This window comes from Musa acuminata, chromosome BXJ2-4 (assembly GCF_036884655.1).
Source record: "Musa acuminata AAA Group cultivar baxijiao chromosome BXJ2-4, Cavendish_Baxijiao_AAA, whole genome shotgun sequence".
NCBI lineage: Eukaryota > Viridiplantae > Streptophyta > Magnoliopsida > Zingiberales > Musaceae > Musa > Musa acuminata.
Genome location: NC_088341.1, coordinates 38,271,588 through 38,407,702, shown reverse-complemented (window position 1 = coordinate 38,407,702; position 136,115 = coordinate 38,271,588). Strand labels below are relative to the sequence as shown.

General features: G+C 40.1%; 19 protein-coding genes and 1 long non-coding RNA gene across 35 annotated transcripts in view; 10 read left to right on the top strand and 10 right to left on the bottom strand.

The window, feature by feature from the left end:
• LOC135610748 (BTB/POZ domain-containing protein At3g05675-like) overlaps window positions 1–3,512 on the top strand; it is a 4,430-nt gene extending 918 nt beyond the window's left edge. Inside the window, exons 2-3 of the mRNA XM_065105627.1 lie at window positions 1,165–1,297; window positions 1,975–3,512. Coding sequence (XP_064961699.1) covers window positions 2,037–3,359 — 1,323 coding nt within the window. The 5' untranslated portion in view covers window positions 1,165–1,297; window positions 1,975–2,036 and the 3' untranslated portion in view covers window positions 3,360–3,512. The remainder of the gene's footprint in view (window positions 1–1,164; window positions 1,298–1,974) is intronic.
• A 626-nt stretch (window positions 3,513–4,138) lies between these two features.
• LOC103983235 (histone-lysine N-methyltransferase ATXR6) lies at window positions 4,139–5,857 on the top strand. Its single transcript, XM_009400447.3, has 5 exons — window positions 4,139–4,570; window positions 4,644–4,945; window positions 5,005–5,105; window positions 5,173–5,385; window positions 5,466–5,857. The coding sequence occupies exons 1-5, from the start codon at window positions 4,198–4,200 to the stop codon at window positions 5,623–5,625; spliced, it is 1,149 nt and encodes a 382-aa protein (XP_009398722.2). The 5' UTR covers window positions 4,139–4,197; the 3' UTR covers window positions 5,626–5,857.
• Window positions 5,858–6,033: 176 nt separating this feature from the next.
• LOC135586828 (uncharacterized) lies at window positions 6,034–15,553 on the bottom strand. Of its 10 annotated transcripts, none has more exons than XM_065105619.1 (20): window positions 15,350–15,553; window positions 14,858–15,050; window positions 14,243–14,354; window positions 13,235–13,350; window positions 12,887–13,147; window positions 12,703–12,800; window positions 11,162–11,318; window positions 10,961–11,071; window positions 9,148–10,374; window positions 8,916–9,071; window positions 8,750–8,849; window positions 8,584–8,678; window positions 8,304–8,486; window positions 8,174–8,230; window positions 8,027–8,098; window positions 7,209–7,307; window positions 6,998–7,129; window positions 6,718–6,891; window positions 6,471–6,609; window positions 6,034–6,371 (listed from the first exon to the last, which is right to left on the bottom strand). In XM_065105619.1, exons 3-20 carry the CDS (start codon window positions 14,271–14,273, stop codon window positions 6,367–6,369), a joined length of 3,213 nt encoding a protein of 1,070 aa, XP_064961691.1. In that variant the 5' UTR covers window positions 14,274–14,354; window positions 14,858–15,050; window positions 15,350–15,553; the 3' UTR covers window positions 6,034–6,366. The 10 variants fall into 10 exon arrangements, 9 of the variants coding, with proteins under 9 accessions (XP_064961691.1, XP_064961694.1, XP_064961695.1 ...); XM_065105622.1 differs by having other exon boundaries at window positions 8,916–9,068; XM_065105623.1 differs by lacking the exon at window positions 14,243–14,354.
• An 11,750-nt stretch (window positions 15,554–27,303) lies between these two features.
• Window positions 27,304–28,682, top strand: LOC135610750 (heat stress transcription factor B-2c-like). The gene is made up of 2 exons (XM_065105628.1): window positions 27,304–27,678; window positions 27,771–28,682. The coding sequence occupies exons 1-2, from the start codon at window positions 27,415–27,417 to the stop codon at window positions 28,560–28,562; spliced, it is 1,056 nt and encodes a 351-aa protein (XP_064961700.1). The 5' UTR covers window positions 27,304–27,414; the 3' UTR covers window positions 28,563–28,682.
• A 1,183-nt stretch (window positions 28,683–29,865) lies between these two features.
• LOC135610747 (protein DWARF AND LOW-TILLERING-like) lies at window positions 29,866–32,154 on the top strand. The gene is made up of 2 exons (XM_065105626.1): window positions 29,866–29,992; window positions 30,065–32,154. Exon 2 carries the CDS (start codon window positions 30,069–30,071, stop codon window positions 32,007–32,009), a length of 1,941 nt encoding a protein of 646 aa, XP_064961698.1. The 5' UTR covers window positions 29,866–29,992; window positions 30,065–30,068; the 3' UTR covers window positions 32,010–32,154.
• A 1,829-nt stretch (window positions 32,155–33,983) lies between these two features.
• LOC135610746 (E3 ubiquitin-protein ligase BIG BROTHER-like) lies at window positions 33,984–41,464 on the top strand. 4 transcript variants are annotated; one of them, XM_065105615.1, is made up of 8 exons: window positions 33,984–34,141; window positions 35,342–35,503; window positions 36,539–36,773; window positions 37,217–37,278; window positions 37,367–37,411; window positions 38,217–38,338; window positions 39,836–39,941; window positions 41,228–41,464. In XM_065105615.1, exons 2-8 carry the CDS (start codon window positions 35,375–35,377, stop codon window positions 41,261–41,263), a joined length of 735 nt encoding a protein of 244 aa, XP_064961687.1. In that variant the 5' UTR covers window positions 33,984–34,141; window positions 35,342–35,374; the 3' UTR covers window positions 41,264–41,464. The 4 variants fall into 4 exon arrangements, with proteins under 4 accessions (XP_064961687.1, XP_064961685.1, XP_064961684.1 ...); XM_065105613.1 differs by having other exon boundaries at window positions 33,985–34,141; window positions 35,348–35,503; window positions 37,214–37,278; XM_065105612.1 differs by having other exon boundaries at window positions 33,985–34,141; window positions 37,214–37,278.
• Window positions 41,465–42,434: 970 nt separating this feature from the next.
• LOC135610745 (uncharacterized) lies at window positions 42,435–48,662 on the bottom strand. The gene is made up of 10 exons (XM_065105611.1): window positions 48,504–48,662; window positions 47,516–47,620; window positions 47,277–47,413; window positions 47,127–47,193; window positions 45,893–45,945; window positions 44,080–44,134; window positions 43,925–43,999; window positions 43,195–43,312; window positions 42,988–43,034; window positions 42,435–42,895 (listed from the first exon to the last, which is right to left on the bottom strand). Exons 2-10 carry the CDS (start codon window positions 47,594–47,596, stop codon window positions 42,788–42,790), a joined length of 741 nt encoding a protein of 246 aa, XP_064961683.1. The 5' UTR covers window positions 47,597–47,620; window positions 48,504–48,662; the 3' UTR covers window positions 42,435–42,787.
• Window positions 48,663–53,397: 4,735 nt separating this feature from the next.
• On the top strand, window positions 53,398–60,277 carry LOC135610744 (lysophospholipid acyltransferase 1-like). Its single transcript, XM_065105608.1, has 8 exons — window positions 53,398–53,744; window positions 54,561–54,616; window positions 57,164–57,384; window positions 57,492–57,897; window positions 58,729–58,814; window positions 59,215–59,278; window positions 59,388–59,506; window positions 59,874–60,277. Exons 1-8 carry the CDS (start codon window positions 53,443–53,445, stop codon window positions 59,994–59,996), a joined length of 1,377 nt encoding a protein of 458 aa, XP_064961680.1. The 5' UTR covers window positions 53,398–53,442; the 3' UTR covers window positions 59,997–60,277.
• Window positions 60,278–65,064: 4,787 nt separating this feature from the next.
• Window positions 65,065–66,920, top strand: LOC135610743 (BAG family molecular chaperone regulator 1-like). The gene is made up of 4 exons (XM_065105607.1): window positions 65,065–65,523; window positions 65,624–65,880; window positions 65,977–66,123; window positions 66,203–66,920. Exons 1-4 carry the CDS (start codon window positions 65,289–65,291, stop codon window positions 66,584–66,586), a joined length of 1,023 nt encoding a protein of 340 aa, XP_064961679.1. The 5' UTR covers window positions 65,065–65,288; the 3' UTR covers window positions 66,587–66,920.
• Window positions 66,921–71,729: 4,809 nt separating this feature from the next.
• LOC135609184 (protein DETOXIFICATION 49-like) lies at window positions 71,730–73,659 on the bottom strand. Its single transcript, XM_065102280.1, has one exon. It carries the CDS (start codon window positions 73,484–73,486, stop codon window positions 71,930–71,932), a length of 1,557 nt encoding a protein of 518 aa, XP_064958352.1. The 5' UTR covers window positions 73,487–73,659; the 3' UTR covers window positions 71,730–71,929.
• A 1,831-nt stretch (window positions 73,660–75,490) lies between these two features.
• LOC108952649 (uncharacterized) lies at window positions 75,491–76,740 on the top strand. Its single transcript, XR_001977694.2, has 2 exons — window positions 75,491–75,864; window positions 75,936–76,740. It is a non-coding gene; the product is annotated as an uncharacterized LOC108952649 (long non-coding RNA).
• A 3,641-nt stretch (window positions 76,741–80,381) lies between these two features.
• LOC135610742 (ribosomal RNA small subunit methyltransferase, chloroplastic-like) lies at window positions 80,382–91,651 on the bottom strand. Its single transcript, XM_065105606.1, has 11 exons — window positions 90,563–91,651; window positions 90,314–90,463; window positions 89,051–89,107; window positions 87,323–87,418; window positions 86,157–86,252; window positions 84,945–85,029; window positions 83,295–83,347; window positions 82,325–82,408; window positions 81,129–81,239; window positions 80,848–81,030; window positions 80,382–80,736 (listed from the first exon to the last, which is right to left on the bottom strand). The coding sequence occupies exons 1-10, from the start codon at window positions 90,776–90,778 to the stop codon at window positions 80,965–80,967; spliced, it is 1,014 nt and encodes a 337-aa protein (XP_064961678.1). The 5' UTR covers window positions 90,779–91,651; the 3' UTR covers window positions 80,382–80,736; window positions 80,848–80,964.
• A 173-nt stretch (window positions 91,652–91,824) lies between these two features.
• On the top strand, window positions 91,825–92,893 carry LOC103983246 (dehydration-responsive element-binding protein 1G-like). Its single transcript, XM_009400459.3, has one exon. The coding sequence runs from the start codon at window positions 91,976–91,978 to the stop codon at window positions 92,750–92,752; it is 777 nt and encodes a 258-aa protein (XP_009398734.2). The 5' UTR covers window positions 91,825–91,975; the 3' UTR covers window positions 92,753–92,893.
• A 40-nt stretch (window positions 92,894–92,933) lies between these two features.
• Window positions 92,934–100,400, bottom strand: LOC135610741 (flap endonuclease GEN-like 1). The gene is made up of 9 exons (XM_065105605.1): window positions 100,029–100,400; window positions 99,740–99,934; window positions 98,470–98,640; window positions 98,157–98,338; window positions 97,826–98,057; window positions 97,482–97,617; window positions 94,605–95,077; window positions 93,057–93,612; window positions 92,934–92,988 (listed from the first exon to the last, which is right to left on the bottom strand). The coding sequence occupies exons 1-8, from the start codon at window positions 100,230–100,232 to the stop codon at window positions 93,346–93,348; spliced, it is 1,860 nt and encodes a 619-aa protein (XP_064961677.1). The 5' UTR covers window positions 100,233–100,400; the 3' UTR covers window positions 92,934–92,988; window positions 93,057–93,345.
• Window positions 100,401–101,597: 1,197 nt separating this feature from the next.
• LOC135610740 (sorbitol dehydrogenase-like) lies at window positions 101,598–105,587 on the bottom strand. 2 transcript variants are annotated; one of them, XM_065105603.1, is made up of 6 exons: window positions 105,342–105,502; window positions 105,061–105,128; window positions 104,725–104,961; window positions 103,985–104,275; window positions 102,302–102,489; window positions 101,598–102,125 (listed from the first exon to the last, which is right to left on the bottom strand). In XM_065105603.1, the coding sequence occupies exons 1-6, from the start codon at window positions 105,457–105,459 to the stop codon at window positions 101,933–101,935; spliced, it is 1,095 nt and encodes a 364-aa protein (XP_064961675.1). In that variant the 5' UTR covers window positions 105,460–105,502; the 3' UTR covers window positions 101,598–101,932. The 2 variants fall into 2 exon arrangements, with proteins under 2 accessions (XP_064961675.1, XP_064961676.1); XM_065105604.1 differs by lacking the exons at window positions 104,725–104,961; window positions 105,061–105,128 and having other exon boundaries at window positions 105,342–105,587.
• Window positions 105,588–106,562: 975 nt separating this feature from the next.
• Window positions 106,563–109,693, bottom strand: LOC135610739 (sorbitol dehydrogenase-like). Of its 2 annotated transcripts, none has more exons than XM_065105600.1 (6): window positions 109,201–109,693; window positions 108,956–109,023; window positions 108,619–108,855; window positions 107,830–108,120; window positions 107,236–107,423; window positions 106,563–107,089 (listed from the first exon to the last, which is right to left on the bottom strand). In XM_065105600.1, exons 1-6 carry the CDS (start codon window positions 109,328–109,330, stop codon window positions 106,897–106,899), a joined length of 1,107 nt encoding a protein of 368 aa, XP_064961672.1. In that variant the 5' UTR covers window positions 109,331–109,693; the 3' UTR covers window positions 106,563–106,896. The 2 variants fall into 2 exon arrangements, with proteins under 2 accessions (XP_064961672.1, XP_064961673.1); XM_065105601.1 differs by having other exon boundaries at window positions 109,241–109,685.
• Window positions 109,694–110,327: 634 nt separating this feature from the next.
• Window positions 110,328–117,868, bottom strand: LOC135610738 (nudix hydrolase 14, chloroplastic-like). Its single transcript, XM_065105599.1, has 7 exons — window positions 117,451–117,868; window positions 117,256–117,361; window positions 117,028–117,105; window positions 115,435–115,527; window positions 115,151–115,243; window positions 113,089–113,187; window positions 110,328–110,962 (listed from the first exon to the last, which is right to left on the bottom strand). The coding sequence occupies exons 1-7, from the start codon at window positions 117,714–117,716 to the stop codon at window positions 110,738–110,740; spliced, it is 960 nt and encodes a 319-aa protein (XP_064961671.1). The 5' UTR covers window positions 117,717–117,868; the 3' UTR covers window positions 110,328–110,737.
• Window positions 117,869–118,012: 144 nt separating this feature from the next.
• Window positions 118,013–123,199, bottom strand: LOC135610736 (DEAD-box ATP-dependent RNA helicase 7-like). Its single transcript, XM_065105598.1, has 14 exons — window positions 122,588–123,199; window positions 121,536–121,670; window positions 121,302–121,442; window positions 121,102–121,213; window positions 120,470–120,540; window positions 120,006–120,160; window positions 119,802–119,913; window positions 119,555–119,656; window positions 119,405–119,465; window positions 119,162–119,333; window positions 118,975–119,071; window positions 118,795–118,889; window positions 118,527–118,660; window positions 118,013–118,400 (listed from the first exon to the last, which is right to left on the bottom strand). The coding sequence occupies exons 1-14, from the start codon at window positions 123,104–123,106 to the stop codon at window positions 118,156–118,158; spliced, it is 2,151 nt and encodes a 716-aa protein (XP_064961670.1). The 5' UTR covers window positions 123,107–123,199; the 3' UTR covers window positions 118,013–118,155.
• A 2,558-nt stretch (window positions 123,200–125,757) lies between these two features.
• Window positions 125,758–131,813, top strand: LOC135610734 (LRR receptor-like serine/threonine-protein kinase SIK1). Its single transcript, XM_065105596.1, has 27 exons — window positions 125,758–125,954; window positions 126,022–126,211; window positions 126,308–126,379; window positions 126,481–126,552; window positions 126,643–126,714; window positions 126,798–126,869; window positions 127,055–127,126; window positions 127,228–127,299; window positions 127,405–127,476; window positions 127,569–127,637; window positions 127,905–127,976; window positions 128,054–128,125; window positions 128,203–128,274; window positions 128,354–128,425; window positions 128,530–128,601; window positions 128,672–128,743; window positions 129,010–129,081; window positions 129,172–129,243; window positions 129,317–129,388; window positions 129,479–129,550; window positions 129,632–129,703; window positions 129,788–129,859; window positions 129,944–130,017; window positions 130,104–130,235; window positions 130,326–130,664; window positions 130,742–131,112; window positions 131,194–131,813. Exons 1-27 carry the CDS (start codon window positions 125,858–125,860, stop codon window positions 131,542–131,544), a joined length of 2,991 nt encoding a protein of 996 aa, XP_064961668.1. The 5' UTR covers window positions 125,758–125,857; the 3' UTR covers window positions 131,545–131,813.
• A 728-nt stretch (window positions 131,814–132,541) lies between these two features.
• On the bottom strand, window positions 132,542–134,021 carry LOC135610735 (transcription factor MYB61-like). Of its 2 annotated transcripts, XR_010486299.1 has the most exons (4): window positions 133,758–134,021; window positions 133,567–133,696; window positions 132,884–133,491; window positions 132,542–132,671 (listed from the first exon to the last, which is right to left on the bottom strand). XR_010486299.1 is itself a non-coding variant. In XM_065105597.1 (3 exons), exons 1-3 carry the CDS (start codon window positions 133,888–133,890, stop codon window positions 132,966–132,968), a joined length of 789 nt encoding a protein of 262 aa, XP_064961669.1. In that variant the 5' UTR covers window positions 133,891–134,021; the 3' UTR covers window positions 132,761–132,965. The 2 variants fall into 2 exon arrangements, 1 of the variants encoding a protein (XP_064961669.1); XM_065105597.1 differs by lacking the exon at window positions 132,542–132,671 and having other exon boundaries at window positions 132,761–133,491.
• Between the last annotated feature and the right edge of the window lie 2,094 nt (window positions 134,022–136,115).

The window sequence follows — 136,115 nt, the reverse complement described above, 5'->3', positions numbered from 1 at the left end:
TTGATGCTGCTGCCTATGGTTCTCTTGAATACCTGTGGCTGACTCTTACTCATCTTGATACATTGTTGGAAACCTCAAGAGCAGTGACATGCCCACTCTTGGACCGGATGGCCCTGGTTCTCTTGCCTTGCTACTCGGTCCTAGTGGAATCCCGAAAGGGGTCAAATGCCCCAATCAAATCTGTCTCCTTTCTCTCCTTAGAGTTTCTTCTTCTGATACTGCATTTACGGTTGCTCCAATTTAGATGAACCCTTGTTTACCAAGGCTGAGTGATGATCAGTCATGGGTTCCTCGGCGGGACACTATTCACACATAACACCCCAAACGACCTATCCTCCATTCCCCCCCCCCTCCCAAAGATCAGTGTTCTTGAGGCATGCATAAGTGACATGAAAATATGTTCAGTACTTCCATTTTTCACAAAGAGTGTGGGAATAACGGGACAAAATTAGAAAAAGTAAATAAGGTAATGTGGTTACAGTTCATGTCTTGTTTTTGTTGAAAAAAATGAGAGCTACTGTAAAGATAATATGTACTAACTACAGGTAAAAAAAAAAACAATTTAGCTAAGATTGTTATTTTCAAATGAATAATTGATATATTACTCCTGAAGTTTGTCAATTGTTGATTAATTCTTGATGTTGATTCAGTGGATAATCTCTATTAGAATATTCATCTGTGTATGACTAGAAAAACTCCAACACATGTCTCTAGCTTGGAGGAAGTTGCTCATGTCCTTAAGGTACCAACAGAGGTTTCTATCACCCATGTTCTATGATTTATTTTTGCTACAATAACTTCTAACAAGGAAAATCTTAATTTTACGGTACCTTGTTTTGGCAAAAGAAAGCTCTCTATAACAGGCCAGTGATCAGACTCATCATAAACAATACATGGTTCCAAAAGTTCCTGTGTTAGACGAAAAATGGCGGGGGTTGAATAGGCTTCAACTGTTGGTGCTTTATGTGGCAATATGTCTTCTTGCACAAGATATTCTACTTCAGTGTCTGTCTGTCTGTCAAAAAATGTCTCATAGTTCATTATGATGATTGATTATATGTTAATCATATCTTGCAAGACTTTGTGTGCTACATATATTTAGTTATGTGCATATCTGTAGCCACATAATACTGTACCACTAAATGATAATTAAATTTTGGATAGGTGCATGATACACGAGTACACTTCTGATGCTTTTACACAAAAGTTGGAGCATGCACACAAGATACATATTAAATATGGAAAAGCTGGGAGCTGGCCAATTGATAATATGGAATACTGATGTCAACATCCAAGGGTATGACTTTGCCGACATTTCTAAACATGGTAGATGTTCTTTGTGTATAAGTGGTTCTAGTTGTTTTCATGCTCAATGTGTCTTATCAATTGTGCATTCAGTGTAATCTGTTTTCTTCGAATATGTCTGGTAATAGTATTTGACTAGTTTATTTAATTGAGGGTATTGTTCATCCTGATAGAAAAGACACCATGTCTTACTAATTGGTCATGTTCGATTCAAAATTTTGCAAATGGTAGACAAAGATAGCCTTGAAACTCTAAATAAGTACTGGTTCCATTGATGATTACTCAAAGAAATAGTCCTATTATGTGTCTGTATGTCCAAGGTCTGCAAAGCCTTGTGCTGACCAGCATTGACCTAAAACATGTCATTGGCACAGACCAGAAGGTGTGCCAAAAGGACGGAGAAGAAAAAAGGACTTATTTTTATATTTGAACCACTGGTTTAAATCATTTTATACTAATCATGGATCTAAACGATGGGATTGAATGTCCTGTTCAAGATCAAAAGTTATATGGTTAGTGTACCTAAACTTTGTTAGAGGGAAAAGAAAGATAGCGGCTGCCGACATTTTGACGTGGATTTCATTTACATAGTAACAGTATAGTTTGATTTGAGTAGGCTTTTGTTAAACCATAGTTATTAAAATCTGAACGTTTTTGACCTCATTACAGACCTATAGCATCTCTGCAGTTCATAAGGAAAGCATGAATCTAAACAGATTATATTTGTGCAAATGGAACAAGCCTGCTCTGCTAAGACTCGTGGCTTTGGTGACCGGACAACGAGTGATGTCACTGTTTGCTTGAGGAACAGAGATGGTAGGCCAGAGTGGTTCCACTGCCACTCAACCATTTTGAGGAGAGAGAGCAAATATTTTGCAGATCGGCTCCCTGAGAACCGTCCTGCTTCTCCGAGTCATGATACGGGTAATTGCATTGAAGTTCACTGCACAGGAAACGAGTATGACAATTATGTTAAGGTCTTAAAGCTACTTTATCTCTCAGAAGAGTCAGTTCTAGACTCGTGGGATTCTGTTAAATCTGCCATTGCTGTTCTTCGAGTTTCAGTTTCTCTTCAATGTAGATCAATCATCCAGAGCTGCATCCTGTACTTGGAGGCTGTACCTTGGGAGGAAGACGAAGAGGAAGAGATCATAAAAGTGGCCTCTAGCCTAGGCCCTGAAGCTCAACCACTTTTAGCTCGGATAAAACCTGTCAGTACAAATGACACTAAGAATGTATTCCTGTCAGCTGTTCGTTTTGCTATGTCCGTCACAAGTTCTGTTCCTCCATTCATGGATGAACTGAAGACTTCTGCCCAGGAACAAGTCGAGTACATGCTTCTGGAGGATGAAGATGCTCCTCTGGTTGCAGTGGATGAGGATGTGAAATCCGAGGTCAGTACAGGCCTAGCCAGGATGTTTACGACATTGGAGACAGCACTGAAGATGCTTGCCTCAGATGTTGATCAGTCGCTCGAGGCAGGTGAACACCAACTCTTGCAGAGCCTATCAGATCTTGAGTGGATGTGTAACATAATTCCGAAGATGGAAATGATGAAGGAATTTGTCTTCGGTTGGGCTCATGTCTCTGATCACATCCTGGCAGTCATTCAAGATGAGAAGTACAGCTCCAGCTTGTGGTCCGTCAAAGCAAAGTCGATAGAAGTAACTGGAAAAGCTTTGGATGCTATCGGCTATGGCAGCGTCATTCTTCCAGCACCATTCAGAGTCCACTTCTTGAGAACATGGCTCCCTTACATCAGGAAGATGAAGCCTTTACTGGATTTGAAGAGCATGGAGGACGAATCGTTTCCCTATAAGATGGATGGCGATTTGTGCCAGAACGTAGAAGGTGCGATCACATCTCTCGTGCTTGCTTTGCCATCGAATGATCAAGCGGAGATATTCACAGATTGGATGAAAAAAACTGAGCAGTTGAGTTATCCTGATTTGAGCGAGGCATTCGAAGTGTGGTGTTACAGGACCAAAGCTGCAAAGAGGAGGTTGATGGCCAGCCTAAATGAAGCCGGCAATCCTGCGGTCAGCCTCGGATGATCTCATTTTTGTATGTCGTAACAGAGATGATTCCTTTTCATTCTTATGGCTCAAGGTTTCTACTGTTGTTAGTAATGGTTCAAGGGAGATGAACCTGTTTGACCCATTTATACATTCTAGGGCATGATATGGTCAACCGTTGACTTTGCAAAAGGATGTGCATTTGAGTAACGACAGTAAAATCGAGCTCAGGGTGGAAGAATCTCGATATACACACGATTGCATCAAAGAAGTCCTTTGGGTTTTTACTGGAAGATGTCTCATAATTATAGTTTCCTATGATATCGTAATTCTGTAAATACCTCTTGTCATCATCCATCCATGACCCAATGCCTTTTGCTTTGTTGCCTTCACGTTGCCTATGTCGCTGCTGACCACTCTTTCCCTCACTCATCTCGTCCTCGGGGTCTCCTCCATTTTCACCTGTCTATCAATTTTCGTCCCGATGGTATCTTCGTGGAGCATCCTCTCACACTCTCTTACCTTGCCTCGGTCCCACCCCCATTTCTCTTCTCAAGGATGCGATAGATGGAGGGCAAGGTAAGGGTGTTCAAGCGATTGTCCACAACAACACTATAGGGATAGAGGTGGCGACATGGAGATTGCTGGTTGATGGTCTAATGGATGGAGAAGGATAAACAACAACAAGGGATATTTATAGGATTAAAAGAAATAAAGGACACTATCTGGGAATATATATTTCCTTTGTCAGATAACTAATGGAATAAGAACAAGATAGGCCCATAAACTTGTTACATGGGCCTGCGCTTGGTAGTAATATCGCATTTAGTTACCCGCCACAGTGACCGGGAAATCTTCGCGCCAAATCCGACCCCTGATGCCGCGAGTGCGCGCGAAAACGTTCGTCCCCGCCGTTTTTATAGCTCCAGCTACAACAGCCGCGACGTTTCCTTTTTTCTCACCTATCTCCCCTCTTCCCTTCCCTTCTGCCATCCTCTCTCTCTCTCTCATGGCCCCTAAGACCCCTTTCAGGAGGCGGACCAATGCGCCCTCCAGCTCCAGCCTCTCCTCTGCCGTCCTCGACGCCATCCGGTGCGAGGAGTGCGGCTCCGGGGAGTCCGCCGACAAGCTCCTCCTCTGTGACAGGTGCGACCGAGGGTTCCACCTCTTCTGCCTCCGCCCCATTCTCGCATGTGTCCCCAAGGGCCTCTGGTTCTGCCCCCCTTGCTCCGCCGAAAAGAGGCCCAAGAGTATGTCGACCCTCGATCCGATCCTTCGCCCCCTCCCTCTCTTTTCTTCATGGATCTGCGGGTTTGGTTGCAGGGTTTCCGCTAATCCAGACAAGGATCATAGATTTCTTCCGGATACAGCGGTCGTCGGGGCTAGAGAAGCTGGAATGCCGGAAAAGGAAGAAGAGGAGCGGAGGGCTGGTGGTGGCGAAGAAGAAAAGGAAGCTCCTACCTTTCAACCCGATCGAAGACCCCGATAGAAGGCTGGAGCAGATGGCGTCGCTGGCCACGGCCTTGACAGCCACCGGCGCCGTGTTCAGCAACGAGCTCACCTACCGACCGGGCATGGCGCCGAGGTCGGCCAATCGCGCGGCCAATGAGAACGGAGGGATGCAGGTGAGGAATTCATCCGATTCCACTCCTTTGAGCGCTCTGATCTCCAACCATATCTGCAGGTGCTGTCCAAGGAGGACGTAGAGACGCTGAACCTGTGCAAGCGGATGATGGAAAGGGGCGAATGGCCACCGCTGATGGTCGTCCACGACCCACTCGAAGGGTCAGCATCTCCCTCCCCCTTCCTCCAATTCGATCCCAAACTGGAACTCACCATCGCATCTGAACAGGTTCACAGTGGAGGCGGACAGGTTCATCCGAGACCTAACCATCGTGACCGAGTATGTGGGCGACGTCGATTACCTCAAGAACAGGGAGCACGACGACGGCGACAGTATGATGACTCTGCTCTCGGCGGCGAACGCTGCGAGGAGCCTAGTCATATGCCCTGATCAGAGGAGCAACATCGCCCGGTTCATCAACGGCATCAACAACCACACAAGGTGAGGCCTTTCTTTCCCCTCCAACAGATCTCAAATCCCTAATCTGAGAAGAGGCTGAGGAATTAGGTGGTTCCAAGCAGGGAAGGGAAGAAGAAGCAGAACCTCAAGTGCGTCAGGTTCAGCGTCGACGGGGAGTGCCGAGTTCTGCTGGTCGCGAACAGAGACATATCGAGAGGGGAGCGACTTTACTACGACTACAATGGCAGCGAACAAGAATACCCAACCGAGCATTTTGTTTAGGAGTTGACTTATATTTGGAGTCCTCATGAAATGGTCAAACCATCAGCCAACGTTTTTGTTTTACGTCATGGTCAAAGCATTTCGAGTATTAGCAAACAGTAAGAAGGAGAAAAGATTTGCAATGTTGGGGATATTTTGTTTCAAATGGAGTTCTAATTGTAATGATGGAGACATTTTGTTTCAAATGGAGTTGTTCTAATCTATGTTATGGATATGATTTAGGCTGATCAAACCAGAGATGTAAGCTGGATTCCATTGGTTTATTGTGCAAATGTACATGCAAAGACAAATCATTACTAAGTTTAATAGTAACTACTGTCACAACCCATGTGGAATCATAATGTTCTGAAAAGGAATTAATGTAGATTGAAATAACTTACAGTAACTAATAAAAATTAACAGTGAAAGTGATGCAATACCAAGTCATATCATGTTTAACATAATCTTCAGAAATGTTATTGAACATTGTACACATCCAATCTACTAATTAAATTAATTCATGATAGTACCTGCACAAAGTAAACACATTAAGACCAAATTGGCATGAGAAGAACTCAATCCACCACCAAAATGGCATGACCAAATTGTGGGCTCATGAAACTGGATTTTATATTACAAGTGCAATTACAAAAGAAAAATGAAACTTATCTGCTCTCATAATTGCCAATTCGTAGAAAGCAACTCGGCACCTTCCCATAGTTTCCGTGTATGCCAATTGTCGTGCCAGAATTTTGATCTTAATTATCCTGAGTAGTTGAGTGAAAAGTGGTCTAGGAATAAAAACTATAGCTTTGTGGAAATTGCAAACGACCATAATTACTCTCCACTGAATGCCGAAAACTTGCCTGGTTTGGCAGCAGTCTCAAAACTGGGTACGGTCTGAAGGTTGCCACTGTCAGACATGTAGAAGTAATTGTAGTTGATTCTAGTGACCAAGTCTGCCAGATGAGGGAAGTGCCCAACATTAAGCTTGAATGAGAGGATCTGCATACAATCATAATTCATGCAGTTCATGTCTCCAGGACATTTGTAAGCATCAACCAATGCTCAAAAAATTTTCAAACATGAAATCAGTAGAATGTCAAAAATTACCCGAAGAAGAAAGGCCACGCAATCATCAAACTGTTTCTCTATCCGATCTACTTCCATTTCACACCTTGCTTTGATAGCAGCAGCTGCTCCACCAGTGCTTAGTGTTTGCTGTATTGCATAGAAGTCAAGTGCCAATCCAAGAATGGTCTTAATTCGACTTGCTATCAGCGCCCACTGCACTTGCATGGCAATAAAAGAACATTGTGATCGTAAGCCTTTACAAAAGAGAAAGAAACCACTAGTCGATCAGAGTGAAGATAAGTGACTAAGAAGATTGTACAAGCTTATCAGAAGCCACAAAGCATTGGCGCTGAATGGACAGCAGGTAAGTGTCATGGACTTCTATAACTTCATCAAGAGAGCCAGCAGATGCCATACCATTGCAAAGTTCAGACCATGCGCTGTGCAATACCTGCGTCGGTCAGGTTCAGTTTAACATCTGGGTTTCACTTCCACTATGACGTCAAGAAGATGAACAAGCTCTTATTTACCCGATCCATCACATACTGATGAAATGCATCGACAAAATGGAGGAGTTTCTGCTCCACTAACAAATGGTGCTTATAATTGTGTGTTGAGCTACCTCTGCCCTGCCAAATGTTTAAAATCTCAAAAAATATCAGAAAGTAAATGTATCATTAACATTCTTTCTTAAGTAATAATAGTTCATGGTTCTCAAGTGATGGTTACTAGTGGACTATGGCAGGAAAAGTATAACAGAGAAGCATTATTACCAATTTCAAGAAAAAATTCTAGTAGACAAACTTGAGATTAAACCAGCAGGTTCTAGCATTCATAATGATGCTATTATGAGTACATGGAGATCTGAAACTTGCAATAGAACATAAGCTGCCACATATTAGATGATACAGTAAGAAATGCAAACTATGGTTTACACAAAAGTGCCAATGAGAAAAAAGAGGTAATTATGTAGAAGAACACAAGTTGCAGGGATTTATGGCAACATAAATGAATGGAATATTTAGTAACTCTAGAGAATGATTTCTTACCTAAGGATTTAGAAAACAGTCAGTCACATTCTTTCAGGAGGCTGTATACTTAGTGGAAAAAGAAACAGTACTGAGGATAGATTTCAGGTAACTAATTGCAAACCAACTACAGAATAGGAAAAACAAAATAATAGGTTATAAGGCAACATTTCGTGATGTTCATTCAATCGGTTTTCAACCAAGTGGAGAGAACTATCTGTTTTGTTTGCACATACTAACTCTCCTTTTTTAAATAATCTTGAGAAAAAAATTAATGATTTAGATGTTTAGTCAGAACAAAGAATAAAATCAAGTTGCACCTTCCACATCCACCTTCGAGCTTTATCAAGAACAAATTTTGCACGTTTGACCTTTAATAAGAAACCCATGACCTGTATCAAGCACAGTACAGATCAAATCATTGGAATGTCCATGGGATAATCATTCTAAAACAAGAAAATTAGTACCTGGTTATATTTCTTAAGTGCCTCCACATTAGCTATTAGGTCTAGCGGCCAAGAAACCTATCATACCAAAGATTGATGACTCAAAAAACAAAAATAAAATGACTTTGTTTAAAAAACTTTCTACACTTACCTTGTATGTGAATTTCAAAATATCAAGCGCATTAATGCCGAAACAATGATTCCGTGCATTCCGTGGAGTCGACCCGTTTCCAGTTTCAGTTTCCTCATTATCAGCACCATGCTTTGTAACTGAAACAACCAAGGCATCTGGGGCACTGAGAAGTGCACCATCTGCAGAATTTCTGATAGACTCCTAAGCATTTCAAGATATGATGACTGTATCAAACAACATATTTGGATGGAAAGCAAAGCCAAGTGTTAGCATAGCACAACTCTAAACAAAGCCATACCTGCAACATGGTGTTCAACTCAAATTCATCGTCCCAAATGTCTCCCCTATCTAACTTGTTAAAAGTTACTATAAGGAACTGCTGCAGCAGGTCACCTGAAAGAATCACAGGGCATGTCTATAATGTACATGTATTAGTAAGCCAGGCAAACCCCTAAACCACTTACCCGAGCCTAATAAATAAATAGCCCGTAACACTCCAAGCTCGTCCAGTAATTTCCAATCATTCATAAGCCTCAACAACATATGCTTACCCACATGATCCACCTAGAATGTAACAAGACATCTTAGCAGCATATGAGTAAAAACTCAAAAGAGTAGCAAGCTACTAACCTGTTCCCTGATGTAAACAGCAAGGCATTCCTGGATGATCACTGCAGGTTGTAATGTGTCCTTCACTTTGTTACTCTGAATCCATTTGAGGATCCTTGATGCAAGGGTACTATTCTTCTGAAAAGGCAGCAGCTCTGAAACGGCACTGCTTTCCTGCTTTTACAAATATTGTTTCAGCAGCAAGTTCGATTACATAAATCTGAAAAGGAATATATAGAACAAACTGAGGTACCTGCAAACAAGGAAGAAGAGTAGGAAAAGCATACAAAGTTTCCAAAGTTCTTTCATCATCTTGCCTGCGTATGTGTTCCCGTTCATCAAATTGAAAACCAAAAGCATAATCAGTTCTACCAAGTCTAGGCAGGGCTCCTTTGCTCAAAGGATCCCCAACCATCCTTGCATCTAGATATCTATCACTGAAGATGTTCTCTCTTAATTTTTCATCATTAATTGGAGGAAGATGATAATTTTTTGATATATTAAGCTCATTCCAAGAGGACATATTCTTTCTAAGAAACTCTCTGCTTACAGTTATTGCGGGATTTCCAGGGCACAAAGAGTTAAGAATAGTCTTTCCTAACAAGCTAACAGACTCGTTATCTTGCCAGTTCTCTCTGTGAAGTTCAGCAGCCTTTTCTGTTCCTTCTGAGTCAAAAAAAGAGACTGAAAAGCTCGTTTTACAGTCAGCATAATCCTCTCTATTAATGTCTCTGTGTCCCCTCCTGTATACAACATCAGCTAAGAACTTTTGCCATGTTTTTCCACAGGTGGGTGCAGTATGTTCACCATCTTGAATTCCCAGTCCCATGTTACATTTCAACAAAAAAGGTTCACATATCTGATAAATTTTGGGGGATGACATCCTTAAATACTTGTAAGTCTGATCATTATCACCTAGCAAACCCACCATTGATACCAAGAATATTTCGGGCAATGTCAAAAATCCCATAACCCGTGTCTGATTAGTCTCATGAAAATGGAAGATAGACTGTTCATCAGTATAATCACAATTCACATTTTCATCTTCAACCATGTCAGACCTAGTAATTTTAGGATGGCCTTGACGATCAGACGTCTGAGGGCCCATTTCCAGTCCCTTTGATGTTTTGCAACATCCAGATACTTTGCTGTCATATGATAGGAGAATGTTCTCGTCTTGAACGTGTCTGACCAATTGCAAAGATTTCCCAGCAGATACAATAGCCTTAGCCATGTCCTTGAGGAATATAGGACATGCTACATCATCAATATCAGAATGTTCTCTCCCTCCTGCAGTGGTAGACACTGAAATGGGCTCCTGATCACTCATTTTTCTTCTGGCTTTGCCATTGGACACATTCTCAGTCCCCAGGCCATGATTAGATTTTAATTTCCTCCATCTCCCTTCTCTTAGAAGATAGCTCATCTCCCAAAATGCTGGTTGATCAATGGCAACTCCATCATTGGCATAAAAAAACATCTGCCATGAAGCTCAAATAACACAAAAAAATAAGAAACTAGTCAAGATACACTTGAAAAAAAGAAATTTCATTTATCCACAATGCTCTTTTCAATCCAAAAATATGCTGTCAACAAAAAGTAACCAGGATGCATATCATGTGAATGAAGCAACTTAGCTTCCTGGAACAAGATAATATGTAACATTCAAACAATCAATTGATGAAGCATGAACAATTTCTAGCTCTCTCAATCAATTCTCCTTCCTCTTCAACAACATATAGCATGTAAAAAAATTTCTCATCCTCCCTTAAGCACAGTAAGGCATCAATCTTTTGAGAAGTAAATGCATCATAAGCAAAAGAGCATTGAATGTTGAAACTAACTAAATAAGAAAATATCATTTAAAGATAGATGATTTTGTTAGAGTAAATTAAGGCCTCATACTGATATGGCAAACTAAATAATGAAAACAGTGGCATATAGATGATTCATGCCTATATCGACCATGGATAATCCCTTCTTAACATCACCTTAGTTAGCAGTCTGAATATCATAGAATGCTCTGCAGAAAATTAAAAAATATATAAACAATCAAAAGCAACTACCTCCTCAAAAGGGTCATCAAGAATTCCATCATAGAGCCATGAGTCAAGCACCTCAAGATATGGCAACAAGCTTTCGGTAAATAAGAAAAGCAGCATATGGTATGCTTCCTCCTGTTATTTTAGCACGACTCCTCTAAATTAAATTGCATAAACTTAATGGGGGATGCTAGAAAGAAAATTGGATAATGATTATTCCGCAACCTTGCCACCTTGTACAAGACAGAGTTCATTCAACTTTTTGAAAAGATGGTTGAGAATCTGAACTGCCAGTTCACTAGCTGGTATGGATGTTTGAAGATATGTCACTGGAATTGCTCCATAGACAACTTGAAGAAGAACCTCTGCCCCTGCACAAAGACTGCAAATTGGTGCCTTAAGTGAGCTGAGTATACGCATAGTGCTAAAAAGCAAAATTATTGGTCACTAAACATGTTAGAGCAATGATGCTTGGTTGTCATGTCCTTCATTATTTTAAACCTCATTAGCACCATAAATCGTATATCATATGAAATTTAAGATCGGTAATAGGAAAAACCATATTAATGGACTAGACAATTGCCACTTTTAGATCTGATAAATTATATGAAAAGCAAGATAGAAGTAACAGAATATTTTATTATTTTCAGTATATGTTAAAAGACCTAAATCATTTCACGGGTCAATTATTTCCACATATTAACTAAAAACCATCATAATGACTTGACAAGTGAAAGAGCCAATCATGACCAAATTCTGAGCAACAGATCTGATGTTTTGAAGGACACTGAATAATAAGAACCATTTCTAAAGACAGAAACAAGTGAATCCTCAGGTAAAGAAGCTTCCTGACTGAAAGCACGAGATGAAGCGCTTATGGAAGCAGAGAGAAGAGATATTGTCACAGAATTCAGGTCTTGAAAGAACAGAAAAAGTAAATATATAACAAAATACATATTGCAACTACAATGACGGATAATTATGCTGAATGTATAATGAGGTATGAAGTGTTTAAGAGATAAATATTTAACAATGTGAAATGTTAACTAGTTTATTTAATTTAATAGAACATTAAGAATCGAGAGAATATGCTTCCTAAATATAAACGATAAAACTTTCCAAGTTATGCAAACTATTTCATCCTACAAGTAAAAGGATGATGACCTAGTCCACGAGGTTCCTGACAATGTGGGATCAGGAAGGGTTGTTCTTACTCCTACAACTATAAAGGTTGCCTTTATTTACATTAGAAAACATGTTTTCTAGGAATTCAATCGAGTGATTTTACAGTGAAATAAAGTAGAATGGGCACAATACATTAATGTGATTGCAAGAAATAATATAAAGAACCTACTGATGCAAAAAACTTAGGTGAGACTGGAGAGGTTTGGGTAATCTTGTCTTTTACACCAAAGGTCAAACCAGAGTTAATCCATTCACAAATGATCTTCAAAACGAAATTATTGTGATACTATTTGCGGATGGCATCGTTTTAATTGATGACAGTAACTAGAGATAAATCTTAAAATATATAATGAGAGAAACTTTAAAATTCAAAATAAGCGAGTTCAAAAAAGGGTATGTAGAGTATCTGTGTTTATATCAGGTTAAAAAAAAGTATATCTGAAGTTATAAAATTTTGCCTTTTTCTGCAAGTGTCAAGTATAGTAACAAAATGATAACACAAATCAACATGAGAACACATTAATATTCAAGCTAGATACTATCATGTTATGAAAAAAACCAGTATATATAAATAGGTTGACCTTGACAAAGAATTAGTAATTCCCAGTAGAGTTGCTGTGGGTCCAGTATCTGAACTGACATAGTTGACTTCCTCCTTCAAAGCAACATCTCGCAGCCGCTTTTACATTTAAACATTATAGATTAAACTGAAGAAAGAAAATAATGGTACAGTTTGCAAATTGGAATATAAAAACAAATGCTAACCTTAAGCCATGAAGTGATAGAATTAGCAAAAGCATTTAGGGTGGGGACTCTAACATGTGTGGACTGCACCTTCTGAACATATAATTCAACTTGCTTCAAGCATGTACCAGCAAACAAAAACCGGCTCAGAATACTGTACAGACTCGTATATGACAGGTGCAACACATAAATCCCATCTTTAACAAAAAATCTTTGCTGTTTCTCATCCCAATAAAACAAAGAACTGCAGTGTCCTTGGAGCATTTGTAGGATTCCTTGCACCTGGTAAGTAGAGAATCCTGTGATTCATGATCAGGAAGAATATAAGATATCTTGGTGGAAGAATACCAAATAAGGCGAGACGAGTACCAGTTTCCCTTCATCTGTCTTAAAGGAGAACACCGGTTCTGCATGAGGAAAACCATTCGAAATGCTCAGGTGAAGGTTACTAATGAAACTTTCAACATTTTCAACCTGTGGTACACCTGAAAGAGAAAAGAAAGGAGATAGGACATTTGGACTGGTCAAAAATAAATCCAGAGGTCATCTCATATACATGCACATGTTGGATATAGGGAAAAAGTACATCAAGGATGCATGAACTTTATAATCAGTAAAAAGGGTATTCGAATTTTCATTCACAATTGAAACAAAAGATCAAAAACAATGTTCGATCTACTAAACCGCCAAGGTTGGGACTTGAACAAGTCCCATTTGTCTGGATTCTGGTGCCATCCTAGAATATTATTTTCAAAGCACTCTGAGCCTTCACAAGTCAATATGTACAGTGCTAAACAAATAAATAATGTGTTAATGCAGTTATCTGGTGTGTACAATGAAAGAAGGAAAAGAAGATTGACAGTATGTTCTCAATCTAGCAAGACAATACTAGGAACCAAAAAATTTATGGCTAGTATGCTCACCTTGATGTTGTGCATAAGAAGTTACCTACTGATACACATACATAATTAACTTTGAACTACATGCCTGAGGCTAGAACTTCCTGAAGTAATGGATGCTACCATGTCTTACATAGCACAAAGACCCTACTGAAGCTGAACAAATAAGTATTGCAGCAATATGGTCAGAGCCAGCATATCAGAAGCACATGGTACGAGAAATGGTGCCAAAGATCACTGAAGCAACAAAACTGGATAACAATTTTGGATCTGATCTTGCAAAAGCCAAACTCAAGAAGATTTTGTTTTTCTTACAGAAAGAAAAAGAGAAAGTCCAATTAAATTAAAAAAAAGTTGAAAAGCACATCAAAAGTTCCAAGCAAATAGCAGTAAATATCTAAACCATAATAAAATGAAAGAAATTTAAATGCAACGTATCAATGTCATTACACAATAACTACTGGTAATTTTACCATACCATACAAGATGTGATTATCCATGCTCTGCATGTGTCACCAGCTACCACCATTTAACAAGTAGCAAGAACCTCAAAAATGCTTCTTATTCAAAGAGGAAGTCCTACAAAGGTCCTACAAAACAATAGAAAAACGAAAGAAAAGATAACATATACATAAAAAACCAGTCATGTTAACTGTGGCCATCCATAATTATATGTAGATGAGCAAAACAAAAAGATAGTAGATTAAAGATATGATGGACACATGTAATTATGTCACGTGCATGGCCTGCATGTAAGCATACAATAATGAGAAAATCTCACGATGAAATAAATGATAAAACATTTAAAATAAGACTATACCATTTAAATATCATTGATACATTATGCTCGTTCAGAACATCGACATAGAATAGATGATTTTGTTGGACTAGCAATACCCATGTTTGTCAATTCATTCATCCAAAAAACCTAATCAAGTGACAGATAAAACTTAGCTAACAAAAGATTCTAGCTTCACTTGGAATACCTAAGAACAAATCCAAACTTGGAGCAATGTGCGTAACCATTCATCATCTTAGTTGCTACCAAAGAACGGAGAGGGAGGGAGGGAGGCAGTTCAGGATTGCAGGGCACCTGCGATGGCAATAGCGGCAGAGGTCATCTGGCGGCTCCGACCGGTGGACAGAGGGAAGTACGGCGAAGGAGGGGGAGAAGAAACATATCTTGGCCAAGGGAGCGAGGCATGCGGCTGAGTGCATGCGCAATGGCGAGCGGAGCCGGCGAGTTAACCCTAGATCCCACCGAAAATGCAAACTGGGTTCTTTACCTGCCAAGGGAAAAGCAGCACAAATTCTGTACTGTTTCTTAAAGTTCCGTACATTTGAGAAGAGGAGGAAGTTGTGATGAGTAGTTGAGGTTAAAGAATCATGAAGGCCGAGATGCAGAGCATTCCAAGACCAGTAAATTCTGCGTCGGTGTCCGTGTTCCATCTAGTTCGTGAGACAACGCGGCAGGGAAGTTGAGGATGACGAAAGGAAGAGGGCAGGCAACGGTGTGTGGTGAAGAGAAAGAAAAGAGAGAGGGTGATGGTCACGTGACAGTAGAGGAGAGAAGAGAAGATCGTACCAGAGGGAGACGGCTGGGCGATGACGGTCGGATCTCGGCAGAGAGAGAGGCGAATGTACGTGAAAGATCGGCTTGAGAAATCCGGAAGGCGGCAGGCGGACGACGAGCGGCTCGAGAATCTCGCCGGCAGCAGCGAGCTTCACTCCTTAGCTAGGGTTCGCCCGATTGGTGTTCGGGGTCGAGCGTCTGCGAAAAGATCGCGCCCTTTTTTGGCCCTGCGACATCTCACCGAGTCGACTCATACGACTCGGCAGTCGACCGAGCCAGGCATCTTCCGTTTCAACGGCCGGTCCTCCTACGGCCCATAGGCCCATGAGTTCAACAACACCCCCATAGGGCATCGTTTTGCCGCCATTGCAAGGATGGGTCGGGCTTCGAGTTTGCAGCTACAGCAATGGCCGACACCATGTCCGCCTTCACGACGTTATCGCTTTTCCGGTAAAGCTCTTATCGAACTCTTGCCTGTTCACGTAGATAACTCTTGCTTGTGTTCGTATCACTAATTTCTCGTCAGTCATCCCCTCCCTGCATTCACTCTGTAGGCTATTTATGTGTCGATGATCGTTAAAAGTGCCCTGTTTGTTCACATCGGTGGAAGATGTTGTTCTACCTGCAAGATGTGCAACTTTAGCATTTCATATGAGGTTTACATCTTGAATATCAGGTAAAGCAATTCTTGATTTGCATCCTTCTTGTGATAGTTCTTGCATTTGGTGAATTCATGTTATGATCTTTGTTCTTGTGGTCTTGTGGATGTTGGTCCTGCAACCATCATTGCTTATTAGTTGGACACAATCAGAGGTGCCTTCTTTTCTTTGGTGCTTGCCAACTTTAAGGAGTGTTCCAGATTATTTTGCTGCAACCTACATAAGAGTCGGTATTAGGTTCATCTAAGAACTACTTGGTCAGACTCGATGGCTACATCATCTTTATTGTTCAAAAAGCATGCCTCACCTATATTGATCTCTGAAACTATTAGATGATCAATGGAAATGGCCTAAGATTGAATTGGCATCTTGTGTGATATTTGGTAGGGATGAAAAACAAACGCTTCGCAAGGATTTTCATCAAGGTCTGGTCTTATTCATTTGCATCATTGGGTTTTTAGTTCTTGACATCTGATGAACTTCACTGTCAATCTTTTAGCATATTTCTTGGATTAACAAACCCCAAAAGTTCTGCTATTTGATAATTATGGGGACGGGATGTTCCAGCTTATCCCTTCTTATTTTGTTGATTGCATTTCTGATATAACACTTTGCTGGGCCTATCAAATTGTTGTTTAAATATCAGGGATTTCTCAACTCTGGTTGTTTTTTGTTGTATTTTAGTCAACATATTTAAGTTGCCCCACTTCTAGGATGGTTGGCCTTTGACACTGTTTGGGTTAAAGTTTGGCATTCTTGCTCTCCGCCATTTTGCCTCAGAAGATAAATCTAAAAGAAAAGCAAGAAATTAGGGACTTAATTTGATATGAATATTTTAAATAACCCTGCTTTGCTTCGGGGATTATTGACTTTTATCTCTTCTTTGCTAAAATTTGTCATCTAGGATTCTTCTTCCTCGCCTTTTTTGCTTTCAAAGATGAAAGGAAAAAGCAAGGAAAGAAGGATACAATTTGTAATCATATATATATATATATATATATATATATATATATATATAATTGTTGAAAAAGTATGATATTTGAGCTTAAATTTGATTGATTGTCATGTGCTTCTTACCATAATTATGTGGCAACTGTAGAACTTATGGAACTCTCTCCAAAATTGACAAATCCCACAAAGTTGATGTTTTGATATTTAATACCTATATACTCCATGCCATTATGTGATGGCTATGCCATTATGTCAATTTAAACATAATATCTCCAACATGTGGTTCCAATATTAAATTCATTTTATCATGTTTATGCCCCTATGTTACAAATGTTGCTTTCAGAGCACGGTGTGACAAAAAAAGAAATGAGCATCCTTATGGTCATTGGTCCTAATCTTGGAATCTGAATAGAAGGACCTAGAAACTGAACTTTGATCAGCTTGTCCTTATCATTGTGGTCCATTTATTGTGTTGGTACTAGTAAGTTAAATGTTATTATCTGATAAATACTCTTTATTAAAGTGTTTTCATCTGCTAAGTCTAATGTAATCCTGCTAATTATGCATTAAAATCAATAATTGTTTTGAGATTTGAATTCTGAAAGAAGTTATCTTATGTTTCTCAATGAATTCACCTGTGTGCTTCATTAAATTTTGTTGATTGGTAGATTTGAGATATCAAAAAATAATTTCAGGTCAACAGAGAATAATATGAGGAGAAGATGAAATTGGGTGAAGAGATTGTAAAACAATTATGTTGGAAAGGACATGCCCAGACATCATAGAACAGATAATTCACATTCTCATACAACATCAGAGTAGAAAGCTGAATCAATATCAGAGTTAGGAGAATTGTCAGAAACTTATAATTGTAGCACATAGCTTTAAAGAGCTTCAGGTTTTCAACCAGACCTGATGAGAGACTCCATGATGCAAATTGATGGTTGATCTTCTCGGTTGAGCTCATTCTACACATCAAAATGGGGAACATGAGCAGTATCAAGCAGGATTACACCTGACAAGACCACTATAGTGTTAGGATCGAGAGCACTAAGAGGGGGGGTGAATTAGTGCAGCGGAAATTTTACAGCGATTAAAACCGAAAGCTGCGTTCGTTCGATAGAAACTATTATGATGCAAAAGCTGATTCACAGTTTGTATCTAAGTGCAGTTTGCGTCTAAGCGCAGATTGCGTCTAAGCGCAGTTTGCGTCTAAACACAGTTTGCGTCTAAGCGCAGTTTTGCGTCTAAGCGCAGTTTACGTCTAAACACAGTTTGCGTCTAAGCGCAGTTTTGCGTCTAAGCGCAGTTTGCGTCTAAACGCAGATTTACGTCTAAGCTCAGATTGCGTTTAAGCGCAGTTTGCGTCTGAGCGCAGTTTACGTCTAAGATCAGATTGCGTCTGAGCGCAGTGCAATTTGCGTCTAAACGCAGTTTTACGTCTAAACACAGTTTTACGTCTAAACGTAGTTTTACGTCTAAACGCAGTTTACGTCTAAACGCAGTTTTACGTCTAAACGTAGTTTTACGTTCAAAAGTAGTTTACGTCTAAAACACAGTTTTACGTCTAAGCAGAATCAAGACGTAAACGTAAACTGCAAAGAAACTTGTTCGCAGAAATCAGTTTGCAGTTATAAACAGAATCAAGACGTAAACGTAAACTGCAAAGAAACTCGTTCGCAGAAATCAGTTTGCAGTTATAAACAGAATCAAGACGTAAACGTAAACTGCACAGAACCTTGTTCGTAAAAGCGCAGAAGACAGTTTGCAGTTGTAAATGAAATCAAGACGTAAACGTAAACTGCACAGAACCTTGTTCGTAAAAGCGCAGAAGACAGTTTGCAGTTGTAAATGAAATCAAGACGTAAACGTAAACTGCACAGAATTCGTTCGTAAAAGCGCAGAGAGTAGAGGCTATAAGTAGGAGGTTTGCAGTAATGATAAAGTGCTCAAAATAAACGCAAACCAAAGATTTAGAGTGGTTCGGTCAGTCTTGACCTACTCCACTTTTGGCTTCCTCCACCGATGAGGTCACCGACGTCAACTAGAAGCCTTCCTTCAATAGGCGAAGGCCAACTACCCTCTTACAGATTCACTCCTTTTGATGGGCTTAGGAGACAACCCTTACAAATGTTTTCTCTCCTCACTTTACAACTCAAACTTGAAGAACAGAAGGAGGAGGAAAACTAGCAGTTTTGAGCTCTAAGAACCACTGAAAAGATCAAGATTTCGGCTTGAGTTCTTGCTGTCTCAGTGCTGAATGGGTGGGGTATTTATAGGCCCCAACCCAATTCAAATTTGGAGCTCAAAACGATCAAATCCCGGAATTCCGGGATCAGGCGGTTGCACCTCCTGACTGGAGAGGTTGCACCGCCTGGCAGAGCTCGAAGACCGAGCTCAGGCGGTGCCACCTCTCTGTCAGGGAGGTTGCACCGCCCAGTCTTGCTCGAAGACTGAGCCCCAGGCGGTGCCACCTCCTGGCTGGGGCGGTTGCACCTCCCAGTCTCGCTGGGAGACATAGCCTGGGCGGTGCTACCTCCTGGCTGGGGCGGTGCCACCTCTTTCACTATTTCAGCTCACTTGGTTTGGCTCCAAACTTGGCCCAAACCAGTCCGAACTTGGGCCTAATTGGCCCCTACTTGGGTTATAGGATTAACACCTAATCCTAACCCTAATTAATATGCTAACTATGATTTTAAAGACATTTTCTAAGCTATTACAAAGTCCGCAAGTCAAGACTTCTTCTGGCGAGCTTCCGGCAAACTTCCGGCGGTCTTCCGATGAACTCTCGGAAACCATTCTGCGGACTCCCGGCAAGCTCCTAGACTTCACGATTTGTTCTTAGCGAGTTCCAACGAGCTTCTTCGGCAAGCTCCGATCTTTCTCGGCGAGCTCCGCGAACTCCCAACAAACCTTCGGACTTCCGTCGAACTCTCGAACTCGCAACAAATCCTTCGCGCTTGACTCCGACACTTTGTTTCGCTTTATGTCTTCATCGTTATCATAGTTAATCCTGCACAATTAAAACAAAACTTCGATCGAGACAATTAATCCTAAGCAATTAACCAAGTTGTCCGGCATGTCATTGGTCCCTCGACGCTTCGTCTGATTCTTCGGCGCATCGTCCTCTCCTGCGGCCTATTGCCCAATCGGCCAGTTGACTCCGCAACTCCGATATCCTTGGCACAATAACCGCTCTTCTTGGCCCGATGCCCGAGTCCACGGCCCGAAGCCTTCTGTCGATACGTCGACCGATCCACCGGCCCGACGTCCAATCTTCTGACATGTTCCTCCGGTACAACATGATGTTCCTGCTTTAATTGTCTCATCCTGATCAAAGCATCCTGCGTCACTCAAAATGCATATTAAATCATAAACATATATCAAGTAGTTTCATCATCAAAATACGAGATTCAACAATCTCCCCCTTTTTGATGATGACAACTACTTGATGACGGAGTTAACCTTAACTCCCGGAGTTTAAACAAACTCCCCCTATCAATATGCCATATTGATAGAACCTTGAATTCGAACTGAATTCAAGTCATTGCAATATTCATCATGAATACTTGCAACACGTCAACATGAACATATGCATAAACTTATGCATCACATGTCATGTCATCAACATACTTTCATCAACATACTTCTCCCCCTTTGTCATCAACAAAAAGGAGAAGTATCACAATCAAGTGTTTGTGATATTGGTTCAACTCATTGCATGAAAAACATAATATCAAGTTTTATCATCATGCAATTTTGCTAGAAAATATAACAAGTGTTGATTCATGCTTAGAATATTCAAGCTATCAAGTTTTAGATATGCAAGTTTTATAGCATACAAGATAGCACTTGGTATGAAAATTAGAGATGTTCAAGATAGCAAGTTCTACATCATGCAAGCTAGCAAATTAGAGATGTTCAAGAAGGCAACTCTTGCTTCTTGAAATATGAAAATTTCGTCCACTTTGCTAGATGCGCAAGTTAGCATGTTTTGCTTCTTGAGATAGGCAAGATAGCACCTTTGCTTCTTTTGAGATAGCAACTTTTCGTTTCTCTTTAGACTACAAGCTAGCAATTTTTTACGATATACAAGTTAGCAAAAACTTCGAAAGCAAATGCAAGATAACTTTCTTGTGTAGGCTCATGATTATTGCTTCCTATTGTAATGTGCAGGTTGCAAGTCTTGCTTCTTGAGATATTCAAGATGGTGATGTTCAAGAAGACAACTTTTGCTTCTTGAAATAAGCAAGTTAGCAATCTTTGCTACTTAAGATAGGCAAGCTAGCAATCAAGTTTTTGCATCTTCTTGACTTGTGCAAGCTAGCTATCTCCCCCTTTGTCATTGTCAAAAAGAAAGGAAGAATACAGTTTTGTAGTTCTTTTTCCTTTTACAACGATTTCAAAATCATGACAAAGGATGAATAATCAAGTTATGAATGTCAAGACAATTTTTCATCATGAATATTTTATCATTGCATGCATCATTATCATAAGTTGAAGTATTACATGCATAATATCATATCATCATTCATAATTACATTAATGTTTCAATATAGCAATTTCTTCTCAAAATGTGTAACTTAGCACTCATAGCATTTTAAATCATGATTTACATCATATGCAATACATCACATCATAATTAGAAAGCACAAGTATTGCATGCATAATTGCAAATCATAAATGTTTCATATCATGATGGTATCAATTTTGTCAAATTATATCCTACCATGCATGATCAAAACTTCTCATTTGTATTTCATGCATTATTTCATTTCATCTCATAAGGAATATCAAGAAAAGTTATTGGATGAGGAGATAAATATTTTATGAATACACGGAATTGTATAAAAATCATATCATAAGTGTTTCGTGTATTCATATTATCACATGAAGCATATTATCATTTTTAAGATTCATAACATGAATAACGTTATTACTATTTCATCAAAATCAATTTCGAGATTCACACAATATCATGAAATCATTAATCTCGATAAGATGGGAAAAGCATTTAACATGATTGATGCATGATTCATATTTAAAGTGTATCTTATGTCGTAAATACGAATCAAGCATTTGTCAAATCTGAAATCATCCTCAAAATTACATTCAATAAATTCATGTATGACAAGCATAGATTTATTGAAAAATCAATAAGATAGAGGATTACATTTCAAGTGTTCATCAATTGTAGCATTTCATCATATGGTAAGATATCAATGCGTAAAACTGTGAAACAAGATTTTGTTTGATATCTTGATACAGGGCATATAGCAATGATAGCAATCATATATTTCTTGGTGATGCAAGTACGGCCTAATCATAGCATTAGTGATAGCAACCATATCAACATCAGTAATAGCAACCATATCATTATCAGTAATAGCAACCATATCATTATCAGTAATAGCAACCATATCATTTCATATTTTTGCATTTACATTATTAAATTATTAAAAATATAATTTTCAAGAAAATTTAAAGAAAAAGAAAAATGCATCATGAAGAACATCATGTAATTTCGAAGTAAATTAAAGGCATTTTGATTACCTTAGCCTCGAAAGGCGTAAAGGCGTAGTTTGCCACCTCGCCTTTGTTGATTTTCTCCTCGTCTTCGGAGGAGCTCGATTCATCCCAGTTTTTGTTCTTCTTCTTGCGTTCAAAGCAAGTAGTCCCGTTCTTTTTACTTTTTAATTTTTGTTTCATTTGTAGTTTAAGTTCACCATCACTTGAGCTTATGCTCGAGTGGTCTTCAAATGTTCTATGTCCCAAATCCTTCCTGTTCTTTGGAAGGTGGTTCTCAAGTTCTTCACGTGCATTGCACGTCATTTCATATGTGATCAATGAACCAATTAGTTCTTCAAGTGGAAATTGGTTCAAGTTTTTCGATTCTTGAATAGCAGTTACTTTTGAATTCCAAGTTTTAGAAAGTGAGCGCAAAACTTTGTTAACGAGTTCAAAATCCGAAAAGCTTTTACCAAGTGATTTTAAACCATTGACGACATCCGTAAAATGGGTGTACATGTCAACAACGGTTTCGCTTGGTTTTATATGAAAAAGCTCGAAATCATGCAGTAAAATATTAACTTTCGAGTCTTTGACTCTACTAGTTCCTTCGTGCGTGATTTCAAGAGTGCGCCAAATATCGAAAGCCGTTTCGCACAAAGAAACCCGATTGAACTCATTTTTGTCCAAAGCGCAAAATAAGGCATTCATAGCCTTTGCGTTTAAAGAAAAATACTTCTTCTCCAAATCCGACCATTCGTTCATCGGTTTGGAGGGAAGTTGAAAACCGTTTTCAACAATATTCCATAAATCCAGATTCAGAGAAATCAAGAAAACTCTCATTCGAGTTTTCCAATAAGTGTAGTCCAATCCGTTAAAGAACGGTGGACGAACGACCGAAAAGCCCTCTTGAAGAGCCATTTCTCTCGGGTGTAAATCCGAAATGAGAAATACCCCGCTCTGATACCAATTGTTAGGATCGAGAGCACTAAGAGGGGGGGGTGAATTAGTGCAGCGGAAATTTTACAGCGATTAAAACCGAAAGCTGCGTTCGTTCGATAGAAACTATTATGATGCAAAAGCTGATTCACAGTTTGTATCTAAGTGCAGTTTGCGTCTAAGCGCAGATTGCGTCTAAGCGCAGTTTGCGTCTAAACACAGTTTGCGTCTAAGCGCAGTTTTGCGTCTAAGCGCAGTTTGCGTCTAAACACAGTTTGCGTCTAAGCGCAGTTTTGCGTCTAAGCGCAGTTTGCGTCTAAACACAGATTTACGTCTAAGCTCAGATTGCGTTTAAGCGCAGTTTGCGTCTGAGAGCAGCTTACGTCTAAGATCAGATTGCGTCTGAGCGCAGTGCAGTTTGCGTCTAAACGCAGTTTTATGTCTAAACACAGTTTTACGTCTAAACGTAGTTTTACGTCTAAACGCAGTTTGCGTCTAAACGCAGTTTTACGTCTAAACGTAGTTTTACGTTCAAAAGTAGTTTACGTCTAAAACACAGTTTTACGTCTAAGCAGAATCAAGACGTAAACGTAAACTGCAAAGAAACTTGTTCGCAGAAATCAGTTTGCAGTTATAAACAGAATCAAGACGTAAACGTAAACTGCAAAGAAACTCGTTCGCAGAAATCAGTTTGCAGTTATAAACAGAATCAAGACGTAAACGTAAACTGCACAGAACCTTGTTCGTAAAAGCGCAGAAGACAGTTTGCAGTTGTAAATGAAATCAAGACGTAAACGTAAACTGCACAGAACCTTGTTCGTAAAAGCGCAGAAGACAGTTTGCAGTTGTAAATGAAATCAAGACGTAAACGTAAACTGCACAGAATTCGTTCGTAAAAGCGCAGAGAGCAGAGGCTAAGTAGGAGGTTTGCAGTAATGATAAAGTGCTCAAAATAAACGCAAACCAGAGATTTAGAGTGGTTCGGTCAGTCTTGACCTACTCCACTTTTGGCTTCCTCCACCGATGAGGTCACCGACGTCAACTAGAAGCCTTCCTTCAATAGGCGAAGGCCAACTACCCTCTTACAGATTCACTCCTTTTGATGGGCTTAGGAGACAACCCTTACAAATGTTTTCTCTCCTCACTTTACAACTCAAACTTGAAGAACAGAAGGAGGAGGAAAACTAGTAGTTTTGAGCTCTAAGAACCACTGAAAAGATCAAGATTTCGGCTTGAGTTCTTGCTGTCTCAGTGCTGAATGGGTGGGGTATTTATAGGCCCCAACCCAATTCAAATTTGGAGCTCAAAACGATCAAATCCCGGAATTCCGGGATCAGGCGGTTGCACCTCCTGATTGGAGAGGTTGCACCGCCTGGCAGAGCTCGAAGACCGAGCTCAGGCGGTGCCACCTCTCTGTCAGGGAGGTTGCACCGCCCAGTCTTGCTCGAAGACTGAGCCTCAGGCGGTGCCACCTCCTGGCTAGGGCGGTTGCACCTCCTAGTCTCGCTGGGAGACATAGCCTGGGCGGTGCTACCTCCTGGCTGAGGCGGTGCCACCTCTTTCACTATTTCAGCTCACTTGGTTTGGCTCCAAACTTGGCCCAAACCAGTCCGAACTTGGGCCTAATTGGCCCCTACTTGGGTTATAGGATTAACACCTAATCCTAACCCTAATTAATATGCTAACTATGATTTTAAAGACATTTTCTAAGCTATTACAAAGTCCGCAAGTCAAGACTTCTTCTGGCGAGCTTCCGGCAAACTTCCGGCGGTCTTTCGATGAACTCTCGGAAACCATTCTGCGGACTCCCGGCAAGCTCCTAGACTTCACGATTTGTTCTTAGCGAGTTCCAACGAGCTTCTTCGGCAAGCTCCGATCTTTCTCGGCGAGCTCCGCGAACTCCCAACAAACCTTCGGACTTCCGTCGAACTCTCGAACTCGCAACAAATCCTTCGCGCTTGACTCCGACACTTTGTTTCGCTTTATGTCTTCATCGTTATCATAGTTAATCCTGCACAATTAAAACAAAACTTCGATCGAGACAATTAATCCTAAGCAATTAACCAAGTTGTCCGGCATGTCATTGGTCCCTCGACGCTTCGTCTGATTCTTCGGCGCATCGTCCTCTCCTGCGGCCTATTGCCCAATCGGCCAGTTGACTCCGCAACTCCGATATCCTTGGCACAATAACCGCTCTTCTTGGCCCGATGCCCGAGTCCACGGCCCGAAGCCTTCTGTCGATACGTCGACCGATCCACCGGCCCGACGTCCAATCTTCTGACATGTTCCTCCGGTACAACATGATGTTCCTGCTTTAATTGTCTCATCCTGATCAAAGCATCCTGCGTCACTCAAAACGCATATTAAATCATAAACATATATCAAGTAGTTTCATCATCAAAATACGAGATTCAACATATAGAACCCTAAAACCACTATCCCATTTGCATCTACTAATAAATCATGTTTTATTTCAACTAGATGTGTCAAGCAATAGAGACAGCTTCTTCTCATTAAGCTTCAAATCCTTACTCCTCTATATTTTAGATTTGAAGCTTTTATATTAAGGTTCAAATTCTTCTGTATTTTAGCTTCAAATCATTAAGCAATAGAGACAGCTTCTACCATATTTGATCTACCAGCAACCAAATATAGGTTTCATTTTTATTTTTTTTATACATATATGAGCTTGTACAGAATTATATTTACTAGAAACTATTCTTAATTTTTTTTCCGTAGAGTCTAGCGACCGACTCCAAATAATTGAAAAATATGGCTTGTTACTGTTATAGTCTATAAGAGTTTAATGGTTGAAAAAAAATCTATATAGTTGACCCTGAATTGTCAAGAAATTACAATTTGATTAGCTCATGAAAACTTTTTCTATGCCAGTAGGGAGGCTGAAATATTAGTCATTGTTATTTATCATCCAATATGTCTACTAAGAGACTTGACTCTCCTAGTGACTTCTTAATGATTTTTGATTTGAGATCTGCATTTAGTTATTATCTTTAATGATTTATTTTCAGCGCAACTTTTGTGGCAAAGTTATTCGAAGTTGCTTTACATAGACAAGATGCATTCAGATTCTTTGAGCCGTCGCTCTCCGGGGGGTGGACATGCCTCTCCTTTTGTAGTGCTCGTAAGTCATCCAAACTTGCTTTATACTCTCTTTTTTCTCTTTTGCCTGATCTTGAAGTCATCACACACACAGTTTCTAAAGAACCACCTCTTTTTGTCAAATGCTTTCATGATTATGATTACTTGCATCACAAACACTTTCCATTGACCAAAAGCATTAATTCCATGGTAACTTTGTCAAGATAGTCTAGATGAAGTATTGATCAAGGATTTATGTCATGTCCTATATTGATACATCAATTTAAGATCTTATCATGCATCTTATTGATCTGCTGTGCTACAATTAGAATCCAAAAGCAAATGGCAATGTATATAATAAAGAGATTCTAATTGTGGCACAATAGCAGCCATTTGTTTAGAGGTAGCTTGACGTTGGAATGGACCGCGATGGAGACGGTTGTAATTTGCATGGTAAACACCTTGTTGCACACCATCCCTACGCTTGCCTTCCTAACCGCGTCTCGCCCCGTTGTTTCCGATCTGAACTCTTGAAAAGATCCGAAACCTGGTCCTTTCCTACCTTATCGGGATCGTTGTGCTCGACCCATGATCTGTCGACACGCGTCCGTAGCCCTCCTCTTCTTGTCGAAGCTCCCCGCACCCTTCCCGCCACCTGTCTCCATCACAAAAAGGCATCACCGCGCCAGTGAATCATGCGCCGTCCATCTCCCCCTCCGATATGGCCGATCTGCCCCCACTGCTCTACGCCACCCCTTTCTTCCGCCTTCCCCCATTTAATATTATCCGGAACAGAACCTTCTGGAAGCGCCTATAAGGTTTCCGCCTTACCCGGTATTCCCACCCTTCCTTTTCTTCCACCCAAAACTTGGTCTTCCTTCCAGAGAAATCGAGAACCTTTCGGGTGGTGATCCGGCGGCGATGGCGCCTCCGCCCTTGCCTTCCGCCGCCGCCGAGAAGGCCGCCGAGCAGGTGCCGCCGGATGGACAGCGGTCGCTCCCGACGCCCTTCCTTACAAAGACGTACCAGCTCGTGGACGATCCGTCGGTGGACGACATGATATCGTGGAACGAGGACGGGTCGACTTTCGTGGTGTGGCGGCCCGCTGAGTTCGCCCGCGATCTCCTCCCCAAGTACTTCAAGCACAACAATTTCTCCAGCTTCGTCCGCCAGCTGAACACCTATGTCGGTCCCGATTGCAAGATTGGATTTTTTTTTTTTCCCTCTTCGTGGTAAATTTCCGGTTTTTATTGATTTTTCGGAGATGTATTTGGTAGGGATTTCGGAAGATTGTGCCCGATCGGTGGGAGTTCGCCAACGATTGCTTCCGAAGAGGCGAAAAGCGCCTCCTTTGCGATATCCACCGCCGCAAGATAACCCAAGCCGCCCCGGCCGTGGCGGGGCCGGCCGCGGTGTCTGTTCCAGTAAATCGGGCAGGGTCACCGGCGAACTCGGGGGAGGAGCAGGTCCTCTCGTCGAACTCCTCTCCCGGGCCGCCTCCTTCCGCGGCCGCCGGATCCAGCAGCTCGGTGGAACTGACGGAGGAGAACGAGAGGCTGAGGAAGGAGAACACGCGGCTCTCCCGCGAGCTCGCCCAGATGAAGAGCTTGTGCAGTCACATCTCGGTCCTGATATCGAAGTACGCGGACGAGGGCGGCGGCGGGAGGGCGGCGGAGGCCCCGCCTCCGCCGTCGACAGTTCTGGAGCTTATGCCGGCGAGGCGAGAGGAGGAGGAGGAGCTGGAGGAGGAAGATGAGGAGGAGGAGCTGCAGGAGGCGGAGACGGAAACGGGGATGGAGGTGGAAGGGGCTGTGAAGGCGGAGGAGATGACGAGCGCGCGGCTCTTCGGGGTGTCGATCGGAGGGAAGCGGGCGAGGGAGGAGGACAAGGCCGAGGATCCAACGCCGGAGGTGAAGTCAGAGCCGTCGGATCCGGCGTCGGACACGAAAGAGGACATCTCGCCGGAGCGCCATCAGCGGTCATGGGTGGTGTATTGCCCTCGGCCGGTGAGGAGGGCGTGCCATGGAGCCGAAGGGGGTGTTGGAGACCGGGACGGATCGCTCACGTGACTCACGTGACGACAACTGGACCGCGAAGAAGTGTGCAGTTGTAGATCTAATTCGTGCTGTGTAGAATGCAATTTTAGCGGTACTAGATTAATAAGTGGGGGAGTCCAAAGATTCCATGTGCGTGCAGGTGCTTCTTTCGTTCCATCGCACGAGTTGTGAGCCGCATCGATGCACCAATAGCTTGATCATCTGTGCACGTGTTGATTGATGCGTTGCTGACACGGTGACTGATGATGCTGATGAGGATGCGTTGCTAATACGATGATGATTAGATTTTTATGTGGGACGACAGACGCACGCACAGAGACTAAGCAGGGAAAGCATTATAAAGATAAATTCTCTATATTGCGGTTGGACATACACCATTTATTCATAACTTACATAAGTCATGTCAGTGATACGCAATCCTTATTCGCCACAAAGTATAATAGTTGTTGCTCTTGTTTGCTCTCAATTGACACATAACTGTCTTGTTAGGCAAAACACGTTCTTAATGGAACCTATGTGTTCCATTATAGAGAGACACGGCTCGACCCAAACATCGATTTAGGAACCCAATCGAAATATTCGTCAAATTAGGAAACTAATCGTGCAATTTCCTCAACCATCAATTGCGAGCACGTCGCCTTACGCGTCAGTTAATTACTAGTCGGACTCCTACCGACCGGTGTTGGTAACGCCGCAGGCGATCCTGCGTCGATCCCCTGGCATCGCAACGGTACCGGAGGAGGCGCACGTGTGAGTCACGCCGCGCGCGGTACAGTCACCTGCCGACGGTCCATGCACCGCTTCAGATTCCCCGCAACGGTCATATCGGCAACAGGCCGTGATTATTACCCCAACGGTCGAAATGGAACGCGCTTCCTGTCCGTCCGATCCGAATCGGACGGTCGGCCGTCGTTAAGCGGGCGCAGTCCCGGGAATCCCACCTCGCTGACCGTTGGCGTTTTTTCCCTGGCCCGGTGAAGACCGTGGCACTCACTCACCCGGCACAGTAGCAGAGCAGCAGGAGGGAACGGAAGGAGGAGCAGCAGCGCGGAAGAGGAAGAGGAGGAGGAAGAAGGAGAGGAAGAACAAATCAAGAATCTTATTTGTTTTGGTTTTTGCTTGCTCGGATCATGGAGGTGGCCGAGATGCCCGGTGGTGGCTCAGAGGATTCTTTGATGACCAGGGAATCCGCACCAGCTTGGCTGTGGGATGTCCACGGCTCCGTCGTGATCGGTTCCTCTATGTGATGATTTCTGATAAAGATTTGTTCTCGTTTGCTCTTCTTCTAACTATTCTTTGATTCTTTCACAGAGGTTTCCCGGTCTTCCAACTTGGTCTCCAAAACTCCCGTCTTTCTTTCCAACTTCGAGCTTGTCCTCTGTTTTCTTGGGACTGAAAGATCCTTCTTTGCCGCATTCTTTGATTCTTCTGAGTTCTTGAAGGTAACATTTCTTGTAGAAAGATAGGTGGAGGTTGCGTCGATTTTATCTGAACGAGAACCAGAGTTGGAGCAGGAGGATGTTGGCTGGGTGCTCGTCGACGCTGCTGTCGCCGAGGCACAAGTTGAGGATCGACGCTTCCGTGCAGTTGCAATCGTGCCATTTCCAGCTGCAGGACAAGCATTGCCATCCGCAGCAGAAGATGGGCACCCAGCGGCTCGACCTGCCCTGTGGCTTCTCCTCCCGGAAGGACCCCCTGCGGATGGCCCTGTCGGTTGAGAAGCCACCGCCGGCGGAGGCCCGGCGGAGCAGTTGCTCCTTTAGGCGCAACCCGGTGACAACTTCCTCCATGGCGGCACAAACGCCCTCGTGGGGAGGGATTGATGAAGGCCACGGCAGACCCTGGGATCGGAGGAGGAGCTTGAAGAGATTCCACGAGAGGGGTTCGTGCGACGACGACCGAGCCAAGAGGACGAGGACCGGTGGCGGAGTCTCGGGATTAGTTGAAGTTGACGGCGAGGTGTGGTTCCCTCGGTCCACCCAAGAGCCTCCGCCGGTGGAAGAGGACAAGGTGTTTCTTGTGCCCAACGCAGCAAGCTTTCCGCTTCCGGCCTCCACGAGCCATGCTTTGATAGGAGGATCCGCTGGTCCCGAGAATGATGGCCTGAGCCCAGGCGAAGATCCAAACGACAAGTCGCAGTCCGATTCAAGTACGTCGTCGACCGCATACGCTTCTTCTCCTGAGCCAACCAAGGATTCTTCAGGCAATGTGGCGTCGAACGGGTCCCGGATGCCTTCTTCTTCGGGCGTCGCTGGTGCAGCAGGAGGCGAAGGAGAGGGTAGCTCGGCGGAGCAGCAGGGCCTCGAACTCCTCAGCTTGCTCACGTCGTGTGCGGAGTCCATTAGCTCGGGAAACTACGAAGGCATGACCTTCTTCTTGGCCAGGCTAGGAGAGACGGCCACCCCACTGGGAACCCCTCTCCATCGAGTGGTCGCCTACTATACCGAGGCCTTGGCGCTCCGAGTCGTGAAGCTCCGCCCCCACATCTTCTCCATTGCTCCACCGAAGACCCTCGTCCACCCGACCGAGGACGACGACGCCGTAGCGCTGCGCCTCCTCAACTGTGTCACCCCAGTCCTGAAATTTCTCCACTTCACCATGAACGAGAGGCTGCTGAAGGCATTCGAGGGAAGAGACAGAGTGCACATCATAGACTTAGACATCAAGCAGGGCCTCCAGTGGCCTAGTTTACTCCAGAGCTTAGCTTCCAGGCCCAGTCCTCCGAGCCACCTCCGGATCACCGGCGTCGGCGAGTCGAGGCAGGACCTCCAGGACACAGGCGCCGCGCTCGCAAGGCTGGCAGAGTCACTCAACCTCCCTTTCGAGTTCCACGCAGTGGCGGACAGGTTGGAAGACGTGCGGCTGTGGATGCTTCATGTGAAGAGGGAGGAGTGCGTCGCGGTGAATTGTGTTCTGACGATGCACAAGGCACTCTCCGACGAGAGCGGCAAGGCCTTCATGGACTTGCTGGGCCTGATAAGAAGCACGCGCCCGGAGATCGTCGTCATGGCGGAACAAGAAGCGAAGCACAACGAGCCTAACTGGGAGACGAGGTTCTCCAGATCACTCAGCTACTACGCGGCCATCTTTGATTCCATGGACTACGCTCTGCCCAGGGACAGCCCGGCCAGGATCAAGGTCGAGCAGGTGTTTGCCAGAGAGATCAGAAACGCCGTTGCATGTGAAGGGGGCGAAAGAACCGAGCGTCACGAGAACTTCGATAGGTGGAGGAAGCTGATGGAGGACGGCGGGTTCAAATGCCTGGCAATCGGAGAAAGGGAGATGCTTCAGAGTCGTATGATACTGAGGATGTACTCCTGCGACAAGTACGCCATAGACAACCAAGGGGAAGAAGGTGATGGACTCACTCTCAGGTGGTCAGATCAGCCTCTGTACACAGTCTCTGCATGGGCTCCTACAGATGTTGCAGGCAGCTCCTCTACGTCTCAACCAAACTAGTGGATTCCTCCTGCATGACTTGGTTCTTCTTCCTCAACAGGTCTCATACAGACATATTCTTTATACTCTTACAGACATGAAAGGTCCATTCTTTTTCCACTTACAAACCATATAGACATTCTTTTCTGGGCTTTTTCTTCTTTGGTGATTCTTTAAATTCTTTTGTTGCTGAAGCTCATCATTCATGCTACAGAAGTCAGAAAATGATTGTAATTTGGTTTAGTTAGAATATGAATGAAGAAAAGATGTTAGAATATTCTTTGATTATTTACTACAGTGTATCTTTTGTCATCACTTCATATTGATTGCTGTAACACTAATAAATGAATAAGAGCAGTTGTTTCTATTTGTCTTGAAGCTTCACATGCCTTCTTTTCTGGTTCTGTGATCAGATGTGGTGGTCTCATATATAGGATATGCTGATCAGATTACATAGAAATATTATCATCTTACAAATCCTATAAATTGCAACCTGTTCCATTCATTGGCCTGAATCCAATTTTAGAACAAGAATTGTCAGTTTCTCACTCCTATCCTAACCTGTTCCACAAAGTGGTATGTCAGCCAAACTAAAGATCTTCTTTTTGGATCATCCAATGAAAATTATATTGACACATGATGCTTGAAATGCTCTCTTTACTGTAATTTCACTACACATGACATTCTTACAAGACAAGAAATGATGGAAAATCTATGAACGGCCTGACAAGTCACCTATCAGATATGCTATTAGTGAGCTACAAAAAGGCATGTTTCTTCTTATCTTCCAGAGTACACTCTGTTCAAAAACTCCCATGTTTTTTAAGTACAAGCTAAAAAGTAGAACAGATTGTGCTAAAGAAGGGAAGAAATGATGGAAAATCTATGAATGGTCTTAGAACTCAGTCACCTATCAGATATGCTATTAGTGAGCTACAAAAAAGCATGTTTCTTGTCTTCCAGAGTACCAATCTGTTCAAACACTCTCATGCTTTTTTAGTACAAGCTAAAAAGTAGGAAGAGAAACAGATGACTAAAGCCTTGGAGATGTTTATTGTGTTGTAACAAATAGAGAGAGATCAGTTCTGTATAACCAGTTAGCAATAAACATTGTAATAGACAACTGCACAGAGCAGATATTATCTGAGTGGATACACTCCCCTGGTTAGATTGATTCTAATTCCAGCTGACACCTTCATCCATCCATTAATTACATTGACCAAGTCAGTCATTTGTTTTTTAGATCATCCCATCCCTTGATGCTTTCATCACTCATGTGGTCACTCATCAATGAGCTCAAGACCATCAAAGGATTTTTTTTGGTACTTGGTTGACAGGATTTCCATGTGCTAGTCTCATCAATCTTGAAACAGCAGAATTATGGCTGTGGACCAGTCTTTCATGAAGTCTGGTTTCTTCTAGGAGAAGGTAAAGGAATGGTACCCTGACATATTCCACAATATGTTGTTTTCCTGATGTTTAGACAGTTCAATCAGCCATAATAAATGCTCTTATGATCCATCATCATTCATATGGCTACTAGAAGACTCTGGTGGTCCTGGTCAAAATTAGTACTTGGCACAAAGATACAGAGGGAGCCAGAGAATGGCTATGAACATGGGGCATGTTCTTCCTCACCTCAGTTGTGTAAATGCATCACATGATTAATCTTATCACCTCCTACAATATACAATAGACAGATTGTTGACCCCCCCCAAGTCGTCTTCTTGGATTTGCTTCAATCCCAAACTTGCTCCCATGGCCACAAGATGATGACAGAAGTGGTCCCAAGAAGAAAGACTTTGACTTGGCAATGGTCGTCTCTTGGAAAGTGCAATTGGAACGGACGGCCAGCTCGGGTTCGCCGAGACACGTCAACAGGGGCATGGAGGACGAAGTCCAACCAGGGGGATCACGGAACCTATCGGATGGCGCCACGCAGGTGGCCGGTGCAGGGCGGCCACGGTGGAAGAAGCCAAAGGAAGAGCGAGTATCTTCCTTTGAGGACGCGGTGGTTCCCGCGGCCCACTTGACGCCCGCCGTCCGCCACTCTCTCTCTCTCTGTATATATATATGTACATATAAAACCCTCACAATTCTTCTACAGGGAGAGGGCAGAGCGGCTAACAAGAGGAGAAGACCCATCAGACAAGGTGAGCTTCCTTCTCATCTAAGTTCCATCCTGAATGATCTCCGAGTCTTCAAGAACAACTGATTGATCTAAAAAAGTGAATTTGATGCCTTCTTGTGGTGTCATCTGGAATTCCTTTTCTTATTTTTGTTGCACCAATCTTTGTTTCTTGGGTAGAAGATGATCACAACTTCGTTATAATCTTTGGTTCAACTATTAGATTGGTTCTTTAGTTGGTGTTTTCTTCATGTGATTGATATGTCAGGAAGCAACAATGAGTTAAAAAGGCTCAGCAGAAAACAATCAAGAAAAGGTTTTTCTATATTTTACTTTGGAATGTGCAGCATCCTAATTGGTTAATTCGTTTGTCTTCTCTTTTCTTCTTGAGGAGTAAGTTGGCAGAATTTTGTGCTATATGAATACAAATCGATTTGGAAGATGAATCAAATAGTTCGAATCAAGAACATGTCTGAGATGTTTTGCAGAGGCCTTTCATCATAGGTTTGAACATCCAGAGCATGGAAGACCTATTCTCAACTGAAGGTTAGGTTATCCCTGCCAAATATTTGGGAAAATACTTTATCGAGGTATGTGTATGGAGCCTTGTGAGGACTAACAATCACTAGAATAATTCTCATTCACACCCAGGGTTCGAACTTTCTTACCTTATGCAAATATTTTACCGATTAATATTGACAAATGATACTGCCAATTTTGAGATACCGAAGTATAACTTTGCATGAAACCAGGATACTACGATTGTATGCATAAGCTGGATTAGAGAGTATGAAATTATTTAGGAAAGACTAGTTGATTACCTCTTTGTTTCTTGTTGTTGCTTTTTAATCTGTCATCAAATTTTCTCCTCTTCCTGATTCGATGTCAGAATTGATTGAACCCTATCAGGCTTTTTCCTTTTCATGTTTGCAATATGGTTTTCACTGTGAGGATTAATGTAAATATGGCAGTTGTATATTTATTTATAGGTCTCAGGTTGCCCTCTCTTTGTTGGTGTATAAAACTCATTTTGTACTACATACCATGTCGAGAAAGACTAATAATGTCTATGTAAATCGACTTAACGGTGAAGTTACTGTATAATATTTCTGGTGTTGTAATCTTCAAGTATACTACATCACGGAAGGTTCTTTTCAAAACTGAGGTGCATGTCTTTTTGTGTCACTTATTGCAATTGATAAAATTTTAGCTAATAATCCTTCAGAACCAGGGGGGACCTTTGATCAAGGTGGCCATCATGACGATGGAACATCAGATTGTTGAGAAGCAGGATGTGACAATTCACCGTCTACACACTACGGTACCAAATGTCTCAGAAGAGATCTCTGAAGAATTTCTCCTGGATTTTGATGATCTTGCAGTTCAGGTGGGTCTTCTGCTGACTTCTATTTTCCCTACTTTTAGATTGGTTACTCATGCATGGCATCTAAGGTTCAGCCATATATGGTTCACAACTTCATATATTTTATCTCCTTGTCTATGAGGCTAATCTAATTTCCCTCCCTGACGTAAAACTATATTTAATATGCTATACTCAATCCTATATTGGACTACTATTATTGTCCATTGCCAAATGTAATGCATCACAGAAGACAATCCGGAGGCTAAAATGTCCATCACCTTGCCTCATCCACTGTTCCTATTCTTTCTCCTGTTCCTCTTATTGGTGGAGATGTCTGTCCTCCTGAACTTAATAAATTTTTGTTTTGAATTTTTTAAAAAGGAAAAGATCATAGAAAAGTTAAAAACATTGACCTATGGAAAAGAGAGTTGATAGGGGCATGTTTTCTTCTTCTTTTTTTTTTTTTTTTTCCTTCCCTTGTTTTCTCATTTTTCAAGGGAAACCAGACTGCAACAGATATTAGAAGGGGAAACATTTACATGAGCCTATTCAGTCCAACAACCCACACCATGGGAATGAGAAAACTCTGCAGTTTCATCATTTTTAACACACAATTGGATCAAGAAGGTCAACCTGTTGAACCACTGACAAATCCAGCCTCTGAGAAAAACCTGATATAATTTTTTTTTCTAAAAATCATTGATCATATAGCTCATCATTGTTTTTTAGATATATAATTAGAAAATAAATGCAGATATTAAGAAGAATTGTTTTATATATCAGTGCCATGTTTGTGCCTGGATTTTTACCCAAACTTTTGGATTACTTCATATTCTGCCGAGTCTTTTAGAAAGCAGACTGGCATATGAAATTATCTTCTTACTTGAGAGACACTGCAATGATGGTTATTATAGTAATCAGCTAAGTAAGAAACACTATAATGTCACTAATTCGTGGTGCAATTTTTGCGGGGAGGAAACCTAATAATTTGATGTTCCACAGCTTGAAATGAGTTGGACTTATGACCAAGTAACTTCTTCATGCAACTATTCTCTGCAGGAAATCGTTTATCAGTCATTCCAGAAAAATCCTCATGAACATCAATGCCATGCTTCGGTTAGTGAATCTAGATCCAATCATGAGATTGGCCAGAGCAGTCATGGTGGCAGCAGTTCAGTGACCACTGATATCCTATTACAATTCACGTCTGATGAAGCTATAGCTCAGCAGTATGAAATACTGGATAATTTGCCTGCCGATGCATCTTTCAGCGCATTAAATCAGTCAGAAGCTGGTGAATTTTTGTTCAAATCTGCCTCTAAAAATATCAGATTTAACTGCTTACAGTATTTATGATTTCTATTCTTATGCTGCAATCTTAGCAATGGCAGAACCAACTGGTTGCTGGTTCTATGAAGATGCAGGGGATTTAAGCATATCATTACAACCATGAAATTTATGAGGATAATTCTCTAGTTTGATAGATGAAAAGCTATATTTTGTTCATTAAAGAGAAGAATAGTACTTTATTACTTGTATGAAATCTAGAAAAGTTTTATAACAGTATAGTTGGTCCTCCTAATAAACAGGTTTTTACATAATTACATAGTGATTATATCATAAAAATAAAGTTTTCTCACATTATTCATAATCTTTACTTTATGTAATAATTTTTGTCATATTATTCTCAAAATATTATTTATAAAATAATTTATGCTCATATGATTCTTATAGCAGAAAACATTTCAGAGTCTTCCACCATGAATGGTGGATCTTCTTCTGCCGACTCTCCTGGACAGGTTCATTGTTTTTCCTTCCATCCTTCTTTATAATCACAATTCCTGGTGTTGCATCATGCATCTGAGGTAATTGATTTGCGATATGCAGGACACAAGGCAAGACAGCATTGACCCAGATCAAATGTCTTATGAGGTATGCTAGTCTGTGTTCGAGAGACCCGGTCCCTTGAAAGGCTTCGAAATTTCCTTTACATGCAAACATCTGTTTCTCAGGGACATTTCTGGCTTCTAAATTGATTTTGAACTTTCAGTTTGTTTTCAGTGGGTGTAACAGCTAACATGAAAGACTGAAATTAAAAACAATGTATTATTACCGATTCTAAAGAAAACATGGAGAAACCCATCTTTCCATTTAGACTGTTATATTAGCATGTCCTACTTGCAGATGATATCTAAAAGACTTGGAACTTCTATAGGTGGATTAGCTGGACTACATAACTCTGAACAATCACCTGGACATCTCTAATCTTGTTTGATAATATTTTCTTGCTGTGTGATGCTCAGTATTGTTGTGCATGTTTGATATGGACTCTGTGGTGTTCTGTATAGGAAGAAACATATAGACGACACTGAACAATTCCAACCTACAAATTGGGAGAAACTCGTCTGTTTGCAGTTGCCAGATTACAGTCATGAATTTTTAGCAAGTGATTACAGACATGATTGTACATAGTTAAAGGTTCAGACATTTTCTACTATCATATAAGACACGTCGATCTCCAGCAAATGTGATTGTTGAACTGACCATTCAAGAATTTAGTTTAGGACCTTATTGATAGACTCTACCAAAAATGGTTGGTGAACTCTACCAAAAATGGACGGTGCAGACTGTCGTTTTAGTTTTCATTTGCAATGATTCATCTAATTAATTGTCTACATCTTTTAGATATATGTTATATATTCCTCAATTCAACTGAACTCTGATCTACTGTATTTAGCAATTGCAATCACTAGAGGAAGAAGTGGGTAATGAAAGCAGAGGGTTGTCAGACGAGCTTATATCTTACCTGCGAGATCTAAAGCACAAATGCGGGTTCTTCTCAAAAGGCAAAAATGAGGAGTATGTCTATAGATTGGATCCTTGATTTACTCTTTGGTGGTTTTATATACATGTTTGAAGCATTTTTGTGAACTGTGCTACCAATATTAATGGATATTTTGTTTCTTATAAATTTTATATGATGATCATAGGAATTCTAAACTGCACAAAATAAAACAATTCTGAGAAAATATGCATATATTCATTGTTGTATTCGTGTCATGTTGTTGTGTCCTCTAACATGATCTGCCATGTTGATGTGTCTGTATTGAATCATGAATCATGTCTGTTTTCTATGTCAATGACCATGCTTCATAGGATATCCTAATATTCATGAAGTGATAAACACTACATGGACACATGTTCTTGTTAATTTCACTCCTTTGAATGTCACTTTGTTTCCCTTTACTAACGGATAAATGAGAGTCAAAAGGAGCTCCTAGGAAGACAACCTGAGAGAAAATAAAAGCAAAAAGCTAAAGAATTTGACCTTTCTGTGTACATGTATAATTTGACCTTTAAAATAATGTACAACCAGATATGGACTTTGCAGCTTATTTGCCTATTGATCTGTATCTTAATTTTTCTTTGAATTGCAACATTGAACTCTAAATATGCTCAGAAAAATGTGATACCAATCATAGTTTTTTTAAGGAAACTCATTAGGTTTTTTGAAGACATACATATATTTCTTATTTCAAGTTATGAAGTGGCCTCTGATAAAACGAAGCCAGATTTTGTCATGCAGCACACAATTACTTTAGAACTGGATGACCGTTTCTGTAATATGCACTTAGGTAGAATCCTGAAGAAAGATTGAGGCCTCAATCATTTCACCTTTGCACGTATGTACGTATATACACTGTTAGAATAATTCCTACATATGCATTCAATGGAGGAAGTCTCAAGTAGTTTAAGCTAGAATATGATATGGGGCTAGTATTTCATTTTCTTGATCTAATGCTTCTGAAAATGTTGTGGCCAGAATTCTGAATCTCAAGTAAAAGTAAATAACTAAGATAGTTGATCTAGAAGTTGCATCACTTGGCTACAACTAAAACAAAAATCAATCAGATCTTGCTAGGGAACACTTCACACCAAGTAACAACTCCTCTCTGAAAGAAAAGGAATGCAGTAAAAAAAAAAAAGGTTTTGTTAAGTGACAACCATTTGAATTCTAGTCATGAAGGTACATCAATTGGCATGATCAAATATGCTTGCTCAAGTAATAAAATCTCGGAAGCATGACACAGTAAAATGCTTATATATGTTCACTACTGATAACTCCAACAAATGAGCAAAATAAAAAACTATTGTAGTTGATGCAGTTGTGATATTTCAAAGTAGGTTTGTTTCAATTGGAATAGATAAGAGTTCTTATGTATATTCAACAAACAAAACAAAATTCTTTTGGTGGCATAAGCACGGGGAAATGATTGTAAAATGTTCTTTAAAAAGTTTGTATGCTTTCCTATAAATATTTCTTTTAGAATACTAACAATGACTTCTTTTGTGCAGATGTGTCATTTGTAAAACGAATTATAGGAGAGAATGGTTGATTACGTTGCCTTGTAAACATTGTTATCATTCACACTGTATCATTCGTTGGTTGGAGGTCAATAAGGTAAGATGTTATATGACATTGCTATAAGTATCACCTGCCTTTTAGCTGTGGTTAAAGAAAATTTAGGTTCATTTAAATTGCAACCAAACATGTGTATCATTCACAATATGTTAGTCTACGAAGGGAGACTTTTCAGTCTAGATTTAGCTGTACAAGAAAACATCAAATTCAATGCTGACCTGAAACTTGAACTGGAAATGTTTTGATGATTCTGAACACTAACCAAAGGAGTTTTACCCAACCAAATAGTACTCTAGAGTTTAGAAGTCCCTAAATTTAGTCATCATTTAGTTATTAATGAAAAACAAGAAGTCTTTCTGCACTTCAGAATAGAACCTTGCAGCCAGGATTTGCTCACCTGATTGTATTACAGGACAACAGCAGAATCTGAACTCTCTCTCTGTGACAAAAACACAGTTTTTGGCAAAAACAACCCAGAACTGTTGAAAATCCTATAGGAGGCCACAAGCATCTGGCTCAGTTGATTGACCTATTTTTATATGAGCCGTAGAAAAATTCATTATTGACCATATGACACCACATTTTGGATTCATTGTAACAGATTGTTCTATATGTCTAGTCCCAGAGCAGTTACGTTTGCAACCTATCAAGCCTTTATCTAGAATATCAGTCCATTCACATCCCATGTTTTGGTCTGCATTTTGTCTATGGTTTAGATAAAAAGAAGATATAAAAGATATAAGAAGTGAATTTTAAAAAAAAGAGTACTATAAAAGACAACAACAGCACCACCAAAGGTATAAAGTCCCAACTATTTGAGTCGATTACATGAATCTTTTACCACCATTGAGATCAGTCATATCTTTAGTTAAGTTAAAACTTAAATGTACTTAAAATTTTCATTTATAGTTTCTGTTAAAATCTTTTAAGATCTCCTCTGACCCTTCTAATACAACTAATAGTAATCATTTACCTCTTCTAGCTACTGCACTAGAGTAGTTACAAAAGAAAGGGGCTAAATTGACATGATTGAGCTTTGAATCTACCTATCTCAGCAGCAGCACTCAGATAATAGATGAAATATTGCTGCAAGTGAAGTCTATATTTTGGAAAGCTAAACACATTTTCTCTTGGTATGGAGCATAAGCTTTTAGAGCTTTCATATGGTAGAATGTAGCATAAGAAATCATTGCTATCGCAATGTCAACCATTAGTTCATCTAGCAGTGTCAAGAAACTAAGATACTTGTCATCTATTATGCATTCTGCAACATTGCCTGAAATGTTAAGGTTTGTATGTTAATGAGATATTTTTTGCATAATCAGGCATGTCCCATATGCAAAGAGGAGGTATTCGGATAATATTGACATTGCTGCAAAAGAATGCCTTGAAACTGAGGACTCAATGAGCCATGATGTGTAGATCACCATGTAATGAATTACTTTCTGTTGTATGTGGTGCCAAAGAAATCTCACCAAATAATCATACTTTTGTCATGTAAAGGGGATGCATAAAAACCTGATTCAGTTTGGTGGAGATGGATGTCAAGCTTGTTCGAGTAATGAGTGTGTTGTTTTTGTGCTTTGACTTTTTTTTTTATTAGCAGAATTATATCAATGCTTATGCTTATCGGCTTCTAAGAAATTGGTTTTTGTGACAAATTTGCTTAAAACAATTGAGCTTGGTGGAGATGGATATCCACTTGTTTGAATAATGAGTATGATTACATTTGTGTAGACTTTCACATTAGCATAGTTGTATCAAGGCTTATGCTCATATGGTTTATGTATAGAAGCTTGTTCATTCAGAAACAACATAAGTAAAAGAAAAGAGCAATAGGTTGCCAGATCTGATTTAAGAAAATAAAAGAAAAAAACAACGTCGAGCTCTCTTCCCATCCATTTAGAAAAAGAGAGAAAGAAGCCAACAAACAATTCTATTCCCATCCATTTAGAAAAAGAGAGAAAGAAGCCAACAAACAATTCTATTCGATTTCCATTTATCGAGAGAAAGAAGCCAACAAACAATTCTTTTCGCTTTTCATTTTTTGAGATACTCGATGTTTTTCATTTGTGACTCGAATAATGAAGATTTAACTCGTGGAAACAATATTAAGACTTTGTACTAACTCATGAAAACAATATTAAGACTTTGTACATTATCTCTCGTTCATCGAACATAATATATAAAGTTCGCCCCAAGTTATCGTAAAAAAATTATTTTTCATTTGAACATTCTTGATGCTATTTAGGAAACAAATAGTCAATACTAGTCTTTTTATGGAGTCGTTTCATTTATAGAAGTTGGCTGAAGGCATCAAGGAAGATGATGGGGAATCGAAATCCCCTACCGTCATCAACAACAGCAAAAGATCATAATCTTAATTAGATGGAGACCATCCGGTCTCTGTTTGTATTTGCTGCAGGTGAGATCCACTTTCTTGATCATGAGCAGGTTAATAGAAGCTATAACAGGTCTTGGAGAACAAGCACCATTACATGACACGGGAAACCACCATAAAGCCACACTAGCTAAAGAGAAATGGAAGCAATATATACATAACAAAAGGAGATTTAGTGATGTAGTTGCTGCTTGCGATTGCTAAGAATTCAATACAATTCCAATTCCAAAGAACTAGTTTTGGCATCTTGACAGGCAAAGCAGGCACCCATAGTTTGCAACATATATGACCAACTATCCAGATCTTGTTCTTCTAAAAAGAGGATAATATCAAACAAGAACAATTCCGGGCATTCAAGCAAACAAGGCCCCGGCACGGCCCTGGGCATCACAAGATCCTGCAGAATGAGCAGTAGCAGAGAGTTCTTTCGGGGTTGGGATGGAAATAAATAGAGCACATTGACTTTGAACAAGAGCACAAGCCTCTATTCTTGTGCATCATTGCCAGATCTGCGGTAGGGCATGTAACGGTGGTCCTTGGAAGCATTTTTCTTCTGCCTCTTCTCAATGTAAGAATCAAGCTTGCCTGCAGCCTGTGATGTACTCAAGAAAAACGTGGAAGGCAATTAAGAAAATTGTAATGTTTTCAGACAAACAGCCAAGGTTAAATGGGAAAAGATAATACCTTGAGTTCATTGTACTTCTGTATCAGTTTTCTTTCTCGAATTTCCGCTGCATAAACAAAATTCAAGTTAGATGAGACAAGAAGAAACACAGAGCATAGGAAGACATGCACACTTGCACACGCACAAGCACAAGCACACAAGAAATATCTGACTGTTGTGCACCTATAGAGATGCAAAAAAGAGACAAAATGAGCATGTAGACTGACATTTCTTCAAGTAATACGGTTGTTTCCCACGTTTTGCTGCTTCTCTTTCTTTCTTTATATGCTCAGACAAAATCTCAGATTCAGCACTCTTCCGAGGACCTGATTTTATCTGTTTATCCTGAATAACCAAAGTTGTTTTAGACAATGATTAGCCTTTCAGGTCATCCAAAATGTAACATAGATAATTTCAGCAGATATGATTAGCACAAAATTCCAAATTTCAAGTAAATTGTGCACAAGAAAATGAATTTGTAAAGCATTTTCGACCATAAAAACACACCAATCACAGAGAATATTATGTTGCGGACTAGCACATTCCATATGAGGTTAAATCTGGATAAGAACTGAGGCCTCTGCACTCTAGATAGAACTACTAATACATGGTCTTGTTCTTAAAGATGGCCTTCCACCAAAACCTTGACCTTGTGATTCAATATGTGAAATGAGACTTGGGTTCTCAGTCTATAGAGCAAGGACACAGAAGGAAGCAGGAATAGGATCACGAGTGAATGACAAAATCACGAGTGAATGAATTTTTGTCACATCACGCAGTTTGAGGTTAGCAATCAAGAGTCTACAATTAAGATTACACAAATGTGCACTTGTTTTATTCCTTTTTTTAGGAAAAAAGCTGAAATGAACCATTACTAAGATGACAATAATATCAGCAAGTAAATAAACAGTGAAACAATGAAGCAACATTTAATTTAGACTCTCAGTGAAGACGTACAATCCAAGAAAGATGGCTCTTTAATTCCTCAACTGCATTTGGGTCTTTTGACTTCCTGATCAACTTTTGAAGTCTCTGCAGACATCCAATGGCATTAGTACAACTATCTATCATTCAGTAATAATTTGAAAAATATGTTCATCTGAAAAAGTCACCTCTTTCTCTGCAGGAAGTTCAACCTCAAACAGAAAACTGTACCGTTTTCTAAACCTGGTATTACAGCAAAAAAACATAATAAAAACATTTAGTTTGTTAAAATAACAGAAGAAAGCATAATGTTAATGAAACAACTAAAATTTAGAGGAAAAATAATGTAACAGCACAATTATTGAGTTTACTTTTTTTACCATTTAGTGATGTATCCATTCAAACGGTACAACAATAAAGGAACCAACTCGGAAAAAACATGTGAGAACAGGAAACACATAAGAAGGATACATAAAGAAAGGAAGCATCTTAATTAAACATATTTAATGTTCAATTGACTAGGTTATTTTCAACAAAGATACCTCGACACCACCTTTGAAATATTGTACATTGTTTATTACAGTTTATAAATTTCTGGAAGGCACATTCCACCCAATTAGCAATATACAATAATATTGGCTTGAAATTCGTTAGCGATCCTCAGATCATTCTCTATTATAATATGGGGTTTTGCCATTGTTTTTCTCCTTTCACTTTTTCTTGAAGAAATTAAAGCTGAACTCTTAAAGAGAACAAGGTTGCAAATCCTAACTTGAACCATAGGTATCACTCAAAGTAGCACAATAAAAAGTCACAAAATTAGCATGCGTATACTCATGCAAATTCGTTCCAGTTGTCGCACTTCTGAACAATTAGCTTTTCATCTTTGTCAATTTGTAAGAGTCAGTTCACTTTTTGTTTCATGATCCAAGAAGTTCTACATGGAACTTGTCTCACAATCTATGTTTATAAGTGCTGAAAGAATCCATTTTTCACATTTAGGTATCATAGAGTAAGCGGCTGCAAATGATACATATATAAAGAACAAACGTCCTCACACTCAGTATAGTCAAATTACAGCAGTTATGCAAATGCCTGTTAAATTGTCTGACACAATTCCAGAACAAGATACCATCTCATGGAGCTCCCACATTGCAAGTAACTGCTTATTTCATGTGCACCAGTAAGCATGAACTATATTCAGGATCATGTCATCAAAATGTTACGACATTGGCAGCATCCTCGAGTCCATTGTATATGCCACACGCATTAATGTAGGGTCTTTGTTAACATTTTTTAATATGAAGTCACAGTTCAGTGAGTTTACTAAACAGGATAATTGTAAAGATACAGTGGGACAATCAATGTATTAATTTATCAGGATATGCTGAATCCAAACAAGTAACAGACCATAGTATTTTTCTTTCTCCAAGTATAAATGGTTTCGGCTTGATGGCCTGAAATTGATCATGTTCTTAATATAAGTAGCTTCAACATTTAACTAATTCATATATGTCAGATCTATCAGCCTATATACTTTTATTTTGTAACTCTTGTTTTATGTTCTATTAGTATTGGCAAAATTAGTTGAATGAGGTGAATCTTTCTTTTATTTCTCATACAACTCAAACAAAATAATGCACAAAGGGAGAAAATGATGACGTAATCAATATGATGACATAGCTGTTGATCATTCCTATAATCCAAATCTTGAAAAATTTTCCAAATGATCTAACTGACTATTAGAAAAGGGATTACATTAAATATGTTCATTGTGTTCTAGGTAACAACTGGTGTGCTAAAATCATGAGTAATATTTTCTGAACATTTGTGCTTAAGCACGTGGACCAAAATGCACACAAAAATTATATATACAATCAGAAAGAACATCTAGGATACTGGATAAAGCTTATTCCATGGTACTTGAAACCTCCCCCACTCCCCACACACAAAACAAAAGAATCGCCAAAAAGGAAAGAAGGAGAAGAATAAAAGGCATACCCATCTGTGTCAAGAGTTCCACATAAAGATTCAAACCGTGGATCTCTTACGACCTGCAAAAAAATGATGACCACACTTAAAACAATAGATAAAAGTGAGTAGTTCACTAAACTGCAACTTATGGAGTTGTGATGTTATTTGCAATTTGAAGAGTTTTATTTTATTCCAAAAATCTCAGTCAACCACTCTGAGTTTTTCCCAACATATGAGTCCAATATTTGCCCCTCAAAAGTACATTATAATGTCATAGGCTATGATATTTCCTTCTCAAATTTCCAATGGCAAAGATAATATGGTATTCTAAACAGGAACTTCTAATAACAATTTATACTAGGAAGTTAAAAAAACAATCGCATGTAACCAAGAACTCATGCCAAAATTTCTTACAAACACCATCAGCTGGTTAAAAGAAAGACTAAGAAGAACTATAAGTAAAATACTAGTATCATGTGGTTCACTTTCAGATAGTGCTTTATGGGAATCAATACAAGGTACAAACTCAAAGTTGCTCATAAATAATTGTAAAGCATTAAAAATCACAACAATACAAATCTAACAGAGTAATCATTGTTGAACTAAGACAAAACAGAATGACATCCGAATATCTGTCCTGAGGGGCTCAGAGGATTGGTATTTGGCAAATCCGGTGTAAGCACTAGGACAAGTTAAAGCATTGGTTATCTGAAGCAATTGCTTTAATCAGTGAGTTCTGCTGCTGTTGGAGATGAAATTTTAATGTATTTTAAAATGCATTTAACAAGTGCAAAAAAGCATTTTAAGACATCATTCTAATAGTCCTTTAAGATAATTCATAATGGGACAAGACCAGTATCATAAGAGTGGCATAGTCACAAAGCAGTATTGACAGTGTTGCTCACACAGATATGGAAGCAAATGCATAAGCATGACAGGGTTAAACAAGTAACTTCAGGTGATATACTGACGATCCATTCCCCGTAACATACTGTAAACCTACCTCTCTTTGGTGTAACACCAAATTTCCAGACTGTACTAGCACAGATGTCATGCTGTGTAAAAGTATTGCTGTATGTACACATTTTATATGCTGGCATCTCATGCAGATAGCAGGGTTCTGTAACACCATGCAATTGACTATGGCGTGGCACCACCAATACAGCAAAATAACATATCCGACTCCACAACTGTACTTCAAATGACATCAGGCATACTTCTGAATATGTGAATATGAAACTCTGGTATCACAAAAGCTCACCTTTTTTGGTGCCTGGACGACCTCCCTAAACCTCCCAACTCTCACTTTGCTACTCATCTCCATTGGCCTATTCAACAAAGAAATTCCAAACCAATGTGTATAATCAGTACCAATCAATTACAAAATACAAGAAAAAAAGAACTGAGATACCTATTCTTGTTAGCACGGCTGGGCTTCAGTTGTTGATTAAGCTTAGAGGCATGGGAGCCATGGGAGCCATCAGCCCGAGCTCTTTGGAGATCTTCGAAGGTTATATCAGCAAGCTCGTGCTCCAACTCCTCCTCTTCCTATTAACATAAAGAAGATCAATTAGATGAATGAAGAAGATTTGGAAGACACGAGGAATAAAAGGTTTCTCGAATGAAAGTGAGCGTTCACTCTTCTGTTACCTCTTCAGAGGCCTCTTCATCTTGTTTGTTGGGCTCCCTCCTGTTAAGAGCGCTAGAGAACATAAATTTCTCAGTTCCCATGGACACTCTGCCTTTTGATGTGTTCTGTGCAGGAAAATCTCAATGTTAGATTCTTTTAGTTCTAATTCCTGAGTAGCTTAATCTGAGGCAGACCACCGCAGAATCAGTATAGTCAAAGGCGAGAAGCCGTAAATGGTGCCAAAGGGGCCAAAACATCGCACTAGGCGCTCGCTCGGGCGACATGAGGCTCTCCCGATTATTAAAATTTTAAAAATATATATATCATGACTAATGGATATAATCATTAAAACAAAAAATAACACAAAAGGACCAAATTACATTGTTCAAATTTATATTATAAAAACAATTAACGTAGTAGTAGGAGGAGGATGGAGAGGGGGTTGTTGGGTATGGGAAGGGGTTCCCCTCAATTGGGAGGGGAGCAAGGATGAAGGGTGGTCCGAGGAGAAGGAGAGGGAGGAGGAGGTATGGGAGAGGGTTGCCGACGGTTGGGGTGGCTGTCTGATTGTTGTCGGTTGAGTTGCTGTCAGTTGGGTGGCAGTGGGTTGTTGTCGGTTGGGAGGGGAAGAGGGAGGAGGAGGAGGCTGTTGGGGAAGCTGGCGGGCGGCCGCAGCGAAGCGAAGGGGGAGAAGACGCTGGCCGCGGGGGTGAAAGGATGATACGGAGAAAGCCGCTGGCGTAGGGAGGAGCAGGAGGCTATCGGCGCAGGGAGGAAGAGGAGAAGACGGCGGCGAGCGTAAAGGAAGAGACAGGGGTAGACGCCGGCCGCGGGGAGACGAAAAGAAAGAGACAGGGGTGTGGCTACGTCGAAGGTGGAGGCAAGAGGGAAGGGAGACGTTGGAGGCGGGGGGAGGGGAAGAACGCTGAGAGAAGGGGGGGGAAGACGCTGGCGGCTACGGCGGAGTGTGCGACGGCGAAGACGGAGGAGAGAGAGATAGAGATATACCGACGACAAACCCGCTGGAGGAAGACGCTGCTGCCGCCGCCGTTCGTTGTTGGAGAGGAAGCTGCTGCCACCGCCGTTCGTCGATTAGGTTTCCACGGGTCGTCTCGTCGCAAGTGTGCGCCGGTTTGTGTGAAGATTCGTTGATCTGGTTCGATCGAACCGGATCCAGTAGACTCGATCCTGTCCGATTCGAATCAGGCGGTCGCCTGAGCCGCCCAGCGCCTACGCTCAGGCACGCGCCGCCCAAGTGAAGGCGCTGTGGCCCGCCGATCGGGCGCTCGAGCCGTGCGTCATCAAAGCACCTGACGCGCTAAGTGCTCATCAATATAAAAATAATAAAAATATATATATAATTATTAAAATAAAAATTAGACATAATATGAGTTTCATATCATTTCATATTCGAATTATCACCACTAACTATCAAATTATATTCATTTAATCATCTACAAATTATTAAGGTACTAAATTGTCCCAACTAGAAAAATAAGAAGAAGATTAACATCAAAATTAACAATATTCAAAATTATAGCAAAATTTAAGTCATAATTACAGTAATTCACTATTCATAAATTATTATTCATAATAATAAACTAATAGAAATAAAAATTAACATGATTTTGCGAGAGAGAGAGGGGGTTGAGAATAGCATAAGATCAATTGAGAGTAATAAAATTCAAGTGAGAGATACTGATGGTAAAGAAAGATACGGATGCAAACTTAAAGCATGAGAATCCAAGAATGAATGTTAAGAGCAATAAGAGAAGGATGCATGCTCAAAGTATGGGAGCTAAGAGCGAGTGCCAAGAGTGATAAAAGATAAATAGGAGATGTCACGCTCTCCCCGAATTATCACATTTAAGAGGTGTGATCCTGTCTTAAATCGATAATATTAAAATTTCATCAACAATCGAGATCCAAACTAATATTTGAGGACATTGAAAAACATTCAAATATCATTCACATCCATAAAACCTGTGTAATTTATAATTATACATCACATCACTTAACAATTCACATTTATGAAAACCGAAGCCAACTTAACGAAATGTTAACCACACTTATAAATTCACAAGAGTAAGAATTTATATAATGGATTCATTTCATGGTAAACTAAACATAACATTCTAAAATTTTAAATGTGAGAGGTCTTTTAAAACTTTTACAAATATATCAATTCAAATCTATCGCTAACATTTCATTACATATAAAATATACTTCTACAACAACCATAATATATCCACTAATAAGACTTGCCCAAAATCTGAATAGCTTTCCACTATCTCAGCCCAATTCTAAAATTTCAATAAGTGATAAGCTAACTTGAAAATTTTATATAACAACAGAGTGAGCTACAAAGCTCAGTGACAAGCATAACAATGATAAGAGAGGATAGTTTCAAACAAATTTGACATCAAAACGCATGGTAGAGATATAAGAGTTCATATATATCATCTCATTAGAAATAGAATCGTAATGTCATTTCATTTGAAACTTATTTGATTCATAACAAATAGAGTAAAGAGTAATTGGAGTATATCAATAGTGTATGAAATATTTCATAAGTATATTAATGGTGTATAAAATATTTTAAAATATATTAATGACACATGAAATATTTTGGAGCATATCAATGACATATAAAATATTTCAGAGTATATCAATGACAAATAAAATATTTTAGAATATATCAATGGTATATAAAATATTTTAGAACATATCAATGGCAAATGAAATATTTCGGAGCAAATCAATGACGTATAAAATGTTTCGGAATATATCAATGACATATGAAATATTTCCGAGCATATCAATGGCATATGAAACATTTCAGAATATATCAAAAGAACAAATATGAAACAAAAGCTTAAATGTCATATTTAACGTTGTATTCATTTCGTTCTTAAACAAAACACATATAGAAACATATAACTAAACCTTTGGATATCATATCAAATACATAGAAAGTAAAGTGTGATTATAACCTAATATGGTTCATCAATTTCTGATTGACCACCAAATATAAGTCTCCAGAGCTTTATCCACCCGTGTCTAAGTAAAGTCATAAGGGGCCAACAAAGCATCGCAAGCTCTAAGTATAACTCTTTTTATAATTTTTGATAAAGGTTTACATTATCCCGTAAATACTAGAGTACAAATGGATGTTGTGAACAATAAAATTGACACATATAAGAAGCACATAAACAATAAAACATATGTCTTTATAAGTCAATACAATATAAATATATTCTTTCACAAGTGCATTCAAATTTAAAATAAAAATAAGAGTATATAAGGATTCCAAGCAATCATATATAGCTCAATTAAAAGAAGAATGCTAGATAAATTCAACGTCCAAAGAGACAAAACTAGAATAAGCACATTTGACGAAAGTTTTATTCTAGTAAATTCTATGAGGGATATTTTATAAATAGTTTGAACTATCAATTATACTCTAATTTACTTAATAAGGGCATCTTAAAAATATATTTTAATCTACTTTTAGATAAAATAAGTTTCATATAAATTAAGCTTTCCACCATAGAATTATAAATAATTTGGTAACTAAAGGTCAAAGAATAAAATCTTTATTTTGCATAATTCATAATATCAAATTTAATAGATAACTAGGTAGATATTTGTACTCCAAATATTTCAATCCAGGTATAAAAAAAAATATCTATGAGTCTAGTTTTTATAAAGTAAGTTTCGTATAAATTAGAGTTTCCAATAAGAATTTATAAATAGTTTAGTATTAAAAGGTTAGAAGTTATGATCCTTATTTTATAAAATCCGTAGGGTCATTTGAAACATATGCTTGGGTAAGAAAATTTACTCTAAATATTTAAAATAACTATCAAAAGAAAGATTTATGAGTCTATATTTAGATCAAATAAGTTTTACCAAAATTAAAAATTAGTGTAGGGATTTATAACTAAAACAAGGTAGAAGGGTCAGAATATCAATAATTTTTCATATGCAAATCTTTACATCCAAATAAGAGATTTCAAGAATTGTAGTAGAAAAGGATTTAGATCAAATAAGTTTTACCCTTTAATGGAGCATTAGGAGTTGACTCGAATGAGTCAACCGATTTCAATGAGTTGACTCACGAGTCAATTTGATCATACGGAATTTTATATTTCAAGAAACAATTTAACTCACCCAAATTAACATAGATCCTGATCACAGGTTTGAGAATAATATTTTTTCAGCAATGACAACAACAATAATAAAATCATAAATCTCATTAGTAATATTTCTTGAGTAATTTCTATTTATTATTTTTATTTTTTTAAATATATATATTTTATTGTTCTCATATTATCATGTCCCATATTTTTCATAATTAAAAAAAAAAACTCTTCATCCTTTCCCACTCACTTCTAAGGTGGCTTTCCATTCTTTCTAGTATTAGCTTTCACCTTGTTGCTACTCTTAACGATCTCCTACAACTCTCCTAGGCCCCGGATCCCCTTCACCGTCAGCACCTCTTAGGTCGATTGCCTCCTTGATGACCTCCTTTAGGGATGCGAGTTGCATAGGTCCTGATGTCAAAATGGCAACAAATACGTTGTGGTGTAGAATGGCAACTTTAGCTTCAAAGAGATGCTGCTTGAAGGTGATGGCGACAGAGTGGAAGGAGCCATGGCCATCGGTGAGGTATCCAAATTTTATACTATAAAATATATATACCAAATATATTAAGGAGGAATTCTTGAAAAAAATCTTTACTTATGAAAATTTCTCGTAGAGCATCCCTTTATTTGTGAAAAAAAGATAATTTTACTCTTATTTTCATCGGACCTTTCGTCGGCTCTGCTCTACATCATTGCCTCCTCCTCCTAGATTTGTAACTCATAGCTCTCGTGCATCGCGGCCCTCACATGAGTAACGAAGAGGTATAGAGACGATTATAGGTTTGATAAGGTGCTAGCAGGGTCCACATAAGCAAGGGCGACTCTCACCACCTCCTTCCTCGTATAAGGGTTGCGAGAGAGATGCATAAGCACAAGGTTAATAAGGTTGACAATGTTCACAAAGATGATGACAGTTCTCATGTGAGTGCTATGAGGCCACGAGACAACAGTATGATGATTAGAGGGAAGGGGAGGCAATGTAAGGGGGGTAATAGCGACGACTCTCATGCCCAATCATTCCTTATGCTAGGGTCATGAATGAGCACGACGATGTAGGGTGGAAGCGATAGCAGTCCGAAAAAATTCAGGGGTAAAATAATTATTTATGAAAAAAATATTTTGGAAGAATAAAGGTCCTATACAGGAAAATTCTAAAATAGAGATTTTTTCCAAAGATCCTAATTAGGCGAAGACAACCTGTTACTTTTCAAACTTTAAAATGTAGCCACTCCGGCACCTACCAATAACCTTCACCAAGTATTTTACGCAGCACCAAATTAGGACAACTCAACCGCATGGTGTGGTGAGTGGTACGTGGGACGAGTCGCTGAGCTACCAAGAAAGTATTATGCTATGCAGAGTGAACACCCAACTGCATACCCAATTTTGGGTTGCAGAGCCTAAATCTTGGGCGAGCTTCCAATCAGGCTCGCTTTATTTTAGTTGTGGACGAGGACCCACAAACCTGCTTATGGGACCCATAATATACCCAAGGTAAAGTGGTCCGTCTATGTTCTGTCCCTCGATCGAGACACAAAGAGTCTGCGATTCTCTTACCTCGTACCATCATATTAATAACTTCCTATTATATTCAAAATAATATATTAAAAATGATACATATAATGATTTTTATTTATTATAATATTATGTATATATACATAATATTCCGTTTCTTCATTTTCTTTAGTTATAGAATGTAATTATAAATCAGCAAAGGAAAATTACAGAATTACGGATGTTTACGGGGACCGCAAACCCAAAAGAATTGCCTCTTCTCTGTCTCTCAATCGCCCGTTCCCATGGCGGCGGACATGGAATCGATGGCGGCGGTGATCGGGGTCTCCATTCCCGTCCTCCGTTTCCTTTTCTGCTTCGTGGCCACGATTCCGGTGAGCTTCATGTGGCGGGTCGTCCCCGGGACGCTCCCTCGCCACCTTTACGCCGCCCTCTCGGGGGCGGTTCTGTCCCACCTCTCCTTCGGAGCCTCCTCCAACCTCCATTTCCTCATCCTCATGGCCATGGGCTACGCTTCCATGGTCCTCGTCCGCCGCTACGCCGGCCTCATCACCTTCTTCACTGGCTTCACGTACCTCATCGGATGGTAAGATCTCGTTCCGATTCAAGCCCAGTCGAGCTTAATTTTCTCCTATCATGTTCGATCCCCGGTGCTTTGTTTCGCGATGTACTGCCATTTGGATGATTGGGAAGACTGGGGGGCTTTGATTCCGTGAAAGATGATTCTTTTACTTGATGTGTTCTAAGTTTTCAGTAGAAACGGGCATTGATAATCACTTTACCTATCCTGGATATGTTTATGGTGCTTTGACGATCCTGTTTGCTTGTTATCTTTGTGGTTTGCATGGTGTGAAGGCATTCGTACTGTCTTGCAAGCGTCATAAATAAGAATTTATTCTTTCTTTTGATATCTGATCTATGCTAAGTTCATTCCATGAGAAGTCATTGTCCTCTATTCTGAGTTAAAAAGGCACAATTACCACTGCCTCTCTTTTGACACCTACAAAGAAGTGCAGCATCACGATTTAGGTGATATATGCTGTGAAACACGTGGCACGTGTCTTTACAGCTATATGTCCAAAGGTTGGTTCTTTTTACCCTTAGAACGGAAAAAGTGACACATGTGGTCATTCACATGGGGACAATTTTCATGTACTTCGAATTTTTGATCTGGTCTTGGCATGGGATTGGCTTGTTTGAATCGATATTGGTTGTGCTCCAGTCCCGTTCATTTCTGTTTTTTCTTTTAATTCCAAAATCATCATCTACCCACTACCCTATAAAAATGAGAAATTTCTCTTTAAAACCCCTTTGTTTCAGGATGGAAGTCATTATATTATCTTTTTAAGTGTCTAATTGTGTTCTCTTCTTGACACATTTTGTTAATCGCCTTCTTTTATAGCCATGTGTATTACACGAGTGGGGAAGCATTGAAGGAAGGAGGGATTGATGCAACAGGTAATGAAGTTTTGCTGGCATTAATAAAATTTTTCATTAATTAATCATTAGTTTTATCTTTTTTCATTGGTTGTTTCTTGCTGGGCTATAACTTCTGAAGGCATGCATTACATGCTTCAAATTAAATACAATTTTTCATCCTTTTGTTTGGTTTAGAAGTTGGGTTTATATATTTTCTGGGGCATATTTGCATATTTAATTTTCCTCATTTGATTTAAAAAAAATCGCACTGAATAAAGCTTATCTTATCTCTGTTTGTAGAATAAGGGTGGTATTTCAGCTTTCAGAGAATATAGATTATTTGATTGGACGTACCTATTAGACCTGGAAGAAATTGTTTATTAGGGTCTTCAACTCTTTAAGCTTTGAAGATAATTCATTCTTCAGGATTTTAATGCAAAAGTAAGCGTTAATTATAAAGCATATTTAGATGAAAAAAAAAATATTTGCTGTTGAGCTGTTGTCACAATACTGCTTGTTTGAGGTGTGAACTAATTGTAGTCCTAGTCATGATAACCAACAGAAATGGACCACAAACAAATGAAGAACATCAATTCTCATTTAATCAAATACCATGTTCATTGAAGTTGGGCAAATGCGTGAACAAACTCTATGATGCATAAGTTTGTAACATGTACAGTGTTGTTTTGTTTGTTATCCTTTGTTACACAGTTGCTGATAACAGCTTGCAACAGTGAATCATTTCTGGCCTTTTTTCTGAATTTTCAGGAAGGAGGTGAAGAAAACAGGTTCCTCTGAATTTTCTTCACTGAGACTAAATTTTGCATGCTGCTGCATTGACAAGCTTATGCAGGTTGTCCTTCTGATCTTACTACTATTTCATTACCTTAGATTTTTGATAAACTTAGGCAAAATACGATATCCCTTTCTTTTTTCTTTTTCAAATTGCACCTTTTTGTTGCAATGATTGAATAGAATAGATGGATATATGTAAGGATATCTACCTATTATCTACAAATAATGCAGTAGCAGATATATCAAGTCATTTGTTTGTTTTTTTGAAAGAAAAAAAAAGCTTATCTACGATGAATGGCAAGCAAATCCATTCTCAAAAGTTGAAACTCTGGGAGTCAACCAGGGAGCCCTTTCACAATGGAAGCATGCTTTGGAGTTTGGAGAACTCATTTTGGGCCAACAAAAACCCTTACAGACATGTACATAGAAGGGGTGGGCCAGATGGCCGCAATGGTATAGGAGAGGGGGGGGGGGGGGGCTTTGACACTCTCCTTAACGGGTGCCATGCAGTTGTCCTTGGCACAGGAAGCAACAAACTGAGACTTGTAGTATCTCTACTCAAGGCATGCTTGTGGTCAAGAATCTGGATTGACTTATAAGAATCTAGGACATAATGGATGTACTATCGCCAACTTAGGTTTAAACATTTTGGTTTTATAGTTCGGACTAAACGATTTAGTGAGTCCGTTATTATATTTAAAGGAATTGAGTAGGAAAGGATTACTTGTAGATAAAACTAGGGAGCATATCATAGCATGAAGTCACCACAGGGTTGGGCTTTATATGCACCATGCTATGGTTCTTTTAGGTCCTTAACGAGGATATCAAGCCTTGATTTAGTTTAACATTAAATGTGTGAAAGAATTTATATTGACTTATAAGTACTACTGTTAACTTGATTTTAAACATCTTGGCTTAGTGGTTTAGATGAATGTACTGCTGTTAACTAGGGTTTAAATATTTTTGGTTATTGGTTCAGGTTCAAAAAGTTAATGGGTTCTATCAGGCTGGGTTGTGACAGTGTTTCCCAAATGATTCTCTTATTTTTCATGTACATGAAATTGCTTTAATGACTTCAGGAATACTTCAAGTTAAACTGAAAGAAAATTGACTAAAGATTGCCTAGATCTTAATTATGTCAGCATGAGAAAACTTTTGTTGAGTTCATTTCTGTTCATAGTGCTGATTCTTTCCTATCTGGATACGTAGGTTTCAAAAGGACTCTTGCATGATTCTTTGGCAACGCGAGCTGAACTATTGTCACGATGTTAAAATCTAGTAACGATGAGATACTGTTCATCTAATAAATTTAGGCAATTCTGTATACTGATAAACAGTGTCTAAGTTGATGTCTCGTAATATTGACACTGATTGGAATATTCATAGTGTGAACTTATTCTTTTAAAGTGAAAAATAAGAATATTAACTCCTGAAGACTGCATCTATATAAAAAGATGCCACTTTTTATTTTTCAGATTATACATGAACCTGCATTGTAATAGGATGACTCTTTGGTAGTGACTTTCTACCTTTACTGTCTAGGAAGTCTGGTTCAGTATCTAATAACTGAGAAGTATTAATTTTTGTAATAATCTAATCACCAACATTCAGAAGTTCAACTCTTAATTCCTGTAGAGGTATCTTAACTCTTGAGCTCATAAATGATCTTTCTGTTGCAGCAAAACTAATCTTTGACATACGGATTTATGCTAGTTGGAAACACTATTCAACATCTGTATGACTGCATCATGCTTAAATAGTGACTCAGGGTTTCCCCTTTTCTCATTATAGGAGCTCTCATGGTGCTAACTCTTAAAGTCATATCTTGCACAATAAATTACAGTGATGGGCTGCTTAAGGAAGAAGACTTGTGTGAGGCTCAGAAAAAGAATCGATTAATACATTGTCCCTCTTTATTTGAATATATTGGTTACTGTCTCTGCTGTGGAAGCCACTTTGTAGGGCCTGTCTATGAAGTAAACGATTATCTTGAGTGGACAGAACACAAAGGAGTAAGTGCATCATGTCGTTTTTTCTTTACGTGATTTGATGTAGATTAACTCTTCACCTTTCCTCCCAGATTATGTTCTGTGGTTATAGTTTTTTGAATTTTATCCAGATTCGGGCTGCTTCCGGTGACAGACAATCGGCATCACTTGGTGCAGCATTACGTGCTTTGCTTCAAGCTGCAATATGTATCGGTTTATACTTGCAACTGGTACCACATTATCCACCTTTTCAGTTCAGTGAGCCTGTATTCTATGAATGGGGTTTCTGGCAAATTCTGTTCTACCAGTGCATGTCTGGATTCACTGAACGTTGGAAGTACTACTTTATATGGTCAATCTCAGAAGCTTCTATTATCATATCTGGTTTTGGGTTCAGTGGTTGGTCAGATTCTTCTCCTCCTAAAGCACTGTGGGGCCGTGCAAAAAATGTTGATATTCTTGGGATGGAGTTTGCTACTAGTGCAGTTCAGTTGCCGCTTGTATGGAACATACATGTCAGCACTTGGCTACGTCATTGTAAGTTTATAAACCCTTTTTTTTAATGGATTTGGTTATTATATGATGTTTCCTGTTCGATCTAAAACCACAAATATTGATGTGAGCTTCTAAATACGCATTGATCTAAGTTGATCTTGGTCTGGTGTAACTTCTATTAGGTAAAATTGCTTTTGGATTGTGTCGATATTCGACTGTTGTACATAAAATGTGTGTATTGACCGTTTAAACTTGTGGATGTCTCCTAATGCATGTGTGCATATTCATATGCCTTCTTAGACACATCCTTTGCAGATGTCAATGTTGAAACAACAGTATAGTTGAACCTGTTATGTAGCCAGACTGCCAGAGAAGCTTGGTGTTTATTAGTTATTGCTACTTAATTGATTTTCACCTGTTGAGTGTGTTCATCTTTCAGAGAGGCGTCAGCAAAGTCGAAGAACTCCTTAGTGTGGTTTAAAGAACTTGAATGCACTTATCAAATTTGCAAGGATACAGTGTAACAGAAACTCTATTATTTTGTTAAGTTTATGCTGTTTTTCACTTTGCTTAGGTAGTCAGAGTGAGTATTATTTTCAGTTCTAATATGTTATGGTGTGTGTCGTTGCTATTACATGTTACTAAACTTTAACTAGTTCTATTGTGATTTGTTTTGCCCATAGTTTGAACTCTTTGCTAATTTCACAAATTTATACCACACGATCTGCCATGAGATCTAAGAGGCCATTTTGAATCATACAAATTTATGTGATCTGAGAGCATGTAATCTGAGAGACCATAGCTGTTACTCTTCTGCTAATTAAGTTGATTTATTGAGTAGAATCTGTAACCTGTGAGGCTATTTTGTTCCAGATGTTTATGAAAGGCTCATTCAGAAAGGGAAGAAACCTGGATTCTTTGAGTTGCTGGCTACAGAGATGGTTAGTGCTGTTTGGCATGTAAGTTATGCATAACCTTTTCTGAAAAGCTTAAATATCATATGAGATGTTTTACATGGAGAAAAGTTTTACTTGGCAGTTTCATAAGTCTTGAGCTGTTTGTTTGTATTTGATTCTATTTAAGTCTACATGCAAGTATTAGCCCATTAAGAGCTAATGATCTTTATGTTTTACAGTGTCAATTTCTTTGTTCATTTGATCTCTTAAGTTATTTTAGACTTTACTGCTAGGTAGTTGTCTGTCAATGCTATTCAAAACAAACATTACCATTTTAGATCCATTGGTATTATAAATAGGACTGCAGTTTATCCATATTTTTCTTTTCTTTTGTGTTTGTTCTATACTAAACTTGCCTATGCAAAAATGTCTGCTGCTAATAATTTCTCTCATACCTGTACAGGGACTGTACCCTGGATATATCATATTTTTTGTTCAGTCTGCATTGATGTTTGCAGGTTCACGGGGTAATTCTCTACCAAAATTTTGTCTAAATGTTGCTATTTTCATCTTTATTTTATTCATCATGAGTATTGTCTGAAGTGTTTTAACTTTCTTTTCCTTTGAATTGAACAGTAATCTACAGATGGCAACAAGCTGTCTCCCCAGAGAATCTTTTGTTCAGAAAGATGCTGATACTAATGAATTTTGCCTACACTCTCCTCGTTGTCAATTGTTCCTGCATTGCTTTCATGGTTAGTTAGATCATGGTTCTAGTGTTTTGCACATAGCCATATTTAGGTTTACAATTGCAAATAGTACAAGTCATTCCAGCCTCATCTTCTTTTGTCATTATTATGCTCAGTTCTGTCCTCCTTTAGCATTAGAGATAAATTATAATGATTCCTTGGGTCCTTCCCCAACACTTTCCACACAAGTGAATTATTTGTGATGAGAATCACCAAACCTGGCCATTATTTTAGTATGTTTCTTGCTGAAACCCACTAGAAAACATGATGACATACTCCTAATTCCTAAATGCAATATTACTTATTTCTGTAATAGATATCTTAATCTGTAGCATAGGCCTTTGGTTGATGTTTTTTTTTCTTTTTCTTGAAGGTTTTGAGCCTGAAAGAGACCCTCGCAGCTTACCAGAGTGTATATTTTGTTGGCACCATCGTTCCCATCATATTTATCCTGCTTGGTTATGTTATCAAACCAGCAAGACCTGCAAGGTCCTAGACAGAAAACCCAATAAGACAAGAAGGTTCTTTAGTTTTTGTTGTTGCGCTGACAGAAGAGGTGAACGTTGCAACTTCTGGTTATGGGATTTTCACCCTGATCCAGAGTTGGTCGAGGATATTTGTCTTTATGAATGCAGCTCTATTTCTTCATCTCTCTTCTTGTGTAAGCTTAAGACACTTGGCTTCAGAAACTTAATTTTATTTTCTAACTATGCTAATTTCATCAGCATTGTTGTGTTGGTGTTCGACATTTCTGTGTGACCTCCAAAGATTGCATCATTCCAACATCCTGTTGGATGAGATTTCAAGTATATCAAGAGATAAGAACTCAAAGACAGTGGCAACCCCCTTCAGAGATGAATGCCATCTTTTATTCTAGTTCTCTTCTGTTAATTAGGTTTAGCCGTCTCTATATCTGATTATGTCATTGATTTGGAAGATAATCATAACTAATCATGTATATGGTTTTTAACCATTCAGATAAGACAGTTTTAGAATCCAGTCAACTCCAATGTGGTCCATTAGTATGCTAATTCTCTATATGTCTCTCTTGAAGTAAACTTGGGCCAAAGTTGACCTAATGGGAATGACATCTCATGGCCAATCTGTCAATGACTGCGACAGGCTGTCATTGTTTCCAAGAGCCAAAATTTTAATTTTAAAGGGAGGGAATGAGAATTAACTTTTGACCGGAAGCCTTATCAGCTACAAGATCAAGATGAAACTATTCTTTACTATATCATTTAATGACTAAAATGTTCTCAGTGATCTTTCTCTTGGTCTACTGTAAAACAGTTCCTATGAACAATGGGGGAGTGTTCTATTATTTGTGTTGTGTCATCTTTCCATTTGCTATAGAGTTTATGTCTGACTTCAATTAGCTAATAAAAACTTCTATCCATCACTGTCAAATCTTGCTGTTGAGATCTCAAAGTGATTGCATATGGAAGTTTTAAGGACCTGTCAAATAAATAAAGAATAGATCGCTTGGTTCTTTATGCAACTGATATAGGAGTACCTATCCAATAAATAAAGAGCTTTAATAAACTTGTCTCTGCTACCAATATACATTTCCATGCATGGCCACACAACCTTGCAAATTTTACTTTTAATACACATTTCCTTTTATTTTGTGTATCATGAATATCTCCCACTCTTTTTCTTTTGAACACATGATTTAGGTGCCATATTTGCTATAGTCGGTGGGAATTCATTTCAAACCTAACTCATACTTGTGCTAACTACTTCAGAATCATGAATCAATAATCACCCTTTCATATTGAGTACTCTTTCTTAATGGAGGTCTAGTGACTCATAATTTCAATACTTGGCATAGACTTGGTGAGTTCTTAATCAAAAGTCCTCAGATCAATACCCAGCAAACAACTGACCTTGCTGTATTTGGTTGGTGTGTTCATATCAATGGCATAAGATCAGGATATCAAGCAGTCAGTAGACAGTCCACTGACTTTGTGTGCATCTTCTAATCTTTGGCTGATGCTAACTCTCATGTCTCTTTGGAGTCCAAATTTGATGGATACTGATAGATGGAACTCTGAAGTAGATGGACTCAGTGTGACTCACCACCTGCATCAACTTGAACTTACCCCCACCATCTGCTGTTCTGGGTCTCAATGATCCAGCTCTAGAACTTTGCTCTGCAATCCATTTGTTCTGGTGATTCCCTCTCATACTTTGAACTGGAGGTTCACTGGATCATTTTTGATCTTCGGTTCGTATTTCTGTGTTTCTTTGGGGATAAAGAAAACAAGTTGAGGTACTAAATAGAAAAAACCTTGGGACTCTTTTAAGTTGTTTACAAGTCTGGTTACTTCTTAGCATGCTCTAGAGACAACGATTGTAATGTTTTCTACATTTACTGATAACGCATGCATTCACATATGATTTGATTGTGTTAGAAACTTCTCCATTCTTGTGGGCGAGAATATAAGCTCTTGATTGATGAAGAATTCAACTTTCTTGTTTTCACACTGACAAGGAAAAGTTGAAAGCTTCATCTTAACCATTACAATTGACAGCAAATGATACATGAGTGACTTCTTAACCACTTCATATTAGCCACAGCTGAAATTTAGATACTTTTTGTTGGAATTTTAGCAGATTGGATTTCTTTATTGTTACTGTACTACGGTGATGATTACATGAGTGACTTCTTAACCACTTCATATTAGCCACAGCAGAAATCTTTGTATTCATCTGATTTAATATTCAATTTAGATGTTTTTTGTTGGACTTTTAGCAGATTGGTTTTTTATTGTTATCGTATCATGGTGGTTTCAGTGCCTGTGCTGAACTTGGAGAAAGTTTATGAATCTTTAACTTTTTTTTTTTTTTTTGAAGCAGGCTTTAGCTTCTATCTAGTTAAATTTTGATGATCTATCCTATGATCTTTTAGACAATATAGATGGCAAAAAAGTATGACAACTAGTATAGTAGGACATGAGATTTTCATGATGAACATTCTGTTCATTATATTGTCTGAATGAATTGTTTAACAGGAGCCAGGATTCAACCTTGTTGCAGATTTTGGTTTTGCTTATATGCACATCATGAAGAACACCAGGATTTCAGTATCTGATTGACTGTATCCTTGGCATTATCTTTTTGTCGACTAACACGATATTGCTTAGCTAGCTCTGGGGGGGAGACAATAAAAGTAGAGGCTCACTTGATTCTTGTGAAGTTTCTCAAGCGACATCCAGAAGTTGGTGCACACAGGAAGCTTTGTCAGGGATGGAGAAATCTGACCTAATGGTATCACGAGAAGCCTAACTTTTATCTGTTAATTAATTTAATCTGTTTGTGCATGCACATAATATAGTCATAGAATGGAAGGGGCATAATCCTGTATCATCAAATCATTATGGTTTGATCTGCATGAAAGGCATAAACAGTTTGTCATCATTCTCCTTCTCTAAAAGAAGAAAAAAATAAAGCTCATCATCATTATGTTAAGTCTTGTGGGTGATCCTAATCCAGCTTTTAACATGCCAATGTGTCTTAATTCCAGGATCATGATTAGTTAAAGTGACCTTAAAGCTTGTTCAACATGCATTATTCTAGGAACAAAAAGCAAGAAGCACTACTATGACATGTGACATCTGAATGTTTTGTCAAAGACAAATATGTTTGGTTGTCAAGCTTTTATGTAATGCATTGTGTTTGGGTGGACTTGAAAGTGCTATTTAATCTCCCTATGGACATGAAAGCTTTTTGCCTATCTTTTATGACCATAGACTTTTGCTTGTTGGTCTTCATGTCTTTTAGTCTGCACATATTGCTTGGAAAACACATGTACCAATCTCTAACAAATATTAGTCCTAAAAAACTTAAATATCTTTAGTGCTGAAGTTCTTTATGTTATAAAAAAATAAAAAAAATTAAAAGATGAGTAAATTAAAAGAAATATTATGAGTATTAATGTAAAATTGAACTGTTCTTAGTTTGACAAAATGAGATTCATATAGCTGATCTGAAATAGTTAAATTGAACTATGACAGTGGCATAACATAAGTAAAATGTGAGACATGATTCACATGATACAACAATAATATTAAGTTATAGTAACCATGAATCACAACAAATATGATGAGCAATTAATAGAAGTTTATTTGTCATGAACTATTTACTTTTTTTTAGAAATGGCAGGGTGTGTTAGAATTGGAATTTTATAAGGTGTCAACTTCAGCAATAATTGAAGTATTGTCTGTTTTCATTGACAAGGAAGGTGAAAGTACTTTAGGAATTTGAAGTAGGAAGGCATTTTTGTTAAGAGTTTAGAAATGATATTTTATTCTGTTAAAGTTATTTTATTTTTAGGAATTTTTTTTTTGTAAAACAATCTTTTATTTGGTAGTTTTATAAATAGTGTCCTGAAAAATAGAAGAAAAAAAAAATACTCTCATCCTTTTTTCTTTCCCCATTGATTGCAATATGTTGTTTTTTTTTCTTTTTGCTTGTTCCAGTAAAAGAGATTTATTCTATTTTTCATAATTATATTTGTATTAGAGATAATATCGATTGAATTTTGAGATTATCCCCAAATTCATTTCTTACCTTTTATCTTTTAATTCATTTATTTAATCTTTCTTGGTTCCTTTAATCATACTTGATTATTTCATTATTTCTTTAGCCTATATTAATTATGGTCCATTTGGTCAACGAGCAAATAATTAGTGTCCTCTCTGCCTTACGCAAGAAGTACATGTCACCTATTTGTTGTTATACAATTATTAACTGTGCTTCTTAATCATTCGACAAACGTTTTCCTTCTATACGTGTCACCATCTCATCACGATGGATCGATCACGATCCGACGGTCACCAGCGGTCCGATTGATGTCGCACCCAATCCCTTTTGTCCTTTAGCTGGATGCTATACTGTTAAGCATGCAATTAACATATCTCCGTCGATACATTATACTAATTATCCCCCTTTTGCACCCATTGATGATGAGATTAATAATACGGCAGGCTTTATGTGGTAATTATTTCTTAATCATGTCCAGCGCGCAGATCCGACGGCCCTGGAAGCCCCCACGTGGCTCCCCGGACGAGACCATCAAGTTCTCGGAGTGTCGGTGGGCGCGGGGCCCGCGGTGCAGGTAGCCGACGTAGGAAGCCGGCCCCACCGGCTCGTGTCGGCCGATACGATCCGCGTGGGGTTCCAGTCACCAGGCGGGTATGACGTGGGTGAGTGGGAAAGAAAGTAACGGGATGGAATCCTGGGGAATTAAGACACGTGAAGGTGTTTGTTGACCACGAGACAGAGGGCGGGTCCCGCGAAGCGATTCGTTCCGACGCGTGGGTAGGTGGAGTTGAGCGTCATTATTGCTGGACTCGTATCGTTTTGGAACGGTTTAACAGATAATTAAGAGGGATGACGTAATGCGTGTCGGTTTCCTCGTGGCGTCTGAATATAACGGGATGTTACGTATCGGCTTCGCTGCTGTGTCGTGCTTTTGGTCGTGTTGGCATCCTGTTGTTGTTTCTGCTCGGTTCGTGGCTTCCTCACCGATATAAATATCCGCTTAGTCTACCCGTTGTGTTCGTGTCTCCGTTAACACGATTCATCCCCCCCTTCCTTCCTCCCTCGCTCCCTTCCTCTCCTCGAAGCAAGAAAGCGGAGCTCGGCGAAGCAGTTCGTCTCCTTCTTGGCCTAAATTTTGGCTCGTGCTCGACGAGTTGTGGTCTTCGTTTGCGGATTTGGGAGGAAAGTCGCGGTCTTTGGGTTGCTTGCTGCTCTGTAGATCCTCCGGATTCCGAAAGATATGAAGAGCAAGATGCGGTCGAGGACAGGCGAGAGAGCGGCAGCTTTCAGCCCCATAAAGGAGTCACCGCCGGCGGAGAAGGCAGCGGAGTGGGAGGTCAGGCCCGGCGGGATGCTCGTCCAGAAGCGCGATCCCGACGCCGACGCCGTGGCCGCTCCTGTACCCGCTATCCGCGTCAAGGTCAAGTACGGCGCCGTGTACCACGAGATCTACATCAGCTCTCAGGCCACCTTCGGTAAGAACTCGAACCGGCGTTTTCTGTTTCTTCTCCTTGCTGTGGCGGTTGGTCCGGCCAAGGCGGTCGACGAATTGACTGAATGAGTGTGGCGGCGCAGGGGAGCTGAAGAAGGTGCTGTCAGCCAGGACGGGGCTGCACCCGCTCGACATGAAGCTGATGTACAAGGATAAGGAGAGGGAGTCGACGGCGTTCCTGGACATCGCCGGCGTGAAGGACAAGTCGAAGGTGGTGTTAGTGGAAGACTCCACGGCGCAGGCCAAGCGCCTCCTCGAGATGCGCAAGACCGACAAGATGGAGAAGGCCGCCAAGTCCATCTCCGCCATCTGCCTCGAGGTCGATCGGCTCGCCTCCAAGGTAATCGTTCTCCCACCCACCATTGTCTATCCTTCTCTCAACAGTAATCTCCGTAGGATCATCATCCTGAGGACCTTCCATTGACCGAACGACTAGGTGTCGGCGTTGGATGGGATCGTGAACAAGGGCGGGAGGGTGGTGGAGACGGACGTGACCAATCTCATCGACTCGTTGATGAACGAGCTGATAAAGCTGGATGCCATCGTCGCCGACGGGGACGCGAAGCTGCAGAGGAGAACGCAGGTCAGATCAATTCCTCGCCTTGTCGGCTAGGCGTTTGCTCAATTCGGTTGCTTGGCGATTGATTCCTTGCTTGGAACAGATTAGGAGAGTGCAGAAGTATGTGGAGACCCTGGACGCGATCAAGATCAAGAACTGGATGCCGAGAGGAAATGGTCCCCCGGGCAAAGAACAGCCGCAGTGGTCACAGCCAATGCAGCAGAGGAGGGACTCACAACCTCAGCATCAGCAGCAAAAGATGCATTTGCAGCAATCACAGAACCAGTACCAGCACCAAAATCGTCATCAACCACCACAATCCCATTTCCAACAGCAGCAGCAGGTAAATAAGCTGCCGCAGCAAGCCGTGGTACTGTCGTCGATGAACTGGGAAACATTCGATTCCCTGTTCACGACATCCACCTCCACGCCCACGGCCGCCGCCACCTCCACTCCCCATGCAAGGTTGGACTGGGAGCTGTTTTGAGCATGGATGATGCATTGCAGCCATCGGAAGGAAAGTTGCTGATGTGTGTGATTGAAGCTCTGTTGCTGCTGCAGTTAAAGAACACCAACACTTGCTTGTGCTCTCTTCGTATTCTTTGTGTGTGTATATCTACTGTTTGAGAGGGGTCTCACTGAGATCCAAGAGAAATAAATGGACTCACGATGGTCATGTCCTATCTATGTATGAAGAAGAGAGGAAGGTAAAATGATCATATGGTGCAACGAGAGAAGAGAAGAGTGGTTAAATAATGGGATTGAATTCATTGTGTCGATATGAGCTCATCATTTAGCCTATGAGAACAGCCTTTGGGACCTTGGAATGTTTCCTATGTACCAGTATATATCTTTTAGGTGGATGCATCTGCAATGATGATAAGGTGGATTTTGGAAGGTTCAGGACCATGTCTTGGATAGTGGAAATGAGTGGAACTTATAATTCTCTCTCTTCCTTTTTTTTTTTACTTTAATTTCAGGAGAAAACTTGTCTGTGTTGGATAGTGGATGTGAGCGCAGCTCATAACTCTCTCTCTCTCTTCCTCTTTTCCTATGTTTCAGGAGAAAAGTTTTCCAAAATTTTTTCCAAAAATACCATTTGTTCCATTACTTTCAGGCATTAAATTGCTACAGCCACAAGCTGGACCCCAGTGGGGTCTTGGTAGGCCCCTCATTTGGTGGATCTGTCTGTGCAGCAATGTATACCATCTGACTCAGTTGACCTGAAACTTAATGGATGGCCCAATGCTGGTTGTACAGTTGTGCTCTTCTTGTTCTATAGCACACTATCCACATGATGAGAAAAAGACTGCTCCTTGGATAGCATGTTGAATATAAAATATTGAGGAGTGAGATGAGTTAGAGAATATTTTTACATAATTGTGAATATATATATATATATATATATATATATATATATATATATATATATATATATATATATATATATATATATATATCATATGAACATAATCCATAATCCAAAAAATTAGTTATGAATGAGTTTTCTTTTGTTTTGAGTTGTTAGGAGACAATAATCTAATGGCTAATGTTTGTGATGAGAGATTTGGCCTCTAGGCTACATGTTTGATCCAAGTGAGCTGCTATTAAAGTACATGAAGGGGCAAACAGTAGGTAACCTTATAAATGTTCAGCCATTGCTCTGTGTTGTCTGCCAGTGTACCACAATGATTGTGTTCATGAAGGGAATCTTAGCTTGCCACTGTCTCTCACAGGTTAGGACACAATCACTTCTCTAGTTTTTAGCCTTTATCATGATTTGATGCATACCACATATCAGTAGTTCTGTTTACTTGCATTGCCCATAGTATGCTGATATCAAATATCATTTGCTAGGATGGAGGTCCTCATGACACACTCATTTCATTCATGAACTAGTTTATCCTGTAAAATGTTCCTGGGAATGTATTCTTTTTCACTTTTGTAAGTCTCATCAGATCATGTGCTTATGAAATTACTTGTAAAGTTCTGTTCTTGGCAGTTTATGTATGTGTGCTTTTGGCACCACTTGGTGTAGGGATGCTTCATTCTTCAAGATACACAACTTTTCCATGTAGAGTAGTATAAATTGTAGAGTATTTCAACATCTATCCTACTTTGTTTACATGAATTTAGACATAAATACTGAATTTAATGTGCACTATATTTAAATTATAATAAGGACAATTTTAAACAAGACAATGTGTGGCACCTCAGTTAAATCACACATGCTTAGATGAGCTTATGGAAAGCTTAAACTATGGTAGTTTGAAACAATAATTCATATTTATAAGATAAATGAGTTAATTATCCCATCAAATCGGATGACGGGACGGGACATACAAATAATTTTAATAACATTATATATATAATATATTTTTACTAATATGAAAATAATTGATAAAAAGACAACAAAGTATCAAATCCATGGAATCTTCACAAAAAATATTAATTATAGCCTACCAACCACAAACACCATCTTTAATGCTTCTTGTCTCATATTTTATGAGACTAGTGACCATATGCTGTGCTATGCTTCCAAGCTACCCATTCTTATCTGTCAATGGCTTTAAAGTTCACTAATGTGCTTCATCTCCATCTTTATTACAATGTTTGTTTGTCTTCTACCATATTGAAATATTCTTGTTCTTCAAGAAATTTAGTGCTGGAGAAATCTCCAGATGCTAAATGAGACCAGAAACAGCAGGATGATCTATGAATCAAAATCTGCTTCTACTCTCAGCTCACAACATAACCTGGAATCTAATGCAAATTCAATGTAGAAAATAAAGATATTGCTACAAGGGAAGTGCATCAAGAGTTTCAAGTAAAATACAGCAACAATTTTCACTTAATTTTTTTGGGTCTTGTTATGTTTGTCAAAATATTTATAAATGAAGAGTATTTTAGAAAGAAAATAAAAACCATGGATCTAAAATAACTTTTGGTTACAGTTTATTAATCTAAATGGTCTCAGTAGTTTCTGCTAGCAGAAAATATACTTCATAATAGTGTCAGGATAGAAGAAAATATTCTGTGAAATTATTTTTCCTTGATTCGGAGGATTAATGTGACAAATAATATGTCGATCGAACCGGACCTAATATCGGATATGGTGAGAGATACAAGTTCACAAGGATCATCCATGGATGGTATTGGGCTGGGCTTTACATATTCTATTAAATGATTTGCTATTAGGTTTTGATGAGAGAAATCAAAATTTGGCTTATATTGGGTCTATAGGTTAATAGATATAAATTGCTATTAACTTAAGTATAAGGATTTCAAATTATTTGATTTAAGTCTATATCATGTTAACGAGTCGATTATCCTATCGAACTTCTTTATGACCAACAATTCTTACCTTCAGAATCTAATCCAACTCTGGCTCAAACTATATCTTTGCCGTGATGGATTTAATGTTGAATTCTGTGAAAATATCAATTTTCATCCTCTGCTCGTCTTCAATAGTCTCTTTCATGGATTCTTTTGTTCAAGAACAGCTGAGGTATACCACCTGCATAGCAAGGTGTGGCTTTAATTCCAATCATCACCTTGATTTGATGTGACTAGTTAGTATAAATCAGTCATTTCTTTGTCAGTGATTCAATAATCCAACAGGTTTATGGTTACAATCAATTAATTCATGCTGTTCTAACTCCACTTTGCACTTCCTTCAACCTCAGATCATTATGCTAAATCACTTGCTTTCCAATGGATGCTGTCAATTTGCACTTCTTTCAACCTCAGATCTTTATGCTAAATCACTTGCTTTCCAATGGGTGATGTCAATTTGCACTTCTTTCAACCTCAGATCTTTATGCTAAATCACTTGCTTTCCAATGGAAGCTGTCAATTACTACTGAACTGTTGCTTGATGTTCTTCCAGCACTTCCCCTACTTTAATCTCCTCTCTTCTTCTGGTTGTTGGTGTTGATGTTTCAACTGCATGCCTTTGTTTGACTCCCTGCTTTTGTCTTTAGCATTGGAGTCAACATCATCATCCTCTTCAGAGTTCCCTCAGAGCCGACAATCTCAATTTTGGAATCTGCAAGGAGCTGGTAATCCTTGTCCTCTCTGGAACTGAAAGCAAGCAAGCAAGCAAGCAGAGAAGACCAAGCCACACTGAGCTCTGCTCGTTTCTGCTGCTCACTTAAGATGGAATTGGCAGATTACTGTAAGTATGCGTTCCCTGCCGGCTTCCACAAGACACGCCAAGCTCTCTCTCTCTCAAGAACAAGAACATGCATCTATGGGATCTACACCCTTTGTTCACTATAATTTATGATGTAGACTAGTCTTCAACACCATCTTCTTCATCGAAAGGTGGCATGATTAGTCCCTCTCTCTCCTTCTCTGTTCTGGGCACTGTTCATGGCCCTGAAAAGGAAGATTAAGAATGCAGTGGCACCACTTTCTGCAAGCACTGACAGTGGTTACTGACACTAAGATTTCACGGCCAGATTCAGTGTCGATGATGGTGTTTGAATGCAGAGTGGAAGTCCTTATCACCATTACCACTAGGACATGTGCACTCCTCTCAGAATCATCTTGATGAGCGAATCAGCAGGTGGGCATATGATCAGTGAGCACAAAAAGATGGTCCTCGACCTGGTGGATTTAAGCTGTGATTTGGGGACCAATCGAATGAATCATATAGCGTGAATTGCTCCTCTCGTGGATATTTTTCCTGGCAGTCGATGGTGGACAAGATCTTTTAGCTTCAGCCATCCAATAATTGGTGAGCTCAAGCGTGCATGTTCTTCTGCGTCATCCACCATGCAGGCTGGACAGCGTCCTCAGACGCAGGCCTGATCGTTTACTTGAATCTTACTCATTTTTAATCCTGCAAACAAGATTAGACTTTTGTGTCGAACAGTTGGGGAGTGATTAGAGTAATCGGGGGAGATGACACTGCGGCGTACTGGTGACCTTTGGGGGTACCGAAAAGCCCGTAACGCTTTAGCTACGCGTTGCTTGCTTCGATCCTGCAGTCGCCCTCTCATTAAACTAGTCGACAACTGCAGCTCCGGAGGAACAAGTTGATCCTGGAAACTCGTGGGAGGGATTGGCTCTGCTTGTACTTGTTGTTGGTATATTCTTATACGTGCATGCATGATGAACAGGGCGACTAGGTATCCAAGTTGCTCCAAGAATCTTCTGGGCTCCACCTGCATCTCCAAGGATCAGATGAGTGCTGCCACTTTGGTGAGAGCAGGGATGGATAGGCCTCTGTAACTTCGTCTCTGGCTGGAGCAGAGTCATGGAGGTGAAAGAGATGGGGTTGGCTGTGTCTGTGCAAGATGATGATGGTCCACAATTTGATGGCCTTTTCCCGTGTGCTAGTGGAGTACTCGCAGGTTTCTTCCGGATTGACTGCGTGCTCTGCGAGTTTGGGCTCTGTTTCTTCCATGCAAGCTTCAAACTCTCTTCGATTGGAGCTGTACTCGTTTGACCGAGTAGGCGACGATCTAATTGGTGAGTCAACAACTTGGACGACGGATCAACCTGCACAACTTGGAGCCAAGTTGAGCGGTAATGGAATTGCAATGTATCGGGAAGGGGCGGCCAGCAGCGAATCACTGGAGAGAGAGAGAGAGAGAGAGGATTGAAGATGCGGCGAAGTCGAGTGGTGTGAAGCTTGAGGAGTTTTATTGTTCTTCCCTTTTGCTACAGTATTTGATCCCTTCACATGCGAAAAGATCACAAGAATTTGGGTGATGGCGACGAATGGAAGAAGAGATGAAGCTCAATCGACTACTGCGGAATGCAGTCAATCGGTCAATGGTTTGACCAACAAATGAATCGCGCGCACACACACACAGACTTCTCAGTGTTGTTGGGCTCCGAGCTTTGCGGCTTGCTTGATTGCGTCGAGATCGTTGTCTTGGACGACGACGACGACGACTGTGGCGTCGGTGTTGAGAGGGCCGCCGGTGAGACGCTGCGCCCGCTGGGCCTGCAGCTGCCAGTCGGTGCGGTGGATGACCAGCAGCATTAGCGCGACGCACGTGGCCTGCGCCGCGAGCATGCCGAGCCACAGCCCGGGGAAGTCAAGGCCGCCCCAGAAGGCCAGCGCCGCGGCAACCGGCATCCCCACGCCGTAGAAGGAGCCGAGGTTTATGTTGGCCCCGGTGCGGGGGCGGGCGCTTCCCCGCAGCACGCCGCATCCCGTCGTCTGCGGGCAGTTGCCCAGCTCGCACATGCCGACGATGGGGAGCACGGCGGCGGTCAGCCCCACGATGGCGCCGTCGGACGTGAACATGCGCGCCCACGCGTTCCTGACCGCCACCGCGAACGCGAAGGCGAGGAGCCCCAGCGCGGCGCCGCAGGCCAGGCCCACCGTGGCCGCGCGACGGGCGCGGTCGGGGCGGTTCGCGCCCAGCTCGTTGCCGACGCGCGTCGACACGCCGAAGCTGAGGGAGGAGGGGAAAATGTAGATCAACGAGGTGGTCTGGATTAGGATTCCCATGGACGCGACGGTGGACTTGGGATCGAGGAGGAGGCCGCAGAGCAGAACCATGATCTCGTACCACCACCACTCGAGGCACACCGAAATGCAGCTGGGTATCGCGAGGTTGAGCAGCGACCGCCAGCCCCTGAAGCTCTCCGCCGTGATGTTGAGCGCCCCCGTGCGCTCATGCACGCCGGAGTGGTAGATGTAGACGAGGAGGAGGAGGAGGAGGTTGAGGTTGGTGCACACGGAGGCCAGCGCGACGCCGCGGATGCCGAGGCGGAGGACGCAGACGAGGACGTAGTTGACGGGGAGGTGGAAGACGGCGGCGGCGGCTGCGCAGTAAGTGAGAGGGAGGGTGATGGACTGGGAGCGGAGGTAGATGCGGATGGGATGCAACAAGGACTGGACGAGGAGGTCGGGGAGGGAGGCGAGGACGTAGGCATGGGCGGCGGCGGCGATGTCGTCGTCCTGGCCGCAGAGGAGGAGGAGGCGGCGCATGGAGACCCAGAGGGCGGATACGGGGAGGGAAGCGGCGAGGAGGAGCAGGACCGCGCGGTGGAGGGCGAGGCCGAGGAGGGCAGGGCGGCGGGCGCCGAAGGCCTGGCCGCAGATGGGCTCCATGCCCATGGCGAGTCCGGAGAGCACGGAATATCCGGTGATGTTAGCAAACCCGATGGCCAGCGCACCGCCAGCAAGTGGAAGACGGCCGAGGCGGCCGAGGAAGATCATGGAGACAAGGGAACGCGAGTAGAGGAGGAGGCCGGCGAGCGCCATGGGGGAGGCCAGGCACAGTATGGACCTTGCCTCCACCACGGCCGCGGTCACGTCCTTTCTCGCCTTGGGCTCGAGCCGTGGCGCCTCGGTTGGACTCGCCCACTTCCCCTCGACCAATGGCTCACTCAGTCTCTCCTTGTCCTCGCAAACTGACATGCTTCCTTCCCCCCCTCCCTCTCTCTCTCTCTCTCTCTCCCTCGTTCTTAATCCAACATAAAGCACACATAAACACACCTGCCCTCTCTCTCTCTCTCTCTCTCTCTGTGTAATGAAGCTGTTTCTGCACTTGTGGGGGAGGCTGCCGTGTGGGAGAATGAAGAGGAGGCGGAGGAGGGGCCAAAGAGTTGCTAACAGAAGGGAGGAGCGGGAAGAGCTTATATAGAAGCTCAAGTGTTGTGATGCTGAGGGAGAGATAGGGTGGACAGGTGATGTGAGGTCAGAATTGGATGGGCAAGTCTTTTGTCTCTTATACTACTATTCCTTATAATGAGCAAACCTGCTGCCTATGCCTCACTTGGTCACCACCACCTACCAAAACTTCGACTTCCCATTTTATTGCCATTATTATGACCATGTCATGCTTCAGGTATGCATGCAGGTATCCATACACACATACGTATACGGACTTACTACTGCTACTGTCCTCTAACCCATCACATGTAACATTACAGTACACCCGCATCAATTTACACACATTCATGGATAAGGGCAGGGGAGGGAAAGAGGGCACAGAGGCGGCGCGGGACCAGTGACTGGTTGGTGAGGGTGGGGCCGGCGGAGTCGTCCTATAGCAACATCTCACTCGCAAGTAAATAAGCGAAGGGTACAGCCTGGGTAAAAAGGAAGGACGGTTTGGAGTCTTCCTCTGCTTCCTCTTCATCTTCATGGGGAAAATATCTGGACACCTTCAGATGCTGATCAGATGACCGGTGATGGAGATTAGCGAGAGAGTTGACATCAGTTCCGTATGGCATTTGGAGATGATTTGGTCCAGCTAATTGATGCTGACTCTGTTCTCGGGTTGATGTGTCGGTGATCGAGCCTTGTGGTCTCGGAAGATTAAACCTCTGATGATCTCTTGGGAAGGAAGGGAGAAAGAAGTCAACGTGGTATGGTCAGCTTTTCTGCAGGCGGATAGCATTGTTAAAACAGTACGGCCAAATTACAGACAAGAGTACGAGGTAGAAAGAAGATTGAGAGAAGAGAGAGAAGAGAGAGAAGAAGAAGAAGAAGAAGAAGCGAGGTTTTTGGGTTCAGATCTCAAATCACATTGCTGTTAACGTTATAAACTGGGATCACATGATGCTTAAGGAGGAGGGAGAAAAAGGCATCGGTGTTGAAGCATGAAAGGAGACAAAAGGAGAACAGTGGCTGATGGTCATCACCTTTGCTTCGTTTGCTGCCGCCGCTGCTGCTGCTGTGTGTGTCTTTGTCTGCATCCATTTCCTTTGTCGTCTCGTGTGGAGGGATTCCTTCTCCCCCTCATGATGTTTGATCCATCATCATCATCCATGGTAACTGTGATGCATTTGCAGGCAGCATTATCCTCTGCAAATGCCTCTTCTGCAACCTTGTAGGATCAATAATGGGATTGCTTCCTCATTGCAGGACACAGGGCAGGATTGTTTCCTCCATGGGATAACAGTGCCTTGTGCAACCTAAAATGAGTTCAGTCCATCAATGTTCTTCCCCTTGTTAGAGACTGTAAGACTGCCCCCACAGTCGCGTAGCAGCAGCACTCAACAGTATCCTCTCCTCTCCTCTCCTCTCCTCTCCTCTTTGGGATAAGCACAAAGGCTGCTCAAGTAAATCGTGGTGCATTGGTGTTGTCCACCACGGATCCAGATGGCCTCATGTTGCAAACAGGGAGAGTTGGGTGGCGTCTTCTTATCTTGTAGCCCAGTTGCACAACTGTTCATCACCATTGTGGTCCAAGCTGAGGGAGGACCACGAGATCCAGGTTCTGATTGCCCAGATTTGGAGTTGGATTCTTGCGCACAAGTAGGGAATCAAGGTCAAAACTTGGAAGATTGTAGCTGTGAAATTGGGCAAAGTCAAATCATTGAAGCCCATGGCAGGCAGGCAGGCAGGCATTTCCTCGAGCAGCTGGTGCGTACCACAGCCTGTGCACAGATTTGATCCGACCTTTATGTGCACAGTGAGAGGGTGGAGGTCATCAGCGTGTCTCGGAGTCCATTTCGGTGGAGAGGAGGCTTATCTGGAATCCCCTCCACAAGCAGCAACAGTGCTGCCCACCTGCAAGTGGGATTCGGTGCTTATCTGCTCGACCGAAATGCCAAGGCTTCAGCTGCCGACTTCGACTGTGGCCAAAGCAGCAGCAGCAACAGCTGCTGCTGCGTGGTCCATGTTCTCATCATCATCATCATCATCACCATCACCCTTCTTGCTGCCATTCGAGGCCACAGCGGCGCCGGCTGTCAGGATAACTCCAACCCTCGCAGGCTTCGGTTCCACACGTTGCTTCGCTGTTGTCGCCGCCGCCGGCCGAAGGCGATGGCACCGAAAAGGCTGGCGTACGTCTGCTTCTTCCTTTTTTTTTCGTTCTCGATCTTGGATTCAAGACCGCAAATTTGTCGGCTGTTAGGAGACGAGCAAGTCTTCGCTACCTCGTCGTCTCTCGTTCGGCCTCTCAAATCGCATCCCCCCCATTGCACACATTTTGGCCACCAAGCTGTTCTTCCGTGTCTGCATACGGAGAAGAAACACAACATCGAACTCCGCAAGTAACGTGTTCGACCAAATGACACCGTCACGTCGAGGCGGAGTTACTTGACCCAACCACTCCTCCGACTCCATTTTCTCCGGCATTAGCAGCCGCAGACTCGATCGTTTGCAGCAGCGACCCACGAGTAGAGAGAGTGCACCGAGAACCGGTGACGAAGTCACGAGTCAGAGTTGAGGGGCTTTGACAAGTCTAAGATCTCCAGGGTCGATGCTTCAAATCTAGAGAGTGACAGAGAGATGCGTGTGAGACTGAGACTGTCGAAGAGTTTGGCCAGGAGATACCAGTGATTCGTACAAGGTTGGGAGCTGAAACCATCGCCGATCACATCCGTAGTATCGATCATCACGGACTTCAAACTTTTTGTCTTCGTCGATAGAACAAATAAATAACTATTATCGACGAGATCGTATAAATATTATTGGCAAGGCAACAAGTAAAACCACTTTCTAAGCTTTGGATCACCAGACGACGGAGCTGTAGGGTTCATCGGAGGGGGACGCTTCACATATATTTGTGTTGTATGGGCACTTGTGCGTGCAGATTTTGGTGGGGGGCAATGGACCGGCATAGCTGCTATGTGAATGATGGAAAGTTGGAAGAGACTTAGTTACCTGGATCCGTGGCCTTTGCCAAGTAATGAAATATTTGTGGAGTGATGGTGTTCTTACTTACATGTGCTTATCGTGTTATTAATAATTTTATTGATTTTATTTAAGTCATACGATATTTTTATGTGTCCATCCACGAAGGGTTAATATCCTCGAAATCTCTTATAATTTTATAAAAACCTATAAAAGAGAAGATGAGTTTGAGAAAATATTTAACTCAGGATCCCACGAGCAAATATTTCAGAAAACATTTGATAGATATACAAATTACTAGACTTTTCAAACTCTAAACGATTATACGATAAAAGAGTTTACGATCAAAAATTCCTATAAGTATCCACATGATACTATTGCAGAATAAGACAATGAACGAAATCTAGATCAAAAATTCCTATAAGTATCCACATAACACTATTGCGGAACAAGACAGTGAACGAAACCTAGACACTACCTCAAAAGCTCATCCAGTGATGTGCCGGCCTAGTAGCTCTTGGGTGTTATGCTGGCTAACACTTTGTACCATTCTATAAAGCTAGAAAATCTCCAAAATAATTGCTTGGATGGTTTATTTTTAGATAATTTTATCTCTACGTAATGACTACACACAATCTTTATTTACAAGATTAATATGACTACAATAACCAATTAAAATAGGGTTGCCAAGCCTACTGTAAGTCATTTATATGCTATATAAAATATGAACAAAACTGAAGAATACATACATATATAAATATTATATCAAATACCATATTTATAGATTTATTTATGATATTCTCTCTCACTTATTCTTTCAACATATTTATTGAAGCCTTTGCGAATGCTGTATCTCATCACTTTTGTTGACTCTTCAATCATCTATTCTAATTACAATATGCCTCTTGGTTCCCAACTACTCTTTATTACTATTATTGAGTAATCAAACTTTGATCCGTCATTGTTGCTTCAACTCGTTAATGACTCTGATTTTGGTGTGTAGTTGGTCTAGTTGTGTTGAGCTTTGCTGGTTCCTATGGATCCCTCAGATGAAGAAAAAGACCTTTCTTATTGTGTTAGTCTCTCATCTCTTGAACTACTTAGATGCTTGTTAGAGTTTTGACAAGCATCACCTTGTAGACCTTAACTGTGGCACTACTATTACATTAGATATATGTTATTTTGTTCATTCGATTATCAAAAATATTATTTTCATTTCATAGTTGATAGTTAGTAGATATAAATTAGTTTTTGAGAGCAATTGTTGTTCAATTATATTGGATAATAAGATCATCACTAGAGGAACACTACATAACAACTTATTTATACTAGATATTGCTCTACATATCATGAATGTAAGTGTGTCCAGGAGAAACTTAATGAGGTGAACAATGTGTACCTATGACATTGTAGGCTAGGTCACGTCCACGAAAAAAAAATCTAAAAGTTGCTAAAGAATGAATACTTTTAGATCCATTCAAATATGAGTTATATGTAACTTGCAAGCCTTGTATTTATGAAAAATTGACCAACTCTCCATTTAGTGGAATTAGAGAGAGAGCCATTGAGTTACTGGAACTTATATATAGTGATGTATATGATCTCATGTCAACTCAGGCCATAGGAGGTTATTCTTACTTTATTACATTCACTGATGACTTCTCTAGGCATGGACATGCGTACTTGATGAAATATAAATATGAGGCATTCGAGAAATTTAGGGAATATAAAAATGAGGTAGAAAACCAGACTTGAAAGATGATCAAGACTCTTTGATCAGATCGAGGAGGCGAGTACTTGAGTACAGAGTTCACCTAATTCCTCTAGGACCATGAGGTTCTACTCCAATGGACATCTCTTTATATACCTCAGCTCAATTGTGTATCAGAAAAGAGGAATCACATGCTAGTAGACATGGTGCAGTCCATGATGAGTTTCGTCGACCTACCTATCTTATTCTAAGGATACACCATAGAGTCTTTAACTTATCTTCTGATCAGAGTTCTAATTAAGTCAGTAATATCTACACCATATAAGATATGAAAAGGGAAGAAACCCGATCTTAAGGTTGTTAAGATTTGAGACTACCTTGCCTATGTTAAGAGACACAACCCTAACAAGTTGAAATCTAGGATGGAGTGGTGCAAGTTTATGGGATACCCCAAGGAAACTTGTGGGTATTACTTTTATCACATCGATGACCAAAATGTCTTGGTAGCCAAGAGAACAATGTTCCTTGAAAAAGAACACATTCTTGGTGGGGATAGTAGGAGCGTGAAAGAGTTGAACGAGATTAGAGAACCTAGCTCAAGCACAATTCCACGGCCCGAGTCTGTTTAGGTACCTAGCACATAAGTTTCGACTTTACGTAGGTCCGACAGAGTACTACATCATTTTGAGAGATATGTGAGATATATCAAAGAAGAGGACGTTGAAAATATTGATCCTTAGACCTATGAGGAGGCTATTACGAGTATAGACTCCGAGAAGTGGCAAGAAGCCATGAATTCCGAGATGGATTCCACACATTAGAGAAAATATTTAACTTGGGTTCTCACAAGTAGACATTTTAGCAAATACTTAATAGATAATATAAATTACAAGCATAAATTTCGTAAGCTCTGAACGATTGCATGATAAAGGGCTCAAGATGGTTCATCATGATAAAAAATCCTCACAAGTGCTCACATAACACTATTGCGAAACAAGATAGTGAACCAACCTTATATGTTACCCCAAAAGCTCGTCCAATCATGTGCCACTTGGGTAGTTCTAATGTGCTACGTTGGTTGATACTCTGCACTACCTTACAAAGCTATAAAACCCCTAAAATAGTTATCAAGATGGTTTATTTTTTAGCAATTTTATCTCTACATGATGACTGCACATAACCTTCACTTACAAGAGTAAAATGGTTGCGCAACATAAACTTTATCGAAAATAAAACCATTAAGAAAAGTACTTTTGATATCCATTTGAAATAATTTAAAAATTTTAAAACATACATAGGTAAAAAGTATTCTTATGGCTTCAAGTCTAACGATAAGAGCGAAGGTTTCTTCATAACATATACATTCTTTTTTATTGAAGCTTTTGACCACTAATCGAGTATTGTTACGAACCATGACATATTGTTCCTTTTGCTTTAAGACTCATTTAGTGTCAATCATAAGATTATCACTAGGTCTGGTAGATTATCATTTACTTCGGTATATCGTCTACTCCACAAACGTATCGACTTTCTCATGACATCTAATTTTTCGGTATAATATTCGATCATTCTAGCATGATGATCAAACCTTTAGCACAAACTCTTATTTTTAACATGTCAACCAATTCTCATCCAATTTTTAACATTATAATTTTTTGATACATCGTTCAACTCTCTCCTACTCAACGGTGCTCTTCGATGGTCCGAGTTAGTGTTTGAAATATTTTCTATGTCACTTATTTCGAGATTCAACGTGCTAATTCATATCCAGCTCTTCTTTTATCTGAAAGATTAGGTGGTGTCAAAGAGGAGGAAATAGAAATAATATGAAATGCCACTTTATAAGATTGCATGGTGCTTTCTTCTTCTAATGCTTGCGTGCTTATGTTAGTTTCTTGTTCGAAGGATTCAATCAAATATCGAATCTACATTTGAAGTGCAAGTCACTTAAAACCAATTCATTGTTAGTTCTTGCAAAAATTTAATATTAGCAATTCAAGAACAGAAGCCGAATGAATGAAGGATCTCATTTTACCTTTACACAGATCTTGAAAGGGAGATACAATGCAACTGCAAGCTTTAATTCAGCTTACCAACAAGAGATTTCCAGTTCAACATGTAACTTCGTCGTTGTTGGGGGTGCCATTCTCAGTTCATCAATTGTTCTTTCGATTCTCCGCAAGGTAGTCATTCATAGACCCAGCTTCCAATCTTACACAAACCCTAAAGATTACCATGCGAGTCGAATCACTTCTTCTACATGTGGCAGCCGAAATTTGTAGGCGTTTTAGACTGTAATCATGCTTCATGCTATTGTGCTTCTAGGATGATATTTCTCACCTTTCGGAATCTGGTCTTTGCACAAACCCTGGCAAAATCGATCAAATAAAAATTATGCGATGAAGATTATAAGATCACATGAATGGTTAACAGAACAACAACCAGACATCACTCTTGTTCTCCACTAAATGCCGCTTACCTTCTCCACAGATTTGACCTACTTGATCAAATAACTCTTCCTTGAAGATCCGAGCACAAGAATTCCCTTTCTCGCTGTCAGGCAGCTCATGATCCATTCTTTATAAGACACGAAGAGCTAATTTTTTGCAATTAAATTGTGTAGGCTCACAAAATCATCCAACGTTAGCTCTTCGGGTCTGGCCTGCAAAAGAAACAAGGTAAAATAATTAAACAATAACAGAAGATAAAAATAAATAAATAAATAAGCTTTAAAGAGAAGGAATTGTTGTAACCACTTACTGTGACCGGCTGACCAATGGTAATTAAAGCAGCCTCGATTTCAACAGATGGACATATATGCTGCAGTGATTTACGCAGCATTTTCCTCTTCCCATTAAAGGCAGAATTAACCTAGCCAACAACAAGATCATGGGGTTTGAGTGCTTATTTCCATCAGAAACCTTGGAGAAAAAGATGATTATAATTTACATGATTCATTTATCTCCATCCATCATATGACAAAAACTCCTTATCAAATCAAACTGCTTGGCCTTCTAATTCGCAACAATATATTGTATATAAAAAATCCAGATAGCAGGTTGAATTTAGGCCTGCTAAAATGAGACCTAAACAACTAAGTAATTGACTGTAAAAACCAACCTTATTAATTAATAGATGCACCATGAGATAGAAAAAAAGAAAAGAGGTTAAGTACAACCACAAATCCGGAGGCAGGACCTGTAACTTAGTCTCCTATTTTCTAGAATGTAAAGGCAAAAAAACAAAAAAAAGGATCTGTAACTTAAGTCTCCTTTCTTCTAGAATTTGAATATCTCGAAATATCCCTCCAAAATATAGAATGTAAAGGGCAAAAAGAAAGCAGGATCTGTAACTTAAGTCTCCTTTCTTCTAGAATTTGAATATCTCGAAATATCCCTCCAAAATATAGAATGTAAAGGGCAAAAAGAAAGCAGGATCTGTAACTTCGTCTCCTTTCTTCTAGAATTTGAATATCTTTAAATATCCCTCCAAAATATAGACTTCATTCCTTATTCAAACCTGACAGCAGAATTTTTCTTATTGCACCAAATTATAGTTATTAGTCTCCTCTCTTCTAGAATGTGCATACTTTCAAATTCCCTCCAAACTCAAATAGACTGCCATCTATATTCAACCTTGATTAAAGAAGTTTCTTACAGCTCCAAATCATAGTTCAAAAAATCCTTGTCTGTATATTATAGAAGTAGAGGTAAAAGTTGCTTTTTATAATCCAAACAAGCTATATAAAAGAAAAATTACATAAACAATTGTATTTTGAAAGATTTTAAGCTGCTGAAATAAACCAAAAAAAAAAGTTACAGCATCACTTTTCAAACTGTATTAATCTAAGTTTACTTGCTCTGTCTTCCCAATTTGATCCAACGACAATTCAGAGATTATAGGTTCCAACTATTACAATCAATTGAAAGTAGAGAAGTGGAAGATTGCAAACTCACCATTGAAAAGAAGCTTTTAGATGAAGCAACCAATGGATATTCTGCACTTCGCTTCAGTCTAAATCTAATAATAGCAGCATCAACCTGCTAGGAATCAAGCATCAAACCAACAAAAAACCAATTTCTGAACATCCATGAATTACTTTCTAGACTTTTTTTTTCCGATGTTTTTCCTGATGAATTTATAAGTAAAGTCAAGAGTCAAGACCATCGTATTGGATTTCATAAACATAAGTAAAATTTGCAATGTCTGAGCAATCAGCATTTACTAGCCACAAAATATCAGGTGTTTCAAGGTATTCACTAGTTACTCTGTAAAAATATGAATTGCTTCCAAAACATATTCTTAAGAAATACAAATTGAGGCAATATCAAGGATCAACAATATTATATTTGCCAGAAGTTAGTCCAGAAAAGGCCATTCAGACGACTTTGTACCAAAGATGATACCCCAAATTAAGCTTGCATCTGGCATGGTACACAACATCGGGATGAACCAGGTTGATGTTGAGCCAACACATGTAAGCCAGAGGCACCAATCACAAGGAGAGAAGCCAACATGTAATCCAATTTTATTAAACCGACTAATAGGACAGTCTAAGAGTGCTCACTTCAAAAAGATGAAACAACCTCTCTTTTGTCAGGGCTCATGAAGCTCTTTAAATTGAACTTGTAATAACGACTCAATGTTGGACATGTTCTATAGAAGCCCTAATTAAGTGATGTTAATGAAATTTTGAATGGCTTTTATGTTGAGTGAAATCTCCAGTATGAACTTAAAATTTCCAGATAGAAACAAAATTGTAATAGCCAAAAATTCAAGGTAAACAAATATTCTTGGACTTAATCCAAGTTTTTCAAAACAGATAGGACAATGATGATAAACATGCAAGCCATTAGGATAAGGAAATCAGAAACATAAAAGACAGTCACGGCAAGCACGTAAACCAAGATAATGAAAAAAACTTACATTTGGCTCAGGAAAAAAATTGGTCCTTTCAACTTTGATTATGTAAGCTGGATCTGTACCATCATGGAATAAATTCTTTGTTAGGAATAACACCATGGGAAAAAAAATTTGCGAAGTGTGGCAAGACAAAACTATATTATTCAGCATTCGCATGTTTTCACTTTTTCATTCACCAACACTGTGAATTCGAGGCACAACGAGACAAAGTAAACACCACCAATAATCTACTCATAGTCTTGGCATAAACACACAGCTAACTAGAAACTTTAAAGAGAATACCAGTAAACACACAGCTAACTAGAAACTTTAAATCTAGCAAACAGCTTCTAACTAACTACCAAAAACTTTCAAGAATATCACGATCCCCTCCAATTCACATGAAAAGACTATGCCAATGACCAAATAGATATTCACTAAATAAGTTATCTCTTATTACCACTTAAAATCTTAAAAAATGGGACTAGTGGATAATGCATGTGCCTTGTGCATCGTTCATAGAAACTGTGATTGCCTAGTGGAAACTGGTTGGAGTAATGCATTGGTGTCCAATATACTAACACCGAACAATGATTCTCTAGAATCATCTCCATGAATGAGCATTAGGTGTCTTAAGGAAACAAAGCATGAATGAGAGTCCATCACTAAGTTAAACAAAAGCTGTACTGTAGTATGCATGATTGATATGCTGTAGGCCATAAGAACCTCATAATGGACCACCTTGTTCATTGTAAGTAGTGGTAAGAAACAATTTATATTCATGGAAAAATAAATTTGCATTCCTTTAGATGAACATTATAAAAATAAAAAGCACTTAATGCATAAGGACTTGCAAACACTTTAGTTTGCATATATGCTAATAAATATTTCCAAGCCCACCAAAAATCTGGATTGATACATACTCTAATTATTTAATGATTTATATCTCAACCAGTACCATAACCATGGTTTGGCTGGTCAAAATCTCACACAATGGAAACATCAAAAAGCAATATCCATGCAGTATCTCTATAGTACATTTACTGCCTTCATCAGAAGTGTCTGCCTGTCAAAGTTATTTAGACATTAAGAGGGCTATATTTTCTCAAACCAGGCATCAGGCAGAGAAAAAGAGATTTCCTGCATTCTAGGATCCAAAATGTCAAGTGTAAAGTCCAGTCTATGTACCTAATTTTGTTTTCCATAATAAGGTATAAAGCTCGAACTAAAGATGTAATCCAATATTGAAATTGTATAAAAAATTCACTTAGAGTTGACATCAATCGAACCTACACTAGAATCCAGATAAGTTTGTCTGGCAAGAAAAACATATAGCTAACAAGTTCATTAGTAATCTGAACAAGAACAGATGACATTTAAGATGAACTGCTTTCAAATGTAAAAACTTCTAGGCATTCACCATGGGACCAAACCTTAACAGGTCACATTCGTCATAACATGTTGCCACCATCCATTGTTAACATGTTGCCACCATCCGATGTTAATAGTGACACGACAGAAAGACAAATACATGTAAGTAACCACCTAACCTGCGTAACTAAGGAATTGGCTCGTCTCCAGTTTTCTCGGTGAGGGATACCACATTTAAGAGCACAGTATTTTCATGTAAATCAAAACTTTCCTCTTAAGTCCACAACACAGAAGAGTGTGTACCTGAGTAGAACTTCACAAAAATGTTAATGGGTCTGTACTCTGGTGTTCGTAAAGAACAATCTGCCAGGCGTGATGCAGCCTCATCCTACAAACAACACAATTACTTCATCAGTCATTAACCAACCGTCATGAATTAAAGCTTGAAATAATCAAGTAAAAAATAAAACATCAAAAAAGAAAAGCAGAAGCTTCTAACCTACAACATTGTCGATTGTCGCCAATAAAAGAACTAATTCTCCACACAAACTTATCAACCATAAAGAAATTTGACCAGCAAGTATTAAGTGACCAAGTATGAAAAGTGTAACATAATTTGTTCAAGAATAAATCAGTAGAACACTAAGTGAAAATATAACAATGCTCAAGACATAGCTTGACAAGTAATAGTGGAAGTTAAGCACATGACCAAAAAAAGTACAACTGAAAAACCTTACCAAAGTTTCAAGAGCAGGATCATCAAATATTACAAAAAATTAGAAGTGATAGGACTTAGGAGTAGATTGTCATGTGGCAATCATGAGTTGCCTATAAATGTAAGGACTAACGAGACCTTACCACGTGCATGGTATGTATCATAGAATGCTGTGTTGAACTTGCATATGTGAGTTGTAGGTCACGTACCAATGGGTAGCCGCATATGAAAGTTGATGGATGCCAATGTGTATCATGCACTAGCACAGTATCGCATGCACAGTATGCACCTCTGTACTGTATCAGTATTTTACAAGCATGATATGTAAAACATTACAATCTGTTGCTCACAGCACTTTCATTTTTCATACAGATTATGTTTATCAAGGTGAAACATCATCGCTGACAATGATAACATATTTATGCCAAAAAAGAATGTTCATATATTCCTAGATCCACAGTAACATCCGAGTAGTGCATTAGACAAATCCGAACGACATTAGAAAATGTCTTACAGCAAGGTAAATGAATTGCAAATGACAGAAATTTTCTGGATCAAAATAGGAAGTAGAAGCAGTGAACAATTGCTGAACCACTACTGATATCTAGAGGATGGATTGAAGTATTATTAGCAATTCTAAGACCTACTGAGAGTGGGGGTTAATGTCAGAAAGAAAAAATGCTGACCTACTGAGAGTGGGGGTTAATGTCACATTTCAAAGTAATAAATACGAGTGAGTACTCATGTCCCCAAATTATTCACATTGAAACAGGTATAGGTGACAAAGTAACACTCAAGACCTGAAGTAAAAGGACGACATCAGAGAAGACATCACCCATAGGAAGAAGTTGCTTTACGACTTCGGTGCTTATATTAAAAGGTAAGTTTGAAACCACCTGCAGAAAGAAAAGAAAGTGGAACCATAAAATAATGAGTTTGATGCCTTCTTATTGCTCCAAATCTATATATAAATATGATGTAATCAACTTTAATTTTATAACATGCTAGCAACGTGATCTGCATAAATCAAACTGATACTCTAATTGTCAGGTTTACTTACACTTGGTAAGGGACAAAGTAAATCCTGGGGTACTATTAGAACACAAGGTATAGGCGCATTAATTTCATAAATGAATGGCATACGTAACAACAATACAAGAGAAGAAAAGATAAAATGTACAAGTACAATATTTAAACATACCATAGATATAGGTCTGTTTCTACTGGCCTACCTAATGTACTTTGCAGCAGCCAAAAATTTTTATTCAGGACCACTGCTTTGGAAGCCTATGTTCTCAATTAAATGCTAATTATTTTATTATTGTCTTTTGGTTTACTTAAGTGCTGGTTCTATGCACGAAACCTGTGTTCTATACTTCTATGTCTATTTTAAGGCACTAACCGCTACTGAAAGCATAGCCATATATTGCAAACTACATACTGTACATAGATACTGTACATACATTGCAACTAAACCACATGATTTGCAAATGGATTGATGTTGAGAAGCAATACAGGTAGTTTTCCATGGCCACTCTGGAAACAACTTCTTAGTTGCTTAGTGGACTTGGAAAATACTAGTCCTTAACCGAAGCAGCAACTTGACAAAGTTATGAAATGGGAAACTCACAGAATATATACAAACAACTTTAACATGCTCTTCTAGCAAAATTAAGTATAATGTTACTCATTGTAACTATTATGTATGTTTCCTCCCATCACATTCTTGGAGTCAATTGTAAGACTCAAAAAGAAAATAAAATAGAATCTAGATGCATCTAATGATGAATACTTGCTTATGTAGAATTGACAATATGGTAACTAGCAAGTGATAAAAACTTTCAGAAATGCTATAACAAACATTAATCAACTATGTCAAACTACAAAACTCACTAGGAATAAACTACACAATAGAATACGTAGTTTCATAAGAAATAAAAAGAAAAGAACCAAAAATAATGCAAACCTTTGCATATGTTGGACTGCTTTCCTTGTGATTCTTCTCCAATAATGAACTTAAATGTGAATGGATATGGCATTTTGTGAAGTCTTCTTGCAAAACCTACACAACCAGTAGAAGTTTCAACAGATACTTTATTAACTAATTGAAAGTACACTGCTCTGACATGTCGCCTTAAATTAGCCTCTCAAATCAATTGGAAATTCAGCTCATTGCATATTGATCTGAGGGAATCTAGATGGAATTTTCTTTCTAAAATGTGTCAAAAGGGTTTGATAGGGAAGTGGTACTGAATCAGGTTCAAGGTCCTGGACACTTCTTGAAAAATTTTAGGTGACTAAAGAATCTTTGATAGTCCAATTTAGAAATTTTAGAATTCACTATCAATTCAAGGAACTTTAGTTTACAATCCTTGTTACATTTTCAGCTCAAGGGTCTTTAGTTTAAAAATTAAAAGCTTAAACTATATTGCGATACTAAGAAAACTGAATTTTTTTCATATTTAGAAGTCTGTTTCAGTTACAATTTAATTAGATATATGAGCCTGTTATCTTTATAAAACATTCTTAACAACCAGAAAACAGCATGTCAGGAATAAAATATATTTTTATGAGAAGCACCTCCATTTCATATCATTCTTGTGATAGTGATACTACATGTGTTTGTATGATACACACATAATTGTATGGAATTTCCAACAATTATAGGGATATAAATAAAACTTGCTCATTATCTTTCATATGTGTTACCGTTTTGTCAACATGATATGAGGTGCATATTACAGGATATATGGCATATTGAGAGCTCCACATAACAATTAAGTTGTCTACTCCAACACATTTTATGAAGGAACGGTTTTTCTGGAAAAAACAAACATTGAGAAGTTCTGGATATAATTGCTTTGAGAAAAAAAAAGGGATTTAAAATGAGAAAAGGCTTCCAAATCATGAAGAATGGGTGACAACAAGCAAGATTCAAGATTAAGTCACACATCCAGACAAGGATATGCCCATTGAAAAAGGGAGATCAAGGATGTGAGATCAAGTACAACATATTAAGGTAATCTCAGAGGGCCATTAAAAAAAATGATAACTAAGCTATAGATGACTCCTAGGTCAAATTTCATCTAGATAAATGCATTAGGACATGGCACAAGATAGTAATTATGGCTCCAGGAGAGATTCATAAGGTGGCTTGGTTGATTTACTCATGCAATGAGTTACTGAGAATTTGATTAGTACAAAATGTCAAAAGTACTTTAAGGGCCATCAATGAAGAAATTAGCGATTTATGTTCCACCATTTAGTTAAACATGGAAATAATTAAATATTTAGATCTTCAAGTTTCGAAGAGAGCATGTCAATCATGTAGGTGTCATCTTCTTCTTTAGGCAGGTTTCCAAAAGGTTTAGAGAATAAGGAGAACTGCCAAGTGATATGATTCAATACCAAACTACTTATTGGTAGGTTAATCAAGAACTTTCAGGTACGTGCCTGATAAGCTGATAACAGGATCTAGAGGTAGCTGTATATTATGGAAATTATTATCACAAAGTCCGTGACTCCTGAAACAAATTACAGAAACTACAGCCTGAAGTATCATTTAAGTTTTTTAGAAAAGACTAAATAATCTTAAATCGTACTGAAAAACATTTCCATGGCAATAACCATGGCAAGAACAATGAAACAAACAACATTCAGGGAAAGATCCAATAGTAACTTAAAGCAGGATTACCATCAATTGGTCTGTAGAACGAAACCTTTCCTGAACAAGAGTGGCCATGTGTGGATCCTGAAATAGAAAGGAAGTTCCAAATTTTTATGATAATTTTGCAACAAATTGGAAATTTGGATTAAAAATCTCTTAAAGATTTAAAGCATGAGTTTGAAGAAAAATTGAAACCGAAAATGCCCTATCTTTAGAACTAGTAGTCAACAGTGAATTCACTGTTAATCAGTTCGATACCTTAGTTGCAAATAGACATGTCATCTACAAAGGAGCCTAAAGTAGTGAAACTTCATACAAGCCCAATTCTCTTTAGTAAAGTAAGATGGATACTACTCCACTAGCTTGAAGACTCAAGAAATAAGGGATTCACTTTCCAGAACTATCGAGTTTGGAATAACTACTAAGCTCGCAATATGTGAGTGACAATTTATATAAAAAAATGTAGACACATATTATTATTATTATTATTATTATTATTATTATTATTATTATATATATATATATATATATATATATATATATATATATATATATATATATATATATATATATATATATATATATATATATATATATATATATGCAACTCACAAAGATATTCAATTCTTGATACATTGAAATCTAAATCATCAGGAACTTATTCCAAAAGTGGAAGATTTGCTCACAAGAGCAAAAGAAGTTAGTGAAAATATATATGGCCATATTTATTAATATTTTTATATGAAAAAATTTCAAATATTATGTAAAATTTTTATATAATTATATATTTTTCAATTAAGCAAATGGTCTAATCGGTTAGACCAGTAACTGAGACTTGGTCGGACTGTCACTCCAGGTCTCATAGTTATGTCACTCTAGTGACAAGGAGGAAGAAATCAAGTAAAAAGAATCTAATTGACGTATATCCTTAGGCCTAAAGAACTCGCTTACACCCAAAAAGCCCGAAAAGTCTTGGCTGATTTGTGCTTTATCTTAAATGAATGTTCCTCTCGCAGCTCCCCAAGACAGTCTTTCTTCACTCTATCATTATGGTTACAGACTATATGTCAAGACAAAATTAATAAAGATGTACAGATAAGAAAGGGAAGACTTTGTAAAACTTGATAGAGAATATGAGTTCTATAAATTAGTGGCAATTTTGAGGTGAAATACATTAATCTCAACACCTATTCAGAGAAAAAGTAAAAGAAAATTGCAGCTTCGTCATGTAAGCAAACATATAAATAAAGAAAAATGCGTACAGGGTCGCGAGAGCGAAGAATTGCTGACCTTTTCGATGGCAACCACCGTAGCGCCGGCATCTATCAGGACGTTGGTCAAAGAACCTGTTCCTGGCCCTATCTCCAGGACCACATCGCCTTCTCCGACCCCCGCGACCCTAACGAGCTCCTCGTTAACGCTCGAATTCAACATATAATGCTGGGCGAAGAGAGGAGACGAAACAAGTCGAATCAAGACCTCGAAAGGTCCAAGAACCGGACGATCGTTATCTTTCCTTCTTGCCGAACGTGTTCTTACCTGGCCGAGCGACTTTCTTGGAGTGTGGCGGCCGCGGGAGTTGAGGGACCGGATGGTAGCGTGGTAATCGTCGTCGCCTCGTCGCCTTCCTCGCTGTCCAGTGGCGGCGGCCACGGCGACGCAGGGGAGGAGCCGCCGAGCAGGGCAGGGGCGGGTGAGCGGCGGAGGCGGGGCCGCCAGGCAGGGCGGAGGAGAGGATGGCCGGACGGAGAGCATCTCGATGGGCGGCGGTGGGGTTTCTTTGATACACCGCCCGATGACCAGCTTTGAAGGAGGGTGGGATGTGGCAGACGCGGCTGGACAATCCTGACCGTTGGATGGATCCTGTCCTGCTCTGTTCTTCACATATCTATCCCTTCAAAGGTTCGAAATAGCATATTTGCCCCCTTACACATATTTCTATGTTCAACATATTTAAATTATTAATTAAAAATATTAGTATCCTTCCAATAAAGTCACGTCCAATAGCAAAGACTTCAATCTAAAAGGAAAAGCTATTACTCTATGAAAATAATGTTATTTGAAGCTTCGATGACGTTATTAAAAATTAACTATAATGACATTAAGGATCTAATCAGCTTAATTGGGCTACCCAGCAGCATCAGTACTCCACTCCCTGAGAGAGAGTCTGTGGATGTTGGTGGTCGAGTACTGTGACATTTCTCATCTGCACCAGTCTGTGCAGTCCAAGTTGGTGCAGCAGTCGGATCTTTCCAAACTGCCACAAGTCAAAACAACATGTGCTTTAAACGGATGGTTCAATGCTTGAAACTTTTATCCTTATCCTGACGCCATGCTGCTAGCTTTGACGTAGTCAGAGAGAGAGAGAGAGAGAGAGAGAGAGAGACTGATGGATGGCTTGGGAAGGGTAGAGAAGCTTCAGGGGATGCTTCTTGAGTGGAGAGAAGGGGGCATGTTAAGTCGGGTTGTTCGGAATTGCCAACCGTCACCGACCGTACCACTAGAAAGCGCGTGTCTTGCGCGGGCGACCAAACTGACAGCTAACCGTCAGAAGTGCGTCAAGATATCTTCCATACCAAGAAAAAGTAAACGGGCCGCTGTGCCCTAAGTCGGTACTTGACACCTGCATACGTGGCATCAATCTCGGGTCGGCGGCTTCCTTCCTCGATCCTGCAGCAGAGGCTTTTACCTTTGACCACCCCGAGTCCAGTCCCGGCAGCGCCGGGCTCTGACGACAGCCCGCACCGCCCCTGTCGTTGGACAAGTACGGTAATGCCAGCGCAGACGCGACGGCCACCTGTGTCGCGAAGGTAGAGCACGCCATTACCATTCTATCCTCGAGAAGGAAAAGAGTGGAGTGAAGTCGAAGGTCTCTGCTCGGCTTGATCCAGCTGTCGTCGTTGTTCCCGCGTTGCGAGGGCGACGTCGCCGCTTGCCGCTGTGTGTATATCTATGCCCGCATGGCTCTGCCCCTTCTTCCCCAACAACAAGACACACCTCTTCAGTCGCTCCACCGCACACTCCGGAACAAAGCGTCATAGCCGAAGCATGGAGACCTTCTCTGGTGGCGAAGACGGCGCCGCGTCCGCCTCGGGATCACGGGAGACGTGGTCCTACCCAACGGTGTCGCAGGCGCCGCCGAAGCGGCCCGCGGGGCGGACCAAGTTCCGGGAGACGCGCCACCCGGTGTACAGGGGCGTCCGCCAGCGGGGCGCCGCCGGACGGTGGGTCTGCGAGGTCCGGGAACCCAACAAGAAGTCCAGGATCTGGGTGGGCACGTTCCCCACCGCCGATATGGCGGCGCGGGCGCACGACGTCGCGGCGATGATGCTCCGGGGCCGCTCCGCCTGCCTCAACTTCGCTGACTCGGCGTGGCGGCTCCGCGTGCCGCCCTCGTTCTCCGGCCCCCGGGACATCGCACGGGCCGCAGCGGAGGCGGCGGAGGCGTTCCGGCCGCCGTCGGACTCCAACGGCGATGCAAAGGAGGGGAAGACCTCTGCAGCAGCATCATCGGCAGCGGCCACGACTTCAACGATGTCGCCGGAAGAGGATACCGGAGGAGGAGACGCAATCGATGCGATGGCTTACGACGACATGGATTTGGGCTTCGGTTACTACTCCGGGATGGCGGAAGGGTTGCTGCTGGTGGAGCCGCCGCCCAACGGTGGGTGTAACTGGGACGACGTGGACGCAGGCGCTGACGTGCCACTCTGGAGCCACTCCATCTGACGACGGAGAATGACAACGAGTTAAAGTAGCCGATATTTTTTTTTTATGGTACAGATTAGGAACATGATAAATTACATACGATTTCTTCACATGAGATAGATATGTTTATGAGGGGTTGAATAGATTACCAGCTTATGCAAAGATCTCTGTCAACATCTGCCTGATGCCCTCTCACATCGTAGGATCCAATATTGATGGGCAGCATTCTATCGAGGCAAGAAAAGGAAGCCCTGTCACTGTCAAAAAGGTACAGGTCTCGTTATAAGGAAGAATATTCCAGGAGAGAGTAAAAGAAGATGCATACCTGCACATCTGCTACCTACAATGGTAGTGATTCCCATCTTTCTCCACCGTTTTCTTAGTGGTAAATGAGCTGAAGAAGCCAATTACAACAATTCAAATGTCAAAAGAACTTAATTGGTCAGGCTTTGTATCATATACTTCGATCACTAATTCTCAAAATGGGTTGGGCGAAAGAAGAGGCTGCCACATTTAACATCATTTCTTCATAATATACATGAAAGCGCAGAACAAGCAAAATAGCTATACAGACACGAAAGCAAAATCTAAACTAAGAAGAGAACGGACACAAGCTAGTCGAACAAGAGGCGTCTCCGAACAGATTTGGGTAAGTTCTTATCCACATCATCTGACTTCCTTCTATGATCTCCTGGTGACTTGCCTTTGCCTGATTTCTTCTCTGAGTCATCACCCAATGCAGGTTGAGCCAATACTTTTTCTGAACGGTAAAACTCGGTGATGCTAAGTTGGACGCCAGTGGATTTAGAAGGTGCCAATTTGTCAGACATACCAGCTTTGTACATATATTTGCTCTGTTTTGATCTAAATTCTTCTGACCCCTGCAAAGTTTGACAATTGAACCTCTTAATATACAGAAACCTATCAAAAATTTCCCAAAGTTGGAGAACTAAAAGTGAACCTTACAAGATAGATTAAATCTGTGAGGTCCAAGATTTACTTGAAGGATAGAATTAAACGGTCCTAAAATAAGAAATACTTAATAATCTTTTATAAATTGAAGTGCTAATATGTTCCAATACTTCTGATTTAAGTACAATCTGAAAGTAGCAACAGATCTGCAACGTCATCAACAAAATAAATTCCAATACTTCTGATTAATAGCAAGAAACATAGAATACTAGAAGAATAGAGGCATCAAAGGAGGAGAAGAAAAGCAAACATAAGTTGCAATAGAGGATAAAAGAAACCAGAAATAGTAAAAGGTCAGTGACCCTTTGAAACTGTAAAAAAATTTTGACAAACAAGCTGTACTCCGAAGCCAATACCCCAAGCAACCAGACTTTCTTCCTTCTCAAACTAGGATTCTGTTAGCTCGGTAAAAAAGCTAACGAACATTCTGGGAAGCAGGTGCCTACTATTATTGCTATAACATAAGAATTACTAGCATATACTGACAAATTTAATCTGAAAACTGAAAAGAAGCAAATCCAGTAATCTGGTCGAAACACAGCCAAGTATATGGATGGTAACTTGATACCAACATACTAACCTTCTGATTTCCCAATCCAATTTGACTATTTGAACTTTGTGTTGACTGAGTCATTAATTCAAGGACCTTAGATACAAAATAGCATAAGTAAAAGATTTAGAAGATTGTCCTGTTGGTTTTTGTATATCAGGTTAAAAGCGATCAGCTCATAAGCAATGTGCTCATAAGCAACACATTGATGTCCAAGGACACCGTACCCTCCTGATTGACAAATAAACACAGAGAGCAAACATGTCGCCCTAGAAATACCTTATTACTGGAATAAATGTTACAACTAACAACATAGAAGATTGTTATGAACAAGTAAAGAATAGTGCGTACCTTTTCTTCCATGAAGTTGTTGACCTCTTTGGGAAATGCAGCTTGTACAAGATTTATGTTTTCATCAGTCAAGAGAAACCAGCATCCATTATCCACAAGAATTGTTGGAACATCTGGCTCATCTAATGGATCTGTTGACTCAATGGATCCCGATAATTGGGTCTGGTCGACTTCAGTTTGCTCAGTGGAGACACTATGAACGACAGTATTGATGGCAGCTCTCTTCCATTTGACCAAGTAGTAAGGATGACCATGACTTATCTTCACCCGCAGAATGGAGTGAAACTTATATTGGTCATTTAGCAGTGAGCTCTCATTCTGAGTTGAGGCCATTTCTCTCAAGTACACAGTAGACAACATGGGAATCATCCTCTGCCGAATATAAGATGGCTCCCAGTGCTGGTAATAAGTTAGGAAGTCAATCAGATCCTCAACTTTAGGCTTATCCCAGCTAAGCGATGGGCCATCCTTTTCTGCACAGTACATTATAATTGACTAAGCAACAATCTTTTATAGGTGAAAACAAAGGTTGAGAGATTAATCATGAGTCTAACATAAGGTGGTAAAATGACAGAACATACTGAATCATGAAAGGAAGATAGTCAATGTAATCTTGGAGATGATTCTATCGGAACAGAAACTGTCCAAATAACATTTTCAATCTTCAGGATACTAGAAAAGATTAAAGCATCAAAATTTAGGAAATGGTTCAGCAATAAGCAAATTAGAATTTGTATGCTGCCATTTTGTTATTTATTCAACTCATCCTTAGTAATGTTTCGGCATTTAAGAACACCTCATGAAGATGAAAACCAATATGATTATTGGATATGAACATTTTAACTTGTCACCCAAGTATCAACACATTGCATGCCCTTGTATGCTGTGTTATGCCGACCATGTCAAACTCTTGACAAAAGCTAATGTGAGACACAATATACTGCAATCCATCATTTCAATATTGAACAAAATCTAGCTTTATAAGCACAAAACATGGATTAGGTTACCAGGATATTAAATTTCATCAGCAATGGAGAGTAGCAGTGTGTAGGCCATGGTTTTACTTAAAAAGCCTTAACCGAACTAAACTGGCATATACATCAGGTGCAATGTATACAGTCAATAGTTATCACAAGGAATGTGGTGAAAACTATCAGTTAAATTGTTCTAAATGGATAACACAGAATCAGCAGGTTCTTAGATACCAAGGCTCTATGAAGGCTCCATGCAATGGCTTGGAGACATCAGGAAGGTAATACAATGCCACCTAGAACACTGATCTAAATCATCCTTAGGTTGCATTGACTGCTCACTGACTTCGATCAATATAAATGTTAATGCTCACCTACCCCTACTTATCATTACTATCTTACTAAGCATTTAAACTTTACCTTAGAAAAATATGTGAGCCATACATAAAGTTTACACATTAATATGCATGTCTCTTTTTCCATCAATATGAATGGTAATAGCATAACTGTTATGCAAATTCTTTTGCTTACACTAGTATAAAGTTTGAAAAACAACATATACTTGCACTCGGTGGTGGACTACAAATATGTGTTTGATTTGGTATGACCTTGTATTCCTTTTTGTAAATGCATCATGTCTCACCTCAAAGAACTGCACAAATTCCATGGTACTTGTTACAGGATTGACATCAAACCAAGGAAATAAAAACCAGCACGTAACATGTACTCGTATGCAGTGTATGCTAGCGCACGCGCGCACGCACACAAACACACATAGCTGTACTTGTATGCAGCTATGCAAATTCTTTTGCTTACACTAGTATAAAGATTGAAGAACAGCCTACACTTGCGCTCGGTGGTGAACTACTAATATATGTTTGATTTGGTATGACTGTGTATTCCTTTTTGTAAATGCCTGAAAGAACTGCACAAATTCCATGGCACTTGTTACCGGTTTTACATCAAACCAAGGAAATAAAAACCAGCATGCAACATGTACTTGTATGAAGTGTATGCAGTTGAGAGTAACATACACATAACATATATATATATATATATATAACAGATACAAATTTTCTATACCACTATGGGGTTTGGTTGTATACTGGTATTTGAATCCATAACTCAGAATCTCTGAAGCAGTCATCCAATACGAAACAAAAACAAATACTGTGAGGAGCCCATACAAAATAAACTCTAGAACCCAATGCAATAAACCTATGTACAACATCTTCTCCAAATGGCTAAAAAAATTTGAAGTACATGCAACAATTCTTGTCTACAGGAGCTACATGGTCTATAGCTGCTTTGAGATAATTCTACCCATTCATGATATAAGGCACTACAGACAATGATAACTAATATCTCACTCATTACCAAGCTTACTATAGGTGTCCAAACTCTGGATGAGGAACAATTCTGAACCAATTCATGTTCACACATACTGTCATACTAAAGACTATATTATGGACTGATTATTAAGTCAAGTATTTAACAATATATTTGTTGGTTGCCCCAAACAAGTTAAATCTGTAGTCACTTTCACAGAAAGGACACCTCAAATAGAAAACCATTAGGAGAAAAATCAACATCATTAATTAATGCAGAGGGACAGCATCACACCTCCAAAGAATTCAAACCCTTGGCCATGTATGATAATATTGCTATAAAGTATGCACAGGGCTGGTATATTTCGCTAGATTTATGACATAAAACAAAAAAGGCTCCTCACAAGGACTAATCCCAACTACTGTACTACAAACCACAGTCAGAAGAAAAAAGAAGAGAACTTTTACATCAATAATTTCTATAAGACCTAGCACATCAATTTATGCATAATGAAGGTTTCCTGTTTTTTAGGGGACCACCAACACCATGATAAAATTCACAATTTTAGAACTTTTACCGCTGTAATACCCATGGTTGTTAGCTAAAAATAATGCAATGATCTCATTGTTCGGAAACTTCGGCTCAGCAGAAATGATCTTGCACATCTTGATTTGCCAATTTTCATGTCTTTGATGCACCTTGAACTTGCGCTCCTGCCATTACAAACCAAGATCACAAATTTACTCAAAAGAAGGTACAAGAGAAAACAAGTAGACAACAAGGGAGGGCAAAGACGAGTAACAGTTATTTTACAATAATTACGATGCTCTTGAGAGACAAGTCAATGTTAAACTGCTTAAAGACAAAAAAGAAAAAACGAGGACAGACTAGGTTAATGAGGCAATCAGAAATAAAACGTACCTCAGCACAGCTGGAGCATGTGCATTTGAAACCAGAAGACTTTTTCAAGCAGTTCCGAGAACCATTAGTAACACAGTACTCACAAGCAATTTTGAGGTGAGCACTTTTGCTGCCTGGATGACCACAGTTTGAGCAGTGTGGGGATCTTACATTTCCAGAACCCATACTTGAACTGGGTGACTTCGTAATTCCATTTACTAGGTCTATGTCCCCCTTGCCTATCTCCAATAACCTGTAAAACATGCCAAAATTGTCAAAAGAAAACATTTGCCTAATTGATCATAACATCTAAACAAGTAAAAACAAGGCCAAAGATCAATCTGGCAGTTACCTATTCAAAATCTCATCCTCATTAAATAACCGGACGAAGCGAACAGCAGTATCAACCCCAAAACCAGGGACCCCATGTAAATTATGATCGCTGCCAACCAAAAGAGCAATGGCTATCAGCTGTTTTCTTCCCAAACCCAGGCCTGCTTCAATATCTGATACATTGTAGCATTCGAATGGTTCCTGATAAAGTGTGACGCTTATGCATGTTAGGGTGGAAAATCAAATATGCATGATGACGACAAAAGCAGATAAAGATGAGAATGTACTTCAGTAAATCAAATATGACTGGGCATAAAAGACGTATTCCTTACTTTAGAGTTAGATCTTAGTCTCTTTATGACGCATGTGGCTCCAAAAAGAAAGGCATCGCTGTCAGCAGTGATACAAGCATCCACATGACCTTCACTATTTAGTTGTGCACAGAGAGCTTCAGCTTCTGAACGAGCTTCTAAAACAGGCATTCCTAGAAGTCTGAGGAGCTCCTATTATTGAAAAGCATTGCGCATATATGACTACTCCAGTTATTTTAGAAAAACTGCATCCTTAAAGAAGATACAAATATAAAATCAATAAATTATCAAAACACGGAGTGTACAAACTCCTACCAGGAAAACGAAATTCCAAAGACTATCCAACATCTACAACACAGTTAACACAGAAAAGTATCAAGAAAACATAGGATACCCAATTTTACCTAGTCAAGAAATGTAGGAATTCAGTTGGCAAAACAACCTTTATTCTAAAAACCAAGGATGTAAAAAATGGATGAGTTGGATGCATAATATTCCAACATATCTAGTGTTATGACTTGTAAAACATTAAAGTGCACAAAATATAAAGCATGCCTTATCATTCATAGCAATCAACGGATACTTTCTAGTCATATTAGTGTGTCATCCTTGCATCTTGCCTAAATGGTGTCCAACAGATGTAAGCACATACCATGGGGGAGAATAACATGCCAAACCATTAATGCAAGGGTGATAATGGCAGTATCATCCAAAAGAGCCTTCCAGCATGCTCACATCTGTCGGCATATTTATGAAATGACAGGCAATTTATTTTAATGTGCAATCACATTGGTCAAACGAAAACCAATGTGTGAGGAAATTCTTTTTATTTTGGGCAAGAATACGCCAATTTTGATGAATTATATCTTCTGATTTATGATAAACGAAGAGGAACTTTGGATAGTATGATCTTAACATCAGAAGAATCATAAATTATGAAATGACAAATGAAAAAATTGTGTAAATGATGAACATGACTTTGTGTAATGCACATTCGATTGGCTTGTTCATCCATGGTCTAAGTGCAGGCGACCATGAAGCACCATGCACGCAATTACTCTAGCAGTAAGAATAATAGTCGGTGTGGGTAGTGTACAAGTGTAAATCAATATTAACTAGAAAAGTATTCCATTAATTCATCTTCTCTCTTTCTGTAGGTTTCTATTTTTTCTCTGGGGTTTTGCCTACCTCTGAAGTAAATCTTGAAAACAAGCAATTAATAAGCAACCATCAAGAGGAGGCCATGACAAGTGCATTGTGAATACAGAAAATGCAATCATTTTCAGCTCACCATGCATTCCCGCACACATCTGGTGAAGGCCTGATTCCGCTGCTTCACTGGACTTGCCTCCCCCTCCTCGTCCTCCACGGGCTTCGGCAGCGCCGTGGGGTCCAACCCCGACATCCGAAAGAAGCGCTCGATCCTCGCCTGCGCCTTCAACGGCGACGGCGCTCCGTCCACCACGAACACCGGATACGCCCCCATCTAACCAAATATTCCACGGATCATAAACCCTAATCGGCCATCTTCCCTTGAGGAAAGGAGGGGGGGTGGGGGAAGCCGGATCGAGAAACCGAACCTTGGAGAAGAGGGCGACGGTGCGGAAGAAGGTGGTGCGGAGGTGAGGGTTCCGAGCGCGGGGGCTCCTGCTTCGGATGGCGGCCTCGTGCTGGACGAGCCAGAAGGAGAGGTCGACGGCGACGCGCTTGTCCCGGAGGAAGTCGACCCCTTCATTGTGCGCGTAGGGCTTCAACAGGTCCCAGAAGTTACCGCCGACGCCCATCTCGGGCGAGGAGACGGCGGCGAACGAAGAGGACGAGGAGGAGAACGGTTTAAACCCGGTTGACGATTCCGCCGGTTCACCCCGGTACGATGGCGACTTGATCGGATATAGCGGGTAAGCCTTTGAGATTCGTGAATGGCTCGATGGCACTTGCTGCACAGGATCCGACCATCAAATAGAAATCGAAATGAGGATTCGCATTTATGATATTTGATTAGGAAAAATAGAATATAATTCCCATCTTAAGATACAATTAAAATTTAATTTAATATCAAAGTTTAAGTTAATAATAATAATAATAATAATAATATGAATGTTCATCAAGATCTTATATATCAATTTAATCATTATTTAACTTCTAATATGGAACTAATCGTCGTTAAGGATGAATATAATATATAGTGCTGCAATCTATTAACCTAACATGAATATTACAATGACTAAGTGATGGCTTTACATCATGATGTTTATCTAATCTCATCTCATTTACAACTTGCCTATGTCCTTGATTTTAATATTATTTATCATGATTCAATTTGATAAAATAATATATCTATTAATCTTAATGCTAAACTAAAATATATTTAAGTTTAAATTAATTTTAATATGGTCATAAAATTCCCATGAACCAATTCAATTCATTACTCTTTTACACCAACATGTATTTCACAAAAAGAATTGATGATGACACCAAGGACCAAAAAAACTCTAAAAAAGGCAAAAGTCAACCCAAGGAAGATCATAAGCAGTTCATTTTAGTGAATGCAGAGCTATATATTTGAAATGCATATTTCAAATATGAATTTATATTTGTTTCATAATTTTTTTAAAAATCATATCTAATCAAGATTTTGAAATGCTCAAATGCTAATGTTACCTTAGGATAGTATTAGTATTTTAATATTTTCGAGATGCTAATATAAATTTTAGATTTTTAGAATACCCTATGACATTATCTAAAATTATAAGATTACTAAAATGATTTAATAAAAAATCAACATAATTTATATTTCTATAAGATGCATTTTTAATTATTTATTTTTTTTAAAAAAAATATATTTATTTATATGATTATATTTTTATTTAAGAAACAAAATTTTTTATAAGATTGCATATATATATATATCATTTACTAATTAATTTGAATAAAAAATATATTTAATTTTGAATAAATATTAAAAATATTAAAAGAATAAATTATTTAATGTACTGTTGAGATATAATTTAATTTTACCCAACAATAATTACGTCAATGCATATATAAAACACAGTCTTCATCTATTACTTATCAAACACCTAAAACATTCTATAACTGTATGTTTACTCAAACTTTTATTCTCTAATTGTATATTTAAAATGTAAATATGTTCTCAAACACAACATATATATATATATATACTATCATATCAACCCCTTTTGAAGAAATATGCTACAAACACTAGCATGTCTCGACTCTACTAGAATCTGAACTATCAAATTTATAGCATCATTACCAATATCTCCTCGGCAGAACTGCAACATAAACTCACTCGAACACTACCAACACTGGATGACCATGTCTTGGCAGCTGGAGTTTCAACATCAAACTTAGAGCATCACCACCACCATATTCTTAGCAGAACTGCGTTGACATCTTAGCATATCTCTTATTAGACAAGCTTAGCTGCTATAAGCACTTGATGACCACCATGTCTTGGAAGCTAGAGGTTGAACATCACTTTTATGGCATCACCACCGCGAGCGCTGACTTCAAAGGCTTCCACCACCTCCTCCTGAGAGAATCCAAATCTATGTGTTATCAGAGGCTTGACATCAATCTTTCCACTCCTCAAGAACTCGATGCATAGTGGCCAAGTTTCCTTGTAGCGGAAAATGCCAACGACATCCACCTCTCTGTGAAAAACATACAAAGGAATCTTATAATCAGCAAGTAACGAATCAACTTCTCTCATCATGTCATATTCTAAATCTTTACTAATAAGATTTTACAGTTTGATATCAAAACTATTCTTTCAAATGTTCGATCATATGTAAAAGTTTTCATAGGTCAGTCTTGAAGAATGTTGTACCTTGCTGCGGCAGGAGTAAGGGGGACAGTCATCTCATTATGTCCCATGCCTACAAGGCAAACTTTACCACCAGCACGGGTGGCATTCAAGGCTGTCGACATTGTTTTGCTAAACCCAGCACAGTCAAAGCTCACATCAATGTCACTGCCCATAGCCTTTTGTATCTGAACAACATCCTCATCTATGTCCTATAGATGTAAGTTGTGTTAGACAGCCACACCACAAGCAACTAATAGCGGTGACATCCTCAATAAACACAATAAAAAGCAACTACAATGAAGAGCATGCAGCACAGACAAAAAGGAAATCTGTTCCATTACCTAAACAAATTCAAGCATGACAAGTGACAATACCTATCTTGTTGGAGTTGCTTTTAGCATTGATGGCAAGAGAATATCTAATTAAGTCCGCATTTTTATAGCATGTCATTTACACACCTAACATGAAGAGCTGAAAATACCCATCCTTCAGACACATACATCCATCTCCATCTTTTGGGATCAGATAACTTCATGGAGAAAAATGCAGAACACATCCAAATTTGTTACTTCCAAGCTTTGTTTGATGCGTCATGAATAATTACATTGGTTTCACTGTGGTGTGCTTTTGATGTGATTTTTCACTACTCCAACCTTGATCTTCATGTCTTCTAACAGCTTTTATCTATTAGCAGAATCTTTAACCTAGATAAGAAGCATCATCCAGCCTGGCACCAACTGCAGCTTAGATTGAACCCAACCAATCCAATTTTGTTATTAATTTCAAACCAGGATATGTCTTTATGAATTCACATATATATTCATATAGGATCATGCATTGGCTTCTGCATGAAATAAAAGGTTGTGAACAACTTTCACATTTACTCTCAATTGACAAGTCGCTTCTTCCAGTTCTCCAACGTTACTAAGAACAATCCACAAACACTATGCCAGAAAACAAGAACATCAACTTGCTTAAAAGCTTTTGCTGTACCATGCATCTAATAGGAAACATTCTGACATCAACTAGAATAAATAAGTTATCAACAGATGCCCAAATACCACCTAATAACATAGCTTTAACCCTGTGATGCAACCATCATTTAAATTCTGACATACATCAGGCAGATAAAAACTTGGGAACAAGTTGGACCAATCTAGTGTGAGTAGAAAGAATAATCATACGCACCTCATCTATGATCAGTGAGTGGTCTTAGTTTCAGGGGTAAAAAGAGACTTCTAATTCATATCAACTCAAAGCATCCACGTATGGACCCATAACGGATTGTTTTTGTTATTTGTATCAACTCAAAGCATGATCATGACAATAGCAACATTGATAAAGGTGATGGAGTATATGATTCAAGTCAAGTTGATGGAATTTCTGCAGAACTTATCATTAAATTTGAATTCAAAAATCGATCTTAACAAAGAGAGACACATAGGGTGCTGAAAATAGATCATATGACACTACAAACAAAGATAAATTGGACCAGAACAATATGAAATATAGAAGCCAACCAATGTTTGAACAAAATGCTACATTAGATAATACGATATGTCATATCAAAAAGCTTATAAATCATGTTCAAGAATTTGCAGATTAGAAAAGATAAGGAAATTATTGTGCAGTAGATCAAAAAGTTAAATAGCACAATATACTGCACTACTAATTCTTGATGAAAGCGACGGAATAGACAAGAACCTGATTGCTTGTAGAAACTTTTACAACGTCATCTGCACCAAGAGATTTTGCAACAGATAGACGATAACCATCAACATCCACTATGATGATTCGTGGAGCACCAAAAGCACGAGCTGCGAGCATTGTGACTAACCCTATTGGCCCAGCACCCATAATTAGCACATTAGTTTCTGAACTTACATTAGCACGACGGCAAGCATGGATCCCAACACTAAGGGGCTCACACATTGCCCCTTCCTCCAAGCTCACATTCTCAGGAAGCTTAAAGCACAAATCAGCAGGATGTACCACCTGTAAATGCAGCACAAATTTTCATTAATTCCAAAACCAGCAACTGTGCACATTACTTTTTGAAACTAATTTTTCATGCAAGTCATACAGGTTGCATTGCAAGCATATCATATGATAAGATCCATGATTATTAGCAACAATAGAATTTATAGCTGAAGATTATCAACACATCAACAACGATGCGTTTTATGTTCAAAACAAAAAAAGAGAAAGTGGAGAATCCATTTATTAAGTTTCTTAATGCATTGTCATCTTCTTCAGCAACATAGAAAACAAAAGTATAGAGACGTGATTGTAATTCTTTATTTTTCTTCTTAATCATGTTATGAGGAAATCCTACTCATTAGATAAAGCAAATTACCTCCAAAATTCTAATTGGAATTACAGCTTCTTTTCCTATTTATTTTAGCACAAATAGAATATTTTGGGTAAAATCTAAGCTTTGGCACCTGATTAGCTAGGGAGCCATGAACAGGGGGTGTTGCGAAGAACTTCATGTCAGGGCAAAGGTTATAGCGGCCACCCTTGCAGTATTTGCAGCGCCAGCAGCTGATCCCAGGTTCTAACGCCACGCGGTCACCCACAACCAGGGACTCCACTTCGCTGCCCACCTCTTCTATTACCCCAGCACACTCATGCCCGATTACCATGGGTTCTTTGACAACGAAATGGGCACACCTCAGGGTCTGCAGTTCTCAGACAAGATGAGAAGGGACATCACTCGATTCATCCAAATCGCTGTTCTCTCAAACCAAAATAGCAAGGATTCCGTAAGCAAACCTAACCTTGAGGTAATGAACATCACTGCCACATATGCCGACAGCCTTCATCCTCACCCGAACGTCGTAAGGCCCTAAAAATTTCGATTTTGATCAGTAATCTCCACCAAACAATCGTCAAGATAACTCCTTCCCCAAAAGAAAAATAAAGCCATGTTTGTACCCGTATCCATATTCCATGGTCAAGGACTCAAGATCGGTTCTCGAATAAGAACATCTAAACTAGACAGCCGTATAGAAGCAAATCAAGCCGAGAAAAGAAAGAGATGATGGAAGAGAGGCCAAACCAAGAGACGGGAGTCGGAAAGGTTGGATCTTGAGGGTATTGACAGACACCAACCACGCGGCCATGTTCTCCTCTTCCACCTTCGCCCCATCTCCGCTTCCTTCTCCGCCCTTCCCCATCTCTGTGAATGCCGATCTGCTGATGCACTGACGGTGGTTGCTATATAGAAGGGCTTCAAGGGAGGACAAGGAGGAGGGCTCCGATAGCGACGGGGATCAGAACAGATGACCATAAAGACGGATTAGCGGCGCGGAAGAGAGATACTCTCAATCATTGTTCCTTATCCGCCACACGATCCTCTAACTGAGCTCGAAGTCTACCTTAGTAAAACTTACCCGTTGTGCACCACGGTTGATGGTGGTAGACCCCACATTGTGCGTCCAGTGGTACGATGCGTTGGTAAAGAATGATGTTATTGTTGGATGGGAAGAACCAATGCTCACACAATACGAATGTGGTGATATGGTCCACTCATAGACATGAATTGTCATCATTAAAAGGACTAGTATCAAATGCATGTAGTGTTAATGTGTAATTAATTGTAGCTTTTCGTTGTGATCATGACAGCATATTATATATATATATATATATATATATATATATATATATATATATATATATATATATATATATATATATATATAATTATAATTAAGGGGCACAATAAGTTAAAAATCTAATAGTAAAAAAAAATTTTAAGTAAAATATCCTAAGATTTCTCAAGATAGTCATTCATCATTTTTTATTTATTTTTGAAAATAAGAAACTCATGATACTTCAAATTGCAAGTATAATTCACCATTTATGATCTCTTACGTCGGATATGTTTGGATTAGTTTCCTGTTTTATAGGTGGTTTTCAAGATTAGATTATTTTATGACCTTGTAAATAATGTTGCATAACCATTTATGCGTAAAGTATATGTGTTTTCGGTTGCTAATGAAGTTTTTTTATTTGATTATGCTTATGTGATCTCGATTATGCTTATGTGATCTCCAATTATGTTTCGATAGAACAATGATAATAGTTACCCATGTATTAGCTAATTCTTGTCTTCTAAGAGATTGAATGAGGTCTCAAAGAGGCTAATCCTTTGTCAACAGATATTACAAGGGCGTCATACCACCTAAGTCGCATGAAATCATGTACACGACCATATTCTTTTAATCAAAAATGTATTTTGTAGCTCAAATTCTAATCACCCAATGTGTTGTAAAAGGGATTAACCAAGGCGAAGGAAGCATTCAATCACCATATCATTTTGTTTGATCAAATCAACCCCTTTTATCGAAGAACACTGCTACAAGCACTTGATGACCATTTTTTGATGCTGCTACAATTTATAATTTATACATCAAATTCATAGCATCATCACCAACATCTTCTTAGAAGAACTGCAATGACATGAACACACTACAAACACTTGATAACCATGTCTTTCAGCAGGAGTTTCAACATCAATTTAGAGCATCACCACCATCATCTTCCTGCAATCACAACTCTTTCCAGACAAGCTTAACTGCTACAAGCACTTGATGACCAATATGTCTTGGAAGCTAGAGGTTGAACATCACTTTTATAGCATCACCACCGCGAGCGCTAACTTCAAAGGCTTCCACCAGCTCCTCCTGGGAGAACCCAAATCTGTGTGTTATCAGAGGCTTGACATCGATCTTTCCAGTCCTCAAAAACTCAAGACATAGTGGCCAAGTATCCTTGTAGCGGAAAATGCCGATGACATCCACCTCTCTGCAACCAACATACATAAGGAACTTATTATCAGCCAATAACGAATCAACGTCTATTATCAAGTCATGTATTATTCTTTCATATGTTCAATAATATCTCTCAAGCATCTAACACTTTCCACAGATCAGTCATGCAGAAGGTTATACCTTGCTGCGGCAGGAGTAAGGGGGACAGTCATCTCATTACGTCCCATACCTATGAGGCAAACTTTACCACCAGCACGGGTGGCATTCAAGGCAGTTGACACTGTTTTGCTAAACCCAGCACAGTCAAAGCTCACATCGATATCATTGCCCATAGCCTGTTGTATCTGAATAACCTCTTCATCTACGTCCTACAGAAGTAATTGTGTTAGAGGCCACAACACAAGCGACCACTAACGCTGGCATCCCCTATAAACTCAATAAAATGCAATAACTATGATGAAGGGTATGCTGCACAGACATAAAGGAAATCTATTGCTTAAAATTCAAGCATGACAAATGATAATACCTGTCTGGTTAAAGTTGCTTCCAAGTATTGATGACAAGAGAATTTCTAGTTGGGTAATGTCATAAATATTCGTAACTTACGACAATCATAGCATCAAGGTAAACTGACTGCAAATAGTTGGGGACATCACAGCTTGCTATTGGTGTTGTTGTTGTGTTTAAGAATGTGCAGACTAAAAATAAAAGTGACTAAATAGCACAATATATGCACTACTGCTTCTTGATTTAAGTGACTAAATAGGCAAAAACCTGACTGTTTGTAGAAACTTTTACAAAGTCATCTGCACCAAGAGATTTTGCCACAGATAGGCGATAACTATCAACATCCACCATGATGATCCGTAGAGCACCAAAAGCTCGAGCTGCAAGCATCGTAACCAGCCCTATCGGGCCAGCACCCATAATTAGCACATTAGTCTCCGGACCTACACTAGCACGACGGCAAGCATGAATCCCAACACTAAGGGGCTCACACATTGCCCCTTCCTCCAAGCTCACGTTCTCGGGGAGCCTAAAACACAAATTAGCAGGATGTACCACCTGTAAATGCAGGACAAGTTTATTATTAATTCCCAAACCAGCAACAGTGCACAATATTTTTTCTAAAAACTAAATTTTGATGCAATTATACAGGCTGTGTTGCATGTAATATATGGTAAGATGCATGATTATTAGCAAGAATATAACTTGCAGCTGAAGATTATCAACTTATTAACAAGGTTGTGAAGCTGATGGCCCGATAATGATTCTCCTGTTTGTATACAGCTTTATGTTGAAAAGAAACAAAGAGCACAGACAGAGACACGGTTCGATTTAGAAGTTTGTTATGCATTTTAACCTTCTCTTGTATGAGTAGCAACATAAAAAACACATCATAGAGACTTGGTTGTAATTCTTGATTGATTGTTGCTTAATCATGTTACTAGGGAATCCTATTCATTAGACAAAGCAAATTACCTCAAGATTAGATTCGGCATTACAGCTTCTTCTTATTTTAGAACAAATATAATATTTCGAGTAAAATCTAAGCCTGATCACCTGATTAGCTAGGGAGCCATTGACAGGGGGTGAACCGAAGAACCTCATGCTGCGGCAAAGGTTATAGCGGCCACCCTTGCAGTATTTGCAGTGCCCGCAACTGATTCCAGGTTCCAACGCCACGCGATCACCCACAACCAGGGACTTCACTTCGCAGCCCACCTCTTCTATCACACCAGCACACTCATGCCCGATTACCATGGGCTCTTTGACAACGAAATGGGCACACCTCATGGTCTGCAGTATTCAGAGGAAAATGAGAAGGGACAATCATTTGATTCATCCCAATTTAGCACTCAATTGATACACAACTTGTGACATGTTCGCACTCAATAACCTTGAGGTGATGGACATCACTGCCACAGATGCCGACAGCCTTCATCCTCACCCGAACGTCGTGAGGCCCTGAAAATTTCGATTTTGATCAGTAATCCCGATCAAACAAGCGTCAAGACAACTCCAGCAAAGGGAAGAAGAAAAGAAAGAAAGATCCATGTTTCTGCTCGAATCCATACTCCATGGTCAAAATTGAGTCCCGAGTAAGAACATCTAAACTAGATAGCAGTATAATGCTAATCATACCACCCATAGAAGCAATCGAGCAATGGAAGAGAGGCCAAACCCAGAGGCGGGAGTCGAAAAGGTTGGATCTTGAGGGTGTTAACAGCCACCAACCAGGCGGCCATGTTCTCCTCCTCCACCTTCGCCCCATCTCCGCTTACTTCACCGCCCTTGCCCATCTAAGCGACTGATATATAGAAGGGCTGTAATGGATGGGAAGGGGGAGGGCTTGTGTTGCGATGGGCATCAAAGCAGACGACCACAAGAAGGATCCTCTGCTAAATCATTGTTCCATATCCATCGGATGGTCGTCCATATTAGGGTCTGGCGACAGTGGACCCCGATCTGTGCGTCGCACGGGTTCGTGACGAAGGCTGTTGACTTCGGACCCGATGAGCTGTTGGAGGGGCAAGGCGTAGTTCATCTGACGGCCTTCCTTGACTTATATCCGGCTCACGATCCTCTCCTCCGAGAGAAGCTCCATCGCCAAGTCAACGGGCTGGTGACGATGTGGACGGCGGGCTGATGCTGCTGTAGCCAATGCAATGGAAGAACGCGGGAGGAACTTACACAACAGTTTAATTGTTGATGGGAAGATTCTATGATAAATCCACCATTTAATTATTATACAAAAAAAAAAGAAGATTACCATTTGTATTTTTCTTTTACTATTTATAATTTTATTTTAATTTTCTTTTAACTTAAATATCTTCTTCTTCTTCATCCTCTTCTTCTTTCTTCTCGGAGGGCTACATTTATAGCATCAATGACGACCATTAGCAAAAGAAGCAAACATGAAATAAGAGGTAAAAAATAATATAAAATAAAATCGACATTCCTAAGATAATAAATAATAAAATAATATTTTTTATTTTTTAAAAAATTATCAATGGTAAAAAAAAAATCAATAATAAAAAAAGGATATAAATAATAAGCTTCATTAAAAAAGAAAAAGAACTACTATAAGATGCCTTGTTGAATCAACCTGACTCGATTCTAACCTGACTTGCATTATGAATTCCTCAATTTACATGTTCTTGATGTCCAACATGAGGCCCCATCTGATCATGTAGTCATACGATCTCAATTGCAATCTTTGGTTAGATAGATCATATCGAATTGATTCCAATATCCATTTGAATTGAATATATCCAGAAAAAGAAAAATATCCTTCATAATAATATCGACTTTCATCACTTATCATTCATATAAAAAAAAATTAAAGATAACACATTTGGTAACACATTAACAAATCAGACGAAAAAAATTAGTCTTTCCAAAAGAAAATAACATGTTTACTTTCTCACATATGTCACTCCATCAAATCTGGAATTGAACAATGTGGTTAATCTGTCCGGTAGCTCAAAATGTCCTATAGACAAGTCATCTAATTACCTTCACTGCTTATCAAAGGAAAAATTGCATACAATTCGTGACACCAAATACAAAGATTTATTGGCTAAATGAAAGAGAGCAAATCTCCAATGTGAAATGTTGACAAAAGGCAGCTTCAGGGAATTTGTATATGGACTTGCACAGCATACTCGAGTCGAGCAGTTCAAGGCAAAAAGCCATTCCTCTTCGCCATTTCATATAGGGCAATTGCAGCTAGAGCTTTTGCATCAGCAGTCACACGCCAAAGTGTATCGTAAGGAACAACATGTACCTTAATCAGCTCACCATGATCACGGAGGCCCATCTCCTTTCCCTGCAGGGCACTTATGATCTCCTCCTCTACATGGCCTCTATAAAGAAACAGGCTCAGTTCCTCGTCGCACCCACCCTAACAAAGCACAAGAAGAATCCTGTGGGTTTGAAAGTAAATAACAAAGTCTGAACTGCAATGTGATGCGGCAATTATATCATTCCACTGGAAATCAATCAAAATGTTCATAGCATATTTTGACGACTTCAATAGAGAAGATCTACACATACAACCCTGTGAATTCCCTTGAAGACTGACTTAAAATGGTGCAGGAGAGAGATCAACAGCTCATGGTTACATGGACAAAATTCCAAAACTGAGAATACCTTCTCACCCTGAAAATATAGTCACAACCTAGAGAGTAAAATCTTCTACAGATTGGGGCCACTTATGCTTTATTTGCAAGATTTCTTTATACTCCTCGTTGTGTTTTGTAAATCTTGGCAAATGTAGATGTTTCCTTAAGGTAAGCTTTCTGCTTCATCCTATAACCTTTGAAAATTTGAAGGGTTTTTTTTTTTTTCGCAAAGAATAAGTAATGAAGACGAGATTCGAACACAAGACCTTGCGATAAACTATCAAGATCTTTACCAAATAAGTTAGCTGACAACTTTCAAAATATAAATCGGATGAGGTTTCAAATCCTCAACCTTTAGTAAGAGGATCTAGTACACCCATCACTAGATTAATGTTTTAGATGTAAAAATATATCGAATAAGTCTTCGATTCTCAACCTTTGGTAAATGAACCTGGTACACCATCACCAATATTTAAGATTATATTTTGTCAAATTTGTAGATTTCAAATTGTTTTACTAGTCAAGGACTTTGTAATACAATTTATGTTCCACATTATCAGGCAAAATCTAACTTTATTATTTTTCTGGTGGTGTGTCACGTCTTATAACAAACGCCGCCGCCTTTGAATACACTAGCAAGCATGACCTTCATTGTTGCTCAGCTCTTTACCCAATTGATGTAGAATATTAGTTGCGATTATTATATCTGAACTAAAAGGTATTTTCTTTCTTGTTCTGCAAACTGTATCACACACATTTTACATATTTTCCCTTTAACATTTATGTTGAATCTGCTTTAGATTTGTTAAACTTTAAGATTTTTCACTGACTTGCAAGTCATCTTACCCGGTGATTTAAAAAGGCACTCAGGCGCTCGGGCAAGGCGAGGCGAGAGCACCTCGTTTAAAGGCCAGGCGGCATGCTTCGAAGAGGCGTTGCCTGGGCGCTCGCCCGAGACCAGGCGTTGGGTCCTTGCTCGATTCAATTAAGCGAACCGAACCAGACTTTTTAAGTCTGGTTTGGTTAAATAACGTAGTTTAAAAAGTCTGGTTCGGTTAAATAACGTAGTTTCTTACCTCAAAAGCCACCCTTCACGCCCACGCGACCTCGAGGAACCCTAGCACTGCTTTTGCCTTCGTTGTTGATGCTTTCTGTTGCTGCCTCTACCGCATATGCAGCGGACCGAGCCTTCCTCTGTCGCTAATGGACGAGTCTGACGGTCCCTGTAGCTTCCTTCCGCTGTTGCTCTGTGTGCAATTCCTTCCATTGTCGAGGGAGTGGACTGTAGGTTCCTTCACCACCGACAAACTTCCTCTGGAGCTTCCACCATTGTTGCTATCCACAGCTTTCGTCGCTGTCACTACTGCTGTTCACAGCTTCCGTCGCTACCGATGTTTTTGTCCGCAGCTTCTGTTGTTGCTGTCGTTTGCAGCACTACCGCAACAATCTTAAACTAATCCTCCGTTACTATTAACATTTTTTCTCCCCTCTAACTACTGTTAACAGTAAGTAATATACTATAAACAATATATTTTTAATTTAATATCATATTTTTATTTAAATAATTATATTTTTATTATATTATATATTTTTTATATTTTAATATTTCAGAGTGTCTCGCTTCGTTTGGGCAAGCGTTTTGGGACCTTGGCGCTTTTTAAATCATTGATCTTGTCTGACTTGTCAAGACATTTGAATCAATGAGAACAAAATAAGCTGATATTTGAGATTTGACACTAATGGATCCCTTGAAATGGAAATAAATAAGCCACCCTTTATACCCATCCTTGTCGGTGACATTTTATACTTCACTCTGTATCCATTCTAGATTGACGGCACATGGAATTGTGGTTCCTGGTCATGCCATTAATTTTAATGCAACTTGGGAGAAGTTTCATCAATTTACCGGTGATGGAAAAACTTTGCATCCGGTTACAGGATCAAGAAATGCTGTAAGATTCACCATATCCTCCTTGTTCAAGTGTATCCCTATCTCCTCTTCAACCTGTCAGTGATTTATCATGCATCATTGACAAAATAAAAGAAACATAAGACAGACATTGGAGTGCCTGTACATTAAATAATTATCTTGAACTTAAAACTTAAGAGCTTAAAAGACGGATAACTGCACATACAATACATGTAAAGTCTGGAAGCATCATATTGACTCCTAAAGGTGTAAATACAATATATACCATTGTAAAGATTTTGTCATGCATGCCCAGGCTATCTGCATCATCAACTATCCTTATATCAGTTATGACTAGTGTTCAATAAGCAAAGGATTCATGTGTCAAATATGAAAATGCTGGAAATACCATCATCCTATGATTTGTCTTAAAGGATATATATGATTTGTCTCTATTGCAAATTACAATGAGGAGAAACCCTGCAGCCCAAAATGGAACATGATGGCCAATACTGTTTTGTATGTCAAAAAGAGAAGTTTTGGTCCAATTATTGATCTCCATATTGATCCAGTTCATGCTATAAGTAGCTGATTCAGAAGACAAGTACAAGTTGAATCTCTGACAAAACTAAGAGATCTATGTTCATTTTTCCATTAGCAGAAGAGATCTTTCATGTAAAAGCCTATGTTTCAATAAATCTTTAAATCTTAAAAAATGACGAAATAGATAATTTCTATGTTTGTTTATATATAGCATTTAATATATCATATTCAGTTTTGTTTGAATGAATTTTTTAACCCCAAATGAAACTATATCAGGAGTGTCCATCGTTTAATCAACCCAAATTGATTGATATAAAAATCTAAACCAGCACCAAATCAAATGCAATGGTTCCATTTAATTACTAAGTTTGGCTATGTGACATGCTAATAGTCCCACGTCAAAAGTGGGGGATTGATTAGCAATAACTTTGTTTTAAGCATTGATTAGCAATATAGTTTGGCAGCCTCCAAGTTATTGAGTTAATAGTCCACCAGAATCAATCATGACAAATAGTATCTTAGCAAACTAAGCATCTAAGGTGAATGGACGAGAGATATATCAGATGTGGAGTGATCATTGGACTGGACTATAAGTCATGTCACCTACTATGGAAACTGCTCGAGTTATATCAGATGTGGAGTGATCATTGGACTGGACTATAAGTCATGTCGCCTACTATGGAAACTGCTCCAGTTATATCAGACGTGGAGCCACCATTGGACTTGACTATAAGTCATGTCACATACTATGGAAATTGCCCATGTCATACCAGATGTGGAGCCATAATTGGACTGGACTGGACAATAAATCATGTCACATGTTATGGGATGATTCTGAACTATGTTGGGCATTGGGTTTTAACAAGAACGCCGAGCCTTTAATTGGAGGAACTTATGTCACCCCAACCCGTTGGACTATTGATCCAATAGCTTTGAAACCACCTAGCCAAGAATGCTTATGCATTTTAGTAGGCCGCTTGTGAGGCTTATAGCCCAATCCAGAAATGACTCTACATTGTCACATTCAATCCTAAAAGACGACAAAACTCAGCAACTCAAAAATGTTGACTCAAAAATGGTAATAGGCTAATCTAGCCCTATAAATAATTACAATCACTCTCCCACCTTGAGTGTGAGACTAACCAAGATGTCACAGGTTTAATAGGTTCATTTGCAAAGCCCCAACTAAATTATCTAATCCACCAAATTGCATGGGCATCAACATGTTGTTCAAATAGCAGATATGAAATGTATGATCATGATCATCCCAAAGTAAGTTTTGAATAATAGGTTCATTTGCATAGCCCCAACTAAATAATCTAATCCACCAAATTACATGGGGATCAACATGTTATTCAAATAGTAGTCATATATTCCCTTCCCTAGGGCTATGCACTTGACTACCCCTTCAAATCTGATAAGTGCAGCACCTTCCATTCATAAGGTTAATATTCAAACGAAACATGCATCCTTTTATTGAAGTGGGTGAAAAACAAATTAAAATAATGGATATTACCTCACGAACTGCTGTGCCAACAACATCACCGCCTTCATCATCTATCATGCCAGCTGGGAGTTCCAAAATGAGTTTTCCAACAGGAACCCTAGGCTTAAATATTCAGTAAATTTTATCAGATTTTCAAGAAATCAGATAGCATAAAGTCTAGAGTTCTGTAGATACTAAATAGATTTAAATAACTTGTTATAGCTCATAATTGTCTTGAGATTCTATCAGGCTGTGCCCTTAAGGCATCAAAGGCCAAGTTATTCATAAAATCTGTTCTCAGTGTTGGAGCATACCTGTTCTGTAAGAACAACATAAGTTTTTCCTCTCGACTCTAAAAGAATCAACACAGCAACAGCTGGTCCCCTTGCAAACACAATTCCTGGAATCTAAAGATATTATAAAGGACACATAAACAAACCGAACAAGATCTTACATATAAATAAATGCTCATAACTAGTAACTAAAGATGCAAAGCTCACATAAGTTAAAAGTTTTAATCTTATGCAGATCACAGATAACATGATAGAACATAGTAAACACATGTAATATCAAAAACCATTCCAAGAAATTAACTTCTCAGCAGAATGCTACAATCAGAAAAAAATTCATGAAACAAGTAAATGCAGTTCAACAAAAGATGGTGATATTTTAAATGAATAATGTATACATGTGATTATTACCACAATGCATGCATGTGGCCTTCAACTCTACAACATCAGTATTTTATACATGATAACTGTGATACTTGTTTGTTGCTGCATCCTGAGCATTTCTATTTTAGTTTCAGAAACTTGCCTATTCTTCAAGAAGCAATAAGAAAAAAAGTTTGAGACAAATAGGCAGGTTCCTTGGGTAAAGTGTGCTCATCTCTCGAAGACTGCAAGTATTTTGTGTTTAAGTATGCTAAATAAGCTTTGTTTACAGAATATCTTCTATGACAGTGTTCCTGATGTTAATAAGAGACATTTTATTCTTCCTATACTTCCACAGTTCTACTTAATGAATGGTTCACTATGGTGGACACATATGAAGAGACATTTTTTCTTCTTATGCTTCCACAGTTCTGCTTAATGAACGAGTTAACTATGGTGGACACATATGAAGTTTCCTATGCATTCCAAAGAGTGCAAATGCAAATTTACAAGTCACAACCAAAAGGCAAAGACAGTAAAAGGAAAAGGCATATTAGTATCTCATTTTATGTATATTTTGCTATGCATTTATGTTAAGATGGGCTCTGTCCAAGATCTCAAAACTGCAAATTTTTTCATCAGTATCCATCTTTTTGTCTTTAAGTGTTTCAATGAAAGTGGTCAAACACACCTTCAACAAAAAGAAAAATGAAAGGACAACCCAAAGGAATCTAGTTGGCTTTCAAGCTGAAAAACAGCATTCTCAGTGACTAACATAACTCAACAACGACATACAAAATGCAAGTTTTGTTAATTAAATATAAGGCATATTTGCAGAAGCATAAAATATAAAATGCATCACATACTAGATTGAAAGTTATGATCCACCTTCTAAAGGATAAGCACATTATTTTTAGTTTTGTAAAGAAGCAATTTAACAGAAAGTAAATCAAAACATACGAACATCAAAAGTGCAGCCACGTGGTCACAAGCAATATGCACTTGCATACAACAAATAGAAGAAAACAAGACACTGAGGAAGGATGAGATCTTTTCTCAAAGCATCTGCTCTAATAAGTGATATCTAGCTTGATCTATTTGGATTTCCCCGTCACCAAAAGAAAAAAGTCCTAAACTTTAAAGATCCAACACTTTATTTCCAAACATAGCACACAAATATGACAAGCACATCACTTTTTTCCGAAAAATGGTGGACATTAAAGTTAATTATCCTAAAATTGATAATTAGGTTACCTTTGCTTGTGTTTCTTTATCAAAAACATCTGCTTTGAACTTTAAGAACCCAACACCTCTACCAAACATATCCACTCCCTGCAAACAACATATCAATCATTCAGAAAACTACAAGAATTCCAAAGGCTTGAAAACCAGATCACCAACAAGATAGGAGAAAAAAATGTAATTGTGCAACTGCAACTGGTTTCTAAGATTTAATCATAGATGAGCAGAAGATCAAGCCACCTGAATGTACACTTGTCTTAAAGACATATGCCCTCCCGCTAGAAGGCCAGTGTCACTCTGCATATTCTTCAACCACTGCTTAAAAAGGGAAGAACTGATGGCATTTCTGCGATTAAAGATGCAGATGTAAAATAATAACTAAAATTTAATAGGAGATAAGCATGCATGTCATAGAAATGGCATCAAAACTTTAACCTGAGGTCAGAATCGGAGACGCCGGGGGCGGCTACGACCTCGACGGAGTCGCCGCCCGGAAGGGTGATGCGCGTGGGCGAGGAAGGGGCTCGGGAGCCACCAGACGCCATTCTTCCCACGATTAATTGGGCGCGAACGCGGCGTCGACGGCCGCCGCTGCAGATTGCGGTGCTCAGCAACGGGGGTAAAAGGTGGAGAGATGGGTCGGGGATCACGCTTCGGTGGAAGGCAGAGGGGAGGAGGAGTCGGTGCGCGCGAGCTGCCATTCGACGCGGTCCGTTTTGGCTGAACCCCTAATCGCTCGAAATTGGAATTTTGTTTTGAGGGAATTATTAGATTAAAATCGATGATCTAAGAAATTCTGGTCTAATTTTGCTTTATTTTAGGTTTATTTGAGGTCACATCTTTAAGCCGGCCGGTCGAGGACGGAATCGACAAAACCAACCGGGCCGGCCCGTGGTTCATCTGTCGCCCCATCTCCCTCTTTGCTTGCTTTATCTATCGAACGTTGTCCACGGCGGAAATCGAACCAATGTTAATACTTGCAAATCTGGAGATCGACTGCCACAGCAATAGCTACTGTTTCATTTTCATTCAAACGAAAAAGCGTAAGTCATTGCATGAATGGATATAGGTTTAAATAATATAAGTTTAATCCCTCGATTAGAAATACAAAAAATAATTGGACACTTAAAAATTGCAGCTTCACTTCCTCCTGTTGTTAAATCTGTTAGCTCCACCGTAACCTCTTCCCCGACCACCTCCATTAGAGAAACCACCAGTTCTTCGGTACGAACCGTTGCCGCCGCCGCCTCTACCGCCGGAGAACCTGCCACCGCCGCCGCCGAACCTTCCTCGACCTGAGTTGCCACCTCTCGACTGGTCTCGGTCTTGCAGGGGAGGCAATTTTTCCAGGACCTCGATGTTCACGGAGTGAGCATTTTCTTGGCCTGCAAAGCGAAAGAAAAAATCTCAGTGGATACAAGTCCAGTGTGATATGTTTCGATACTCATTGTTGTCTTTTAAGAACTTCGTGAACAATTAGCGATCAGACCTGAAAGGTGTATACAGCTTACCTTCAAGGAATGCATCCACATCATCAGCAGGCACATCGAAAACTGCACCTGTGCCATCAGCAGTAAGAGAGAGGCCTTTAACACCTTCAATCTTGTCATCAGGCAAGAATCTTCTAAAGGTACTAAAAGCAAACCTGAGAGAAAACAGTGACCAAAAATGAGGATCATGTACTGAATACTAATGTCTCAATTTGCAGAAAACACCATCAATAAAGAGTTTCCAAATAACTTAAACTTGAAGCATATTTGAAAAAGGTTCAGCTCGTACGAAGGTGAATAGATTGGCCTTCCTGTCTGAAGAAGTAATGTTACATAATTCTCCATCGAAGAGAGCAGTGACCTCTTCTTTATATCAGTAAACCCCTGTCATAAAAAATATACATATTACAAAGGAGGATTACGAATCAGTACAAGAATTATATAGCTTCTACAAGCAAGGGCAACTTACAGCAGCCTTAGCAAGGGCTTTTGCTAGTATATCCACTGCTGATAACCCAGAGGAGCTTAAGAGATGTTCCGCTTGTGAACGAAAAACTGGAATAACACTGCATTTCAACGAATAAACACCTTGAGTTGACAATAAAAGCTAACCTAGCACTGAGGAATTTCCAAATAGGAAAATTTTAACAGCTTGCCTGTCAGAGACATTTGAGATAGCATCAACTGCTTCAGATCCAGCTGATTCAGCAATATCAGTAGGCTGAGGTGCAGAGATGTGCTCAAACTTAACACCCGACTCTCTTTCTATTCTAGAAAGACTAAAGGAGTGTTTGGGTTCATAAAGCAAAATCGCAACCCCGGTATTGCCTGAACGAGACATCTCTTAGCAACTCATTGGCATAAAAAACCAACATTGACCACAAAGTTAAAATGATTACCAGCCCTTCCAGTTCGCCCTGATCTATGGATGTAAGCTTCAACATCGCGTGGGGGCTCACACTGGAAAAGTTAATCAGTAATTATTATTTATGAAGGTTAGATGTGCTCATTTAATTGATGGAAATACTTCCAGGAAATAAAGAATGCACCTGTATAATCAGCTGCACATCATTTATGTCTAAGCCACGTGCTGCCACATTTGTAGCAACCAAAACCAAAAACCTGCCTGACCTGAATCCAGAGAGTATGACCTGCATAATAACAAGTCATATATGAATATTGACAAAGAACACCTGCATGCCATCCGATTCTAAAGAAAGGATATATGATTGTATCTAGAATAACTGAAAAAGTGCAAGCAAGACCAGATGCAGTTTGAAATCTCATTGTACTTACTTCACGTTGTGCTTGCATTACGTCTCCATGCAAAGCCCGGGCTCCAGGTAATAATCCAGCAAGTTCAGATGCAGATTCTTTTGTCTCAGTGAAAACAATGGTTCGACCACCACTACGAAAGTTTGCATACAAAGACCATTTAGGAACAAGTAAAAAAAATGAATAAAGAAAATTAATATATTGATGACCATAAAAATTACAAACTGGCTATAACAACGGATGACATCAGGAATAATTTGTGGCCTTGCTGAACGAGTACAAGGAAGAACAAGATGTCTGACGCTAGCACTAGCCTTCAGTTTCTCATTGCCGACAAGATCAGCTGTTTTCTTATCTTTCTTTAGAAACCTTGTGGAAATCTGGAAGCAATTGAAAAGGTATTATATGCAGGAAAAGGAATTCAAACATATTAATGCACTTAGATCCAAGGTATTAAATAATGTTACTAGTATTGATATTGGAAATTTGGACAGATACATACTGACCAATATAGTATTGTTTGCAGTGCACAAACATATAACTTATTAAAATTTGTTTAGTACATCTATGCACCGATCTACCAACGTGGTATTGTTGGCATACCATAGTATTTGAAACCATGCTTAGAACCTTATGTGAAATTTACTTGAATGGAAAGGGGGTAACACATAAGATAAATTGATTCAAACCTTCTTCACCCAGTCAGGCAAGGTAGCACTGAAGAGAAGCGTTTGCACCTTGCTAACATCCTCAACTTTACCTGCAAGATAAGAATAGCAAAAAGAACACTGAGTTCACATTAACCACATATATGCAGATTACCATGCAAGTAGTTAGTCAATATTATAAGCAGGCATGAGCTGCCAGTCTGGATCCCAAACTGCAGATGTAAATCTCAAGATAAAACCAACAAAACCAACATATTTGGTGCTTTTCAAGGAGAAAATTAAACATATAACACCAAAACATTAAACACACTACATAGAAGTGGCCGTAAGACTAAATTGTCAGACATTCATCTGATCAAGTGCATCAACTGGAAATTAATATTGATCAAGCATTTATCTGAAAACTTACATACGGCAACATGGATTCAACAAGCCTTTCAGTACAGCTAAAAATAAAAAATCCAACAACAACAAGAATCTGCCAACATTTTTATATATGGTACAATTAACAGTTCAATATGGGACACTGGAGTTTGATCGGCCTACAAAGAAGGAAGGCAGATCTAACTCAAAGCATCCAATGCATAGCATCATGGAGAGATCCTTAACAACATGAAAAGGTAGTGCAGAAGCTGGGAAGAGAAGATCCATACCGAGAATGAGTTCCACATCATCAACAAATCCCATGTTCAACATTTCATCTGCTTCATCAAGCACACGGAACTTCAATGTTTTTAGGTCAAGAGTCCCCCTCTCTATGTGATCCTGTAAGAAGAACAAAAAATATTTTCAGTCAAGAAATAAAGTCTAAAAAGTCAACAAAAGCATATGAAGCTAAAGAAAGATAACTCACTTTTATGCGCCCTGGAGTTCCAACAACAATATCAACTCCTCGCTTTAGTGAAATTTCCTGAGCACGGTAAGGAGATCCACCATATAAGCAGCATGAAGATAACCCAACTGCCCCGCCATAGACCTCAAAGTCCGAATGAACCTGAGATTTAATATGATGTCCATCAAGTTCCATCTAAAGAAACATAAGATACTTGTACATTTAACATGTCAACAAACTCAGATCCGAAACTACCTGATTTGCAAGCTCTCGAGTCGGAAGGAGTACCAAAACAGTTGGAGATCTTCCATAACCTGTTTTCCTTGATGCTTTGTGAACCCCATTTGTCAATGACTCCAATATAGGCAACACAAAAGCCAAGGTTTTGCCCTGTAAATATGGCCAGATATATCAGAAAATCATCAGCCAGCCAAGCAATTAATATTATTTACAGCAAACAGTAAGTACAGCACAGATAACAAGGAATAACATCTAATTATATGCCCATGAATCAAAACCATCATCACGCCAAATATATAGATAAAAGCAAGAAAGTAGAAGATATGGAAATACATAAAAGATGTTTTTACTAGATTATATGACAATATCAGCAAAAATGACAACAGAATGCTTGGCTCTAATTGGTGTTGGCCACATAAACCCTTTTTGTTACTTAAATTAACTCTGTTGAGGGAAATGTAATTAGTAAACTTCACAACAGATAAGACATGAGATTTTTGGATCTTGAACCAGATCACCCAAATTGGACCAGGCAACCAATTCAAGAAGCTACAAGTTTAAAGGGATCATTTTAGAACTGGCCATAACCAAGAAAGCACGTTTCTGTCAGATAATTCCATACATTTAAATACATGCATATATAGGACCTAGCCAATCTCAACCCACCAATCCGGATCAGCACCCACCTTCGCACAAACCACGAAAGTCACCACGTTACTAGTAATTAATAGATTGTCCGTGATGATAACATGTTGTGCCATAAAATGTGGGATATTAGAAAAGGGTTCTATAGGAAACCTAAGGGAATACCCTTCATGCCACCAACAGTGGAGCAGACCGAACCATACAATACAAAAAAGCATGTTTTCCGAATAACTAGCCAGAAATTTTCAAAAATACGTTCCGCCTGCTTACCCTAAGAATTCTCAACACGTGCATTACTTATTTGATTAAAAAAACTATTTGGAAGTCAGAGAACTACCACATAATTATGTTCTTTCACAACAGTATTTTGAAGCATGAACTACCAATCTTGGTAAAACATAAAGAAGCAAGAGATTCCGCACCTGACCAGTCCGTGCTCGACCAACTAAATCAAACCCATCGAGTATGAGATCGAAAGTCATGGCCTGGATGGGGAACAGCGCCTTTATCCCCTTCGAATTCAGAGTCTCCCTCAAGACCTTCGAGATCCTAAAATTGGACAAGGCGTTCGGATCGTCGGCCGCGCCGCTATCTGTCTCTCCCTCGTCCTTCATCAGCTTCGGCTTCTTCGCCGGGGCCCCATTAGCTGTCGCGGTTTTCTTCTCGCCAACCTCGGTGGAATCCGAGGTGGTGTCGCTCTTATCCTCATCATCGGGAACCTTTCTCTTCTTCTCCTTCTTAACCTTCTTCTTCTCAGACGCCGTCGTCTCCCCCGTGCCGTTGTCGAGCTCGAGGTCGCTGAGCTCGATCTCCACGTGCTGCTTCTTCTTTTTCTTGTTCTTCTTCTCCTCCTCAGGGGAGCCGTACTGGGGCTTCTTGGGCTTCGATTTCTTGGTCTCCTCGGAGGAGATAAGAGGATCGGACAAGACGAGAGACGGCATAGTGGCGGCGGCTGCGACGCTCTCTGCCGTGGTCGGTGGAAGGGTTGTGCGTGGAGGCGCAGCGACCCAAGCGGGAGAGAAAGAGGGAGGGATCAGTTGGAGGGCTTTCGATCTTTATACGGTTCGCGTTGTTTGATAGGAAAGAAACCCTAAGTCGGCACGTGCCGTTGCGGCCCGACTTCAGCCTTTCGTAGCTTGAAGTGGTATCCCAAGTCGGGGCGCAAAAGCAGCACTCACGGCAACGGACGCATGAGAAGCGGCGGCTCAAACGGAGCGGTTCAGTTATTCGGCTTGAAATGGATACAGGATCGGAACCGAGCCATCTGATTGGTAAGGAAGACAGCGGTCCCACATAAATAATTAATTCTTATTTTATTCCCCCACAGGATGACTGATTATTTATAATTAATTCTTATTTTTTTTAGAATTCGCCTTTATTTAAATTTATTTTAACATCATATACATTACATAATATTTAATCAAAAATATAATCCGATTAATTGATGAACTGATTCGGTCAACGAGTCAACGGCCCAAGATTTGATCGGGCCGAGCCGATGGATATGAGCCGTATCTCATAAGGAACCCAAGAAGGAAGCCGCGTGGAGCCCTAAGTGAGCGGCCCAAACCTTTATGGGTTGGAGAAGCCCACTTACGTGAGATGATGTAGAAGACAGACACTGTGACCAACTTGAGATGAGTCCACCAAAGCCATGAAAGTATCATATTGTCTTCTTCCTCTTCATAAGAACTCATGATGAATTCAGGGAAACAAAAGCATTCTTTCTCTCAATTTCTAGATTCTCATAACAAGTTCCACTGCAGCAAGTTGTCTTCCTGCTCCTCCCACTACCATCGTTTCAGTCCCAGGTAAACGCTAAGGACACCACCACCACCCTATGTTTCTTCCAATACTTGCCATGGCAGGAGGAGTAAAATGCCGTTGCTGGGGGTGGGGGAGAGGAGGGATAAGATTTCTCTCAGTGCTGCAGCAGTCCATCATGACTTCATTAGACAGGAGAGAGAGAGAGAGGGGGGGGGGGGGGGGGGGGGGTGTCACGGATTCCATGACGGGTTCAATCAATCCATCTTCATGGTTCAATTGAAGGCTGTAGGTCCCTCACCATGCACCACCACCGGCCACCACCACCAGTGTCAGCTACAGGCGGTGGCTGAGGTCTGATGAGCTGCTTCCATGAACTGGCATGTTTGAGGCAGGCAAACAAGCATGCATGCAGCTGCCCTATCTCAGTTCTTGTCCCCCCCCCGCCTCCCTCCCCTCATCTGGATGTGAGGATGTCCTGTTGCGAGAACTTCTTCTCTCTTTCATCCTTTTGGTGGTCTCCAATGGATCCTCCTGCTCGGCGGAGGAAGATTCCACTGTTGTTGTTGTGATTGTGTCCTCGTCTTAACTTGTCATGCCAGTTGAGCTCACTTGGCAATGGGAGGGATGAGCTGAGTCATGCCAATCTCTGTCTCTCTCTCAGAGAATCATAGGAGGGACACAACCGGTGACTTGAGTCAGGATGTAGATGAACCACATCTCCAATCATTGAAGCTCAAAACAAAGAGGATGAGGAGGCAATGCACGTTCCTGTCAATGGCTGCTCTTTGGATGAGTTAGCGCTGTAGCAGTTGGATCAGTATCACTGTTCCGTGGTGGACACTGCATTGGAATCGTCTTGTAGATAGAACACATGCATGACTTCCCTTCCCCTCACTACATTATTGCTGGTCCCTTCTTTGAGCTCTTCCCCTCGTCCTTGCCTAATCGGTCTTCCCTCTTTCACTTCAATCCCATGCATGCGAATCCACACCTGTACGTACGTACGTATTCCGATATGCTCTACATGCATGTACACGTATACGTACGTGCGCCTTCTTCTCTGCATGAGCTGTGTTGCTGCCGCAGAAGTAGCAGTCATAAGCATCACTGTCGCCCGCGCCCTCCCATGTGAGCGTATCGTGGAGAGTGCAGGGCAGGTCGCCATCGCATTCTCCGGTCGACATGCTGTAATCTCCCTCCTGCCGCGAACGTAGCCTACAGCGGCAGCGGGAGCAGCGAGGCACCGGCATGGCAAGGCCAGCTGTTTGACCACGCGTCCCCAGTGTGACTGAGCTCGACTGACCGCGGTGCACAACGCAGTCCCCCCAGACAAGCCCGCTCTTTATTGTGGTTCCCTCTTTCCTGCCCGCCCCTAATCGCTCGCTGCGTCCCTCAGCGGCGGCCAGGCTCTGTTAGCATGTTTGTCTCTTTGGGCGCGCTTCCCGGTGCATGGAGATCGGCGCTGCCTTATGAGCGAGCGACCGGTATATGATACTTCCAATGGCGATATTGCTGGGCCGATTCGCGAGGGCGAAGTAAAGTTGTGTCACTTTTTGTGAAGGTTGGCAGAGCAGTAGGCCGAGCCGCGGAAGCACTGGTTGGAGCTGCAGCAGCAGGAGTAGGTGTGCAGGTACTGCTGCTCTCTACGGGGCGATATTATTGTGTGGTGCGCCCGCCAGGGAGAGAGAGAGAGAGAGAGAGAGGAAGAGGGACCACGGGTCCACCGGCGGGTCCACGGCTCTGGAGCTGGAAGGAAGAGTCACGTCGTTGTCGCCACCGCCGTTTTGGCTGGTGTGCCTGCTTCATCCGCCCAAATACACACACACCACCTCTCAGTCTCACTCTTCACTCACTCGTTCACAGTCGAGGAATGTACCACGCCCCTCTCGGTTCCCCGCTTGGCTAGCTTCCAAAGTGCTCGAGCTATGGAGGGAGAGGAGCCGTCGTCGACGCGTCTCGTGGTCGCTGCAGCAGTGCTGCTCCTGCTCATCGCGCCGCCCGTCTCCCCGCTCTCGGACGAAGGTCCATTTCCCCCTCCTCTTCCTCCTGTTCCTCCTCCTCCTTGCCTGAACCCGACGTTCCACGACAGGGATAGCGCTGTTGTCGCTCAAGGCTTCCTTCAGCAACGTGGCCAACATGCTCTTGGACTGGACCCCCGCCGGCGCCGGCGCCGGAGCCGCAGCCGGAGGTGGCAGTGCCAACGCCACCGGCGACGCGGACGACCACTGCTCCTGGAGAGGCGTGCTCTGCGACAACCTCACCTCAGCCGTCATCGCCTTGTATGGGTTCCCCTCTAATCTTATCCTCTTTGTGTTGTCTGTTTGTTCGACTTTGGTGCTCATGAGCTTTTCCTTGGGTGGCGATTGAAACGGAAGAAACCTGTCGAACCTCAACCTCGGTGGAGAGATCTCGCCCGCAGTTGGGGAGCTCAAGAACTTGCAATCCATGTGAGAAATCTGGTTCCTCTTTTAGGCTCTCGTTCTTAGTTGTTGGTTAGCTCAATGGAGTATTCTAATGCTGTGTAATGGATATCTTTTGACGGGTGCAGTGATTTGAAGGGGAATCAGCTCACAGGGCAAATCCCAGATGAGATTGGGGACTGTGTAGCTCTAAAATACTTGTAATATAATACACATTCTCTATTTCTTCCCACTGTTTCCTCGATATATATCCATTTTGGTTTCCTCAATATCTGTGGAAAATCTTGCAGGGATTTGTCTGGAAACGCTCTGTATGGGGACATTCCATTTTTGTTATCGAAGCTCAAGCAGCTCGAGGAATTGTGAGCTGATCTCTGCAACCTTCTTGGTTCCTGTTTTCACCAAAGAATCCTAAAACATGAGGCTAATGCATGTTGCGATGCAGGAACTTGAAGAACAACAAGCTGACAGGGCCCATTCCCTCAACACTATCCCAAATTCCAAACCTCAAAACCCTGTGAGCTTCTTGGATTCCTTGACCAGTTTTATTCTTTTCCCCTCATTTTAATGCTTCTCCAAGTTCTGGTCTTTTGCATGCCAACTTGTGCGGATCAGTTAGCTGTGGTGTTACATATTCTGTGGCTGTTGACCAATATTAGCTTCATTCCACCAAAAATCTGATGTGTTTGGCATTTTGGACAGGGATTTAGCCCAGAATCAGCTCACTGGAGAAATTCCTCGGCTCATCTACTGGAATGAAGTGCTACAGTATCTGTAGGTTCTTCGACACCTCCATTTCCAATCATCCATGTGATGAGCAAGATTTCATTTGGACACATAAAACTGCGATGCTCACTTGTTGTTGTGCATTCCAGAGGCTTGCGTGGTAACTCGCTAACCGGTAACTTGTCTCCTGATATGTGCCAATTGACTGGCCTGTGGTACTTGTGCGTCGTCTTCATCCTATCTTCGGACTGTTCATGTTTTCTGGTTTCTTACTGACCAAGATTATGTCCTTCTCAAGTAACACTCTCTACATTCTTGTCATGCAGTGATGTTCGAGGAAATAATCTTACTGGGACTATTCCAGAGAGCATAGGCAACTGTACCAGCTTTGAGATATTGTACGCTGGTTTGCCTCCACAGAGATTGTTGGAATAGAATCATTTTTTTGATCAAGGGAAATGGTCTTAACATTCTTCTTTATGATTTGTAGGGATATATCATACAACCAAATCACAGGGGAGATTCCTTATAATATTGGCTTTCTACAAGTAGCTACACTGTATGTCTGCTTTTACTATGCCGAGACTAGGTTAAATAGTAGTAAAAACTCAGACTCTCATGTTCATCTTGGTTCTTTGGAGGTGGTTGCATGTACTACCTATTAAGCTTTGAACTTTGTGTTTCTCCTTTCACCTATGTTTGCCTCAGATTTATGATCTGGTCTCTGAATATGTCCCTTATCTTTATTAATCTTCTAATATAAAGCTAACTACTGTTTCTTTTTTTTTTGTTTCTAACTATATTCTGGGCCTGTTTTGTCTTGCAGCTCACTTCAAGGGAACAGACTAATCGGAAAAATTCCAGATGTGATTGGGCTGATGCAGGCCCTTGCAGTTCTGTAAGTGTCTGTTGTTTGGCTTGGGAGTACGACCTATTTCTGCTGAAATGATCCATTTTGTTCCTCTTAATTTGCAGTGATTTAAGTGAAAATGAACTGGTTGGGACCATTCCACCCATACTTGGCAATCTTTCATACACTGGGAAGCTGTGAGTTTTGAGCCTTTTCCTTGTTTTACACCAATCTTTTATCTCATTTTTAAATACTGTATCCTGATTCCTTCCAGGTATTTGCATGGCAACAAGCTGACTGGACCAATCCCTCCCGAGTTGGGGAACATGACAAAGCTTAGCTATCTGTGAGATTATTTACTTCAGTGAAGTGCTGAAAATTTTCCAGTCTTTGTTGATGTCTATTTTACTGTCATGGATAAACAGGCAGCTGAATGATAACCAACTAGTAGGTAGTATTCCAGAGGAGCTTGGAAAACTTGAAGAGCTGTTTGAACTGTGAGAACTTTTAGTTATATAACTTTTCAAGACACATTCCGTTGTTTCTCGAAAAGATGATTTGATGAGTTTTATGATCATATGCTTCTATACCTCTGTCATAGGAATCTTGCCAATAACTGCCTTGAGGGTCCTATTCCTCGAAACATCAGTTCTTGCACTGCACTGAATAAATTGTGAGTAACAGTTTTTAGCTTTCTCTTTTAATCTACCAGTATTTGTTCTTATCATTAATGTCATCCTCAGCAATGTTTGCGGTAACCGATTAAATGGTTCCATACCTCTAGAGTTTCAGAAGCTCGAGAGTCTGACCTATCTGTAAGTACCAACCACTTATTTTTCTTTCCTCTTTTTGTAAATCATGCCAGTGCTTTCAGCAGTAGGAAAGCATTGCTTTTGTTATTCTAAATGAATTATTCTTTTTTGCAACAAGTTCAAATATATTTGGCTCAGAGGGTGTTTCCTACTATGCATGCGCCTTTTTGTGAAGATCTCATGACCTTTTTTGCCGAAGCGACAAAGTTGACTAAAATATTGATATTTAATTTGTCGTGTTTTGATGTGTCGTCTCTACTTATCTGCAGAAATTTCTCTTTGAACAATTTTAATGGAGAGATTCCCTCTGAGTTGGGTCGAATTGTCAATCTTGACACTCTGTAAGTGATCCATTTACTTAATAGGCAAATACTTCTAAATAGTACTTTTGTGTCATATTCGATAATTATGTCTACTTCCATAACTTCCAGAGATCTCTCTGACAATGATTTCTCTGGTCCAATTCCTGATTCTGTTGGCGACCTTGAGCATCTTCTCGTACTGTAAGTCAATGGCATTCTTCAACTAATGTTGATAGTTGCAATCAGTCTTACAGCATTTTTCTCGTGATTGTAGCAACTTAAGCAGAAATGACCTTGCTGGACGTCTACCTGCTGAATTCGGGAATCTAAGAAGTGTTCAAGTCATGTAAGTCAATTCAGTTGTCATGTAAGGTTTGGTGTCTTCAATATTGTCATCCCTTTTCTTTTTTTCTGAATGTACATCTTTGTTCTACAGTGATATGTCATACAACAAGCTGTCAGGAAAAATTCCTGAGGAATTGGGTCAGTTGCAGTATTTAGATACTCTGTAAGTCCATTCACTTGGATATCTTAACTTGGAAATATTTGTTTTCTGCAATTGACTCTTCGTATTGGGGGCGGGCTACAGGATTCTAAACAACAACAATCTGTATGGAGAGATCCCTGCCCAGTTGGCTAACTGTTTCAGCTTAACATCCCTGTGAGTTTTGTCATATTCTTTAGTGTTCTGGAACGATGACTTGAAAATTTACTAATCATTGACTTTCCTTTTATATGAATTCAGGAATCTTTCTTTTAACAACTTTTCTGGTGACATTCCTCTGTACAAGAACTTTTCAAGATTTCCTCCAGAAAGGTGAACATTGAAGTTGTTTGTTTTTCCAGCTCAATTTTGTCGGTTTTGTAGTCAGATAAGTATTAGTTTGACTTGCATCTCCAGTTTCCTTGGTAATGCGCTGCTTTGTGGAAGCTGGTTACAATCACTTTGCGGACCAACTTTTCATCAACCAAAAGGTATCTCAAAATTTGCAATTTTGTCGGCTGTCATTCTTTTATGTCATGCTTAGTGCACTATTCTTATTGTTTTCACTGTTTTGCAGTCGCTGTTTCTAGAGCTGCAGTGGTTTGCATCACTTTAGGGTGCATTACACTGCTAACGATGGTGTTAGTGGCAATATATCGATCCAATCAACCAAGCCAAATTATCAAAGGATCAAACCGAGATATCCAAGGCATGTCTTAATTATTTCTCCATTTGTTATTCCTTCTTGGTGGTTACCGTGCATGGTTCTTTAAATTTTGTTATTGTTTCTATGTTTCAGGTCCTCCAAAACTGGTTGTTCTCCAAATGGACATGGCCATTCATACATATGATGATATCATGCGACTCACTGAAAACTTGAGTGAGAAGCATATAATTGGTTATGGTGCTTCAAGCACAGTGTACAAATGCATGCTCAAGAACTCCAAGGCAATTGCTATAAAGAGGCTTCATAGTCAATATCCACACAATCTTCGCGAGTTTGAGACCGAGCTAGAGACTGTCGGTAGTATTAGGCATAGAAACTTGGTCAGCTTACATGGTTACTCGCTCTCCCCCAATGGGAATCTTCTCTTCTATGATTACATGGAAAATGGCTCCTTGTGGGATCTTCTTCACGGTTGGCATATCTGACACATCTTCCTCTGTATTCCTTTTCCCTTTGGTCACAATTTCGAATGAATTATCACATTTCAGGCCCATCGAAGAAGGTGAAGCTTGACTGGGAAACACGACTGAAAATAGCAATTGGTGCGGCACAAGGGCTAGCGTACCTTCACCATGACTGCAACCCGCGAATCATCCACAGAGATGTGAAGTCATCCAACATCCTGCTTGATGAGAACTTTGAAGCTCACCTCTCGGATTTTGGCACAGCCAAGTGTCTCTCTCCTGCCAAGACTCATGCATCAACTTATGTGCTTGGCACTATCGGCTACATTGATCCAGAGTATGCCCGAACGTCCAGGCTCACTGAAAAATCTGATGTTTACAGCTTCGGAATCGTCCTTTTGGAGTTGCTCACTGGAAAGAAGCCGGTTGACAATGAATCCAATCTGCACCAACTGGTGGGATAAAGCCTTTAAACATCAAATTGTGTCTGTCACGTTCATAGTTTTTTCAAATGAATCAACTCCTTTGATGTGCAGATACTGTCAAAGGCGGATGACAACACTGTGATGGAGGCAGTGGATTCGGAAGTGTCGATAACATGCATGGATATGGGGCTTGTCAAGAAAGCATTCCAGCTTGCACTGTTGTGTACCAAGCGGCACCCATCTGACAGGCCCAGCATGCATCAGGTTGCGCTAGTGCTGGTCACCCTGCTACCTGCACCAAGTTCAAAACCCAGCACGGCAGCCCCAAAACCGACGGACTACACACATTACCTTGCAGCTGGTCCGGTCGTCAAGGCTAATGCGAAGCATGACAGCAGCAGCCTGTCTGACGGCCAGTGGTTTGTTCGATTCGGGGAAGTCATTTCAAAGAGCACTCTGTGATTCTCTTACTGCAAGGAAAAGAACTGGTTCCTGTAATTTTGTTGCTGTGATGGTAAATTCCGAAAACACATACAACCTAGAGTACAAAATCTTAACTTGTTCGGATCAATGGTCCTGTAGTACATATCAAGAAACTCTTCTTTGTTCTGTGTACTTTTGAGGTACAGGTCATTGTTTTTGGATGTCTAATCTTGTGAATGCCTTGAATGCTCCTATTTCTGGTCCACGAGACATTCATTAATGAGTATTCAGGGAATCCATTTATGTGTCTTGGATCTTGTGTTGTCATGAAAATTGTGGTGTGTGGGATCAGGATTGCAATTGCAGTATTGCAGATGATGAATGATGTATTTATAGCCTCCCAAGTCCAAGGAGAGTGAAGCCTGCATTGCTGATAACTAATGTGCAGTGAATCAGACCACTTGAAAGAAGAAGAAAATTTGTGGGATGTGAATGAACTCATTGCCAGTGTTTTATGCCTTGAACATGATGACCTGAGACACTAAACCTAGTTTGATCAACCACCAGCTGAGATGAGGATTGATCCACACTTCCAAGTTACTTGACCTCGATCCATCGATAATTCCTAATAAAGAACAAGGATAATTCCTTTTCTAAAAGTATAGATCCATCGATTTAAAGACTTGACACCGATAAGATTAATTCTACATTAGTTGGAGAATTAGAAAGAAATGACACTGATTTCATTCTTTTTCCTCATATATATATCTATCAATGATCAAATCAAACAGTTGGATTTAATAATTCATACAGTGACGTTGTCGAATGATTAAATTCATTTGTTGTATCATTCAGATAATCTTGTGAAAGTAACTAATGATGTGAACATCTGAAAAGGAAATGGAGGAGAAAAGGGTGCTTTTCAAGGACAACACACACTTTGTCCAAACAAAAGAGAAAACAAACAACTGCTGCAATGACTATTCCACCAAATTGATTGCAGAGGTAGGGAGGGAGTCACCACCTTGCCATGTTTCTCTTACTTTTTTTCCTTCATTTGCAAGTTCTGACTTTTCTAGACATCTTAACCAGTAGTTGGCTGCCAAAAAAAGTCAACATTTTCCTTTCCTGGATTCTGCATCATTTCTTCTATCAAAGCCTAGAAACTGAAGTTGAGGAGATTTAGATACCATCAGATGAGCAAGACACAGACAGCAGTGAAGGTTGATTACAATGCATGCATGCATGCATGCAGTGAGATCAAACTTGAAATAGAGACTTGATTGTTCCATGTAATAAATAAGCTACGAAGTTTGGAAGAACAAATCCAAAGAGAGGTAACAGATTTATGTGCATGACAAATCTGTGACTCACAAACCTGCAAACAATCTGAAGTCTGATACTGTGGTTAAATGAACTGCTTCCTTCATTTGGTTGGGTCATGTCACAAGAATCTTCTTCTACTCCTTTTTGATCTCTCCGAGCAATCCATCATCGGAGCCGATCGTGCCGTTGAGGTACTCGGACCACTTCAGATCCTCCGGCTCGCCGTCGAAATGGTGCTGGGCGCCTTTGCTTGGAAACAACTCCAACCACTGGAAGATGCTGCCGTCGAAGAGGCTGCTGCTGTTTTGCAGCTCGAACTCACTGCTGCTGTTGGCACTGTTTGCGCTGGTGTTGCTGCAACTGCCGGCCTCCAAACACCGGAGGTCTGGCACGGAGATTGAGATCGATGACGGAACAACAACATCATTTGCTTGTAGAAGAGGAGTGCATTCGATGGTATGGGATGGTGGTGGTGCGGAGGTGGAGCTTCTGCCGCCGGCCATGGCTTCTTTGTCGTCTCCTCCCTCGACCTCGCTGAGTGGTCTGTGGGTGCTCGGATCGATGCCGCTCTGCCTCAACTTCTTCTTGATGCATGAGTTCCAGTAGTTCTTGATCTCGTTATCGGTTCTTCCCGGCAACTGGGCCGCAATCTGAGACCACCTGAAGGCGAGAGACATGAGACGGCATTGGACTTCAAGACCAGTGCTTGAACTCGAGAACGTAAACTGCCGCTACCTGTTGCCGACGGCTGCATGGAGCTCGATGATGAGTTTCTCCTCTTGCTGCGAGAAGGTGCCCCTCTTCAGATCAGGCCTCAGGTAGTTGATCCACCTCAATCTGCAGCTCTTTCCGCACCTCTGCAGGTCTGCAGAATTGGACATGTCACGCAAGGAAAGAAACACTGCAGAATCGAACAGTCGAATTACCTGCTAGCTTGGGGACAGAGCTCCAACAGCCATGGCCATACTTGGCGATGTGCTTCACAAGCTTCTCGTCCTCCTCCGGAGACCACAACCCTTTCCTCAGCTTCTGCTTGTAGCAGCAAGAGTGCCTCCCCATTCGCGGCCAGCCTAGAGCTCACAGGGCCAGATGAGGCAGTTTTGGCAACCGGGATTCCGGCCCTGAATTGTGCTGCAAAAGATATAGTGCAGAGGAGGAGACAAAGGGGAATGGATTTATAGCAGGGGGGGATGAGCTTTAGATCTCTCTCAAGTGAATTCGCTCCTTGTAGATATGTTCTCCATTCAATGGCTGCCTCTTTTAGAGGAAGAGGCCAGGGGGGCTTAATTCTGCTTATTTCCTGGTTGATGCTCCAGGAAGAGAACTTGAAGGACTTGATCTCAATCCCTCCAAGATCTCTATCTTCCTCCTACAGTTCATCACCATACTCCAAACAAAAAAGCCATGGCTTTGTCAAGGTAAACCGAGAGAGAGAGAGAGAGAGAGAGAAGTGCCATGAAGCACCAAAATACTTCTTTTCTGATGGACAAGAAGCCAAAAGATTCACTGTAAAGATTCACAATCATGGTTGAAAAGAGCAAAAACACTTGAACATGTCTAAGAGTAGATTAAATGAGCATCACAATCAACATATATCATGAGAAGAACTCAACTGAGACTACTTGTGGCTTATGATGATTGCATACCTTATTTTGCCACCTCTTTATCTTTCCAGGTCAGTAGTAAGAGTGGATTAGGTGACCTTAAATGATTGCTGTAAGCCACCAACCAGGTCTTGATTCAAGTACATTTCTGGGTTCATTACATCATAACGTCATTATAATAATCGAGATTCAAGTTTGGACACAGTTCTTGTGATGCTATCAGTAGTACCAGTAAAGGTGTTCTTTTCCAAACAGTATGAACAGCAAGAATCTCACCATTTCACTTCACCCTTTGTTTGCTCATCTGTTCATTCTGCAACTAGAGAAATGTGAACAGATCGAAAGTGGTTTGCACAAGCATGAGGGGATATTTCCACTTTTCCTTCTCCATTTCCTGAGAAATGATAATATCATGGGCTCTTGCTTGACTGTGCTGCAAGTCAATCCCCATCCTTCCACACTTGTTCATGGAAGCACACAGCAAGTTCAACATCAACACCAACATCATCTTTGTTTGATTCCTTTCGAATCCCATTCCCCCCCTCCCCCTGAAACATATTCCAAACCAATACTCCCCTCTTCTCTACTTCTCCTCAGCCATCAACTTTAGCATACTTTCCCTAGAAAAATGGAGAGTTCAATAATGTAAAAAGTTAGACATAAGATTTAATCAAAATTTATTTTTTATGAGAATAATCAAATATGAAGAACAAAACTCTTTCTGAATTAATTCAATTTAATATAAAAGTACTTTCTTTCTCAATTTTTTTTCTGATTGCTAAAGTTTTCATTAACTAATAGAATTTCAAACTTTTATATGCATGTAATTTACTCCAAAATGAGTAATGGATAGAAACACTGACCACAGCTGCGGCAATGGGGCCTTCTCGAAGAAAGCGGCTTCTCCTTACTGTTTCCAGCTTAGTGCGAGGGGCAGCTCGCGAGCAGTGTGGGGGCGGTCCATGAGCGTGACTGATCTCTCACGCACGAGCTCTGCAGCTACCAACACTGTCTGCTGTTCTCATTGCCAAGACACGAGGAAGAAGAGGAAAAAGTAGTCCATGAGGTGCACTATGCAGCAAGGCACTGCTCCCGTTCGATTTGGCTCCATTAGCTGTCGCCGCCCGTCGCCGTCTGAGGTGCCAAAAGCCGTGTGGTTCTCCGTCCGAGGGGCGCGCAGGGATTCCACCTCAATAAGGGGGGGGGGAAGGGGAAGACGATGGATTCTTTCTTATCGGGTCGGATCCGTAAAGGATCTACACCCGGATCCGATAAAGAATCGTACGTAATTAATGTGAAGAAATGGGTTTGAACAATACAAGAAGAAAACGTTAAATACAATCAATATCTAAAAGAAATCACCCAAAAAAAACTTAGTATTTAGACTTAAAATATATATAAATAAATAATAATTTGGGGAGAATATCACGAACAGAGTTCTAAACAGGATGTTTGATGTAGTGGGGGAGAATGCCACGAGAACGTCGAAGGAACAAGTGAGGAAGAATGTCACGGACAAAATTCTAAACAGGATGTTTGATATAGTACTTATGTATGTCCGTGTCTTTCTGTTTGTTCATGTTTTGCACAGCATGTAGAGGAATGGTCGAATGCTTAACAATCCTATATTCAAGCTTCATTTGTATCTCTACCGTGATAACACCGATGATGACTACGATA

What these genes read in the sequence shown, in the direction of transcription:
- LOC103983235 (XM_009400447.3), top strand. Translation starts at nt 4,198, where the DNA reads ATGCCGCGAGTGCGCGCGAAAACGTTCGTCCCCGCCGTTTTTATAGCT. An exon ending in CGCCGAAAAGAGGCCCAAGA is followed by an intron (nt 4,571 to 4,643) that starts GTATGTCGACCC and finishes GTTTGGTTGCAG; the next exon opens with GGTTTCCGCTAATCCAGACA. An exon ending in GGCATCAACAACCACACAAG is followed by an intron (nt 5,386 to 5,465) that starts GTGAGGCCTTTC and finishes GGTTCCAAGCAG; the next exon opens with GGAAGGGAAGAAGAAGCAGA.
- LOC135586828 (XM_065105616.1), bottom strand. Translation starts at nt 14,293, where the DNA reads ATGGTGGTAGCTGGTGACACATGCAGAGCATGGATAATCACATCTT. An exon ending in CTATCACTTCATGGCTTAAG is followed by an intron (nt 12,801 to 12,886) that starts GTTAGCATTTGT and finishes TAAATGTAAAAG; the next exon opens with CGGCTGCGAGATGTTGCTTT. An exon ending in TTTTGAAATTCACATACAAG is followed by an intron (nt 8,231 to 8,303) that starts GTAAGTGTAGAA and finishes TTGGTATGATAG; the next exon opens with GTTTCTTGGCCGCTAGACCT.
- LOC135610750 (XM_065105628.1), top strand. Translation starts at nt 27,415, where the DNA reads ATGGCGCCTCCGCCCTTGCCTTCCGCCGCCGCCGAGAAGGCCGCCGAG. An exon ending in TCCGCCAGCTGAACACCTAT is followed by an intron (nt 27,679 to 27,770) that starts GTCGGTCCCGAT and finishes TGTATTTGGTAG; the next exon opens with GGATTTCGGAAGATTGTGCC.
- LOC135610747 (XM_065105626.1), top strand. Translation starts at nt 30,069, where the DNA reads ATGTTGGCTGGGTGCTCGTCGACGCTGCTGTCGCCGAGGCACAAGTTG.
- LOC135610746 (XM_065105613.1), top strand. Translation starts at nt 35,375, where the DNA reads ATGACGATGGAACATCAGATTGTTGAGAAGCAGGATGTGACAATTCAC. An exon ending in TTGATGATCTTGCAGTTCAG is followed by an intron (nt 35,504 to 36,538) that starts GTGGGTCTTCTG and finishes TATTCTCTGCAG; the next exon opens with GAAATCGTTTATCAGTCATT. An exon ending in GTTGGTTGGAGGTCAATAAG is followed by an intron (nt 39,942 to 41,227) that starts GTAAGATGTTAT and finishes TTGCATAATCAG; the next exon opens with GCATGTCCCATATGCAAAGA.
- LOC135610745 (XM_065105611.1), bottom strand. Translation starts at nt 47,596, where the DNA reads ATGGGAACTGAGAAATTTATGTTCTCTAGCGCTCTTAACAGGAGGGAG. An exon ending in GGAACTCTTGACACAGATGG is followed by an intron (nt 44,135 to 45,892) that starts GTATGCCTTTTA and finishes CTGTAATACCAG; the next exon opens with GTTTAGAAAACGGTACAGTT. An exon ending in AACTTCCTGCAGAGAAAGAG is followed by an intron (nt 44,000 to 44,079) that starts GTGACTTTTTCA and finishes GGATGTCTGCAG; the next exon opens with AGACTTCAAAAGTTGATCAG.
- LOC135610744 (XM_065105608.1), top strand. Translation starts at nt 53,443, where the DNA reads ATGGCGGCGGACATGGAATCGATGGCGGCGGTGATCGGGGTCTCCATT. An exon ending in AGTGGACAGAACACAAAGGA is followed by an intron (nt 57,385 to 57,491) that starts GTAAGTGCATCA and finishes AATTTTATCCAG; the next exon opens with ATTCGGGCTGCTTCCGGTGA. An exon ending in GTTCCTGCATTGCTTTCATG is followed by an intron (nt 59,507 to 59,873) that starts GTTAGTTAGATC and finishes TTTTTCTTGAAG; the next exon opens with GTTTTGAGCCTGAAAGAGAC.
- LOC135610743 (XM_065105607.1), top strand. Translation starts at nt 65,289, where the DNA reads ATGAAGAGCAAGATGCGGTCGAGGACAGGCGAGAGAGCGGCAGCTTTC. An exon ending in CAGCTCTCAGGCCACCTTCG is followed by an intron (nt 65,524 to 65,623) that starts GTAAGAACTCGA and finishes GTGGCGGCGCAG; the next exon opens with GGGAGCTGAAGAAGGTGCTG. An exon ending in AGCTGCAGAGGAGAACGCAG is followed by an intron (nt 66,124 to 66,202) that starts GTCAGATCAATT and finishes TGCTTGGAACAG; the next exon opens with ATTAGGAGAGTGCAGAAGTA.
- LOC135609184 (XM_065102280.1), bottom strand. Translation starts at nt 73,486, where the DNA reads ATGTCAGTTTGCGAGGACAAGGAGAGACTGAGTGAGCCATTGGTCGAG.
- LOC135610742 (XM_065105606.1), bottom strand. Translation starts at nt 90,778, where the DNA reads ATGCTCTCCGTCCGGCCATCCTCTCCTCCGCCCTGCCTGGCGGCCCCG. An exon ending in CAAGAAAGTCGCTCGGCCAG is followed by an intron (nt 90,464 to 90,562) that starts GTAAGAACACGT and finishes CTCTTCGCCCAG; the next exon opens with CATTATATGTTGAATTCGAG. An exon ending in GTTCTACAGACCAATTGATG is followed by an intron (nt 87,419 to 89,050) that starts GTAATCCTGCTT and finishes CTGGTTGTGTAG; the next exon opens with GTTTTGCAAGAAGACTTCAC.
- LOC103983246 (XM_009400459.3), top strand. Translation starts at nt 91,976, where the DNA reads ATGCCCGCATGGCTCTGCCCCTTCTTCCCCAACAACAAGACACACCTC.
- LOC135610741 (XM_065105605.1), bottom strand. Translation starts at nt 100,232, where the DNA reads ATGGGCGTCGGCGGTAACTTCTGGGACCTGTTGAAGCCCTACGCGCAC. An exon ending in CCGTCGCCCTCTTCTCCAAG is followed by an intron (nt 99,935 to 100,028) that starts GTTCGGTTTCTC and finishes ATATTTGGTTAG; the next exon opens with ATGGGGGCGTATCCGGTGTT. An exon ending in CATGCTCCAGCTGTGCTGAG is followed by an intron (nt 97,618 to 97,825) that starts GTACGTTTTATT and finishes TTGTAATGGCAG; the next exon opens with GAGCGCAAGTTCAAGGTGCA.
- LOC135610740 (XM_065105603.1), bottom strand. Translation starts at nt 105,459, where the DNA reads ATGGGGAAGGGCGGAGAAGGAAGCGGAGATGGGGCGAAGGTGGAAGAG. An exon ending in ATGGCTCCCTAGCTAATCAG is followed by an intron (nt 104,276 to 104,724) that starts GTGCCAAAGCTT and finishes CTGCATTTACAG; the next exon opens with GTGGTACATCCTGCTGATTT. An exon ending in AAGTTTCTACAAGCAATCAG is followed by an intron (nt 102,490 to 103,984) that starts GTTCTTGTCTAT and finishes TTACATCTATAG; the next exon opens with GACATAGATGAGGATGTTGT.
- LOC135610739 (XM_065105600.1), bottom strand. Translation starts at nt 109,330, where the DNA reads ATGGGGCGAAGGTGGAGGAGGAGAACATGGCCGCCTGGTTGGTGGCTG. An exon ending in CTCGATTGCTTCTATGGGTG is followed by an intron (nt 109,024 to 109,200) that starts GTATGATTAGCA and finishes CGAAATTTTCAG; the next exon opens with GGCCTCACGACGTTCGGGTG. An exon ending in GTGATGTCCATCACCTCAAG is followed by an intron (nt 108,856 to 108,955) that starts GTTATTGAGTGC and finishes TGAATACTGCAG; the next exon opens with ACCATGAGGTGTGCCCATTT.
- LOC135610738 (XM_065105599.1), bottom strand. Translation starts at nt 117,716, where the DNA reads ATGGCAGCTCGCGCGCACCGACTCCTCCTCCCCTCTGCCTTCCACCGA. An exon ending in ATGTTGTTCTTACAGAACAG is followed by an intron (nt 115,244 to 115,434) that starts GTATGCTCCAAC and finishes TGAATATTTAAG; the next exon opens with CCTAGGGTTCCTGTTGGAAA. An exon ending in TTGGCACAGCAGTTCGTGAG is followed by an intron (nt 113,188 to 115,150) that starts GTAATATCCATT and finishes AATCACTGACAG; the next exon opens with GTTGAAGAGGAGATAGGGAT.
- LOC135610736 (XM_065105598.1), bottom strand. Translation starts at nt 123,106, where the DNA reads ATGCCGTCTCTCGTCTTGTCCGATCCTCTTATCTCCTCCGAGGAGACC. An exon ending in CTCGAGAGCTTGCAAATCAG is followed by an intron (nt 121,443 to 121,535) that starts GTAGTTTCGGAT and finishes ATTAAATCTCAG; the next exon opens with GTTCATTCGGACTTTGAGGT. An exon ending in AGGCCAATCTATTCACCTTC is followed by an intron (nt 118,661 to 118,794) that starts GTACGAGCTGAA and finishes GTTTTCTCTCAG; the next exon opens with GTTTGCTTTTAGTACCTTTA.
- LOC135610734 (XM_065105596.1), top strand. Translation starts at nt 125,858, where the DNA reads ATGGAGGGAGAGGAGCCGTCGTCGACGCGTCTCGTGGTCGCTGCAGCA. An exon ending in TGTACCAGCTTTGAGATATT is followed by an intron (nt 127,477 to 127,568) that starts GTACGCTGGTTT and finishes TATGATTTGTAG; the next exon opens with GGATATATCATACAACCAAA. An exon ending in CTCGAGAGTCTGACCTATCT is followed by an intron (nt 128,744 to 129,009) that starts GTAAGTACCAAC and finishes ACTTATCTGCAG; the next exon opens with AAATTTCTCTTTGAACAATT.
- LOC135610735 (XM_065105597.1), bottom strand. Translation starts at nt 133,890, where the DNA reads ATGGGGAGGCACTCTTGCTGCTACAAGCAGAAGCTGAGGAAAGGGTTG. An exon ending in CTCTGTCCCCAAGCTAGCAG is followed by an intron (nt 133,697 to 133,757) that starts GTAATTCGACTG and finishes CCAATTCTGCAG; the next exon opens with ACCTGCAGAGGTGCGGAAAG. An exon ending in CATGCAGCCGTCGGCAACAG is followed by an intron (nt 133,492 to 133,566) that starts GTAGCGGCAGTT and finishes TCTCGCCTTCAG; the next exon opens with GTGGTCTCAGATTGCGGCCC.